This window comes from Tinamus guttatus, unplaced genomic scaffold (assembly GCF_059628265.1).
Source record: "Tinamus guttatus ecotype Peru unplaced genomic scaffold, ASM5962826v1 Tinamus_guttatus_pri_ptg000254l, whole genome shotgun sequence".
In the NCBI taxonomy this organism is placed as follows: Eukaryota; Metazoa; Chordata; class Aves; order Tinamiformes; family Tinamidae; genus Tinamus; species Tinamus guttatus.
The window spans coordinates 554,079-665,226 of NW_028288788.1; the positions used below are offsets into that span (position 1 = coordinate 554,079).

Genomic DNA, 111,148 nt, shown 5'->3' on the forward strand with positions numbered 1-111,148 from the left:
GGTCACTGCTCACAGAGGGGCGGTGGCAGGGACGGCCTCGCGCGGGGCCGTGCTCCGTCGCTCACGGCTCTGCCGCTCCGGGGCTGCGGGGAGGCGCCGGAGCCCTGTGCTCCGCGCGGATGCCAAGGCTGGAGCAAAACCCCGGGGTGCTGGGGTGGGGGGGGGCGGCACCCCGGTCCTGCCCCACGGCTGCTGGTGAGACCCCGGCAAGGGGGACACTCGTGATGCCGCTGCAGACGCTGCCCCCGCCGCCTCTCCCGCCGGCCCAGGCCCTTCCCCTCGCGGGGATGCCGGCTCGCGGGGATCAGCTAATGACACGGCACCGTCCCCTCATCCCTCCAGCATCGGGGATGCGGGGCCCGAGCCAGTAACCAGCGCGGGGGCGATGCCACGGCCTCGAGGTGGTGCTGCTGTTTGCACGCTTCAAAAGGCCGCGTCGGAGTTCCCCAGTTCTTACGGAAAACAAGAAGAGTCGCGATGGGAGCCGTGCGCGGACAGAAAGTCAACCCTGTGTCCGGCGGGGCGGCAGACCGGGGGCGCGGGGGGGCCGGGACGGGCGCGCGGGGAGGGAGCCGGGGCAGCGCGCGCTCCCGGCGGGCGCTCACATCACGGTGCAGCATTTGCAGCGCTGCTTCTTCGCGTCTGTGTCCTGCTCGGCCTCCTTGGCGCACGCGCTGCTGGCGCCCGGCGGGCCCTGCTCCGGGGGCGGCGCGGCGGGCGCAGGCTCCAGCGCGGTGCCGTTGGGCGGCGCGGGCTCCTTGCACCCCGCGCCCGGTGCCGCCTTGCTCTCGGCGTCCTCGATCACCACCAGCTCGGCCTTGATGGTGCCCTCCAGCCCCAGCACCTTCTTGGTCTCGTCCTCATCCTCCACGTTCTGGTAGCCCATGAAGATCATGGTGACGGGCTGCTCGGCGCCCTGGCCCGGCGCCTCGGCGCTCTCCCGCGCCGCCGCCTGCAGCCCCGTGATCTCGCGGCGCGGCGTGGGCTGCCGGGTGGCCGGGGCGCCCGCGGGCTCCCGCGCCGCCGCCTCGCTCAGCGTGGCCTCATCCGCCTTGTGCAGCAGCTCGTCCACCTCGGAGCAGCTGAGCGGCTGCGCGCCGCCCGCCAGCGCGCCGTCCTCGGTGCTCACCGCGTGCACCACTGCAGGGACAAGAGCACGGGGTGAGGGCCCCAGTGGCTCCGCGGCACCGCGGCCCCCGCGCTCATCTCCCCCCTCTGCCCGCGCTCCCGTATCCCCAGCTGAAAGGGGAGCCAAGGCGGCGCTCCGGGATCCCGGTACCACCAGCCCCTGGCACCCTGGGGCTGCAGCCGCCCCGGCGGCACCGTCGCCCACTGCGCTGAGGGAGGCACGGGCTGGCCCCCCGCTGCAGCGGGCAGTGCCGCAGCCGGCACACGGCGCTTTCCGCTCAGACTGCGGCATCCCGTGATGACCAGCGCCACAGCCGCGGTGACAGGCACTGCAGCGAGGAAGGACGGGGGGTCCTCGTGGCTCCTGGGGCTCCTGCTGCACCGCTCCCGGCGCTGCTGCCCCGCTGCGGCTCCCGAGTCTTCGTGCGAGGCGGCTCCTCGCGCCTGGCACCGCGGCGGGCACAGGCCGTACCTCGCAGCTCGTCCTCGTACACCTTGACGCCCTGCGGGCAGTGCTCCTGCGGGAGCAGGGTGCTGCTGGACAGGACCTTGGTCTCCCCAGTCACTCTGTCCTTCTCCACCGTGATCTCCACGGAGTACATGGCTGGACAGAGAGCACAGCGAGGGTTAACGGCACCCGGCCCCTGGCAGCGGCGGTGGCAGCAGCAGTGGTGGCAGCAGCAGCGGTGGCAGCAGTAGCAGCAGTGGCGGTGGCAGCGGTGGCAGCGAGGCAGCAGGCTGTGGCCGGGAGCGACGTCCCGGTGCTTCCCTCTGAGGGGTCCCTGCGGACTGAGCCCCAGCCCAGCCCCGTGTCCGTCTGTCCGGCTGGTGCCGAGGTCCTGCCGGGCTCATTGAGGGCGAAGCAGCTGCTGGGACACGGGCTGCTGCCCGGGGATGCTCCCATGGGCCGGGCGCCTCCGTCCGCTCCCAGCCTGGCATCCTCTCGCACCAGGGCGGCCTTCGCCTGGGTTCACTTTGCCCATGGCTCTGTCGATGCCGATCCAGCCTCATCCTCCCCACCGATGGAGCGGAGCCGGGGTGGGAGCCGGGCCAGCAGCAGCCCCCAGTGCCCTGCAAGTGCCTGGCAAGTGCCCGCTGCGCTGGGCAGCATCTGCCTTACGCCACGAGGTGCAAAGAGCTTGCAAGCCTTGCAAGCTGCAAGGAGCAAGATCGAGAGCAGAGAAACGAGCTGGGGAGCAGAGAGGAGTGGTGGGCGTGGAGGAGCATCCTGGGCTGCATCCCAGGAGCCCCGGGATCCTGAGCCGAGTTTTCCACCCTGGAAGCCATGGAACAGCAGGCAGCAGGGCAGCGAGTCAGCGCGGCGCCCGCGGTCACCTACCTGCTTTCATCATGTCGGTGCCCTCCACCGCCTTCATGGGGCTGCTGGAGACCTTCCTCTCTGCTGGGGATGGAGAGGAGCAGAAAATCCCATGGGAGCGTCGCCCCGGCTGGGCACAGGGCTGCCCAGGACAGGGATGGGGACAGGGAGCCGCACGGCTCCTCGTGCAGCAGCAGGGGCAGCAGCGGCACCGGCATCACCTACCACCTACCCTTGACGGTGCTCAGGGGACTCTGAAAACAGAGGTGGGAGTCAGGGGCAGCGCGGAGCATCCCCGGCGCCGTGGGATGCCGGGGAGGCTGCGGGATGCGGGAGCGCAGGCCCCGCTGCAGCTCCATCCATCCCGGCACTGCCGCGGTGCCCGCTGCCCTCTCACCTTCTCGGCGTTGGGGACGGCCTCTGCCTTCTCCTCCCGCGCCGGCACCGCTGCCTCCGCCAGGTTCTCCCGGGTGGAAGCTGCCGAGCTCCCGTTCTCCAGCGTCTCCAGCTCCTTCTCCAGCCTGAGGAGGTGGGACCATGAGGAACCAGGAGCTTCCTCAGCCCTGCACTCCCGCCCGGCCACCGCGTCCCCTCCCTGGTCTTTGCAAAGCGACTGCAATTCCCGATCTCTGCAAGGAGCCGGCAATTCCCGCGGCTTTGCCAGGACATCCCAACACCGAGGGCCTCGCTCGAGCCACCAGCACCCCGGTACCTCTGGATGGTCTCCTCCAGCTCCTTGGTCTTCACCTCATCCTCCTGCATCTGCTTCTTGAGGGCCTCGTCCTCCTCGGAGGCGGAGGCCGGGGCTCCCTCCAGCAGCCATCGCTCACGCAGAGCCTTGGACTGCGGGCAGAGGGTGAGCGGTGCCGGGGGCCGGGCCGGTGCCCGCGCGCCCGCGCGTCCCTACCTTGAGGTGCTGCAGCTGCCGCCGGTCGTCCTCGAGCTGCCGCCGCTTGTTCTCAATCTCCGTCTGGCGCTTCCGCTTCTCCTGCCGGGATGGGAGGCACCGGCGTGGGCCAGGGGCCACGGGGACCCGTTTTCCACCACAGTATCCCCAGGACAAGCATCAGCTCCTGCCCTCCCGGCACACGCAGCAGGAAGGGACACACAGGGAAGGGGCTGGGCGCAGGATGGGGTGCAGGGTGAAGGGATGGGGTGCAGGATTTTGGGTGCAGGGTTTTGGGTACAGGTTTGTGGCTCCTCCAATTCTGCAGCACCCAATGGCCCCCCATCCCTGCTCCCACTCTGCCCTGGCCGGCAGCTCCGTGGCCTCCCCGGGGATACCAGGATAGCGCAGCTCCCCCGTCCCGCGCCCCCAGGCTGCCCCGGCCGTCTGTCCGGCCGCCCGGTCACCCGCTCCTTCCGCTCGGCGCAGAACAATCCGCCCTTTGTGCGGCGCCGCGCGGCCCGATAGCGAGTGGCACCGGCGCTGGCAGCCGCTGCCGGCACCGCCGGGAAGCGGAGCCAGAGGTGCGAGCCGGGGCCCGGCGAAGGTGCCCGGGACTCAGTCCAGTAGCCGGGAGCTTTGCTGCCCACAATGCAGGATCCTGTCCCATCCCCATCCCCGCGGGCTGGAGCAGGAGGATCGCGGTCCCCTTGGCTCATCCCGCTGAGGCTGGCGGAGGTGCAGTTGGCTGCGGGACGCGGGGGCACTTACCGCGATGGCCTGCAGCCGCTCCTGCTGTAGGGTGCTGGCCTCCACGGCCCTGCAAGGGCACAGATGGTGTGAGCGGGTGCAGGCAGTGCCGGCAGCACCAGCAGGTGCCCACAGCGTCAAACACCCGGCTCCCCATTCCACGCTCCAGCCCTTGCAGCCTGTTCCTTGGCTGCTATCACCTTCCCCGGCTGTGGTTGTGGCCTGGCAGAGCGCACGCATCCGTGTGCGTACGGACATGCATGCGCGCACATACGCACGCCCTCGTGTGCCTGCACGCAGACATGCGTGCACAGAAGTGCATTAGGGCACACGCTGCACACGCAGCAACAGGCTCAGCCCCAGGCTGGAGCCGAGGGGCCGGCAGCCGCCCTCGATGCCGGCGGCGCGGGGCCCACGGAGCATCAGGTGCGCACGGGAGCGCGCGCGGAGCCGGCTGGCAGCGCGCCAGGGCACTAACGAGGCACCCGGCCCCGGCGCTGATTAGGGAGGGAGGCGCGAGGGAGATGGAGCTGCCATGTGCTCCTCGGAGCCGGCAGCAGCAGCGCCGGGAACGCCGGGCCCATCCACAGCAGGGAACGGCCGTGGCTGCCCCGGAGCCGCGCGCGGCCCCGGCGCCCTCATCGCTCCCCTGGACCCGGCCCTGCACAACCGATCCAAACTTTCTCTATGTTCCTGAGACATTCTGTTCCAGCCCTGCTCCATCCTCTCCATTTTCCATTATTTGCTGCATTCCCGGGGCCAGGGCCAGGAAAGATCCTGGTGCAGGGTGAGTGCAGCCTGGTCCGTGCCCTGGCCCCGGGTGCTGCATGAGAGGGGCAGAGCGGAGCCAGGGCCGGATGCGCCACGCGCAGGGGATGCTCTGCCCGGGGTGGGCACCAAGTGTCACCAGGAGGGGGGGACGAGTTACCCCGGAACCCCACGGCGGGGGGTCCCCAGCAGGTCCCCCCTCTATATGGTGCCCTGAGGGGGCGGCTGGGCCCGGCTGGGCCGGGGCCGCCAGTGATTTATGGATGCGGGAGGCGGGTGCCGGGGCGGCGGGCGCCCTGGCAACGGCACCATGGCAACGCGGAGCAGCGGGACCGGCTGATGCGCGCGGCGCCGAGCAACGCGCCCGGGCGGCAAACGCCACGCGGGGAGGGGGCCGCCACCCCCGGCGACCCACAGAAACCAGGGGCGGCTCCCGGCTGCAGCCGGCCCCACGTGACGCCCCATGGAGCCGGGAGGACTGAGCGCCTGCCAGGCCGGGGAGCGGGGAGCGCGGCTGCGAGCACGCGCACACTTGTGTCCGTGCACAAACCCGTGAGATAAACACGCTTGTGACCATGCACAAGCCTGCGAGCACGCGCACGCTTGTGTCCGTGCACAAACCCATGAGATAAACACACTTGTGACCATGCACAAACCTGCAAGATAGACACGCTTGGGACCGTGCACGAGCACAAGCACGCGCATGCTTGTGTCCGTGCACAAACCCGTGAGATAAACACACTTGTGTCCGTGCACAAACCTGTGAGATAGACATGCTTGGGACCATGCACGCGCACGCTTGTGTCCGTGCACAAACCCGTGAGATAAACACGCTTGTGACCATGCACAAACCTGCAAGATAGACACGCTTGGGACCATGCATGAGCACAAGCACGCGCACGCTTGTGTCCGTGCACAAACCCGTGAGATAAACACGCTTGTGACCATGCACAAGCCTGCAAGCGCATGCACGCTTGTGTCCGTGCACAAACCCACGAGCATAAACACGCTTGTGTCCATGCACAAACCCGTGAGATAAACACGCTTGTGACCATGGACAAGCCTGCGAGCACGCGCACACTTGTGTCCGTGCACAAACCTGTGAGCACGCACACGCCTGTGACCGTGCATGTGCACGTGGCCATGCACACGCTTGCGACCGTGCACACGCTTGTGACAATGCACATGCATGTGGGCATGCACACGCATGCAAGCATGCACACTCTCATGACTGCGCACACGCCTGCAAGCATGAAGGAACGCAGGGACGCGCCAGCATGGTTCCCCCGCCGTGCAGCACCCCCATCCCGGTGGAGGCTGCGTTTCCTCCATGGGTGCAGGGGAGCCACAACCTCCTCCCTGCCTGATGAGGGACAATCCTGTTTATTTGCCGCCCTCTGCTTTTCCCATTAGCTCACCCAGCACGTGAAGAGCCGCCGCTTGCTGCCACACGGCTCCCCAGGCATCGCTCCCTGCCCGCCCGGCACAACCTGCAAAGCCCCCACCACGAACCGGTGGCACCAGGGCTGCTACGAGCACCCACCTGCCCCACCAGTGAGGGTGGATACGTCCACAGCCGGCAGGAGTGATGGAAACGGAACCAGCACCTCCTGCAAAACCAGCACGTCCTGCGCGCGGCCGGGCTGGGTTCCGCCTGCCCTGTCCAGCTCCCGTGAGGCAGCGCAGGGCGGACGCGGCCCCGGGCGCCCAAAGCTGGACACGCTACAGCGGAGCCACCCGATTGATCCCCCAGCTGCGCCCGGGCCCGGAGTGTCAGGAGCAAATGGAGCCCGTGAATATTTGATGACGGGCGGCGCGGGGAGGGCGACTCGTCGGAAAATTACAGAGCTTCCAGGCAGCGGCTCTAGGGCCCCGTGAGCCCCCGGCCGCAGCTCCCTCCCCGCATTCACGAGCGAGCGGAGGCCGCGTCACCCCGGCCGGGCCCGGCGCGGGATCGGCTCCCGCCGCGGCGCCGCCCGCGTCCGGCTCGGGAAGCACCTGGCTGGCGCGGGGCCAGCGGGGCGGCCGCGGGACACGTCCCAGCACCCGGGGCGGCCGCCGTCTGCAGCCCGGGGCCACCTCGTCTGCCGGCCCAGCGTAAACAACATCACACGCAGAAAATCTGGCTCTGCGGATCCACAGCAGACGCCAGCCCCACGGCCCAGCATGGCCCGGCACCGCGCGCACCGTGACAGCGAGAGCACCGTGACACCGAGCACGCCGTGACACCGCGGCCCCGGCACAACAACAGCAGCATCTCCAGAACCTGCTCCCGAAGGCTGGCGCTCCCAGACGCTGAAATCTCCCTCCTGTCCCTCTATGAGGGCACCCAGCTGCTGCGGAGGTTGGAGACCCGGAGAAGAACAGCGAGACATTGGGAGCAGCACCGGGGCGCACGGCCACAGAGATGCGGCCTCTCCAGCCCCTCGGCAGCTCCGGCACCCTGGCAGGGAGGGAGCAGCGCAGAGCGGAGCCGAGCAGCCTTTATAAGAGCTGGAGGCTTTTGGCCAGAGCTTTCCCTTGGCACCGGCAGCTCCCGGCAGCCCTGACCCTCCAGCACCGCCGCCAAAGCTGGGCCGTGGCTCCTGGGGCCCATCAGCCCCAGAGGGTCAGGGTCAGGTCCAGCACCATCCTGCACTTGTCCCAGTGCTTTGGACACCACCAGTTTCTGCACGTTTGTTCCTGCATGGGGTTTCCAGCCAGACAAAGAGCAACCAGGTGCTCTTGGAGCACCAAGGGCCCCCAGAACAAAGCCGGACACCCGGCACCCTCAAGGCGCTGGCTCAAGTGCCCGGAGCCCCATGGGCCCCCACCTCACCATGGTGCCTTTAGGCAGGTCATCCCCAAGCTTTTCCTTGGGAGCAGCACAGGATTGATGCACCGAGAGCCGGGTGAGCACCGGGACGCCCAGCTGCTCGTGAAGGTGCCCACGGCCCTGTGCCAGCTCCTCCAGCCTGGGGGACCCAACTGGTTCCGATGCCAGAGCCCAGGCACCTGGAACCCTCCACGGGTGCCCAAGCCAGAGCCAGAACCGAACCTGTTGCCCTCCCAGTGTGGGCTCCTGCGTGGCCAGTGAACGGGCGGCAGGTGCCCGTGAGCAGGAGGTGGTCACCGTTGGGCTCCCCCCGGCCCGGCGCTGAGGCAGGAGGTGCCGGTGGGGCCCTCGCGTGCCGGGGATGGGGAAGGCCCAGGTGCGGCGCAGGAGCAGCCCCGGTGTCACCGGCACCGCGCACCCTGCCCAGCGCCCCGGCCCGAAGGGACACGCGGGGCGGACAGCGCTCGTCCACCGGGCCCGGCCGCGGCGCACAAAGGACGAGGCACCGGCGGGACGCGGCGGGAGCCGGGGCAGAGCCCCCCCCGCTGCGGCACCGACAACAGGTTCAAAGCGCAAACACCCTCCCGGGCCCCCCCGCGCCCCCCGCGCCGCAGCCCCCGCCCGCCCCGGTCGCCGCCGCCGCCACCGGGTCCCCGCGGGGGGGTCGTGGGGGCCGCGCCCAGGGGCGGCAGCGGCGGCGGCTCCAGCCCTGCCCGGTCCGGGGGCGCGAGCCCCGGCTGGGCGAGCGGAGCCCCGGGCCTCGCTGCGTCCCCGCGACGGCGCCGGTGCCGCGGGCGGCGGCCCCGCTACTCACTCCATTTTGCAGGCGGTTCCGCGGCGGCGGCGGCGGCGGCTCCGGGGCGGCGGCGGCGCGGGCGGTGCGAACGGAGCGGAGCGGGCGGAGCGGGGCCGGCGGCCGCCGCGTCCCGGCACTCAGGGCCCGGCGGGCGGCGGCATCCCCGGCGGGGCTGCGGGATGCGCAGGGATGTCGGGGCCGCGCCGGTGCCTCCCCGCCTCCCGCGCCGCCCGCACAGCTCCGTCTGCCGGGCGCCGCCCGCCACTGCCGCCGCCGCCGCCCCTCACCCGGCCTCGGGGCGGCGCGGCCGCCACGGGGGGCGCGCGGCGGGGCCGCCTCCACGGCCACCTCCCCGGGCCGCGTCCTGGCCCCGAGCGAGGCCCTGGCTCGGGCCCAGCCGCATCCTGGGCAGCCCAGGGGAGCTGAGACACCTGGGCCAGCAGAACCCCCAGGAAAACGAGGCCGGAGCCTCGGGCCTCGCATGGCTCCCGCGCAGCAGCCTCCTCCCCGGCACGTCGCAGCGGGATCTCCTGCCCGCCACCGCGTTCCACATGCAGGACCCCTGCAACGTGCGAGCCACAGCTAGGGCAGGAGTTAAGGGGAAGCAGGGCTGGACCGTCACCCGCTGCACTCACATGTTTCCCAACGCAACCGTTTCCTCCAACAAACTGCCACAGGAAGCCTGGACCAGTCTCCAACCACCGGAGCCATTAGGAAATCTGCCCCCAGGCCAGGAGAGGCAGGGGCAGCACCACGGGGAGCCGCTGATCCCAATGCACCCGTGCAGCCTGTTCCTGCACCGGGAGGGAGCCAGGACCAAACTGCCCCCTGCTCCTGGGCAGCACTGCAGCCTCTGACCCGAAGGAGAGGCAGGTCTGGAGGCTGCACAGCCCCGGTGTGACCCACTGCCCTCCTGGATGGTGCCACTGCTGCGGTGTGAGGGGAGCCTGGGCACAGGAGCTGCTCTGCTCCCTCCTTCCGTCTGGCAGAGCAGAGCAGCCCTGGCACGACGGTGCATCCAACCGCCGGGGCCGAGAGTCCCGTCACCCCTGGGCTCTCTGCAGCGCTGGCCCCCCTGGAGCAGTTGCACAAGGTGGCAGCACCGCCAGAGGAGGAAGAGGAGGAAGAGGAGGGAGGCTGTATCTGCCTGCAGTGCCCGCGGTTACTTAACCCTCCAATACCCGCTCGCAGGACGGGGGCTCGGCAGCACCATGGCCGCGTCTGGGCTGTTCGCGCTCAGCCTAGCGAGTTCTGCGCTGCTCCTGGCCCTCTCGCCTGCAGGTGATGGCACCGGGGGGCTCAGGCTGGTCCTCGCGCCACGCGGGGGCTCCAAGGTGGCCGGGACAGCCCGGCCGGGCTGACCGATCCGACCCTCCGCAACGCTGCCTGCACCCGCCAGGCGCCCAGGGCAGCCGGATCATCGGCGGGGTGGCAGCGGCGCCGCACTCGCGGCCCTACATGGCCTCCATCCAGGTGGACGGGGAGCACGTGTGCGGCGGCTTCCTCGTGTGGCCCAAGTGGGTGATGACCGCAGCCCACTGCCTCATCCCCAGGTGAGCGGGACCCCCAGATTCCCCCCGGCCCTGCCAGCCCCATCCCTGCCCCAGCCCAGGGAACCAGAGGGGCCCAAAGCCCTAAGCTCGGCCACTCTGGGAAGCCGCAGGGTCGGATCTGTCCCCTCCCCGGTGCTGGGACCCCCGCGGGCGCTGAGGGCCCCTCTCTGGGCGCAGGCGCAGCCCCTCGGTGCGCGTGGTCCTGGGGGCGCACAGGCTGGAGGAGCCCGAGCCGTCGCAGCAGGTGTTCGGCGTCGCCGAGTCCATCGCGCACCCGCGCTACAACCCCCTCTCCACGGACAACGACATCCGCCTGCTCCGCGTGAGTGACGCCTGCGCCGCGATGCCGCAGGGCTGGGGACGCCGGGGACACCCCCCTGCGGTGGTGGTGATGGCGGTGGCCTTGGCGGCTGTCCTGCCGCCCGGCGTGCCGGAGTGGGCCGAGCTGACACTAGATGTCAGTGCTTCTCCAGAGAAGCACCATGGCCCCAGGGCCACCGCGAGGTGGCCAAAGACACCCTGCCACGGACACCCTGCTGCGTCCCCTACGAGCTGGGAAGGGGCAAGCGGCCCCAGCACTGGGGCAAGGCCTGGGGGTGGGATGTGCACAGGGCCCCACGGGACGGGAGGGGACGGGAGGGGACAGTGGGCGGCAGTGGAGACCCCCCCGGCGCCTGCGCAGCTCAACGGCTCGGCCACGCTGAACGCGCACGTGAAGCGGATCCGCCTGCCCCCGCCGCGCGCTGACCTCAAGCCGGGCACCGTGTGCTCCGTGGCGGGCTGGGGGGACACGTCCAACTACGGCGACCAGCCGAGCAGCCTCATGGAGACGCCCACGACCGTGGTGAAGCGCAGCCTGTGCCGCACGCTGTGGCGGGGCCGCGTCTCGGCCAACATGCTGTGCGCGGCCAGCCCCAACACCACCCTGCAGGGCATCTGCGCGGTGAGTACCGCGCGGCGTCCCCCCCGCGCCCGGCGTGCCCGCGGTGCCCCCGCTGCCACCCCCGCCTTGCAGGGGGACTCCGGGGGACCCCTGGTCTTCAAGGAGAAGGTCTACGGGATCGTGTCCTTCTCCGGGGAGAGGTGCGGCGACCGGCGGCACCCCGACATCTACACCAAGGTCTCCAACTACGTGGGCTGGGCGCTGCGCACGGTGCGAGGGCCCCCGCGGCAGGCAGGGCGGCACCAGCACTAGCAGGGCCTGGAGACACGGTGGGGCCAGGACGCCTGGGCCCCCTCTGCTGTCTCTGCACCTCAGCGCTGCCCTCCGGCCTCGATGTCCCCGGAGGAGCAGTGGGTTCAGGGGCCGATCGCTGCCCAGGAGCTGCACCGAGGGGCCCCGTCTCCATCTGACAGCACCGCTGTGGCCTCAATAAAACCTCGTCTGTGAGCCCTTATACCTGCTCCACTCATCTCCTGTCCCATCCCAAACCGTCCACCCCATCCCATCCCATTTGTCCCATCCCAAACCATCCTATCCCGTCTGATCCCGTCCCAGCCTATCTCATCCCGTCCCATCCCGTGCTGGTGGAGAAGGGGAATCCCGGCACACACCATTGGAGGCTCAGCCAGACCATGGGGCTCCCAGCATCTCTCCCACCTCCCTGCGCCTGTTCCGTTGGTGAGGAGCAGCCCGGCAGGAGCAGCCGCGTCACCCTGGGACGTCCCGTGCGGCCGGGCCCCACGGTGGGGCAGAGCCGCAGCCCGGGGAGCTGGCGCGTCCCGGCTTGTCCCAGACCACCCAGGCTCTGTCGGGAAGGAGGCACCTGACTCACGGCAGCGGTTTGGAGGCAGCTGCCAGCAGGAGCAGACTGGGATGCAGCCCCTTCCCTGGGGACACAGCACCGACCTGGGGCACCAGGGGCAGGAACAGAGGCTGGGATGGGAGGAAGGTGCCACCTGTGGCCATACCAGGTCCCTGACGGTCCCTCCCCATGTGTCACACACCAGGACCCTGTTAACCACAGGAATTCCTCAGGAGCCACCACCACTCATGCTGGGCTGTAACAGGCACTGTGTCGGTGACACAGCCCCAAGGACCAGGACACACGCCTGCCCCGGGAATCAGAACACACGCATACAAAAATAGAAAATAGGATATTTTTATATATATTATATATAATATATATGGTATTTATATAAAGGCAACAGGGTGTTTTTGGTGTCAGAGATAAGATGGTATTTACACAGGTTGCAAAGCACACACTGAAAGAGAGGAGTAAAAATAAATACAGACAGTGCAGATGGAGCAGGAGTGTGGGGACCCCCGAGGTCACAGGAGCGACGGATGCTGGGGGCAGGTCTCGAGTGCCAGAGCAGATCCCAAATCCTGGGGCAGGTCCCGAATCCCCAGGCAGGTCCCGAATCCCCAGGCAGGTCCCGAGCTGGAGGCTCGCGAGGCCCCGCAGGGTCCCACTCTCTCCCCGCAGCAGTGACTCCCGTGAGCCGATTTTGGATGTGCCTGGGAAAACCTACACTAAACCAGTTTCAACATATATACGTTCAAATTTTAGGAAAAAAAATAACATATGTATATATATAAAAATATATCTCTCTCTCTGCAATCCGGTGTAGCCTGGGCTGCGTCCCTGCTGCTGGCAGCCAAGGCTGAATCTCTCCAGTGAAAGATAAAGCTCCGATTCCCCCCAGACACCGCGGTCCCGGCCAGGAACGTCAGCAGCGCACGGAGGATTCCGGCCAAAACGCAGAGGGCCGGGGCTGCCGGCCAAGGACACGGGGCGCAGCGGGGCCGTGCGCGGGGCCGCGGACACCCCGGCGCGTGCGGCAGCGTCCAGCTTCGATCCCAGCCAGCCAAGCTGGGCGTTGGGCCCCCTGCAACTGCATAACATAGACAGCTATAAATAGGGATCTCTTTATCTTAATAAATATCAGGTATATGGTTTGTACAGTATACACATAATGCCCTCGTCTCCTGGGTCCAGCCTGGTGGCAAAGCAGGGATTCACACGTAATTTTCCTCAGCATTGTCCGTCTCCAGGGAGAACTTGGCTGTGGCTGGAATGGAGAAATAGAATTGGGAAAAGCGGAGAAAGGCTGAGCAAGAGGGCGATGCTCCGGGACCTCCATTGGAGCATCCCATGCCATCCTATCCCCATCCCGATGCATCCTGTCTGAGAGCATCCCATCCTGGTCCATCCCATCCCAGCGCATCCCATCCCATCCCGGGGCACCCTGCCCGCCCGCGGCGCTCACCGGAGCAGCTCCCGTAGTGCCGCACGCCGATGGAGCGGCCCAGGTGGCAGGTGGCGCGGCGCAGGTGGCAGGCGGAGGGGTAGGTGACGTTGTTGTTGCCGCAGAGCGCGCGGTCCAGGCTGGTGGGCTCGGGGCAGGGCGCCGTGCGGCACACGACGCAGTGCGCGCTGCCCGTCTGGTCCACCACGCACGTGTGGGTGCCGGGACACACCACGCTGGAGCAGGACTCTGCGGGCAACAGGCGGCCGCGGGGTCAGAGCCCGGCGCTCCGGGGCCCTTCCCGATGCAGAAAGCAGGGCCGAGAGGAGCCGAAGCGCAGCGGGCTCCTGGCTCCACGCAGCCCCGCCATTCCCGAGGCCGGAGCCAGCGGGATCCACGTGCCGGGCTTGGCCGCGTCCCACGCAGGTGCCTTGGCCACGCGGCCAGCGCGGAGACCGGTGCAGCTGGCGCTGCAGGCGCCAGCGCGGGGCGAGCGCAGGGTCACCGGCCCCACCACGGACCCCCTGCAGTGCTGGGACCCACACGGCCACCCGGACCCACCGCCCGGAGCCCCCGCGCTGCTCCCGACGCTGTAAACACGTCCTGGAGCCTCCCCTCCTCCCTCCTGGATTTTCCTCCTGGATTGGAAGGAGATTTGGCATCCACAATTCCCAGCTCACAACTCACATTTCTTGCCCCAAATTTTACTGTGCAGTCCAGGGCCTGACAGGCAAAGCATTTCAGAGAGGAGGGCTGGCAAAAATAACCATAATAATCCTGACAGCTCTTGGCAGGGCAGGAGGATTACTGCTCTCTTTAGCAAAACAACAGAAAAAGGGGCTTGATGCCTGGAAGCGACATTTTACGGACTGTTATTCCTCAACCCACGGCAAGGCTGAATCCCGGCCGTGCCGAGGAGCCGCTCCGGCATCACAGCCGCGGGATTAGGGGTTTGCAAAGCTCCCGGGGCCCCGCGCGCGGGCGAAGTGCGCGGCGCGGGCACCTACTTTTGCACTTGCCCTGGTACATCACTTGCAGGTCGGGGTGGTCGCGGCAGCGCGCCGTGAGCAGCTCGCACTCGTCGCGGTAGGTGAAGCCGTCGGAGCCGCAGACCTGCAGCTTGCGGGGCAGGCGGGAGCAGTCGGGCGCGCAGGCGCACTGCGGGCGGCCCTGCTTCATGCGGCACTCCTTGTCGGGGCCGCACACCACCCCCTCGCAGCTCTCTGGGGACACAGGGCACCGGGGTGAGCGCGGCCGCCCGCGCCGGCCCCCGCCGCAGCATCTGGATCTGCTCAGCGCAGGAGCGGGTCGCTGGCTGGGACGCGGAGCCGTCATCCAACACTCGGCCCAGCCGGAGCACCGGCCTCGCCTCGGCTCCGCTAACACAGTTCTCCGTATTTATTTTTTGGAAGGAGACATTTCTTTTTCTTATGCAATGGAAAATCCATCTGGGAAAGGCCCCAGCTCCTCCCGCAGGAGCGGGGCCGCGCGGGGCGATGGGGAGGCCGCGCGTGCACAATACCCAGCCCTGTTTCGCTCCAGGCCTCTGTGACCGGAACGGGTCACGGCCGGAGGAGACAGAAAGCCGCATTGTCCCCCTCCGGCTGCTCCCATCCTGCTGCCACCCCAGAGGGGCACCAGACATCCCAAAGCCCCAGGGTGCCCCCCGTCCCTGCAGCTCTGCAGGGATCATGGAATGTGGGAGAGCGTCAGGGTGCTGGGAACCATGAGCCTGGGAGAACCATGGGCCTAGAGAAGAACGGGGACAGGATGGAGAGACGGCTCTGGATTAATGCCAGGCAGGAGGGATTTCCATGGGCTGGTACAAGGGGATCTGGAGAGCAGGAAGGGGGAAATTCCCCAGAGACAACAAGGGGGCAGGAGGGGAAATTCCCTGTCTGCTTGGCGCAGCTTTCCCAAGGGGAAAGTCCCTGGTGGGAGACAGAGTCTTTCCTGCTCTCTTCCTGACTTCCATAGCCAGGACCTGCCCTGGTCCTCCCTGCAGAGGGGAGCAGGAGTAGCAGGGCCAGCTCCAGGCGAGGGCAGGATCAGAACGGGATGGAGGCAGCTGGATCCTGCTGAGCGGAGCCAAACGGACCCTTCTGCCGGACCCAGCGCCGAGCCCAGCTCTCCCTGCCGAGTCCCACTGCGGGGACGCCGTGTCCCGGCAGCCGGAGCCAGGAACGCGGCCTCCCTGCAGAGGAGCCCCCGGGGCCGCCCAGCGATGTCCCCCCGGGGCCGCGGCCGCCCCGGCTGCTGGCGCCCGCCCCGGCCGGCAGTAACCCCGGCCGGCCCCGCAGCCCTTCCCGAGGCCTCCGGATCACGGTGGGAATCGGAGCGGCCCTGGCTCCATCTACCCGGGAGTGGAGCCTACGTGCCGGATCCTCGGCCAGCCCAGGGAAGGGATCAGCCCTGCTGGGGGACGGGGGCAGCTTTTGCCCGGGCTGGGGCTGCAGCAGGGCTGATCTGAGCTCTGTTGGGAGCCTCGCGGGGCGCCAGGAAGAGGCTCCTGTGCCAAGTGTTTTTTCCTCCCCTTTCTTTTAAGGGGAATAGCGAGGTGACCTTCGAGAGCCCCGCGCCGACCCCTGCGGGCGGCAGGTCCTTGAGCACGCGCCCTGCGGCCCCGCCAGCGCGGCCGGGCTGCGCCGCTGGCGCCCTCCCGAACATCTGGAGCGCCTGGAACGCGCAGCTGGAGCCGCTCCATCCCCGGAGCTGCCCGTTACGTAAAGCCATTCCGCACGCGCACGGGGAGGCGGCGGAAGGGGGGAAGAAATAGGTTTCTTCCTTAAAAATAAGGCAGCTCCCTGGCAGCCAGCTGGAGGGGACGCGGCGCTCACCTTTGCAGGGGTGGCAGGTCACCAGCCCCAGGAAGCCCAGCAGGCTGATCTTGTTGCCCGGGTAGGTGTAGTTAGACCAGGCCACGTCCACGTTGCCGTTGGCACAGCATTCCTCCCACGAGACGCCCGTCTTGAGGATCATGGTGCATTTGGCCTCCTTGCCCTGCTGCAGCCAGCAGATTCCACCTGCGGAAGCACGAGGATGAGGAGGGCAGGGGCACGCGGCCTCCGCGATCAGCTGCCCCCAGCCCACGCTCTGCCCACTGTGGGGGACACGGAGCTCAGGGGACAGGCAGAGCTACCAGGGGCACTCGCTGCAGGGCCAGGTCGGGGCAGCGGCACCAGCAGGTCCGTCTGTCCATCCATCCGCCTGCGGGAATCCGGCACGCGGCGCCTCGGCAGGGAGCGGGACACTTGACCCGGCCCTGGGGATGGAGCCAGCTCAGCGGCATCCGATCTACTGAGTCAAAAGCCTGTTTGTTCCTTAACCCCAGGAGCGAATCATTCCTTGGCTTTTCTTTTCTTTCCCTTTCTGTGAGTGATCCCGTTGCAATTTCCGCCGCTGGTGACGCGGGTTTGGGTTGACGCTCTCCCTCGCTGCTGCGGAGGTTTGCGACGGGTGAAGGGAGGGGAGGGCCGGGTCCTGCTGTGGGGCAGGCGGGCGCGAGCCCGGAGCCGCTCTGCTTGCTCGGGACCGCGGATCCACCCTGCTCCAAACCGGTGCCGGCAACAGCCCCAGCGCCTGGGCGAGTGCACAGGGGTCCCCCACGGCCAGGCGCTGTTTGGAGTGGGCACGGGAACAGACCGGAGCCCGTGCATCTCCTCTACCCAGCTCTGCATCCCGGTCCGAGCCCGGCTGCCGCGGTGCCCTCGCTGATCCCTGGCTTTGCCCTCCCGCTCTCCTACAGACTCGGTGCAGGGGCCGTGCTCAGCCCAGACGCTGTAAGTGATGCTGAGCGGGCATCAGGGCACAGCCAAAACGTGAGTCCCGCCGAGCCATGGCATCCCGCTCCAGCCTCATCCCGCAGCATTCCCGGGAGCCGCCTCTGCCGAGCGGAGCTGGCCAAGCGCCATAAGGAGCATGGAAACCCCCAGGATGTCGCTGGCGCGAGGCTGCTGCACTGGGAAAACAGGAGCCTGGAGCTGCAGAGCCGGCTCCTGCCGGGCCCACGATGGAGCCGTGCCAGCCCCGGCGGCCCCAGCTCCCCCCGACGCCTCCCTGCGCTTCCAGGGCGATAACACCAGACGGGGACTCCGGGATCTTTGGCTACTTTAAAGCAGCTTCGCTCGCAGAAGCATTTGCGAGTGGAAAGTGGGTCAGCTGCTCACACATTTTAAGAAAAACAGAAAAATTTCAAAACATATGAAGGCCCCCAGCACTGCCACGTATAGAAACCTCCTGCCGTCACGGCAGCACCCAGATTCCGACAGCGAGTGATTGCACCTTCCTCCGGTGCCTTGCGCTGCCGGGAAGCCCCAAGGCACCCGGCCATGGGCACCACCGGGCAGGAATGCTGGCGGGAAGAATCCTTCCCACAACCCGCAATGCTCCCAGGGAGGGATTTCTGCACCTAAGGGGGGCAGAACACGGAGCAGCCTCCGGCCTCCCATGGGGCTGCAGCCCCCAGGGACACGGAGCTCCGTGGCTGCAGCCAGGGCCTCTTTGACAGCCACCCACGGGAGTGTCCTCGCTGGGGCAGGACACGCTCTCCTGCCCAGCAAGCGGATCCAGGATCCCACTCTCTGGCCCGCGCTGGCAGCCAAGTGGGTGAGACGGGCAAGCTCCGGCCAGGGGCAACACAGGGGCTCCAGCCCGGGATCCGTTAGCACCAACGCAAGCAGCAGCAAGCGGAAACCCCGCGGGCTGGGGCAGCCGAACGCGACCGCGGGAGCTGCAGCACCACGAGCGCCGCTGCAGGAGCCGAAGCTGGAGGCACCCGGCAGCCGCTACGGCCCGCGGGGGACGTGGCTGCCGCAGCTCCCACCAGGACGGGGCTGGGACGGGACCGGCTGCCCTGTGGGAACGGGGAGCAGGCGCTTCCCGAGAGCTCCCGAGCCGGGAGGGCCCCGAGCCCCGCGCCCGCCCCGTCCCGCCTGGGCCCCCGCGGCGCCGGCCGGGGCGGCGGCTCCGGGGACGGGACGGGGCGCGCGGAGCTGCCGGAGGACACCGGGCCCGGCCCTGCGCTCCGCACCCGGGCCGGGCGCCCCGCGGCACAGGCGGGTTCGGGAGGGGGGTGAAGGGGGTGGGGGGGGGGGGGTCCCGGTCCGTCCGCGGGCACCTGCCGCCCCCGCGCGCCCCGGGACTCACCGTGCGCGGCGGCGGGCGGCGCGCAGAGCACGAGCAGCCAGAGCGGCAGCCGCAGCATGACCGGGACGCGCCGGGACCGGCCGGGGCTCCGCTCCGCGCCTCGCCGCGCCGACCTGTTGCTGCGCGGCGGCGGCGACGGCGGCGGCGGCGGCGGGGCTATAAGCGGCGCGTGAATCACCGGGCGGGGCGCGGGCGGGCCGGGGGCGGGGGGCGCCGGGGGGGTCCCGCGCGGGCGAGGTGGAGCGCGGAGCGCGGGGGGCGGCGCGGGACGCCCCCCTCCCCCGGCCCACGCTTTGTCACCGGGAAACTGAGGCACGGGCGGGTCCGCGGCGCCCCCGGCCGCGGCTGGAGGCGGCTCCGGTCGCGCGGGGCAGGGAACGGAGCAAACGGCCCCGCTGGCTCCGCCGCGGGCCCCCGGCACCACCGCGGCCCCCTCCACTTGCCCTGGCGCAAACCGTGGGGCCTCGGTGGTGGAGGCTGCCCAGGCCGAGCAGGGGGACCGGGGACGCGGTGCTGGCACAGGGGAAGCAACGGAGGGATCTGCAGTCCAGGCAAGGGGAAAAGCGCCCCGAGCGCTGCCTCCCGCTCCCTCCTCGCTGCTCCCGGCCGCCCGTCCTGCTCGCTCCCACGACCACCCCGTGTAAGGGCAGAGGGTTGCGGAGTCACAGCCCTGAGCTGGGTCTCCATGTGGGGACAGGCAGGGACGCTCACGTGCTCGAGGCAGAGCTTTGCGGAGGCCAAGCAGGGATTTTCCCCAGCACAAGGGCCAGAGCAGGGAGCCGGGAAGGGATGAGGGGCCTGGGCACGGAGGGGCCGCTCGCAGCCTCGGCCGGGCCCGCTCTGCAGCGCAGCCGCGGGCTCAGAGCCAGCCGTGCCCCCGCCGCGGCCCGTTCGCCTCTGTTCCCTCCTGAGCTGCCTTCGAGGAGCGGCTCACACGTCGCCCATCACTTCAGGCTAATTAGACTCCGCGGAGGCAATTAGAGCTGCAATTTCCAGCAGACGCTCAGCCGAGGAGGCTGCCAGGGCCAGAGCAGAGGCTTCGCCTGGTCTGGGCTTTGCTGGGAGGCTCCGGGCAGGTCCCTTTGTGCCAAGCAGCCGCGGCTGCCCTGGAGCAAAGGGAACGGGCCGGGAGCCACGACGCTCCGGGTGGCCGTGGGGCTCGACCGTTTTCCTGTGCAAACCAGGGGCAGCAGCAGCTGGAGGATGGAGCCGCAAGCTGGGGTTGGAGCATCTCCCGCTCCCAACCTGCGGAGCACAGAGCTCCGGTGGAGGCCCCGGTGCTGCGGGATAACGGACTGAACGCCCGCCCCAGAGGCGCTGCCCAGGGCCCGGATTTCCGCACCGCGTCCGCGGAGCTCCGGCCGGGAGGGAAGGTCATCGCTCAGGGCCGCATCGGCGGCGCTGCGAGAGCGGCGGGCCCCGCGCCGCGGCCACCCCCGGCGTGACGCGCGCCCGCGCCCGCGCCCCGGGCCGCAGCGTCACCGCTCCGTGCCTCGGTTTCCCCATCTGCTGCGGCGAGATAACGCTCGCCGGCGTGATCCTGCGCTATCTCCCGGGAAGGGTGCAGGGATTAGTTAGCTAATGCTCGCGAGGAGCTTTGAAGATGAAAAGCCGTGAACAAGTGCCAAGAAGCGCTGAGCTGGATCCTCCTCGCAAGTCATCGTTTCATGTCCTGGGACTCTTCCATCTCCGCCGAGCGCAGGCCGCCGGGCGGGATCTTCCCAAGACCTGCCCCTCCTGATCCCATCTCCCTGCGCGTCCCACTCGGGGTCGGCTCTAGGCCACATCTCAGCGACGTCCTGCAGCCCGCGAGCGCTGGCAGAGCAGGGCCCAGAGCACGAGGCAGGGTCCCTGCTCAGAGCAGCGCTCGGATCCCAGGCAATTGGAATTAATTATTCGGGAAAACTCTCGTGAGGCCCCGGGCCAACCATTTAGCTGAAGTTTCAGGCTGTTTTGCTGCCTGTTCCTGTGCAGCAGCCGGATGGGCGGCCAGCGCCTCCAGGCCCTGGTCCCACTCCCGCTGCTGATCCAGGCATCCCGGCACTGCTCCAGGTGGATTGGTCCCTCCGAGCTGTGCCCACATCCCCTCCCTGCCTTCGAGGAGGGATGTTGGGGCATCCCGGGAATCCCTCTGCATCCGGCTGCCCTGGGCCGAGCGGACCTGGCCTGGCATCCCAAGGACATGTCCCCACTCCGGCTTGGAGCCGGCGGCTACATCCGGGAATTCCTGATGGCTCCTGTGCCGGAGGGATGGCCGTGACTCCGAGCGCAGATCCCGGCCTCCCGTTGGAGCGGGACCTCCCGGCCGCGACTTCTTCCCCACGAGGAGCCCAACGGCTCACGCAGCCCCGGCTTGCAGCTAGTAGAAAAACAAAACATGTTTTTCACATTAAAATCTCCCTTGAAAAACAATGGTTTAAATTAAGCACAAGAAAAGAAAAGCGAGGAATCCACAAAGCCAAAAAAAAAAACAAAAAAAAGGGAAATTTCTGGTGGAGCCCAGAAGCTCTGGGAGCTGTCGGGAGCGGGCGAGGTGGGGGGCACCAATCTCGCCATCTGCCCGCGGGCGGCTCCGGGGGAGCCGGGGCCGCATCCGCCGCGACACGGCTGGCTCGGGGCCGGCAGACGATCCCTGCAGCGGGCGCAGCACATCTCGCCGCTTTCCTTTGAGCGGCCTCCAGTTTATTAATTAAAATAGGCAATTAGACGTGATGTGGGGCGGCGGGGAGACCAGCTGCACCAGTTATTCTCCCCTGGCAGGAAGCGCTGGGAGGGCTCCGCGCCGCCGCTTCCAAGGAGCGGAGCGGAGCGGGGAGGGAGCGGCGCTCGCAGCGGGGCCGCCCGGGCAGCGCGGGGACGGGGGCTGCCGGCGGGGACGGAAACCCAACCCGAAGGTGACCGGGAACGTGCCCGGGATCTCTCTGGGCACCGCGCATCTCGTGTCGGCAAATCCGAACCGGGAGATTTATCCCGAGCTGGGACCCGCCACAGGGCTCGCACAGGAGGCCCCGGCTGGCCACGTGCTCCAGTCCCCTGGCACGGCGGCATCCTGAGCGTTAAGTGACATGTAGGGACAGGAGCCCCTAGCAAGTGACACCAGGAGGACCCAGGGTGGGTGGCGATGCCCAGGGACCGTGCGGGATCCTGCCATTCCCAGTGCCCCGGCCCAAACCCTGTCCTGCCCCTGCGTCGTCTGGGAACAGGCCGTGCCGCGATGAACCGGGTGGCATCATCGCCCCGTCAGGCCTCTCCGAGCAGGGCGCAGCTCCCGCTTCCCGCAGCACCGTGGGAAAGTCGTCCCAGCCCCGGCTTCCCCGGGTGACTCAAATCGGCTCCGGCTGGATCTGAGCTCCCAGGGCAGGAGCCCCGTTCCCAGGGCTGCGGGAGGGATCGCGGGAGCCCATGGAATGGCGTGGAAGCCAGAGCCCCTCTGCAGGGTCCCAACTCAGGGCAGAGCCGTGGACGCCTCGGCCATCGCTGCCATCTGCGCCCTTCCTGCGTCAGGGAATTCCACAGGGACCAGGTCAGGGCAGCCGGATCTCTCCTCGCTCCGCAGGCATCCGTCTGATCAAGCGGCGACTTGTCCTGAGCCACGGAGCGGAGCAGCGAGCGAGTCCCAGCACCAGGAGCGACCTCCCCGTCGGCCTTTGGGATGGAGCCATGTCCAGCTGTCTGTACCCACGTCCTGCAAGGAGAACAGGCTCCAAATTTCCTCACCGTTCCCAAGTCACTGTTAGTCTCTTATCAGCAGCTAGGATCATTGATCGGCAACTAAACCACCGCAATTCTGCTCTGCACCGAGATGCCTACACAGTTACTAACAGCCCAAACACGGTGGGCCTGGTACCAAGCGGCTCCTTGGCCAATTCCCTTTACGTTTCATTCCCCCCTCCCCAGGTTTTACACCTAAGGATCAGGCGTGCAGGGATCCAATCCACGGAGCCGCCTCCCAGCCCCAAGGGAGCAGCAAGAAATCCAGCTCAGGGCACCGATGCCACCTGCTGGGAGCCGGTGCCAGGGCCAGCAGCCCCCGGACCGCATGGAGCCACCACGGAAATGCTGGAGGTGACACGTTAAAAACAGGGACCTGGACGGGCAACTGCGGATTCGCTCCACGCTCTGTGCAGGGCACCTGGCACGGGGGGACCCTGGGGTGCAGAGCGGGAGCGACCGGTGCATGGAGGAGAGCACGGAGGGGCTGGAACGGATCCCCCGGTTGACCAGGACCCATCCTGGCACGGGAAGGCTGCGCCATCGGCAGCCGGATCGGGCGGATCCCGCTGCAACCAAGGGGCCAGGAGAGGCCCAAGGAACCGCAGCCCTGCCAGGACGGGGCCGCGAACACGCGGGGCGGCCGAGCGGGCGGGAAGGCACCGTCCGCACAGCCCGGCCCGGTGAGGGGCCCCCGGGGCGAGCGGAGCGGAGCGGGCCCGGCCCCGCGGCGGCACCGGCGCGGACGGGCCGCGACCCCACGGGGTCTCCCCGCCGCAGCGCGGGGGGCGGCGCAGAGACCCGCGGGACGCGCAGGCCCCGCCCCCGCCGCGGCGCGCACTAAATGGCGGCCGCGCGCGCCTCGCCCCTTTATATAAGGCCCGGCCCCGCCCACATCAGCCACGCCCATTCGCGCCGCCACGCCCACGGAGAAGAGCCCCTCCCACGCGAGGCACCGCCCCTTTTGAGGCCACACCCACATAAAAACCCCGCCTGTTAAAGCCCCGCCCCTTTCCCGCTCGCCACACCTCCTGGGAGCAGCCGCCCCCTGCCCCGCCCCCTCTCTGCTGCGCTTCCCTCGCTGCGCCGCCTTCGCGGCCCTGCTCGGCCCCCGTCGCTTCCGCCGTGCGTCACAGCGCGGGGCGGCGCGGGGGGAGGGCTGGGAAGATGGCGGAGGCGTCGCCGCAGCCGGGACGGTTCTTCTGCCACTGCTGCTCGGCCGAGATCGCCCCGCGCCTGCCCGTGAGTGCGGCCGGCGCCGGGGCCGGGGCTGCGACTGCGGCCGGGGCTGGGCGCGGGGCCGGGCGCGGGCCCGGCCCGCTGGGCACGTGGGGCGAGGCCTGAGGGGCGGGGGCGCCGAGCCGCGGCGGGGGCCGTGGGGGGGCGCTGAGAGGACGAGGGGGCTCGGGGAGGCTTTGGGGGGGGGTCCCGGTGGGGGCGCAGGGGAGAGGGGGGTCCCGAGCCCTTGGCCGGGGTGTTTCGGGGGGAGGGGGAGCGGTCGTTGGGCGCCCCGCGGGGGAGCCCCGGAGCAGGGCGGGGAGCGGGGGCCGCCCGGGGCCGCGGGGAGCGCGGGCGGCCGCGGCTGCCCAGTTCCGCTTCCGCTTCCCCTGCCCGGCGCCGCGGGAGGACGGCGGCTCCCGGGCCGGGAAGGGCCGGGGGGCTGCGCGGAGCCGCCGGGGTCCCCCCGGGCCCCGGCACCGGCCGCGTTTCGCTGAGCACAGGCTCGAGGGCGGACACCCCCCAGACGAGCCGCCCCGAGGCGCCGTGGTGAGCGCGTCCGGCCGCCCTTCCCCATCCCGCTCCACAGGCCTTTCCCGTTCCGTGTGCGCACAGCAGAGCGCACAGCTCATCCCAGGACAGCCCCCAAGCCGAGCAAGCTCCGTTGTGCGGAACGCGCTGAATCCCTGTGGGGTAGCAGGAGTTTTTGTCATTTTTCCTGTGGTTTTAACAACCATGAGAAAGGCTTGGTATTACTAATGGAATGGGTACAAACAATCCGTGCACAGCGTTTCCAGCAAGCAATGCGGCCAAGCAGGGCTTTAGGCATGGGGTAAACACCTAGCTGCCTGCTTGGAAAAGCTCACGTTTTTCCTGCTAAATGTGAAAGGGAAACTGGCTGCTGGAAAATAACTCATGACTGGGCTTTCTGTTGCTAGTCTACCAAATGCTGTAAGATTTTTAAGTCCTATTATGAGGTTAACAAGCCCTGCTGTTGTTTCTGAGCCTTTATTTGTCCTGAGGTGTTTGACAACTTCTTTTTAGAATAAAACATAACCCTTTCCCCCTCATTTTAACGTGTGTTTCATTATAAAAGTCGAGCAATAGCTTAACTGTGAGCTAGAGGTGTCTCCCTACCAGAACAATCGATTAGCCTTCGCTGTGAGTTTGATTTTGGGACATGATATTTTTCCTTTCATTCTCTTGCTTGGTTTTACTGGCCAGGGCGAGGGTTGACCTTGATGGTAACAAGTTGTATTTGGCATCTTCCAATGTCTAACAAGTTGTGATTCAGTGCGAGGACCAGACTGGTGACACACGCCTGGTAAATAAACACTGTCGCGAGCAAGCGGCCGGGGTGCAGGATCCTGGCACGTTGCTCGTTTATCTTTAAAAACCCTCTTTTATTTCACCCTTGTGCAAACACCCGGCCTGGGCACAGCCGCAGAGCACCCCTGGCAGCGGGGTAGGAGCAGACGGCTCTCGTTGTGGGCTCAAGTTTAATTACTTGGTACTCAATGAACTTTAGGACCCAAGTCAGTTTGGTTTCGTTTGCTGATCACAGTCTGTGTGCCGGCGTTGAAGATATCGTGGCATGTGCTGCGAACAGAATGGCTCAAGCGGGCTGAGGAACAGCAAACTTTGACAGTCGGGCTGTTCCAGCTGCAGAAGAATTTGCTGATGACCCTGTTCAGAGTTGTCCGTAAGCAAAAAAGAGTCTGGGCCGCATGGGAGAGCGGAGAGAAACGCAGCACTTAGCGCTCTCGAGGGCGGCTGGCGGAACGATTTGTCCCAGCCACGTCCAGCTGAAGTGTTGGGAAAGCAGCACGGGCTCGTTCGAGCGGCAGCGGGGATGGATTGAACGCTCTGTTCTCGTCACAGCTGTCCTGGTGCACACACAACAGCGCCGAGGGCAGCGGCGACGGTGTAGGAATATTCTTGAAACCAAACATTGTGTCAATTCTGTAAACCTCGTTGTTTCCCAACCGTACGCCAACACGTTCCGCATGGGAGCGGCCGCTTCTCCGCATCCTTCCCTAGGACAGATTCCTGGGTGGTGCTTTGCCCTGATTCCTTGTCTTCCCAGGCAGACGGGGCAGTATCCAGGGATCTCCAGGGCTGCCCTGCTCTGCTTGGGTCTCATTTGTTCTGCGTTGGATGGGGAGCGATCCCTGTGGCTTAGCAAAATTACCCGTCCCGTCTTCTTTCTGGGAATCCACTAAGGTTGTTTCCGAGTGCGTTAGTTTTGAATGTGGAAATAGTAAAGGGAACCGGGCTGGTGGTAGGGGGAGGGTTTTGTTTTTGCTGTGGTTGCTCTATTTTTCCTATAGGCTCCCAAATCTCCAGCGGGCTGAGTTTAGCTGTAGCAGAACTGAGTTCTGGGGCTTGGGGTGATTCTGTTTCGCCTGCACTGGTGGGTCCGCCCCAACAGTGCAGGATACGTCGCTTCCTCTGCCGACCCTGCTGGGCTATTTGGGATCATTTCTTGCCAGGAGCAATGACCACATCCCACTGAAAAGCCACGTATTTTCCTGTCATGTTCTAAGTTTCTCCTCACTATGAGGGTGTGATCATGAAGTGCGAATTATTCACTAACATTGAGAACTGTGAGAGAAGCAGAATAGCAAACTCAGGAGAGCTCCTGCATCTGAACAGACAGGCTGTTTATAATTAAATATAAAGTCTTCAGTATTAAAAGCCAGAAATACAGCAGTAGCTCTCTGTAGTGAATGTTGAGTGTGGGAGGGTAAAATTCTGGTATTTTGTGTTGCAGAATGACCCTCTTGTGTCTCCTTGAAGTCTGTGTGTGTGAATCCCAGACTTTATTAGTAATAGCTTTCCATTTAATTCTTCCTAAGTGACAGTGACGCTGTAATTAGCCCACGCTGTAATTCCCTGTTTGCTGCTGTTTCCTTGGGAGAGTCTGGCCTGTTTTGGAGGGGCTCGGGGGCAGGCAAACAAACACGCAGCTATTTAAAAACCAGTGTTACCTTTCTGGGAAAGCTGGTGGTTTTGCTTTCAATTCACCGAGAACTGCATCAGAATTTAGCTAATGCCCTGTCTATACTGCGGATTAATTAGTGTTATCCAAATCTTTCTAAAGCCGTGTTCTAAACAGGTTCTCTCTTAATGATTTGCTTCACTAGTCTGGTCAAGGAAAATATCAGGATTTTGGGGTCTTTCGGGTTCTGTTTTGAAAGCTCAGCTTGCCATCTATGCTAGATAATGTAGATGACAGAAGTATCATTAAATGTGATTTTTATACTAGCAGTGTCCTATCTGCACTGGAAGCAGTGTCTTCATCGGGACAGAATTTATTTCTGAAGAAGTAAATGGGGGAAGAGGTTTTTTTCTGCAATCCTCCCACCTGCTTTAATGAATGGAAACGCGCTCTGGCAGGGGCTGGGCTCGGGAGGCTATTGCTGAATTTATAACTAAACCCACTCAACTCGGGGAACAACAGTCAGCGAATCTGAAGCAGTCTGGAAAAATGTGAATTTCCTCTGAAATTGTCCCATGCATCTGGCTCCTTGGCGAGCATCTTGAGTGCTCAGAACTGCCCTCTCCAGCAGTAGCCTTGGCAGGATGGGCTGCAGGGCCCCTTTTCCATCCCATTACACTGCAGACTCTCTGCAGCTTTCACATGAGACCTTTTTTTTCCCATTTTTTTTTTCCTCATTCAGTCTTTTCTCTTCTACAGGATTATATCTGCCCCCGGTGTGAATCTGGTTTTATTGAAGAACTTCCCGAAGAGCCAAGGTAATGTGCTGCTCCCAAATGTAATTGCTAGAGCAAACAAGTCTGCTGTGTTCTAGATTAAAGCCAGCACTGCATACTAAATACACTATTTTCTCTCTTTTTTTTTTTTTCTGGCCAATATTTGGCTTCTCTTTCTTCACTGTGGCTCCGTAGTGTTTAATTTGCACAGTTTGCATCTACAGGTGCATCAGCTGTGGGAATGCTGCGTGTCAGGCTTTGCTGGTAAACACGGGGAGGAAAGGGTGGTTTTAAGAGAGAAAACGATGGCAGAGGCTTCCCACATGGACGGCGGTAGCTCCGGCCGTTTTGGATTATTGTGCAGGGATACTGTCTGATGAGAAGGCTGCAGAATGGAGAGCAGACTCGTGTGTGGGTGCAGAATTGGTATGTTAGTTTACAGAACTAATGGGGCTGCATTTTGCCCAAGCCTTTGGACTCTGCACTGGAGCCGAGCGCTGTGTTCACGTGCGTTGCTGCTGACTCGGCAGCAGGGCTTCCCTGGGGTCAGTGCCAGAGAGGACCAAGCAGCAGAAACGTCTTCAGGCTTCGGGGTTTGCTGGGGCTGAGCAGAACGTGGCCAGGCTGCTTCTCCAGAGCGCAGGGGTTGCTGCCCACCACCCACTCGTGAAGCTGAGGTTCCCAGCACCAGAGATTCCAGCCTCCTGCTCCAAGGAGAAATTTTTCTCATAATAGTTTGGATTGACCAATTATTTCCACCAACGAGGCAAAGGAAAATTATTTATTATAAGGGGAATTTAAAGCTAGGATCCATTTCCACGGAGCATGTGAAGGTATAGACCCAGCATTTTTTAAAAAGAAGAAAACAATAAAAGATACTTTGGGGTTCTAGTACTAAAAGATATTGATTTTTTATGCGTGTCCACATATTTATCATTCCTTAAACAGTTTTACCAACTGAGCTTTCCCTACTGAAAGGGGCCTATTGCATCTGATTACTAAAGACTGGAGATCAGTCTTAGCTAATCCAAACTGTACTGGTCATTTGATGTAATGATGGGAGAATCTCTTAATCTTTAAACCTTAGATTTTTTGTTGTCTTTAATGTCAAAGTAGAGAGCTGGATACCAAGGAGTAAATGCTCCTACAGCTCTCCTAAAGCAGAACCCTAACAGTATTAGAGTTTTCCTAATAATCTGCCCCGTATCCTTCTCTGGATACATGACTTGGCAAGAAAGAAATTCCTTTGACCCGAGATTAGGCTTAAGTGTGTTTGGGTCATAGTGATCACAGTTTGTACCTTAAATCTTCTCTTCCTGGTGTTCCAGAGGATTAGCTGATTTGTTTGAGGTGGATTGTGCTGGGAATTCTTGCTTGACACTGTACTAGAGTCAGTTCCCTGTAGCTGTGTGAAATCAGAATCTAAAAGAGTGGGAAGAGATGGATGAAGTTGCAGGAAAATTAGGGCTATAGGGGGACAAAATGAAGATTGATGTGGATGGTTTAAAAAAAAAATCGGCAGCTGAGGTCGGGCCAGAGTCTGGATTGGAGTTGATCCTGCCACAGAGGAGGAGAGGCTGAAGATTTCTGGGGTCCCTCTAGCCCTGGCTCCGTACAAAAACGAATCCGTTAAAGCGTGTGCCATAACTGAGCTGCTACAATGTCTGCTTTCCACGTCAAGACCGTGTCCCTTGATCCCTCTGCGCGGGAGCTGCTCCGTAGCACCCTTCCGAGGGTCACTAATGCACTTTGTTCTCCTCAGGAACACTGAAAACGAGACCAGCTCCTCCACAGCAACCAGCGAGCAGAGCAGGCATCCTTTTGAGGCAAGTCCTCGCTGTCATTTCCTTTGTTGCCACTGAGGTATTTTCTATTAGTAGGTTGGTTAAATGTTCCCTGGCTTTTCACAGCATTTAGGGAAGGATGTATTAATATCATTCACATACTGCGCCTGAAATCTCTTCATATATTATGTTTGCTGTGTGATTTTTATTAGAACAGTCCCTTATTTGTGTTGTGAGAGGGCTGAGCTAGGATTTAGTGAGCTGTCTAGCTATGTTGCTGTGCAGTAGCCTCAGCTTAAAAGGCAATAGTTACACACAGCAGCTACAGAGAAACCAGGAAAGTCATAGTGACTCCTTCCTACTTTCTTAGGCAGTTTGAATCTATGTTGTCCTTTCCTCACTAAGCTACTCCTGTGTGTGCAGGGATACCTGTGTTAACCAAGGTTTGTGAGCTGCTGGGGCTCTGAAGAGACTCCTCCTTGCTGGAAGGCTAGAGAAATGCCAGTAGTAAAACTAAGAGCTGCTTCTCTTCTCATTACAATCTGCTCCTTGAATTCTCTCCCTGCCAGAATGTGGATCAGCACTTATTCACCTTGCCGCAGGGCTATGGCCAGTTTGCCTTTGGGATTTTTGATGACAGCTTTGAGTTTCCTTTCGGGTCCAACGTGCAATCGGAAGACAACAGGGACTCCGAGAACCGCAGGGAGCGCGAGCACCAGTCTCGGCACCGATACGGCGCGAGGCAGCCCCGAGCCCGTCTCGCCGCGCGGCGTGCCGCTGGCAGGCACGAGGGAGTCCCCACGCTAGAAGGGTGAGAACTGCTTCCAGTGGCCTTGGGGACATCAGGAGCCCAGGTTTGCACTGATACCAGTTACTCTGGGATCAGGCCATCTCTTTCCCACAAATGTTTGAGGACTGGTCTCTTAAGGACTGGTCATGATCTGGGTGTCCCTGCTGGAGCAGGAGGGTTGGACTAGATGATCTCCAGAGGTCCCTTCCAACCTTAACCGTTCTGTGATGATATTACCAAAATGTTGTGTTAATTATGAAAGAAAATAATAGAGAACACTGGAGAGTAAGACTTAGATTTCTTTGATGGAATCCTGCAGAGCACTTTGCCACCTTTGTCCGAAATCTTCCCCTTCTGGCTAAATTACTCAAATTTGCCTTTAGGAACAAATGATCAGCTTCTAAGATGTAATTGCTACAGGAAATTGGTTTGCCTTTTCTCCCCCCATCATTGCACCAGTATTTAGCCATTCCTTCCTTGTCAGGGTTCTGGGCTGGGAAGTAGCAGGTACTGAATCTCATTTGATTCTGTTTTTGTTGCCTTTCAGAATTATCCAGCAGCTGGTCAATGGAATTATCGCACCTACAACAATACCAAACCTAGGACTAGGCCCTTGGTGAGTTGCATTATGAACTGCTCTCTCTGACAGTGTTCTTGCTGGTACTCCAGTGGAATTGAATTTTTGTCCTTATTCTTAAAGGGGAGTCTTGCATTCAAATCCAATGGACTATGCCTGGGGTGCAAACGGCCTGGATGCAATTATTACACAGGTAAAACCAGCATTGTAATGGACTCTGTCCTCTTGTGCAGTGCTGCAAAACTGCTGGCACTTGGTGTGATGCGGGGAACAACCAACTGAAGTGATAAAAGTGGGAGACAAGGCCCACAGTGCAGGGGGTGCTGGCTTTGAACACATTGCTCCAGCAACTCGGGTCTGTGCACTGCTGAGCTCACATCTACTTTCTGTCACCTCTTTGTTTTTTCAGTTACTAAATCAGTTTGAAAACACTGGACCACCACCAGCAGACAAAGAAAAGATTCAGGCCCTCCCCACCGTACAGATCACGCAGGAACACGTAGGTACGTACGTCCCCGCGGGGGAGATGTTCACAGAGCTCTGTGACACTTCTGGCTGATGGGCTCTTGGGTTTCTAATTTTGTCTACTAATACCTCGAAGGTCTGCAACTTTTCGAAACAGGGAGAAAGCTTAAGTATTTGCTCTGTTATACTTGCACCTAGGAGAAATGTAGAGTGATGGGTTTGCCCTGGGCAGGCAAACTGTTCCGAAGAGTGGGATGTGGGTGGAGATGAAAGCAGCACACGCAGGCTGCTCGGGCGGCCGTCCCCTCGTGCTGCAGCCAGGGCAGGAGGATGCAGCAGATCCTCAGCTGTCAGTGCTCTGCAGCCCTGCTGTGTGAGCCTGAAGACTCACACAAGGCAACCACCAAGTTGCTCTTATCCATGTCCATCATACTAACGAATAAAACACGGGGGGTGTATATGTACTCACATCTGTTTCTTAAATATGTGTCTTACAGTAGCAGGGGGGAAGCAGTGAAGTTCAGGGCGATGAAGGATGGGTTAATGGTGGAGGGAACCGCAAAGCAAAAAGCTTCCCCATCTGCAGGGCTGGAGCATCAGGAGGGTCAGCAGCCACGAGAGCTCGCGGGGAAGGGTGAGGGGATCTTGTGCTGGGCCCTGTTCAGAGCCATCCCTTTATCACCTGTGCCTTGTCTTCTTTGTGATACAGACTCTGGGTTGGAGTGTCCTGTGTGTAAAGAAGACTATACAGTTGGGGAAAACGTCCGGCAGTTACCTTGCAATCATCTATTCCATAACAGCTGCATAGTCCCCTGGCTGGAACAGGTTAGTTCCGTTCGAGCAGGTCACCTGGATTTGGTGCTAATTGAGCGTTTTCTGGCGGTGCTGTTCTCTGTAAATATTTTCGGACCTGTGGTAGGCCTAAATGTGAGCAGCCTTTGATGAGAGGAAGGAGAGCGATTCTAGCCATGGTTCTAATCCCATATTTCTTGTTTTGTTTTTGTCTGCTCTCCAAAGCATGACACGTGTCCTGTGTGCCGGAAAAGCTTAAGCGGACAAAACACTGCCACAAACCCCCCAGGACTCACAGGGATGAATTTCTCCTCCTCCTCCTCCTCCTCTTCCTCCAGCTCACCAAGTAACGAAAACTCATCGAACAACTCATGAATCTTAATCCGACCCTCTGTCCCTGGGGCCCTGTCCACTGTCCTTCCTCCCTCCCCAGCCAACATAAGCAACGAAAGGGGCTTCCAGAGCAGAGCGAGGGGAGGGTGGCGGAGGGAGCAGGACCCCCAGAAATCCCTTTTGAGTTCTGAAGACACACGGAGACTCTGGGCTCTTCAGAGACGAGAAGCCTCAAGTTCTGTGCCGGGGGGGAGAGCTCTGTCTATTAATACATCCCTTTGCCGCGTGGACTTTCCAACATTGCAGCGAGAGGCTGCTGCGCCCCACGGATGGGAAACCCAAGGTGCTGAGCTAGCGCTTGCAATCCTGAATGGAAAGGTTGTTTGTATGGGTTTGAATTTGAGATTCCTTTCTTTTCTTTCTTTTGCTCCTCCTCCTCCCCTTGGATACTATCTCTTCTGCTTTGGAGATTGAACCTTTAAAAGGAAAGCATCGTAATACTGCCTCCCTCCCAGGATTTCCAGCCAGGGAGGGAAAATAGTTGTCACTGAAAAAAGTGAACTCTTGAAATAGACCCAGGATAGAGGATCATCCTTCCCCTCCCCATCTCAATTCCCATTTATTTTTCTTTATAACCTTGCCCTTCTGATACTCAACACTGAAAGGGTTTTTATAATTTTAAATTATTACTGCTGTTAAATAAATGGACGTTTCAGCTCAACGAGAAGTTATGCATGATTTGTGGAAAGCAGCAGGCCGAGCCCTGGCGAGCGCGGTCGCCCGGGCCAGCCCGGCGCCCTCTGCGCACGCGCTGGCACCTCCGTCACAGGCTCCTGAGCCACCAGCAGCCACGCGCGTTGCAGAGCGTCGCGCGGTTGCCTGCGGGATTGCGACGCAGAGCATCCTTGCCTGGTCTTTTGTATTTTTTACACCGTCTCCCGTTGCAGTCCTGCCCTTCTCTCACAGCCTGAATGGACTTTTCCAGTGTGTTTCACACCAGGACTGGGCGTGCACCAGAGCAAGGAGCAGCCAAAATATCATTGTGAGCAAATAACATACAGGAAAAATGACACTTTGGAGGAAAAAAAAATGTATTTCGAAGCTACTTAAAATACAGCTGATTAAAAAAGAAGAGAGAGAGAAATATCCAGGTGTGCTTGTGCCTCCGTTTCCTTGGCAGAACCGGGGCTGGGGGAACGCGGCGAGCGGGACGGGCTCCTGCCTCCGTGTGTGTCCTGGCTCCCCTGGGCTGGCAGGGACGAGGGGATGATGAGGAGGGTGACGAGGACTCTGCGCGAGCGGCGTCGCTTGTCCTGATCCCAGGGCAGCTCTCAGGGTGGCACTGCTCGCCCTTCCAGGCCTTTCTCCCGTCTCCTGGTCCTGTGTCCTTTCAGCAGCTCCCACATACGGTCCCAACTCCTTCTGCGTGTCACGTGCACGGCTGCTGTCACGAGCTGTGGCCCTTCCCCTGGCCGGGGCTCCCAGGGCACTCATGGCACCTGCAAACGCCTGTGCAGTAGCTTAGAGCTTGGTGAGGTTTTTGGCCCGGGCCCTCTTCCCTGTTTGCCCTGGACTGGGTAACCGGGTGTTCTCTGGGACCTGCTCCCTGATGGGTGCCAAAGGGGCCGGGTCTGTCCTGCCCGGGCAGAGGGGGGTCCATTTTTCCTCTGGTTCCAACGTGCTGCCCGCAGAGCTCTGGCCGCGCGGCCCTCGCCCCACTGCAGCCCTCGGCCTTGGCCCTGGTGCCCGTTCGGCTCCTGCCTGTCCCTTGGGTGACTCACGCACAGGAACTCGGACGCGGCCCAGAAGTCGCCGAGCGCAGCAGGAAGAACCGCGGCTGCGGAATGAAGGAGGAGCCGTCGCCTCGCGGACGCCGGCAGCGCTGCCTGTCCCGAGGCTCTGGTGTCCCCCAGGGGCTCTGGGAGCTGGGCTGGGGCCACCGGGGTCCCATCAGCTCTGCGGAGGAGCCACCTGGTTCCCCAGCACACGTGTCCCCAGGGTGGGGACCTCATTGGGCCCTTTCAGAGGAGGGTGTTTGGGGACAGTGTCCCCGCAGACATTCCCTGGGTGCCACTGGAGCTGAGCGGGTTGCACGGTGACACTGAGTGTCCCCCACAGCCCGGGATCCGTCGGCTACTCCTGCCGGCTCAGCCAGGCCAGCGCGATGGCGCCTTTGATCTCGGGGTGGGGACGGCTCCGGGTTATCGCACGAGGGGACAGCGGGGGCCGTGGCGCGTCCTGTGCCCGGGCTGGGGGACGAGCCGGGAGCCGTGGGCTGGTGCAGCAGGAGGGTCGCGCTTGGCACTGCCCTCGCGGTGCTGTCACCGCGGCCCGGCCCTCCCGACACGGCTCCTTGGGAGCTGGTTCCGTAGGAAGGGGAACGGGTTTGGTGGTTTCTGCCCGGCGCGACACAGCGGCTGAGCTGGGCAGCCCCGGCGGCGCCACGGGAGCATCCGGGACGAGGCTGGGGCCGTTCGTGCCACCACCCCGAGCAAAGCTCCGAGACTCAACCAGCTGCCACCAACAGGACTTTAATTCACGCAGACACAAGAGATGGAGCCTTCCCGTGTCCCCCCGGTCCTGTCCCAGCTGCACCCCTGTCCTCACAGCGATGCTCTGCAGCGGCTGCAGGCGCAGCCGGGACGGCGCCCGCTGGACCGGGCTGAGAGCAGTGCCCGATGCAGCAGGACTGTGTCCAGCACGGGGCTGGGGGCTGGATCCAGTGCGTTCACCTCTGCTCTCCCAACCTCCGATGGGTGTTTTGAAAATAAAACAATAAATAGCAAAAAAAAAAAAAAAAAAAAAAAAGATATGTATATATATACAGTAGCCCTTTCTTCCATTTTTCTGATTTGTATAAAGACAAACCCGGGAGCAGGGCTCAGGCCACCAGCGTGGGGAGGAAGTGGGTGGAGAGGTGGCGGCGCCGCGTCCTGCGCCCCGGCAGGGGCCTCCCGCGGCCGTCGAGCGACGCGAACATGGGGCGGCTGCGGTGGCGCCAGCGCAGGGACGCGTATGTGTTGTAGCCGTTCTCCTCGATGCGCTCCCGGAACATGCAGCTGGGGCCAAACTCCCTCTGGCAGGGAGGGAAGGGGGAGAGTGGGGCCGCATGGGGTGGGCAGGACGCCTGGGCCCCCCCAACTCCATGGGATGAGGAGGGGAAGGGAAGGTCAGCGCACAGAGCCAGGGGCTGCTCTGGGGCTCTAACCCAGGTTATCTGGGATCCCAGCAAACCCCGTGCTCCGCCAGCACCGCGGAGCTGCTCCGGGTCGGCGCCGTTGGACCTACCGACCCATAGAGCCTTCCCTGCTTGTTCATGGCCAGGTAGAAGCCGCTGTGCACCGCTCGGATGGCCACGACGCCCACGCGCACCGACCGGATCTCCACGACGCCTGCGGACACAGGGCAGCCCTGAGCCGGGGCCGCCACCGCCCCCTGTCCCGGTGCCCCCTTGTCGGGGGGACGGAGCCAGCCTGGGGGAAATGGGGAGCAGCGCGTGTGTGTGGAGGGGCCCGTGCACCACAGGGACGGATGCACAGAGGTGACTGAGCACATCTGGATGCAGAGGCAGCTCTGCACATCTGGATGAAGGGTGGTGGGTGCGTGGGCATGACCGCGCACATCTGGCTGATGGCAGTGGATGCCTGGAGGTGACCGCGCACATCTGGGTGAGCGTGATGGATGCACCGAGGTGACTGCACTCGAGCAGCCACACGGGACACCTGCCGGGAGCCACCGCGGAGGGGCCGGGCGGGAGGCGGGAGAGCCCTGTGCAGCGCGGGGCGCAGTGGGATCCGCAGCCAGAGGGGCTACAGCCCCACGGCAAAACTCTGGTGCATCCGTTCCCTGCTTGGCGGCAGTGCCGTGTCCAGGCTGCAGTGCTCCTGCCGGAGCCGCTAATCGGAAAGGCATGCGGTCGGACCAGGCGGATTTTACAGTGGAAACACCCAGGGCGCCGTCGGGAGTCGCGCTGGATTCCAGAGGCTCCTTGCTCCGGTCGGACCCCAGTGACCGGGAGTCTCTGCTGGACACGCAGCCCTGTCCCGGCCCTACAGTGCGAAGGGCTGAGCGAATGTCTTCAAATCCCATCGGCTTCATTGCTGCCTGCTCCGCTAAAACCTCCCCAGCTGCTGCCGGAGCCGGGATGGGCCCCCCACACTTGCTCCCAACATCTGCTCCACTGGGACACGTCAGCTGTGTGTCCCGCTCCGCGTGTTCCGTGGCAGCCCCTCGGCAGGAGCATTGCAGCGACCCCAACCCGCCCGGTCTGGGTCCCGCCGGGGTGACAGGAGCCGCTCGCCCGGCCCGGGAGGCTCCAGCAGCTCTTGGGGCAGCCAGAGACCGGCGGGGCCGTCGGCACCGTCACCCCCACGCCCTGCACCTGCCCCGGGGCCGCCGCTGCCGCCCGCCCCGTCCAGCCCGCGCTGAAGAAGACGCGGGACCCCCGGGGCTTCCCAGGTGCCCCCGGCCCGGCTCGGCCCGGCCCCGCCGCACTCACTGCCCGGCCGCTCCCTCCAGCGCGTCCCCTCCACGCCGCCGCCGCCGTCGATGTACAGGAAGAAGCGGGTGGCGGAGAAGAGCCGCCGCCAGCGCACGTCGCCTTCCAGGTGGCCGTAGCTGCGCGGGGGCCGCCGGCCGCCCCAGGCGGCGCTGCCCGGTGCCGGCGCCGCCAGCACGGCGAGCGCCCCGGCGATGCAGGCGGCCAGGGCGGCGGGGCCGCGGCGCCTCATGGCGGCGGGCGCGGCGGGGCGCGGCGGGGCGGCGGGCGCGGGGCCATGGCCGCGGCGGCGGCGGCGGCGGCGGGACCCGACGGCCCGAGCACGGCGCGAGGCGCCGAGCGGGGCGGGGCCGCAGCGGCCGGGGGGCGGAGCGAGAGCCGCTCAGGGCGGGGCCTCCCATTCATAAATCGGCGCTCCCCGACGGGACGCGGTCCCGGTGCCCCTTTCCCTGGCGGGGGGTGCCGGTGCGTTCCGGTGCGCCAGGAGGGAGGCGGAGTGGGGTGGGGGAAAGGACTGTCCGTTGCATCGCGCGCCCCGCCCCGTCCCATCCCAACCCCCTCCGCCCGGTCCCATCCCATTCCGCTCGGTCCCGTCCCGTCCCGCCGCTCTCCCAGGGCCGCCCCGTCGGTGGCGCCGCCGCCCGCTGCCGCCAGAGGGGGCGCGCGCGGCGCCGGGCCGCGCTGCACGCCGGGAGTTGTAGTCCGGCGCCGCGCGGGAACTCCGGCTCCCGGCGGGCGGCGCGCGGCGCATGCGCGGGGCGCCGCATGGCGGCGTAGCGCGGGCCATGGCGCTGCTGCGGCTGCGGGCGGCGCTACGCGGGGCGGCCCGGCTGCGCGGCGTGGGTGAGCGCGGGAGCCCGGAACGGGACCGGGAACGGGAACGGGACCGGGAACGGGGAATGGGAACGGGGAATGGGAACGGCGCGGGTGAGCGCGGGCCGAGCATGGGGGTCCTGCGGCCCTGACGCCCCTCCCGCGTGAGGAGGAAGCTGGGACTGGGGGAGCTCTGACCCCCGTGGGGACGGTGCGGGGGGGTCCTTGGGGCCTGGTCCATCCGCAGTGAGGGGTATCTGGGGCTATGGGGGCTCCTGGGGCCCCGGCCCCTCCATAGGGTTGAGGTTGGGGCGGTCCCTGAGATCCAGCACCCCCCAGCATGAGGAGGGAGCTGGGGCTGGGGGGCTTCTGTGGCTCTGATCCGCCATGGGGATGGGGCTGGGGGGTCCTTGGAGTCCTGGAGCCTCCTTGGAGCAGAGCTGGGGGGTCCCTGGGTCCTGTCTGCACTGGCTGCAGCGCCCGCGTGCTGTGAGGTTACTGTGATGCTGCCGCCACACGAGGCAGATCTGGGCTCTGGGGGGGTCCCTGGGCCCTCTGAGAAGTTGGAGGTGAGGGGGTCCCTGTCCTGTCACAGCCCAGACCCGCCTGGTCGCAGCCTGGTGAAGCTGCTGGGGCTGGGGGTGCCGCTTGCTCCCTGCTCCTGGTATCATGGGAAGGTCCCGCGGAGCAGCGCGCGCGGCCTCTTCACATCCCTGTCTGCACATCTTCCCATGCAGGGATCCCATGGAGCATTCTCAGGAACTACTCTGCCAGCACCAAGGAGAAGGCAATCGGGAACGTCGTCTCTGAGAGGACGGAGCTGCTGGAAGGTGTGTAGGGAACACTGTTCCGTATCCCTTGTTCTGCATTCCAGAGGCCTGCTAGGAGTCTTCCCATTCCGTGTAACCATAAAGAGTATTTAGGATTGGAGATACCTGTAGTGTGGATGAGGGTATAGGACTTCCCATGGATCCTGCTGGTCATGTGTGGTCCCAGGGACATGGAAGCCACCCTGTTCTCAGGGGACATGAATTGTACGAGTGCAGGGTAGCTCTAAGGGGGACTTGAAGAGTCTCCTCGGGGTGCCAGGGCCTGGCAGACCACCCTTGAACCTGCTGTGTCTCTGAAGCAGAGGGTGAGCTCAGGGCATGCAGTGCTTGGAGCGAGGCCGAAGGAAGCAGCCTGACAGCAGCTCGGTGCTTTTCTTCCTTGCAGTGACACTGGGAAGGGCCACAGTGTATAGATAGAGTCCAGAGAGGGAACGGGTAAAGCAGTTCATTGCCAAGAGATACTGGGAGTCAGATGGAGGGAAAAAGTTTTGTGTAGACCCTCTTTTTCCATACCTTCTCCTAAAAACATTCCTGGGTGCTGTCAGAGCTGAGATTCAGGGCTGGTTTCTTGCATCTCCTGATTTCTGTCCCTACTCTGTGTTTCCTGGCAGTGCTGAAAGCTCGGGTGAAGCAGCTCCAAGCCAGTAATGTCCCAGAGGTGACAGAGAACAAAACGGAGCTGGCTCCACGGAAGAAGGACAAGAGCCGAGTTCCAGCGCAGCGAGCGGCAGCGCCGGGCCCGGCCGGGGAGCAATCTGCTCCCAAGGGAAAGGATGAGAGAGCGGCCCGGCCCAGGCCCTGGGTCGAGAAGCTGAAGAAGGAGATGTACGTCAGGCAACTGAAGGTAGAGCGGGAGGTGTCCACCCAGCTGGCAGAGAAACAGACCAAGGCCAAAACGAAGAGCAGGACAAAGGCCGAGTCCAGCGAGAGCCTGAGGGCAGCGGCGATGCCGACCTGGAGCCCCAGCCCCGCTGGCCTCAGTCCTGCCCACAAGCCCAGAACCACAGAGGTGGAGGATGTAAAGAAACGCAGGCCACGGAGGGTGCTGATGGACAAGGAGAACCACGACAAGATGATCGAGCAGACCATCCTTTCCAACCTTGAGTGCTTCCAATTCCTGCAGCAGCCGGAGGAGGCTGAGAAGCTCCTTCTCACGTATCACAGGTCTGCTGCGAAGAGAAAGATTTTGCCTGTTGCTGCCTACAACATAGTGATGCGTAGCTGGGCGAAAAAGGTAGGGGCTGCTTTGCTCTTGGCCCTGTGACAAGGCTCCTGGGTGGCAAAGGGCAAGTGCAGGAGGAAGAGCTTGTGGAAAGAGAGGTTGCAGTTCTGTCTCTGAACATGTCTTCAGCGCCCGTACTCGAGGATGTCACAGCATCTGCCTTTGACAGGGGGGATGTGGGTCTTGCTGGGCAGCTTTGGGGCTATTTTGTTAGACATCTGATGCTGTCCAAACTAGGTGATGAAACGCACCAGTGAGAAATACCGGGTGGAGAGGGATGGAGCTGATCTGACACCACTGGATCAGGCCACTGATCGCTGTGAAGTGACTTTGTGGGGAGGAAGGGATGGGGTCAGGATAGATTTGTTTCCTTTTTTAGGAAAACAGTTGAAAAGAGTTGTGATTTAGCGCTGCTGGTGTCTGTTTCCATGCCCTTTTTCCTTCCTCCTCCTCAGGGCTGTTTGTCCCGCATCAGCCGGCTGCTTTTCAAGCTGCAGTGCATCGGCCTCAGGCCCAACCTGGATTCCTACGCGATAGAGCTGGAGTGCCTGGGCCGTGACGGGTCTTCCCCCAAAGCCATCCAGAGGTAACGCAGCTGCCCAGCCCCAGGTGCCACCTCTGTGCACATCTGGCTATTCCGACCCCCTCCTCATGGGGGTGGCTCACGCTCTGTGCATTATCACCCCCAGCTGCTGGGGTTGTGTCTGAGATCCCACAAGGAAGAGGGATGTGGAAGGTGAGAGGAACCTTCCTTCCAGACACAGCTCCATGTGCTCCCCCTTGGAGCTCACGGAGCAGCTCCCTGGGTTGCTGCCAACCTCTCCCTGCTCAGGTTCTCCTTGGTTGTGCGCTCACGCTCCTAGGCTTTTCCCTCCTGTTTGCCTCTCCTTACTACTCTGAGGAATAGCTCTTCTATTCATTTTTCCAGCATCTCCCAGTAGAATTTGCCCTTCCTTATAGGCTGAGCCAGAAACAGCTGTTTTTTTGCAGGGAGCCAGCTCTCTGAAGCAATGTGACCAGGCAGTTTGCCCCCTTTGGGGGGCATAATGGGCAAAATAAAAATGTCAGACCCAAAATGAGAAGTTAAAGGGACCCTGTGAAGCCCTGGCAGACTGGATTTAGCCAGGGCTGTTCCTGGCTCTAACAGCTCCTAGATGTGTGTGAGTGAACACCTCCCAGTGAGCTGATTTAGCACCTGACATTGATTTGGGGGTACGTTGGTCTTGCACCGATACAGCCTGTTGGACTGTCTGCAAGCAGATGTGCCCAGCGCAGCTGCATGGCTTTGTCACCGCGAGCCTCCCCAGGCCGTGTGTGTGTGTGTGACCACGCAGAGGTTTCTGGCTGCTGGCACTTGGTGCTTGTCTGTGTGCTCTCCTTCCTCTCTTGAAGGTGCTCTTCCCAGTTGGCACAGACAGTCGGAGGGTGACAGTCTGCCCTTGGTGGCAGCGTGGCCTGAGCCTTGCAGTGGAGCGTGGGAGCCTGGGTTCCCCTTCTCTCTGCTCCCAGGCTGTGGCATCCCTGAGTATGGTGGGACTTGCTCTTTTTAACGGGGCTGATGTGGGTTGGTTTTTGAGGATGGCTCTGGGAAGCAGGACTGTTCATCCTGCCTGTTCCCAGTGTCCTGAACGCGCTGTGTCCGGGGCATAAAGGAGCAACAGGATTCACAGCATTTTGCAGCTCTGGCCAAGGGCACTTTAGTGCTTTCCCGAAGCTGCCAAGACCTCCTCCTTGCCAGTTTTGCTTTCTGAGTGTGATGGGTACCTGGGCTCGGGGTCTGGATCTCTGCCATGGCTGGGAGCCGTCTGTCCTCCTTCCTCCAAGGTCGCCAACCACACAGGGCCAGGCTGGCCGGCAGGTGGGGCTCCAGCTTTGTCACTCCCGCCCCACTGCATCCCAGAGATCCCGGCTGCCGCTTGGCAGAGCCGGGAGGCTGCAGTCCTGCAGCTTCTCCTCATCCTTGCGGGAATGGGGAGTGGGAGATCTCAGGGCACGCGGGAGATTCTGGTTCCCTGGCAGAGATCAGGGCTGCTGGAGTCCCGCAGCCTGGCATTTGCATGAAGGCAGCTTAGAGACAGTTGCTTAGCATCATTCCTGGTCCTTGGGCAGTCCCACAGCAGCAGGAGTAGCTAAATTTTATAGCCAGGCTTGACGGCTGCTTGTGATTTCCCCCGTGCTACCCAGAGCCCCTGGCAAACAGCATCAACCAACCAGCTGCAGTTTTCTGCCTCTTGACCCAGCTGTCTCTAGCCCCTTAGGTTTCCTTTTAGCAGCTCAGGCCGTGGGGAGAGAGGGGGAGTTTGGGGGTGAAGGAGCTTTTATCTTTTTGCTCAGTGTCTGGCAGTGTGTGAAGGTGAAAGCCGCCTGCTCCGCGGAGGTGCTGCCTGCACGGGGAGGAGAATCCGATCGATGCTGCAACCCGAGGCGGGTGACCTTGTCCCAAGGACTGGCTGTGCTCTGGGAGGCAGCGCTCCCACCCCTGCAGCTCCTGCAACCCAGGCAGCATCTCCCGGCCTCTCCGTCTGCACGGAAGGCCAGGAGGCTTCCATGTGCTCCCACAGACAGCGTCCTGCTGCCGGGCTGTCCAACGGTCGCGTTGTTGGAGGACTCGGGATTCATCCTGCTGCTGGTTTGCTGTTTGTGCCCATTGCTACAGTGCTTTTCCCTCTCTCTGAGGCTGAGCCCGCGTTGGCTGGGTCAGGCACACCTTCCTGTGGCAGTTGCTGTGTGGGGCATGGACTTAGCAGCGTGCAGAAGGGAGGAGGCCTCCCCAGAGAGATGCGTGCGGCATGTCCTGGTCCCAGGGGCTGCTGGACCTTTACAAGGGAATGTGAATTGCTGCTTCCCCCTGCAGCTGCTCTTGGCATGAAGGCTGGTGCAGAGAAAAGCTGCTGGGTCACCTGCCATGGTGAGACTGGCAGCACTGGCTGCTATTAAGGGGCTGGAGCCAGGTATTGATTTCCTCTGCTGAGGGCAGAGCGTTTTCTTGGTGGATGTCAGTTCCCAAGCCTTGCCTTGGGAGAGGTTTTCCTTTTGTGGCTGTCGGGAATCTCGTGGGGTGACTCCGAGCCGTATAGTGTGTCCCACATCTGCCCAGTTGACACTGGTTAGGGGGAAAGTGAGGAAAGAGAAATCTGATCCCATCAGGGCTCTCAGATCCTCAAAAGGAGGCATCCCCAACCTGTCTCCTCTTCCTTGTGCTAAGTCTTCTGCTTAAAGACTTTGTTTCCTGCCTCATTTGTGATGATTTCTGTCCAACCCCGCCACCTCCGTGCAACAGATTCAGTCCCATCCTATCTGCCACTTCTCAGTTGTGTAGAGCGGCTGAAGAACGACGGCTTCTGTGTGGATGAGCTCTTCCAAAAGTGCCTGTTTGAGGAGGACGAGAAGGAGATGGTTCTGAGGGCCGTCAGGATGATCCAGCCCGATTATGAGCTTCCCCCTCCGCCCACCCCCGAGATCTGCAAGTCTTCGCTGCTCCGGGACTTCTACTCCAAGGTAAGCCACAGAGCTTAGGGATGTGTCTCTGCAGAGCAGGGAGGTACTGGAGCTGGGCAAATGGTGTCCACAGTTGTCCTCAGGATGCATTCTGGTCCAGCCCAGATCCGTACCATATTTATAATATGTCATATATATAATATATAATGTGGTCTCTGCTCAGCAACCTGTGCAGTCACCCACTGGGCATCTCCTTGTCTCCTAGCAAGTAAATGTCCTTAGCAAGAGCCTTACAAAGCAGCAGATGAGCCAAGGGCTGGCCGGGGGTCCTGGAGGTGAACATCATACACTGCAGGGGTGCTTGACAGTGGCACAGGAACAAGGCAACGTGTAGAGAGGTCTTCTACTCCAGACTCCCTGGGACTCACCAGCCAGAGTCCTTAGACCTCTGGGCTCGAGGTGCCCTCAGCAGGGCTCGTACAACGGGCTTCTTGCAGGGGAGCTGGGAAAACCAGCACATTTTCCCCTGATCGTTATTGCCTCACTCGCTGCAGGAGAGGAATGCGTCGTACCCCAAGCTGGATTTCTCTGTGCGAGAGTTGCGGAAGCGCTTCCGGAAGCAGCTGGAGATGGAGATGAGCAACACCATAACCATCAAATCAGTGGAAGCGATGAAACCTATGACCCCACAAGCCACCAAAGCGGTAAAACCCGGGGAGCCTGTGGCAGCTGGTCTGGAGGGAGGGCAGCTCAGGTTTTGGTGCTAGCAGGACATCTGGGAGCTGTGCAGGGCTCAGTGGCCTAAAGAAGGGGGGCAGATCTCCAGTGACCTGGTCTTGTCACAGCATTGCTGCTTTGCTTCCCTTTCCTGTGCAGCGGGAGCTGCTGGCCAGCCTTCGTTCCCAGTGGCACGACTCCATCCTCCAGGCCCTGCAGAAGGCAAAACACGACATGTCCAAGACCAGCATGTCAGGGTCCAAGATGCTCTACCCCTACCTGTGCCTGCTGCCTGATGAGGAGTATGTGAGCATCATGATGGAGGTAGGTCCCTGCCCTGCCCCAAACCAGGCTTCCCAAACCTCTGTAGGAGTACCAGGAAGCACCAGCGTGTCATTTGGACCAGCAGAGTCAAAATATGAGCCTTGAAATTTGCCTAGGTTGTTTGAGTCCAAGCCCACTCTGCTTCCTCTGCCTGATAGCCAGAGAAGCCCCAGCTCTGTCCTGGACTTGTTTCATTCATCTGCCTGGCATCATGGGATTCAGCACCTTTCACTGCTCCCCTCATGGGGACTTTAACACCTACTTTGCTTTTCTGCTCTTCCTTCCTTAAGTTCTTCTTTGCTTTCCCCTTTCTCAGGTCATCAACACTCTCTCTCCACAAGGAGTGTCCCTGGCTTTCTTGGCCAGAGAACTAGGCTCAAAAATCTACAACAGATACATCACGCACAGGAAGATGCGCAGCCGCTACTTGGAGAAGGTCCAGAAGGTCTATGAGAACTATATCCACCTGCTGGCCAAGGACAGCCAGGTAGGTAGCCCAGGCCAGAGAAGTGACACTGGGGCCTGTGGCAGCCAGAGCAGCAGAGTGGGGCTGTTAACTGGGCTAGGCAGAGTGTGCCTGTCCTCCTTGCGAGCACAAGGGCTGGAACCTGGAGAGCTGTTGCTGCAGAGCCTGTAAGAACCGGTAAGGTCCCATCTAGCTCACTCACCCCTCTGACTGACCCCGTTTTCTCACCTCCCAGCCTGACAACTACTTGCCCCGGGAATACTGGGAGAAGCTGGTGGCAGAAACAGGCTTTGGACCTTCGCTCTGCCTGAAGGACTGCAGCTGGCCGTACGTGCTGCACATGCGCCTGGGCATGCACCTGCTGGAGCTCCTTGTGCAGTCCGTCAAGGTGCCCAGGAACATCCTCAATCCCCGCTTGGAGTCCAAACTTATCCCTGTCCTCTACCACATCTACTCCTTCCGCAACACGTGGCAGGTGAGCCAGGAGCCCTTGGTGCTGTGCAGTGTCATTACTTAACGGGCTTGTTATGTAATCACTGATTAACCACGTGCTCTGCCAGACTCCACCCCCAGCTCCTTCTGCTCTCCCGCTGACTTTCAGCTCTCTAATTCTCCCCCACCAGGTTGGGCTGGTGAAGCCCCACCCGATCTTGTGCCAGATTATAGCAGATGCTTCCGAGACCACCCTGACCTTCAACTCCTGCGTCATACCCATGCTGTGCCCCCCCATACCCTGGACGTCCCCCCACTTTGGTGCCTATGTCCTGAATGACACCAAGCTGATGCGCTACGTAGATGGGGCCGTCCAGCACCAGGCCCTCCTGGATCAGTGTCCTCAGGTGAACCTCCACCCGGTGCTGGATGCCCTGAACCAGCTGGGTAACTGCGCTTGGAAGATTAACCAACCGGTGCTGGATATCATCATCTCCATCTTCAATGACAAAGGTGACGAGAAGCTGGATATCCCCCCACCCGTCTCTGAGGCCCCCAAGCCTCCTCCTACCCCCAGCAATCCCTCTCTGTTGAACAAGGCCCAGAAGCACGAGTTGATGCTGTGCAAGAAGAAGGCAGCCGAAATGCACAGCCTGCGCATGGACTCCCTCTACAAGCTTTCCATCGCCAACCACGTCAGGGACAAGGTGTTCTGGTTCCCCCACAACATGGACTTCCGAGGCAGGACTTACCCTTGCCCACCTTATTTCAACCACCTTGGTAACGATGTCACCCGGGCCATCCTGCTCTTTGCAGAGGGAAGGCCGCTAGGCCCCAAAGGCCTTGACTGGCTGAAAATCCACCTCATTAACCTCACGGGGCTGAAGAAGAAGAACTCCTTGCAGGAACGGCTGGAATATGCCAATGAAGTCATGGAGGACATCCTGGACTCGGCCGACCACCCGCTCACGGTGCGTGGGGAACGGGCTGTGTGATGTGGTGGGACCCTAAACCACAGGGAAATAGCTTGGGCTTGGAGAGCCTGCAGCTAGTCCTAGGCAAGCGACCTGCAGCGACCAAACTGAAAAGCGTGAACGTTATCTTTGTTTAAATTCAAATGAGAATTGTTCCAAATGCTCTAAGGAAAGAGAGCGTTTATGTCTTCTTTGCTTTTAAGGGAGACTTAAATCTCTTCTTTAGCATAACTTCTAGAAAATAAAATAAAAAAGGGAGTAAAAAAAATGGAAATGAGATCAATTTTGACCTAAAGCTATTTTGAAAGATAGCATTTTGACCAGAAAAAGTGAATCACGTTGTTGTGGAGTTTCCCAAATAGCACATTGCTATGTGAAAACCTGGCCATTAGTTACCAGGGACACTGCGGCGGGTGACAGGAGCTGCTTTGCCCAGCACCTCCCTGGAGCCCGGGGGTTTGACCTTGCCCACTTGTGGTGTGGGGCGCTGAGGAGCGCTGGCACCTCCTACCAACTCTGTTGTTCCTAGGGCAGGAAGTGGTGGATGAAGACGGATGAGCCCTGGCAGGCCTTGGCATGCTGCATGGAAATCGCCAAGGCTTCGAGGTCCCCGGATCCGGCAGCCTATGTCTCGCACTTCCCCGTTCACCAGGTGGGAGCACGTTGAGTGTGAGTGGGCTGATTGCAGGGAGGGAAGAGAGCGGAGCGGAAAACCTCAGGACAGCGCACGTGTTGAGGTCTCCAGTGCTGTATTTGCCATGTAACACAGCCAGCCCTTCCTAGGATTGGTGGCGTTTTGAGAGCAAAACTGCTGCATGCTGCTTTGCTCACGTTTGCCTAGAGCAGAGCCGGTGTCGGCAGCCGCGGGGTGAGGGCTGCGCCGGTGTCACCTTCCCTGCTCCTTCCCGTTCTGAGGCTGGAGCCCTGCAAGAGCCAAGGGGGCAGGATGAGGCCTGTGGAGAAGGGCTGGGGGACAGAGATCAGCTGTGCCCCCATGTTTGGTGACACGGGTCTCGTTCGTGTGCCCCGTGCCCGGATCCCTGGCGTGCTCGCTCGCTCCGACCTCTCAGCTCTCCAAAGGCAGCTGCCCTTCCCACCGGAGAGCAGAGCCCAGACAGGTCAACTGCTCCTATTAGCCAGGTCTCCATGCCTTCTTGCCACGTCCCAGCAGATCTGCAGCTCCCTGTACGGCTGCTGTCCAGCCAGGCATTTATCTGCACCGATAAATCCCCTTTCTTCACAGGAGACAGTGATTAATTGTTTTCCTGTGAGAATGGTTTCCTCATTTATCTCATTAGAAGATCACATGGCCCTAATGAAGTGTGTGGGGGCGATATCTGCCAACAGCAGTGGTCTGGAATATGTATGAGACCAGCTAAACCAAAGGGCCCTCATGGCATTGTTACAACAACCAAAGATCAAGAGGGCATTTGGGAGTGTGTAGGGAGTGCAGTCAATAACATTGGAGCAAGGGCCTTCTGGGCTTGGGCTGCCCCGTGTGCTCCGCTTGCAACGTGCAGCGTTGAGGAGAGCCGGCCTGATCCTTCCCATGGCCTTGGAACACGGAAACCCCAGCACAGGAGGAGCAGGGGGAGGCAGCAGCTTTTCTGCTGGAGCTCTGCAGGGAGCAGCAGGCCCTTCTTGCACCACCGCTCCGGTCCTGCCTGCCCCATCCGGGCTCCTCTTGGTCCCAGGAGGGCGGTCAGGCCGACTGCTGTGTCACATCAGTCAGTGTGTGTCCCTGTAACTGCAGCCTGGGGACAGATCGGGTCGGGAGCAGGATGGCTTTTCTGTTAACAAAAATGCTTCCGTTGGCTACGGAGAAGCAGCGGCGCAGCCCGAGTCAGTTGTGGGTTTGCTGAATGATCTTTGGCTTGTTCCTGTCTCTTCTTATCCCTGATCCTCCTCCTGGGTTTCCTAAGACCTATTTTGAGTGTAAGCTCTGGAGCGCCTCGGTTGAATTTGTCATTTTCCAGATTTTCTAGTTTTGGCATTTCCACGGAGCTTTAATGTCTCTGAAAACTCACGGGGCAGGGGGAGGCAGTGCAGCTTCAGGGCTGGTTTGTTTGTCTTTTAAACCTCAGAGATAGCAGCGGGTTAGTGATGAGATCCCTCGAGAGGTAAACTGGCTAGAAGGGAAATAAAATGATGTGGGCCACTGCTGGGAGAGCCACCAGGGCCTGTCCCGAGGGAAAGGAAAGAACAATAATTCTGACCCCGGAGTTTCTGCGCTGCTCGTTGAGGGCCAATGAGCAGGGCTCCGTTGTGCATTAACATCTCCTGTCTTCTCTTCTGCCCGCTTGCAGGACGGCTCTTGCAATGGCCTGCAGCACTACGCAGCTCTTGGCCGGGACCTTATTGGTGCCATCTCTGTCAACCTGATGCCTTGCAATGTCCCCCAGGATGTCTACAGTGCGGTGGCCCAGCAGGTGAGGCATGGTGGGGTCTCAATAAGGGGTCTCTTAGACCTGTCCTGGCTTGGACGGAGGTAACTATGAGCCACAGGGATTTCTGCATCCTGGATTAAATCCAGGAGAAGGACAGTAAAGAGACGGAGAATGTTCCTTGTCACTAGGTAACACCTGGCTGGTCCACAGGTGATGGGGTTTCCTTCATATGAGCTGTGTGGGGAGAACAGGAAGGGATTCAGCCCTTGGCACTGATGCCAGGGCTGCAGTTTTCTTGGCAAGACATGCAATATGAAGTCAGCCTGCTGGGAAGTGCGCTGAGACTAACCGCGCTCGCTGCACTCGCGTTAAACCCCCGGCTCTGCCTTGGAGATGTCCGTGTTTGACGGAGGCAGCAGGGCACCGCCGGGTGGAGGGGCACACGGAGGGTTTATTGCCTTGAAATTCTGCTCAGGGTGGCAGAAGCAGGAGGAGAACCTGTCTCCTGAGACACACTCCTAGCGCCCCGTCCTTGTGATGCCTGGTACCACCCAGCACCCAAGTGACACGGAGCTGTGCCGAGGCAACAGGGGGAAGGTGCTCACCCCGCGTGTGGTTATTTGTGGGCGCCGAGCACCCTTGGTCTGTGCAGCAGAGCATCCGAGGATCTCCTGCATGGCCCTGCTGAACACGGGCGGTGGGAGGCTGGGCCAGGCAGCCCAGTGGGACCGACCTCCTGAGCACTCTCCTCAGGTGGAGGAATTCCGGAAAAAGGATGCCCAGCAGGGAGTGAGGATTGCCCAGGTGCTGCAAGGCTTCATCAGCCGCAAGGTGGTGAAGCAGACGGTGATGACCGTGGTGTACGGCGTCACGCGCTACGGCGGGCGGCTGCAGATGCAGAAGCGGCTCAAGGAGTTCGACGACTTCCCGGAGGTAACTCGCCCGCCCCGGCCTCTGCTCTGCTGCGGCCACCAGGCTCCTCGCAGCGTTTTGCACAGCCAGGAGTGACACCCGGGGTCACTCCCTATGGGTTTCCCTCCTGCGCGCGCTGTCCTTACGCTCTGAATCTCGGCTAGCAGAGGGATGAGCAGGACTGAGGCCCCCGTGCTGGGCCATGCAGCACCGTGGAGGGCTCTGCGGGGAGAGCAGCAGCCAGCGCGCGCAGCCGGGGGAAACAGGGGTTCCTTCAGGCAGGGCCGTTCCGCATCCCCCCCGTGCCCGAGTGGGAGGCACGGCAGCCTCGGACGGCGTTTTGGGTAGAGAACAAGGTTTGTGACTGTGCTCTTCCCCCTGGAAGTGCCCTTCCTTCCACTCGTCCCCAGCAGACCCCTTGGAGACTTGGCCCTCTTGCCGCGTTCCTTGTACCGTGACCCCACGGTGGAACAGTCCTTGCCGAGTGGATGATTTGCTGTGGCAGGCTGGTGCTGGGAGCGTTTCTGCCTCTGCGTTGTGCTGCCGGGGGCACATGAGGCAGCGAGAGCCTCCTGGTCACCCAGGGACATTGCACAGAGATCGCCTGCCATTGGACAAGGAGCCGAGCGCAATGAGCTCCGTCTTCCTCTACGGACCCCCCAGCTCTCTGCAGTCTTAGCACAGGAGGCGCCTTGAGCAGCCCATGGCATGAAGAGAGGAGCTCTCAGCTTCCCCCTGCTCCTATTGCTTTGCCTTGCGCTGTTTTGTGGCCAGTTCCTGGCTTCTCACTCTGCCTCTTGTCCGTGCAGGAATACTTGTGGGATGCATCTCACTACCTTGTAAAGCAGGTTTTCAATGGCATCAAAGAGATGTTCTCGGCAACTCGAGATATCCAGGTAAGGTGTCTGCTGCCTCCTTTCTCACTCTTTCCCTGGCTCCTTCCACAGACAGGGAAGGGGGAAGCAGGTGATTCTGCTGTCTCCTAACCCAGGGAGGAGACTCCCAGCGCGGAGGGTGTGGGGTTGTGCCCAGTGCAGGGCTGCCCTCCCCTGTTGGGAGGGAGCAGGATGTGCCCAGCTGCCCACATTAACTACAGCCGCTTTCCTCTCCTCCCTCCCTGCCTCCCCCTTCCGTCCGCCCCAGCACTGGCTGACGGAGAGCGCCAAGCTCATCGCCAAGTCGGGACAGACGGTGGAGTGGGTCACCCCGCTGGGTCTCCCCATCGTGCAGCCCTACTACCGAGCCAAGTCGATGGTGGTGAGTGTCCGGTGTCAGCGCCCCGCGCTCCTCCCTCTGCCGTGCTGGGAAGCCGGCAGCGCGGCGGGATCCCGAGGCAGCCAGCGAAGGGGGCAGGAGGCCGGTGTCCCCCGCAGCTGCAGCCGCGTCGCTCCCCGCGGCGGCGCGGGCGGGTTGCTGAGGAATCTGCTGCTCCCCGGCCCCGCTCGCTCGGCCGGGGTGCCTGTTCCCCCCGGGAAGCCGTTCCCGGGGCGCCGTGATTCAGGCTGGCTGCGCTCGCAGCCCACGCGCTGCTCAGCTGACTCAGCTCGGCCTCGGCGGCTCTGCAGGGGTGGAGCGGGCCGGGGCCCTCCGCATGCAGGAGCCTCTTCCTCGGCCTTCACAGGGAACAAGGCTCCGGGAAGGCTCCCGGAATCAGCACATTGCTGGGAAGGGGTGAAGGATGTGCCAGCATCCTCAGGAGGGAGGCGAGGTGCCAGGGGGAGTGACAGCTGTCATGGGAACCAGGTTGTCCTGGACAGGTCCCCTTCAAAGCCTGCATTGCAGCAGGGGACGTCGGCACCGCAGCGCGTTGGCGTAATCCTCTCCAGAAGTCAACGTTGATGCTCTCTGGGCAGTGCTGCGAGTTGATCCGTGTTCTCTCTCCCTGCAGCTGAATTGCAGTATGCAGAACTTGAGCGTGAAGAATGCCAGCAACAGCCAGTAAGTGTTAACTCATGGTCTTCACCGAGCCTCTTCTGTCCCTCCCTGTGCTTTTTGGAGACAAATATCCCCAAATGTCCTGCTGACATGCGGCAAAGCTCCTGCCATCCCGCTGAGCTGTAGGAGAGGAGCCCTGTGCTGCTTTCAGCAAGGCCTTGGGGTCTTCAGAGCTGCCTTCGTGTCCCCTGTGTCTTGGTGGGCTCTGCCTTTTGCCCCAACTCCTCTTTGTGTTGCAGGAAGCCTGATACGGTGAAGCAGAAGAACGCTTTTCCACCCAACTTCATCCACTCCCTGGACTCCACGCACATGATGCTCACGGCTCTGCACTGCCTCGGGTAGGAAGCGGGGGCGGCCTGAGCTCTTCCTTGGCCTCAGACACTCAGCTCTGTGCTGGGGAAGCGTCCCCAGGGACATGGGAGACGTTCTCCTGGCAAGTGGGTGGTTGAGGGGAGCAGCAGGGCAGGGATGGGGAGCCCTCCAGGGTTAGTGTCTCTCTTGGAAGATCCTCAGCCCCTGAGCAGGGAGTCCTGAGCTTGTATTGTCCCCGCTAATATGTTAGCGAGAGGGTCTGCGTGGGATAAGGGACATCAGAGAGAGACGAGACTTTGAGCACTGCGTCACGGCCCCTTCTGCTCCCTTCCAGGCAGGGCCTGAACTTTGTCTCGGTCCATGATTGCTACTGGACTCACGCGCTCACCGTGGATGTCATGAACCAGGTAAAAGTGTCCTCTCGAGCTCCTTGTGAGCAGAGATCTTGCTGATCCATCCTCTGGACGCCTGCCCGCCCTTGCTTCCCCTGGCTTTGCTCCATTTCTTGGCTTGTTCACCCAAGTGAGGTGGATGTGGGGTGCTTGCTGGCAGTTGCAGCTGAATTCCTGGTGCCCCAGCCTCATCTCTTGGCATCCTTCAAGGCAGGGCTGGGGGAGAATCCATGTGTGCCAGTCGGTGCCGAATGCTCCGGCACAGACCGGAGTCGGTGCCTCTGTCCTGCCCTGGGCTCTTTCCCTTGGGAGGTTCCCAGAGCCTGTTGTGCAATAGGTTAATAAGGGGGGTCGGCCCCTGCTTCCCTTCACCTTCAGCCCCCTGCCCTTTTCCCCCACTGCTTTCCCTGCCCCTTGCTCTGCCCTGTCTTGCCTGAGAGCAGCGTTGAGGGGAAGGAGGGCAAAACGCCCCTTGAGCTGCTGCTCACCATTGCTCCCTGCATCAGATCTGTCGGCAGCAGTTTGTGGCTCTGCACAGCGAGAAGATCCTGCAGGATCTGTCTGAGTTCATGCTGAAGAAGTACTGCAGGTATTCCTGCCTGTTTGCTCATCCCCTCGCCCCGCTTCTCCCCATCCACACGGATTTCCTCTCCTGGGAGCTGCTGTGCCAGAGTCCAGCCGCGCAGAGCTTGGGTCGTGTGCCCGGAGATTGTCCTGGGGGGAAACTCTGCTTCCTTGAGCGATACCCAAATTGACCTTAAGCTTAAGCCTCCGTGTGCAAGCGAGGTGTCTCGATCCCTTTCCTGCAGAAATGAAGTAGGACTCGGTGCTTGAATCCCTTTGGGCCCTGGGGTGGGCTGTGAGCCCCGTGCCTCAGTTTCCCCATGTGAAGGAAGGGACCATGAGGACACACACTGGGTCAGAGGCAGAGCCAGGCAGGTAGCACAGAGACACCCAAAGTGGCCTGGATTCTGCAAAGGGCCTGTAGGTGCCTCAGCACCTGCTTAGGGCTGCTCAGGCTGGAGCTGCAGCCTGTCCTGGGGATCCTGCGTGGGGGAGCAGCGTGGGGAGCGCCTGTTCCCAGGGCTCAATCCCTTTCTTTCTAGTTCACCCATCTCGGATAATGAAAGTAAAGCCCTTTTGCAGAAGAAATTGATGGAGCAGCTGTCGAGTGTCCCTAAGACAGGTAGGAGCACAGGAGTGGTTTGGAGATGAGGGGGGTGAATGGCCCTCAAAGCCCCTGAGCTCATGGGGGCCCCAAAGCTGGACGAACTGAGGCTCCAGTCAGCTGTGCTAAAGTGATCCCTAGGATCAGCCTTTCCTGCCTGCCTTGGGCCGCACAGCAGAGCCTGGAGACGTTTCCCTGCAGCTTCCATGGGAACTAGGCCGGCCCTTCCTTGGGATTCGGCCCTGGGTTCTCCCTGCTGGTGCTGCCCCCTCTCTCAGTGCTCTTCTCCCATCTGTTCCCGGCAGCAAGGCATTTGCCTGGAGATGGGAGCGAGGCTCCGAGCACGGTAATTGCCAGGATCTGCATGATATACATGCAATCGGATTAAGGCAATTAGTTTAACTCCTCCTAATCCCTAAGCCCTGCCTCAGCCAGACCATCTGGCTAAACTTTGCTCTGTCTTTGCAAACCGAAGCAGGCAAACGTGCTGGCCCGTGCTGCGAAGCAGCTGCCGAGCTCGGCCCCAGGCTGCTGATCCCGTGGTCGTGGCGCTGCCCCCAGCGAGGCCAGGAATGTCCCTCTTCCTTCCCCTCCTTGATGCTGATGTGCCCTTCTGCCCTCTTCTTCCTCCCGCTGCAAATGGGAAGGGACATCAGGCCTGGGAGAGCTCCGGGCTCCCTTGCTGCCTGGATTCCCCCCTGGGCTGAAGCCTGGTTTTCTGTGGGAGCTGCGCGAGGGCTGACGGGAGAGGCTGTCCCTGTTCCCCATCTTCCCCCCGCTTTTCCTAACGGCTCTTCTCCCTCACTTCCCCTAGGTGATTTCAACCTGAAGAAGGTGATGGAATCCACCTATTTCTTCAGCTGAGGCCCTGAGCACTGGCTGCGCTCTGCGGCCGCCTCAGAGGCTGCGGTAGGAACTGGCCTGTAGAACAGGGCTCCTCTGTCCCACAGGCCCTGCAGGAAGGGGCTTGGCAGCCCGGCCCGCGAGAGCCGCCTGTCCTGGAGGGTGGCCGGGACGTCCCTGTCCCTGATGCACCCGCCAGGCCTGGGCGAGCCCTGGTCCTGGGTCCTGCTCTCCCCTCTCCTCTGTCCCCTGGGAGCTCCCCGAGCGTTAGGGCCCCTTCCCCGCCCTGCTCCGGGCAAGGGACAAAGCCGGAGGGAGCGGGAGCTTCCCGGCTCCTCCTGGAGCGCTCCGGGCGCTGGGGCTGCAGCGGGGGCCGGGGGCTGCACATCCCGCAGCAGCCCCTGCTGCTCCTGGCTGCTGCTGCTCCTTCACCTTCTCCTTTCCAGGGATCTGTTAAGTTCTTTTGGGGAAAACCGTCCACACTGGGGTAGAAGTGTACAATACTGTAAATAAAATATTTTTGTTTTTGAAATACGACTGGGGAAATCACTGCTCTTGGCGCCTCTACCCCCGGTCCAAGGCTGCCCAGGCTCTGGGCTGACGGTCACGGGGTTGTTGCTGGGGCAGTTGAGGCTCGGGGGCCTCATGGGCTCCTAGCTGGAGCCGGGCGCCCTCCTCATGGGCTTTGCTGGGGGCAGGAGGGGGTCTGGGCTGGAAGGAAAGTGGCCTCTCACGGACGGAGCCGGGACGAGCGCACGACGGCGACGCAGCCAGGGCTGCGCGAGAGCCCGGAGCAGCCGGAGCCCCCGCGGCCAAGGAGAGGCAGAGCCAGCCGTGCGTAGCACTGTCAGTCGCTGACGTTTATTGCACAGGATGGGCTGGATGGAGAGGTGGGTTCCCGGCGCGGGGCCGTCCCGCCGGCTCCGGGGCTCCGGGCAGGGGGCTGGCCCAGCCCCGCGGCTCTGCGTGTGCGGCTGCCCCTTCCCGGAGCCACCAAGCTGCGCAGCCCAGCGCCACGGGGACGGCTCTGGGGCCCGTCCCTGCTGCTGGGGGGTCCCCCCACCCGTGTCTGGTTTTGGCCTAATGCTGACGTTTCTAAATAATGATGTTTCAACTCCCAAATAATTATGTGTTCATCTGCTAATGCAGTCACAGGGGCCGCAGAGCCCAGATTAACGGTAATCCTATGGGATGCCCGGCTGGATGCAGCCTGGCGGGGTGGGGAGGAATCGTGTGTGCCCCCCAGCGCCCCCCAACTCGCCGCCCCCCAACTCACCTGCAGCTCCGGGCTGTTGCCTGGGGAGAAGCGGGACCCCCGGCGGGGATGGGGGGCCGGAGTCCTGCAGCCGCGCGGGGGGTCGGGGCCTGGCCGTCCTGCACGGAGCTGCTCCCGGAGGCTGCGGCGGGCAGGGGCGAGAGGGGCTCGGCCGCGGGGCCAGGGGGGACTTTGGTTGGTGTGGGGCAGCCCCCGGGCTCCCCGCGGCCGCCCCTGCTCTGCGGTGCCTGGCGAGGACGGGGAGAAGCGGGGGTGGCAGCCGCGGGGCGGGCGCTGCGTCCCCCCGGCGCCGGGCAGGCTCGGAGGCGCTGCCCGCCGTGCCGGGGCCCGCCGCCCGCACTGCGTCCGGCCGGGGTCACAAGTTGGAAGAGAGCCTGGATTTGGCTGGGTCCGTGTCGGCCGCGCTGCCCACCGAATCCTTGCGGGCCGCCGCCGAGTCCGGCTGCAGGGCGGGCGGCCCCGAGTACACGGAAGCCGTGGACGCCTGGTGGGACAGGGCCGCCCGCGAGGGCACCTGGCCCCGCAGCCCCGGCTGGGCGGCCGAGCCGCCCGCGATGGAGGCCGAGGACTCGCGCGCCGAGGCCGGGGGGCTCTGGGTGCCGCTCGTCCCCAGCCCGTGGGGCAGCGAGGGCTGCGACGCCGAGAGGGGCCGCGACTCCTGGCTGAGGCTGCTGGTGTGCAGGGCCTGGGTGCTCTTGTGCACGGCCAGGCGCTGCGGCGAGCCGGGCGCCTGCTGCTGGCTCAGCGAGAGCTGCGAGCCGAGCTGGCCCTTGGCGCCGCCGTAGGCGAACGTCCGGCTGGCCAGGGGGCTTTGGGACGGCGGGCTGGCGGCGGCCGAGGCGAAGGCGCTGGTGGCGGCGGGCGGGCCCGCGGGCTGCGCCTGGTCCTGCGAGGGCGACGGGTTGGCGTGCGGCACCGGCGGCGCCGCCTGCGGCGGGGGGCTCTGCTGCAGCAGCACCGGGGAGATGGCGAAGGGGCTGGGCACGGCCTGCGCGTACTGCAGGCGCCGCATCATGCGGGGCGAGCCCAGCGCCATGGAGCCCACGAGCGGGCTGGCCATCTGCGGGCAGAAGCTCATGGCGACGGCCTGCTGCAGCGTGGCGATGGCCGACGTGACCTGCGGCTGCACGGGGCTGTAGAGCGCCGTGTGCTGCTGCAGCTCCGCCTGCTGCACCATCTCCCGGTCGTACTTGACGATCTCCTGGATGATCTCGTTCTCCTGGTTGTTGAAGACGCCCGAGTTGAGGTCGTGCTGCACCTTGTGGAGCAGGATCGAGTTCTTCTTCCCTGCAGGGAGAGCGTCACGCCCGAGAGAGCGGTGAGAGCCAGCGCTGGGGCCCCCAAACCCGCTCTGCTCAGGGCCGTTCAGGCCCTCCAGCACCGGCCGTGGCTTCCACCCCGTCCCTGTGGCCACCTCCTGAGCCCCAGCTGCTCTGCCAGGACCCACGCGGTCCCCGCAACACCCCTGTGCTCTGGGTATTTCGCCAGCATTTGGGCGCGCGCGGCTCTACCGATGCGGTCGAGGCGGTCGATGGCCACGGTCTCGAAGGCCCGGCGCATCATGGGGTACTCCTCGAGCACCTCGTTGAAGTTGTCCACCGAGAGCGAGTAGAGGCGACAGTAGGTGTCCGCCCGCACGCTGGCCGTGCGCCGGCCTCGCGTCAGCAGGCAGATTTCTGCGGCAGGAGGGGAGAGGAGAAAGCAGTGCCATAATCAAAGTATTGCTACCAAGGATGAGAAACAGGGAGAGACTAAGACCAAGGGATGAGAACCACGGAGCCCTGGGCACCCTGAGGCAGCACAGGATTCCCAGGTCTCTTGTGGAGCCAGGGAGGCTCAGGGCCAAGGTGGGAAGCAGCTGGCAGGTCCCCACCAGCGCTCACCTCCAAAGTAGGAGCCGTCGGAGAGTTTCATCTCCTTGTTGCCCTTGGTGAGGATGCTGACCACCCCGTGCTGGATGAAGTACATCTTCTTGCCAATGGTGCCCTCGCGGATGATGTAGTCGCCCGGCTGGAATACCTCGAACTTGAGCTTGGTGAGCATCGCCGTGACAAAGTTGGGGTCCGCGTTGGCGAACAGGGGCATCGAGGCCACCAGCTTGCGGCAGTTGAAGTTCACAATTTCCTGCAGGGCGAGGGGATGAGAGAACCACTGAGGGGAGGGATGCAGAGCCCCCGGTGCAGACCCTCACACACGCACACACACGTGCGCTGATGCACTCACTACGTATGTGAACACACACGTGTGCACGGACCCAGAGCACGAGGTGCTCAAGCAGCCGCGTCCTGCGGCAGAGGAGCCTCACCTCGCGCAGGGGCTCGTTGAGCTCCCCCAGGATGCTGTCCTCATCGAACATCTTGCCCTGGTAGCGGTGCTCGTAGTAGTCGTGGATCTTCTGGCGGAAATCGGCGGGCAGCTTGTGGAAGGACATGTACTGCTCCACTTGCTTGTACTGCGGGCAGAGACGGCGTCAGAGCGGCCACCTTGGCCAGGTTGGGTCCCAGCAGCCAGGGCTGGAGCTCCAAGCTCCGCTCTGCCCCTGGATAGTGGCTCCGTGCCGGGAGCTGCGGCCCTGCCTCATCCCGCTGCCCCGGCCCGGTCCTACCTTTTCCTGGTACTGGCGCCGGGAGGAGTCCAGCGACTGGATGAGGGCGGTCGCGTGGCCGATGAACATGGCATAGCAGGTGGCCCCCACGATCATGCTGAGCATCGTGAGCCAGATATCCGTCATGCTCTCGGGCGCCTGCTTCCCGTAGCCGATGCAGAGCATGTGGCTCATGGACTTGAAGAGGGCGAAGGAGTAGAGCTCGCTCCAGGAGTCGTTCTGCAGCGGGGGACGAGAGCAGCCGTCAGCCGGGCGCGCGCAGCGCCCTGCACGGCCGCGCTCGGGGACAAAGCCCAGCCCGATCCAGAGCTTCAGCCCTCGGGCCTGGCTGCTGATCGAGTTTCTGAAACATCGAGAGTTCCACAGGAACTTAAGGAAAAATGTGAACAAAGAGGTTGTGGAATCTCCTTCTCTGGAGATCTTCAAAACCTGCTTGGACGCAGCCCTGTGCCACGTGCTCTGGGTGACCCTGCGTGTGCAGGGGGTTGGATTAGGTGATCTCTAGAGGTCCCTTCCAACATTAACGACTCTGTGATGCTCTGCTCACATCTCCCCGCAGCACCAGGCAATGCGACGCGGCCTTTTCTCCATCAGTCTCCATGGACAAAAACACACGAACAGCAGGCGCTGTCTGCGGCTCGGGGGGACCCACGGCTTTACCGCCCCATCCCTGGGCTCCCTTCACAGCATCAGTCGGACCAGCCCTTGTCTCCACTCTCCTTCCTGCCTGGCTTCGCTTGACAGAGTTTCATTTCTTTTACTGATTTAACAAAATGCAGAAAGCCCTTGTGAAATGCCGCGTTGGGAACAAGCTCTGGTCTGGAAAGCACCGAGTTATTGCAGCACTCGTGCATGGGAACTGAGACAGGAGATGGGGCAAGTGGGGAGCAGCAGAGAAGGGAAAGGAGGGATATAAGGGATTCCTGGACTCTTCCAGATCCGGCCTCACATGGTGCCTCAGCTTCCCTCTAGGAATGAAACAGCAGGAGGAAGCGCAAGAGGAGGAGGACAGAAAGGAAAACAACCAGGCAGAGGGGAACGCGGGCCAAGTGGGCAAGAGCAGGATGGAGGAGGGAAGCTGGAGGAAGAGGAAGAGGGAGAAAAGCCATTTGTACAGGATGCGGGGCTGAGAGGCTGCCATTAGAAGTGTGCCCCATTATTTATTAATAGCAGCTTTTTTGCTAATGAGAAGAAAGGAAGAAGCAAGGGATGGGGCAGAGCCCTGTCAGCATCTTCCTGCCACCTGCGATCGATCTGTGCCCGAGCGAGACCCCGTGCCCTGCCAGGGAGATCTCCCCTGGGATGAGGAGGAGCCACCGGCCGCACTGCCAGGAAGGAAGGGCCGAGCCGGCCGGGAGCCACCGAGATGCTCCGAAGCGGGGGAGCCCTTTGGGCAGGGGTCCGGACGGCACCCAAGCCCACGCTCCTCACTCACCACCATGCCGTTGATGGAGACCCAGCAGTTCTTGGGGAAGTCCTGCAGCATGGGCACCAGGAACTGCAGGCAGCCGTCCCAGTGGCACAGCAGCAGCATCATGCCGATGAGGTTGATGATCCTCATCACGGCGCTGGCCAGGTCGTACGTCATGTGGAAAATCTGCAGGCGGAGGCGCCGGGGCAGGGAGCGCGTCAGAAATAGCCATTACTGGCCCCTCTCTCCCCAAAGTGGCTGCCTATTTGTATCCCCCCGGGAGCCTCGGAGCAGGGCACTGGAAAGCGCTGAGAGCTGCGGTCCTTGCTCAGGGCAAGGCAGAGCCGGGGAGCTCAGCGGGGCCTGGGAATGGCTCCATGGGGATGGCCAGTGGGATCACGGGGTGGCCATGGGCAGCCCGGGGGCTCCGTGGACGCAGCTGACACAAAGGCCACACCACGGTGGCCGCGACGTGGGGCTGCTGCAGGAGCTGCCTCTGCACCCCCTTCATCCGCAGCATGAGCCTGGCAGCCGCCCCACGTCTCGGCCAGGTATTCCCAGGGAAACCCTCTCCCTGCAGGACAGCGGCTGCCGCTGGGACGGGCTCATTTGTCTCCTCTGGGGAGGAGCAACCTCAGCGCAGGGAGACCCGGTGCCGGTGCCGCTCAGCCGGGGCCCTGGTCCCCGCGGTCTCTCCGGCCCGGACGGGGGCCCCACTCCTCCCCGTGCCCTCTGGAGCCGCCGGCTCCGCGCTCGGCTCCGCTCTGCGGCGCGGCAGGGGCAGCCGATCCGAGCGCTCCGGAGCCGGCGCCGCCGCGAGCCCGGCCGAGCGGGGCCACGGGGCGAAGTGAAGGAGCCCCTCGGCCTCCCGCCGCGCTCGCTGCGTGGCTGCTGCCAGCACTGCAGCGAGCACCTGCAGAGCCCGATCCATCAGGGCTGTCAGGAGCCGCCAGCTCACGCAGCAGCGCCGCGGAGCCGGGCACAGCGACGCAGGGCCCGCGCGGCCCCAAACCCATGCAGCAGCCAGGGGACAGACAAAGTGACAGCAAAGGGGAGCGGGGACAAGGATGTCCTCCCATTGGGAGGGGTGATGTGACAGCCAGACCCTGGCAAACAGGGACAGACCCCTCAAAGGCTCCTCAATCCACCACCACTGGCTCCCAGTGCCCCACAGCAGCAGGGCCTGCCCAGGGGCCATTCCTGGGGCTGTCGAGACACCGGGATCCGGCTGTCAAAGCCAGAACGGTTCCAGGGCGGGTGTCCGAGCTTTCCCTGCTGCTCTTAGGGGACAGGCCCCGGCACCCGGCCCATCCCGAAGCGCCGCAGCCACCTCCTCACCTCCTCCCACTGGTGGATGTAGCGGATGAGCCGGGAGAGGCGGAGGAGCCGCAGGAGGCTGAGGATCTTGGTGAAGCGGACGATGCGCAGGGCTCGGGCCGTCTTGTACACCTCCGAGTCGATGCCCTTCTCCACAATGAGGAACACGTAGTCCACGGGGATGGAAGAGACAAAATCCACCACAAACCAGGTCTTGAGGTACTTCTTCTTGATCCTCTCAGGGTCCAGGATGATCTCCGTGTTGTCCTCGATGACAATCCCCGTCCGGAAGTTCAGCACCAGATCCATGAGGAAGAAGGTGTCGGAGACCACGTTGAACACGATCCAGGGCGCCGTGGTCTCCTCCTTGAAGAAGGTGATGCCCACGGGAATGATGATCAGGTTGCCCACCATAAAGAGCAGCATCGTGAAGTCCCAGTAGAACCTGGGGAAGCAGAGGGCAGAGGGGGTGGCCAATGCCCACCCGGATGGACCTGGCGCTTCCCGCATCACCCAGGCCCTCTCTCCCGCTCCTGGCGGGCTCATCCCTGCTCCTGTCGGCCAAGCCATGGTGGGGGGCTGGCCCTGCAGCCCAGCTCGGTGCCGCCGGCTCAGCCAGGGCTGGGCAAGGCAGGGAGCGGGCGCAGGATGCTCAGGGGGGCTGTTCCTGCTACGTGTGTTGGACTGGAAGCATCGGAGCCAGGCAACCCCGAGACGCGGGGACGGGGAGCCAGGGCCAGGGACGGGGAGCCAGGGCCAAGCGTCGCGGCTGTGCGGGGCTGGCACGGGCCGGGCGTCCCCCCTTCCCCACGCGGGGACCCCTGCGGCGCCGCAGCCGGGCTCTGCCCAAGGTCACGCAGGGCGGGAGCCCGGCCGCATCCGCAGCGGCTCCCGGAGACGCTCCCTGGGGTCCCGTCCCACGGCCGGGACCAGCCCGAACGCAGCCCTTCCCGCGCAGGGGGCAGCCCCGAGGGGCAGGGGGCAGCCCCGGGGGGCAGGGGGCAGCCCCGGGGGGCAGCTCGGCACCCGCGCGGCTGCAGCGGCCCCGGGAAGCGGCTGCGGCGGCGGCTCCGGGCGCAGCGAATCACGTACGACTGCAGCTGGAGCCGCGCGGCCGCCGGGCGGCCAGGAGGGGCGGGCGGCCCCGCGGCCCCCAGGCCCCGCTCCTCCTCTCCGGCCTCCTCATCCGCCTTCGTGGCCACCGTGACCTTCCCGAGCACCCGCAAGGTCGCAGCAGGCGGCCGCCCCGTCGCGGCGGGACCCGACGGCTGCGCGGACGGGGATCCCGGGCAGCTCTGGGATGGGGATGGGAGGAAAGGGGGGAGCCCCCTTGCACTCCCATAGCCCCTGCGCCCCACTGGGACGGGAAGGAGCCGGGCATCCTGCTCCGACCTCCCTCCAATGACACCTTCCCCGTGCGAGACATTTCCATGGCAACCCGAGGTGATGTCACGGCTGCACAGCTCTGACCTCACGGCACGGGCCCCGCTCCGCGCGCGCCGGCCGGCGGGACACGAGCCCCTGCACGGGCCGCCCGGGACGTGTCCCGCAAGATGCTCCCGCGCGCTGCGAGCGACCCCGATCCGCACGGCGAGTCCCGGGGGCACCGGCCTGGCAGAGCTGCAGAGAGCCGGGATGACGGGAGCTCGCCAGCTGGAAAGTGCCGCTCCAGCCCCTGCGCAATCTGCCGGAGCCAGGGCAGGACGCGCCCGATGCCGACCCGTGCAGCCCCGCAGGAAACCCGGCGCAGCGTCCTCCTTGCAGGGCAGCACGTGCGCAGGAGAGTGGAGCCAGTCTAGGCTACTAAAAATATCCGAAAACACAGTATATTGGGCTCCTCGGCCCCCCCTCCCTTGCTCCTGACCTAATTGAGCCAGCGATGATGATGGGAAAGGCGGAACGGCAGCGCTCCGGCAGCGGAGCCTTCCACGCTGCGGGAGCGCAGCCGGACCCGGCTCCTGCCGTCCTGCAGAGCTGCCTCTTCCCGGCCCGGAGCGCTCCAGGGTTGGAGGTTGCTCCAACCCTTCCCAAACCAGGCCAACCTATGGGCAAACCCCCAGGGCCAGGGGTGGCTCCTGGGGATGACCCCGCTGCCTCTGTCCGCCCTGTGCAGCGCGTCCTTCTCTTTCCCAGTTATTCATTTCCCAGGCACTGCCCATGCCAGGCCAGGCGGGATCCCAGGCTGTCCCACAGGGCCGGGTGAGGGCCGAGCTCCTGCTCCAGGACCAGGGACCACAGGCTGAGCCGGTGGGCGCTGCAGCCACCCGGCCTGGCAAGGTCGGTGTTTCACAACCCAAAATAAATACTCAGATCCTAAAAAAACGAGGTCACTACTAAATGTGGGTTAAGAAGCCAAACGCAGAAGTTTGGCCCTAGCACGGAGAGAGCTGGGAAACACGGTGCCCAAACACTGCCCTCCAAACCAAGCAGCTGGATGGGTGCCTGGCACTGCCCTCCCCAGGAAGAGCCTCCCGGGGAGGGGGTCACGCGAGAGGTCCGGACCTCTAAACAACCCCAAACCTCTAAACGACCCCAAAATGACAGTCTCAGCCCTATTCTCCCAACGCACAAGCCAAGGTATCGTGCCTGGCTCCCTGCATGTCCTCTGCCATGGGATGCGGCAGCGGCGCCGGCAGCCCCTGAGCCCCAGTGGGCGACAGGGCCCTCGCAGTGCCAAAACAGCCCCGGTGCAGCCGCCGTGGCGCCTGCAGAGCCACGGGCACCGTTTCCACCCTGGCAGGGAGCGCTGAGGCCCAGCGGCGTCGTCACGCGCGGGGCCGCGGGGCAGGTTAGCGGCGTCGTCACACGCGGGGCAGGTTAACGGCGTCGTCACGCGCGGGGCCGCGGGGCAGGTTAGCGGCGGCGCCGCGCGGGGCTGCGGGGACGGAGGCGGCAGCGCCGGCGCAGGAGCGGCGCCCACCGCACGACGGCTGAATCATCGGCCGCGCTCGCATTACTAATGCACCCCCGCCAGCCTCCCGGCTCCATCCTCCTTGCAGCCTCATCCACCCTATGCATGGGGATGGAGCGGGAGCGCCCGCATCCCTGCTCCCTGCGGAGCATCCGTCCCTGCTGCGGATGCCTCCCGCTCGCAGCCCGCGGAGCGCTCGGTGTCTCCTGCTTCCCGGCCCCAGCCCTTCCCCTCCGCACTCTCCCTCCTTGCTCTCCCACACGGAAATAGAGATGAAGACAGGACTCGGAGCCCCTGCTCCAAGAACAGCACCCGCTTGCACCGCACAGGCAAAAGCAGCGCAGGAGCCGCTGCCAGGCTCTGCTTTTCCCATCAGTAAAGCCCAGGAGGCAAAGACAGACCGCAAACAGCGCAGCACTCGGAGCGAGGTGGCTCTGCTGACATTGCCGGCCTCAGCACGCATCGTGCAAGGTCTCTTTTATCAGATTTGCAGCTTGTGATCTGAAACAGCCACCCAGCTACTTCCTAATAATTCAATATTTATGTAAACAGCAACTTTTGCTGCTGGAGCAAATCCCCCCCCACCCCTGAGTACATGCGTGAATTACAGCACTGGGTCCGTGAGGGGCCAGGATCGCTGTTATGAAATGATGTCACATATGCAGATGTGGAGTGATTTTATCCTAAGATGAGCAAACGGGCTTTCCAGGGCAAACATGACTGGCTTCACGCTCCATTACCGTTATATTTGCTATTTTGTTTTTTGAGGCATAACCAAATGTGAGTGGGTTCCTCACGCCAGTGCTCAGCCCGACCCCGAGCCAATCTTGTTTATCTATCCATCCATCTCGCGTGTTTGCGGGCTGGGATAACGCAGCGGTTCTCCCTGCCGGCAGTGCTGGGAAGCCTCCCGCGCCACACGCGGCATCCGAGCACGGAGCCGGGCTCGTCCTGCCGGGAGCGGCCACTCGGCCCTGGCGCGGGGATGGGGCGGGAAGGGGCCCTGCCAAGGTGACCCCTCGCAGCCGAGCCCGGCTCCTCCTGCCCGTCAGGATGAGGACGGAGGAGCGCAGGGATGCGGGCGAGGGAGCACCGGGATGCAGGTGGAGGGGCTCCGGGATGCGGGCGCTGCTCCGCTGCCGGCACCACCCAAGGCCTCGCGCCTGCGACCGGGCAGAGCCTGCTCTGCCAGTCAGGGCTCCAGGAGCTCCAGGAGCTGCCTCCATGCTCCGGCCCCTGGGATTCCCCCCAGGATCTGCCCAGCCCTTGGGATCGCCCCTGGGATCTGTCCAGCACAGGGACCCATGCAGAGCCTGTGCAGGGCGATGTCCTGGCCGCTGCCTATCCCCCACACATCCCAGTGGACTCCCACATCCCGCACAAGGATCCCACCAGCCTGGCCGGCCCTGGCCCTGCTCCCTGCAGCCCTGCAGGAGAGGCCAAAGCATGAGGCTGGACCAGGAGATGCTCCCTGCCCCAAGCCATCCGGGATGGGGCTGCCGGCGTGAGACCCCTGCCCTTCTCTGTGAATCCGGGACTGGGCAGCCCCTCGGAGGTTCCCAAAATGGCACTAGGAAAGCAAGGCTCGAGTTCCTGAGGGTCCTCTGGACCTTGACAGGGACAGAGAGAAGCCTGACAGGTTGCAATGCAGAAGCATCAGCAGAGCCAGAGGTGTCGGAGCCTCCTGGTCCTTCCTAGCGCATCCCTCCTCATCCCAGCGCATCCCAGCGCGTCCCTCCCCACGCGGCCAAGGTGCCCCGGCCGCACCTGAAGTCGCTGTAGGGGTGGATGATCCAGGCTCCCGCCGACTTGACGCGCTCCTGCTCCCGCTCCACGGCCTTCTGCGAGCCGAACATCCGCAGCGAGAACTTGTTGACGCCGGGCTGCAGCATGGCCCCGAACTGCCGCTGCATGAAGCTGGCCTGGCTGCCGCGGGCCTCCTCGCCCACCGCCTCGTCGCCCGCCGCCTCCTCGCCCGCCTTGGCGCCGCCGCACGAGAAGGAGACCTTGGGCTCGCGGGGCGGCTCCGCGCCGGGGCTGCGCGGCGGCTCCGCGCGCCGGCACTCGCCGTTCGGGGAGCCCTTGGCGCGGCCCCGCGCGCGCCCCGCCGCCCCGCCGCGCTTGGCGGCCTCCCCGCCCGCCGCCGCCGCCGCTTCGTCCTCGGCCGCCGCCGCCTCCGCGCCGCGGCCCGCCCGCATCCTGCCGCCGCCGCCGACACACGGCGGCCGAGTGCGCCCGCCGCGCCCGGGCCGGCGCGGGGCGGCACCGGGGCGGGCGGGAGGCGGTGCCGGGGGACGCGCCGGATGGCGGCGGCTCCGCAGCGCCGCCCCGCGGCCTGGCCGGGCCGGCACCGGGAGCGGCGGCGCCCGCCCGCCCGCCGTCCCCAGCGGGGGCTCCCGGCCGCCTCGGGGGGGTCCCCGCTCCCCCAGGAGGGCCCGCAGGTCCCCCCGAGCTCTGCCAACCCCCCGGGCGGTCCCCACTGCCCGCAGGGGGTCCCCGCTCTCCTCGGGGAGCCCCTGGCCACCACAGGCAGGTGCCAGGTCCCTCGGGATGCCGGCTCTCCCTTGGGGACAGGGGCACTACCATGGTGGGCCCGGGCTCTTCTCAAAGGCAGCCACGGGCCCAGCCTTGCCCTCGCTGCCGGGACCAAAGCCCAGGATACCAATATCCCGGGATACCAATATCTGCCCGACCGCCCTGGCACCGGCCGCGCTCCTGGGCCCCTTCCCAGCCAGGACAGCGGCAGGTGAAGCCGCATGGAGGAGCCAGCGGCCGAGAGCGGCCACCAGGCCCAGCCCGGCCCCGTCTGTGCCCAGGCCACTCGCAAGGCTCCACCGCGGTGCAGGTCCCGTCTCCCGCTGGGCGGCACCACGCGGTGCCCACGAGCCGAGGCGCAGCCGGACACGCGTGGGCTCGGCTGGCACCTCCCAACCTGCCACGAGCCAGCCGGGAGCGCCCAGAGAGCGCCCAGGAGGCAGCACCGCAGCTGCAGGGCTGCTCTGCTGCACATCACCCTCTCGGTGTCCCCGTGGCTCCCTCCATGGGCCGAAGTGCAGAGTGAAGACATGGGAGCGAGCGGAGCCGTTGCAGCGAGCGGCGCTCGTCCGCAAGGAGGCAGCCGCAGGAGGCTGCGCGTCGCAGCACGCGCAGGGCTGTGCGGCCGGGGCTGCCCGGCCCGGCAGGGAGCAGCACAGGCTGCTCCATCCCCACGCCGGCTTCTGGCCTTGTTTTCCACCCTGGACAAACAAAAGACACAAATGGGGCTTTGTACTGCAGACCCGGAGCGGGGTCAGGCAGGGCCCGTAATCCTCATCAAAGAAATTAAGCTCTGCATTGGTTTTTCACCAGGATGGGACCTGCGAGGCCGGCTGTGACGGGCTTGCATAACACACTTACGTGCAGCAGAGCCACGCGGCGCGGGCAGCCCGGGGCAGCACCAGCTGCGGAGGCACCGAGACAGCCACGAGCAGGACACGGGGCTGCACGAGCCGCTTCCAGGCTGCCCTGGCGCTTCCCAAGCAGGGAAAACCCTTTGGCTTCAGGGCACGGCTGCAGCTCCCACAAGGCACAGGACTGCCCGGGTGGCAGGGTGGCCGGAGGGGGCTCAGAGTGCACACACAGATGCATGCATGTGTGCACATATACATATGTGTGCACATATGCACATGTGTATGTTTGTGCACATACATGGGCTTCCCCAGACAAGAGCTGCAGCTGCCCCGCTCCAAGGACAGCGGTGCTGACAACAGCAGCTCTGCTCCCCGCTTTGTGAACAGGAGCAGAACCTGCTCCCGCGCCCCTCCAAGGGGGCTTGGGGACAGTCGGCTGTGCACAGAGGCAGCACTGGCCTTGCACCTTTGCCCTCTGAGGGAAGATCAGGACAAAGAAAAATAATTGCTCAGAGAGGCATGTGACAGCTGTGAGCAGCAAGTATCTGCTAAGGGCACTGCTGCTGGGTGCTCAAGTAACCCCTTCTTGGCTGCAGCAAGTCCAGGGGTCTCAGCTTCAACTTCAGTCAGTCCTTCCCTGCTGGCCCAGCTCTCGCACCAATGTCTGTTTTCATTTGCATCAGGCCAAGATCCACCTTCTGCTCCTCTCCAGGGAGGAGCTGATGCTTCCCCAGAGCATTGCTCACTGTCATCCTCCCCAGGGCATCGCTGTGCTATTTGTTTTGGCCACAGGCTCCTGCCTGTTGCCCAGTCTGTCACCTTTAGATATTCTGCTGTCCAGGCCCAAGGCTCTTGTAACAGGGATGAAACCCAAGAGCCCTGGCTGAGCTGCTGCCCCAATCTTGTGCTCAAGCAGGGGCTGCACCAAGCAGCACTGACAGCCCCTGCATTAGGTCAGCTCCAGCTGCACAGGAGATGAGACCAGATGGTGTCCAGAGCTCCCCACAGGGAAAAGGGCTCATCCCCCTTTGTAAAGACCTGAGCACCTCTCGGGTACCAGCACAGGAAGAGCCCAGGGCAAGTTAGCACAAGCCCCTGAAAACTCATAGTCCATAGCCAGAGGATCCAGAAATGAGTCTCAGCAGATCAGACAGCCCAAGCATCCCCCAAAGAGGGAAGAGAGACCAGAATCCAGAGATGAAAAAAAAAAAGAGGGGAATCATCTTTATTTGTGAAGTATGTTAACAGATGGAGTAAGTTCACTGCTACCCAACAATAAGGATAATACAAGCTCCACTAAGCATTTGTCTGCTTTCAGGCTCCTATGTCACACAAACATCAAGATGGCTTAAGCACAAGAAAACATGCTGTTAAGCTGCTCCCCAAAGCACCACAGCCCCTACGCTCACTCCAACACTACCCCCTACCCCTCACTGCAGCAACTTTAGAAGAGATACTAACAAAGCCCAAGAAATAAGTTAATACTAATCATATTTAATCAGTTTCCAGCTGTAACACTGTCTCCTCATCGCTTATTTGAGAGGGAGCTAACCAGGACGCTTGCCTGAAGCGCACGTGGCCCTGTGTTTGCGAGCGCAGATGTCTGACAGAGCAGCGAGTTGTTCTGCCCCTCTTCCCAAGGAGCCAAGGGACAGACATGCCCATGTCCTTGCTGAGCAGCTCCCAGGAGCTGCCTCAAGCTGGCGGAAGAAGTTGCTTTGCTCCTGGTGATGCACTGGGAAGGACGGGTAAATTCCCTCCCTCCCATCAGGTCAGGTCACTTCCTAAGGTGACCAAAGCAGTTTCTTCCTGACCCATAGGAAGCAGGACAACTGATTTATTGGGAACACAGGTCACAGCACCCACTCCCCAAAACAGCACAGAGCAGCTGGGCACAGCTCACTTCATGCCCAGTGTCAGCTCCTTGTACGGCCTCTTAAAAGCTGAGGTGGGACAAGGAGGGTGTTTCAAGATGCCCTGCTGAAAATACCCTGTTCCTCCCATGGGTAAAAGCAACAGAAGCAGGTTTTGCTCCCACCCATCCCCTCTATAAAAACATAAAGAAACCAAGGACAGAGACAGCCAGTGACCAAGACTACCAGCAACAGGGGATTTACATTTACAGGTAGAAAAACCCTCCCACAACTCTTTTTTTTAAAAAAAGTGTATTTTAGATTCTACAACTTAGAGTTTCTTTATAAAGTAAAATAACTGAATTGCAAGGATGCACTAGGATATTCATGGTACTATTTTACCAAAAAAAAAGAAACATAGAAGAAAAAAATGTCCAGACCACTTCTTCAGCTACACATCACCTGGCATGGGAGAAAGAAAAGCAGATTAGAGCCCATCCCTGCAGCAAGGCCACACTGCAGGAGGGGTGACAAGGACAGAGGCTGCCCTGGGTCCTGGGAGGCAGCCCAGACCCTCCTGTGCTTTGGAGCTCACAGAGGGCAGCTGCTTTCTTCTCAGACTCCCCTTGGCTGGACAGAGGCCACGCGGATGGGCCCCTCGTGCCGGAGCTGCAGCAGTTTCCTGCAGATCCCTCCTGGCCTGTGCAGGAGCTTTAAGGGCTGCACGTTTGCCTCCCTCCCCCGGATACTACGGTAGGACCTGGGCCAGGAGAGCCTGGGTCTGCATGGATGTAACCTTGGGACCTTCCTGCTCCCCCAGAGACCAGGGGGCCTCTGAGCAGTTGGTAGGACCTCCAGCTGGATGGTCACCTTCAGGCCACTGTTCCCAGCAAAACCTCCACCCCACACGGTGCACTCACCTGGCCCCTGCTCTTAGTTAGCGTTTCTCTGGCGGACATTCTTGTCCTTGTGGTTCGTGGCATTACTTTTCCTGGAAAAGGAAAAGGGTCAGTGAGAAGTAGAAAAAGATAGCACAAAAGCCCACCCTGACCACTACAGGTACCAATCAATGCTCAAGATATGCCAAAATAAAATAGCTGTCAGAATAAAAATGACAGTTTTGGAGACCTTTTTTCTACCATTGCCAATTTTCTGTCATGGATATGCAGGCCACATTAAATGTACTATGCAGAAGGAAAAAAAGTCTCCCAGGAAGCTAGTGAGGTATCTCAGCACCAGCTAGCTTTTGCATTTGGAACAGATTCCCTGGGGAATATGATCTACTGGTACAAATCTGGCTCAGTAGGAAAATGAGGGACTTACAGTGGTGCAGAACCTCCATCATCATCTTCATGTTCAGGACAGCCCAGAAAGAAGAGAAAAACAGCGTCAGGGAGGAATATGTACACAGTAAATTACTTGTCACCTCTTTAAATTCCCCAAGGACTGGGATTCCACAGGAATTACTGGATACTAGTGCCCAGGCAGGACTGGAACCTGAAGGGCTCCCACCCCACAGAGCTTCCATTTCACTGGGACCTGGATAGCAGGGGGCTATTTAACAAAACACCATCATCCCCTTCATGATTAGTAAGCTGCTTCTCATCTGAGCAGAGGCAGGACATGAGCTTAGACATAAGCTCCTGTTATGCAGCTGCTTCTGTTGGCACAGAGTTAAGTTTGGCTCACAGGATAACCAAGTCTTTACCCCTGCTCAGCAGAGATCAGGTCTTGCACTTCATTAATCCCGAGGCACTTGAAGCCACCCCCGGAGGCTGCATCCTCAGGGAGTCAGCCAGTCCACACAACAGGACTTAACTGCAGCAGAGCCTCAGGTCCATGCAGTGAGACAGCACAGCTGCCCCTGGAAACAGCCCTTGCTCTCAGCCCTATGAATTCAGATGCCCCCAGACCCAAACACACAAGCTAGCAGCAAGTCAAGAGGAATCCAGAGAGGATGCTTCAAGAATGAGGCTTAAGTATCAGCAGAACTAAGCCCTCCTGCTCCACGCACTTCACCAAATCAAAGGACACACTGCACACCACATTCTCACTACACTGAAAAGCACAGAGAAGAGCAGCTCTGCCAACATTTGCCAGGTAGTGCAGCCTTTCACCAGCTCCTTGCAGCCTGCCACCTTCCACAGCCCAGGCTTTCCCTCCAACAGAGCTAAGTGGGGAGCTCCAAGCTCTAAGCACTGGCACTGCCTTGAGCACTGAGCTGCATGCAGCTGGTGAGAGGACAACGCAGGACATGGCTGAGACCATCTACTTACCATGAAGGTAGCGTGCAGCAGCAGAGAAGGGAAGAACGGAAAGATAACAGCAGCAAGGATATCATACCAGTACACACTAGACACCCACAAACCAGGGGACAGAAAGTGGCCAGATCACAGTATCCCTTGAGGAGCACCACTGATCTGAGCTGGCTCAGCACTGGTTTCCTGCTACCTCCCCTCAAGAGGAGCAAAGCCACAAAGAGTTTGGAGGAAGGAGAATCAAAGCAGTAAAGTGATGTGTAAAGCTGTATATGCTTGTAGAGCAGCTATCCTCATACACAGGCACCTGAAAATAGGAGCTTAGGAAGTCTGGTCTCACAGCAATCCAAGGGGTCTCGGGAATTTCAGTATAACCTGCCCTGTCTTCAGCTGTCAGAGCTCTCACTACAGCTCCTGGCAGATCAGCACTTGACTAGACCTTAACAGTGCAGATATCAAAACAGATCTCTCACTCCGGCTCTTGTTTTTTTTTCTTTAAAAAAAGATAAAACATTCTTAAGCCAGAAGACATCCATCCAGCAAGAGTGTCAGAGGACAAAGCACTTCTTTGAGGTTGCATTTAGTGGTATTTCCCAAACCGTGTAGTCTGGGGAGGGATATTTAGTCCCTCACTTCCCTTGACTCACTACCCTCAACTTACCTGCTGTGCCATTCCCTAGGAAGACTAAAGGGACTGACCCAAGGAGCAGGAAGGAGGTCAGTCATCTGCACTTCATTGTTAACTGGATCAGATAAGGGAGCAGCTGCTGGGCTAACACAATGGAGATTCTAGCTGATAGGGAAAGGGAGGAGCCCCAGAACAAAGAATAGCACTAGGCTTTGAAGGAGACCCTGAGAGCCTTTGAATCCCAAAACAACTCAAAGGTGAACTGAAATTAAGATAAACGTGGGTTTACAGAGCCAGCAACATGGTCCCTGGGTCTACAGTACAGCACTTTGCAAAAGTGTAAGGGAAATAGTAAAACAGAGCAGGCACTGAACCTTACCCCCCTCCTGACCCAAAGCATTGCTTGAAGCTCCACTTCCACTCACAGCCCTGCTGGGGCTGGAAGGGAACTCTGGAGATGCCCTGGTCAAACCCCAGTGCTCAGTCAGGGTCAGCTACTGCAGGCTGCTTAGGTCCATGCCCAGCTGGGTTGGAATAGCTCCCAGGACCGACTCCACTGCTTTTCTGGGCAACCTGTTCCAGCAGCCACCACACTACAGTGAAAGTGTTACAAATCTTGCAGTGAAAAGGTGTTTTCTTATGTTCAGAAAGAATTTCCTCTTTTGGTTTGTGTCTATGGCCTCTTATCCTGCCACCTGGCACCCCTGAGAGCAGCTCTGTCTGCTTCGCACCCTGCCAGCAGGTATTTATAAATGTTGATAAGACAGATCCCCACAGAAGTAAACAGGACATGCATTTTCTTTAGCTTGGTAAAAACCACCATGATTGTATTGGAAGCAGGCTGATAAACAGCCCTCATTCAAGTGTAAGGCCCATCCTACAAAAGGAACTCAATGAGAACATTTTGTCTCTATTTTAGAAGTTGCTCAGTCTCCCTGGAAAGATTTAATCAAGTGCTTCTTACCATCAAGAACCTCATCTGGCTTCCTCCTCTTCTCATAGATGAAGATGATTGTGACAAGAACCAGGACTTCTGCAACAATCCCCAAGAAGGGCCAGAGCGCGGCCAGACGGCTGCGCACGCGCAGGTTCACTACAGCCCCTCCAAAGCCAAAGGCATTGGTGGCATTGCAGTGGTAGTCACCCGTATCCTCCTCTATGTTCAGTTTAAGAATGCGTAACTCTGTCTTGTTGTCACCAGACTTGATAATGTATCGACCAGACCCATTGATGATCGGCTGGAAAGAGACAGAACCAAAGAAACAGCTCTCAGGGCAATGTGACACATGTGGTTCCACTACTACAGAGCTCCTCCTTGCCGAGGCGTTGAGAAGGCTGCTCTGAAATAGCTTATTGCAAGGGAATGTGTCCCCCACCTTTGCCAGGAGGCAGGGTAGGCAGAAGGGAAGGGAGATGATGCTCCAGCACTTACCTCTCGATCATTTTTGTACCAGGTCCAAGCAGCAACGGGAGGGAAAGAGGGACTCTTGCAGGTCAGCACTCCTGTGTCCCCCTCATTCCCATGCTCAGACTTCTTGTACGCAACCACTTGGGGTGCAACTGTAGCAAGAAGGGAAAAAAGGCACTTCAGTATCAATCAGCTAAGATTCAAACTGCCCACAGTCTACCTAGCTAGTGCCAAAGGACTTTGCTTCAGTTTGAGAACTGCATTATAGGTCTTATTTCTCTCACTGGTCCAAACTTCAGCATTTTGAGAGAAAGCATGTCAAGCTGCTTTGAAAGGGTCAGACGGATTTGGCCAGCAGGTATTATCCCTCTCCTATGTCTTGTGGGCACGTGCCCACAGCAGACTGACTTACTGCAAGGTCTAAGACTTAATCTTGCAGAGAACTTAGGACATGATAAAAACTGAGATCTCTCAGAGAGCATCTATAACTAAGCAAGTGCAAAAAGTATCAAAGCAAAGTACACAGGAAACTTCAGCTTCCCTTCTCCCCACCATCAGCCCCAGAAGGAAACATATGAGGTTACCTGATATATTCACTTGTCCTTTAACTACTGGGCTTGTTTTGTAGACACAGTCGTACACTCCAGAGTGCTCTTCCATCTTCCCTTCAATTCTACCAAGAAAAAACAGATCAGCAGATAAGCCATGTGGCATAACTGACTGTTGTCCACAAAGCAGACACTGAATTCCAGACCCAGGCAAAGTAGCAGGCATGCATAAATATTTAAAAAGCAATCTCATCTGCAGGAATCTCGCCCCCTCCAGCTCCAATATTTATGCAGCACCATGCATCTACTACAACTCTATTCTTTGCCTCTCTCCCTGCACATTAAGGGAGACAGAAGAGGGTTTCATACACACTTGAGTGACATAAGTCTGTCATTTCAGTGACTGTTTAGACCACTTGATCTTCAGTTCTGAAGCCAGGAGACCAGTAGCATTTTACTCCCTGCCCAAACCACTCTTCAGGGTGTCTATAAAGTGGAAAAATTAAGACCTCACCACTAGCTAAAATAGAAGCAGAAATCCAGGAGCAAGAGCACAATCCTGTTCCCTCACCAGACATATTCCCACATGTAGCACTCCAGAAGCTGTAATTCCATGTCCTCCCCTCTTTTACACAGGCCTGCTAAAAACGACCTTGCAGAGCAAAGCTGCAGGTTCAGAAGTGCAGCAGAGCGTTCCAGTTTGCACAACACAGGACACAGCCACTGCCCTCACATAAAACATGAGCCTGCAGTTGCAGACAGGCAAAGAGCTTAGGATAACAAATTCAGTAAAGGGAAGCAGAGATAGGAGTTATTGTTCCTATGGAAGAAAGTCCACTGGAACACACAGCAATATAATGACAAAAAAAAACAGGCTGGATTTCTATATTGATCTAAGCACAGCAAGACCTCTCTCCCATTTCCATCTTTGTAAACTTGCTGCAATAGGATTTAGTGGATTATGGTGCATTGCAACAAGCATCTCATTCTGCAGCTTAGTAATATCCACACAAGCAGGGGTAGGCACAAAGTTTTAGTTCTTTGGCTGCGCCGGGACAACAGGCTGTTTGTTAGCTCTGCTGTGCACAGAGCTTCCCACTCCCCAAAACCATTCAGCTAAGGAATTGAGGTCACACGAGGGAGGCTGGGTTATAAATACTTTAATCCTTGTTCAGCTCCCTGTTGCTATGGGGAGAGAGGCACGTCGGCACAGCCATACAAAAGGACATGATGCCTCTCCAGCTGCTGGGCCAGTGCCAGCCAGGCCTGACTGTAATCAGAATGGAAAGCTCACTGCACTGCTACAATGAGGCTGGTATTCCAGTTCCCGCTCAGCCTGGAAACAGTTTTTGACTCTAACTTGCAGGCAACGATCCGGTTTGGTCTATAGGGGCAGACCAGACGGCGGACGCGTACTCGAGGTACGGACATAAAAGCCAACTGTAGGATCACAAGCAGGCTCGTGCTATCCAGAGCAGGCAGCCCTGGCCACACTGCACCCTGTGCAAGCCACCCCCAGAGCAACTGGCCTCACATGAGGAGCACTGGCAGGAGAACACCAAATTGCAGCACTTTTCTTCCTGAGAGGACATGGCAGCATATTTACTTTCCCTTCGTCCTCCTCACAGAAGGGAAATGCTGGGCCTTGGCAAGGCTTAATCCTGCTCAACTCATGAGCTGAAGTTCCAGCTTGTATTTCCTGCAAGACTGCATTTGACAACGCTTCAGCTGAAGTTCAACTCATAAGCAACATCAGCTGTTCCTGCTAAAACACCTGCCCCTGCATACAGGGATCCTTCCCTGGCCTTGCCCAACACTTACGTGTAGCTGGTGAAGGCACTCGACTCCGTGTCCGTTTGGAGGACCTTGTCACCCCTCAGCCACTCGTGGCCCTCGATGGCAGCGGGCGGCGCAGTCATGTTGCAGGACAGGATCAGCTTGCCAGAACCAACGCTCACCAGAGCTACAATGTTTGGACCTGCACGTGTAAATTCAAGTGTAATTAACATGCAGGATTCAAGAGGTCATGCACCTGCTCAAGAACTTTAAAAAACAATATGAAAATGCAGCTCCTTGTCTCCATCACTGCTTTTCACTTACCTTCTTTATCAGTTTCCTACCAGGGCTGATGACACCAGCACAAGACAAGGTTGAAAGCCAGATGTCTAGAACCTGACTGCACTTGGCAGCGAGAGGACCCTGACACTGTCACCATGAGCAGGGTCACTGCCACCCACTCTGCACAGCTTTGAGCCTCCTGCGCTCTGCAACGGGCACAGCTCAAACTCCAGTTGAGCTACGTGCTGTGAGAGATGGAGAAGGTCACTCTGAAGGGCAGTTGCATGAGGCCAGCCCTCCACTTTAGCACTCACCAAATCCAGAATTTGAGCAGATTCAAACATCTCCAGGTAACATGATTGAGGACAGCAATCAAGACACTTTGTCAGAGCAAAACCAATATGGCATGCAAGCAATATGCAGACCACCTGATGCAGCCCCAAGATTTGTAGCTGTATTTATTCCAGTGAGAACCTGTGCAACCATGATTCCTAAAGGTCCTGGATCTCCATGTGCCAGGAAGCAGTCAATTATGCAACATAAGATGACTCAAACATTTCTACTTATAGGAGGTACATCCAATAAACTAGCTGCCATCAGTAGAGCCATTATACAGCCCTAGTTGACTCTTTAGGTCTCCTACCCTCCCATCCATTCCCATTTTCTTGGAAGGAACAATTTTTGCAGAGGGCTAAGAGATATTTTGTTTCCCCTCCTATTCAAATTCCACTGGAAGGAAATTCCACAGGAGCTTTGCATTTCCTAGTACATTTAAGCTGAAGAGAATGTTAGTCATTTTGCTCCCTTTAACATCAGGATTCATCATAGGATCTTACTAAGATCTTAGTAGGATCCTATGATCTGTTAAATTCCCTCACCAGTCCAGGTTTCTCTTTTTTGGGGGTAAAAACAGCATCTTAGAGTTGAAAGTTGAACTCTTGAGCTAAGTAGAGGGAGTTTGGTCACTTCCACCATACAAGCAACTAAATCACACTCGGTGTCACACAGACAGGGCCACTTCAAAAATGGTTGCTTCACAAGAAACTAAAAGCAGATTTGGATCCCCACAGCTGGCATCACTAGCAAGATAGCGAGCTTAAAGCAAGACATTCACAGGAGCAGAAGTTGTACCGAGCTGCAGGGCTGGTTTATCAGTGGTGGTTAGGGCAGAGTCTACCAGCAGAATCAAGACCCTTAATTCTGCAAAACAGCACTGGGACACAGAGGGGCTGAAGCAATCTGCTCTACGGCCTCGGGCTCCGGGGAGGCTGCACGGGGCTTCGGGTGGGAGCTCACAGCCCTTTTTGGATCGAGTCACAGGTGGTGAGGGGACCACAGGAGGGAAGGAGCCTCAGTTCTACAGCCGGGGCAGGAGGGTGAGGGGAACCGTTGGGAAGTCACAGGACACAGGTGCAGGGGTGAGCATGGCAAGAGACTCAAGACATCGGTGTCCGAGCAAGTGCCAAGGCCTCGGCGTGGCCACTCACGTTCGATGACAAAAACGTTCGCCTGGGAACGGATCCACTTGACTTTGGGGCTCTTCGACAAGTGGTTGCGGTCAGGGTCGTTGCTGGCCCGGCACTCGTACATGCCCGAGTCGTCGACCGAGAGGTTTGCGATGTAGATGGTACTGGTAGAGTGCAGGTTGTAGGTGGCGTTGATTTTGACACGGTCCTGCCGTGCGCCATCCCAAAGCTGAGCATAGGTCTCATTTGGGTCGTTCCCCTCAAACCACCACTGGATCTCAGGGATAGGATTGCCAATCGCCTCGCAGTACAATTCGACGCTGTCCTGAGTCAGTCTCTTTTGAGACAGTGGTGACTTTATAAAACCAGCTATGAGTTGAAGAGGTATTAGTGCAAAGTGTTAGTGCAAAGCAAGAATTTAACCTCTACAAGGAAAAAAAATTCAGCCATTGAGACGGGACACGATTCCTCAGGGCAGTGGATTCCTCCCTCTCCCTCCCCTCGACGCTCCATACGCTCTCTCCAGCTACACATTTATCAGGACAGTTGCTGCGTCTGCAGCCATCGGTACTTTCTGCCACTCTGCTGCAAAGGCAGAGCATGCAGAACAGCCACCCTTATGTAACGTTTGCCATTACCCCAACAAAAACCCACATTACACAATTGTCACGGGACAAATGGAGTGCGCTACAGACCTCCCATCCACAGAGGACGAGGAAGCGGGTCAGCTAACAACACAAAAACACTATCTGTGTGCTGAGAAGTATGGGGTGGGAAGTGAAGAACATTGATGACGTTCCAGGTAGTTTTCCAGTGGAAGTTTGATAATGCTGCAGCCACAGAATCCTGTTTCGAGCTCGAAGTTACCAGCCCTGATTGCTGCTACCTCATTACCTCGAGTTCTGCTCAGTGGTCTCTTGCCAGGAATACAGGGAACCCCTTTGCAATACTGATTTAATTCCATCACGACACTGATTATCAGCGAGTTAAGCAGTGGTCATGGAATTGCAGCACTTCTGCAAGGGCAGTGCCACAAAGGTGCTTGCAGCGGGTCAGACCAGGCATCTCTCCAGCCTGGCATCGGCTTCCATGGGCCACGGGCAAGACGAGCCTGCAGCACCACCGTCCACACTCCTCTATGGCCAAGCACTTGGCTCAGCACATCAGCATCGACAGATTTTTATTCCACACTATCATACAAACCTAGAATCGTTAAGGTTGGAAGGGACCTCTAGAGCTCATCCAGTCCAACCCCCTGCACACGCAGGGACACCTAGAGCACGTGGCACAGGGCTGCGTCCAAGGGGGTTTGAAGATCTCCAGAGAAGGAGACTCCACAACCTCTCTGGGCAGCCTGTTCCAGGGCTCTGGCACCCTCACTGTTAAAAAAAAAAATCTCCTTAAGTTCCTGTGGAGCTTTTGATGCTTCAGTTTGTGGCCGTTTCCTCTAGCTCTGTTGGTGGCCACCAGTGAAAAGAGGCCGGCCCCATCCTCCTCACTGCCTCCCTTGAGGTACTTCTAGACACTGCTCAGGTCCCCTCTCAGCCTTCTCTTCTCCAGCTGAACAGGCCCAGCTCCCTCAGCCTCTCCTCATAGGGCAGATGTTCCAGGCCCCTGATCATCCTTGCAAAATGATCCTAAAAATGAAGCTGCAGAAACTGGCATGGAGGATCCTTCCCTGCCTGCCAGGAAAATGAGCCTTCCTCAACTTGCCTAAGTGTCTCTTTTACACCCCGCCAAGGCCAAGGTATCTATTTGCCAGCTCTGCTTGGAGAAGAGGCATTATCCAGTCTCCAACGCCCTCACACAATTCCAAGACGTTCTGTATTCTGAGATGGAGCCCCATGTGCCTGCCAAAGCACCCCCTGTGCTTTGCGGTCACGGGGTGGCAGCTCGGCCCAGCGCAGGCCTCACTGCTGGAGCGGCTGCAAACGGCAGCACCAAGAGGGCAGCTCAAGGCCTTGCTTACCTTCAACAACAGAAGAATATTTCACCGTATGGATCTCTAAATGCTTACAGACAATATACTAGGAACCCATTCCATTGTTCCAGCATCCTTCTGAGCCAGGAAGGAAAAGCTAACTAGATGTTTCAGGATAGCTGGGGCTGGAATGGCCCTCTGGAGACGGGCTGCAGCCCAACGCCGGCCTCCCCGCTCCGGCACTCCAGGTTGGAACATTTTGCGCATACGGATTTCGCTCTGCAGAGCCCTCACTCCCAATGCACCTGCATAGGAGGGGATGACGGTCCCTCCTTGAGCTTTACATGCCCAAAGTCATTAGTTCCTCCTTTGGGACGGGCCAGCGCCTGGCGCTCGCCCCATCGCTCCGCGGCGGCGAGATGACGTGGGGCGCCGCCAACCTGCCTCATGTGCCCGGCGTCACCGCACTGCAAGACACGTTCTCCTTCGCTCACGTGCCTGCTTAGTCATCCTGCTCGCTAAGAGGCAAGCCAGACGCTTTAAATATTCAAGACAACTGCAATTTCTGAGAGCACTTTGCAGTCTTCAGGACATCGCAAGCCAGGTTAAGAAATTCATAATATTCATTGCAATACAAGCAGCAAAGTTACACTTTCTGCATCCCGGGCAAGTCAAACTTTGCAAAGCTAAATTAACGATAAACAGATTTAAAAACCACAAGGAGCTGCAGGCTGAAACAACAGCGTTTTTCAAATCGCTCCTGCGCTCAGAGTCCAGAGGGTTCAACTTTGGAAAACAGGCAGTTCAAAGGTAAATCCCTAAGGCAGCAGGCTGCAGAAAGCAGCTCTGCCAAACACTTTTAGGCCACTAGCCAGGGGCAGCGTTATCATCTATGAGCAGCAGCTCCCAGATGTCACGATTCAGACAATCTTGCAAGACACATGGGCCAAGCAGAGGCCCCAGGAGGGTGTATTTAAAAAAAAAAAAAAAAAAAGTGGGGAGCTGGAGGGAAATCTCTAGCATTTCAGGAAAAGGCATCATATTTGAGTCAAGGTTACTTACGTGACTCTGTTTCAGTAAGATTCAAGCAGAACTTGTTAATTTTGCAACACCTACTTCCTGCACACTGATTTCAGCCTGCATTACTCACACTAACAGCAGAGCCAACAAGTACCGACCGTACCAAGAGCCATTCCAGGGAATTAATTTATTACTAAGTTCCAAAGAAAGCCTGTAATTATACAGGGACCCTGCACACACATACCATGCCATACAAGCAGGAGAGGAGTTGGGGGGATCTCTTCCTTTTCTGAAGGCCCCCAAATCACTAGGGCTTCCAAAAGAAATACAGGAGCATTCATAACTGCAACTGTCTCATGAATCTTGAGTAGTTAGAAAACAAGTTAAACGGCTCACCAAGGTTAAACTCGCACATTGGTGGGGGACAAGCTGTTTGTATTGTGGTGGGCAAGTCTCCTGACAATTTTGAGTGCCAGCTTGGCTTTTAAATCACAAGCCTGTGATTAAACACTCCCAACCGCATAATTTTGAACGTTGCAGAGCTGACTGCAGTACTTGTAAAAGCCTGTCCCGTTTTAACTGCAGCCTCCTGTAAATCAGGAGCTGCTAATGGTCAAGGTTTCTTTTACAGACACAAGCCGATTATGGTACACTGACAAAACGAGATCTTTCAGAGATACTTGCTCTAACTGGAGGGCATTTCATGAGCAGCTCAGACTCAGCAGATCCACGTTACTCTCTAGGCACCCTTGAGTTCAGGTGGCAAAACCAGCAAGTATCACTCGCATTTCTCAAGGGATTAAATCCCCTCTCTGCTTTTCCAGCACAAACCAGACTGAGCAGCCAATCCTGGACACTGGAGGCTCAGGAAAACATCTGAGGAGCTCTGGGACAAGCCACTCTGGCCAGCACGAGCCCACTGGGATCAGAGGCACTTGGACTCGGTGCAGGGCTGTAAATGGAAGCCACTTGCAAAAGCAAGATCCTCACCCAACAGGGCTAACAGGGGCTGAACAGCTCTCCTGGGGACAGGGCAGCTTTCGATCAAACTGCAGCAGCACAGAGAGCCACGAGCAGATAACGCCCCCGAGTCACCTTCAAACCAAAAACAGCCTCCCAGGGCCGAGGGAGGAGCCCGGCGAGCGCAAACAGATCCGGGAGCCGCTAAACCTGGCAGAACCGGCGGCTCCCGCGGGGCACGCGCTCCTCCGCGGCCTGACCTTTGTTCCACAGCTCGGGAAGGGGACACACGAGGCTCTGACGCTTATTGCCATTTCCACTAATAGCCAGTACGCTCCCCCTTGAGTCTCAAGTAACCAGCAATCGACAGATAACCAAGCAAAAGGCTCGCAGCCCCTTCAGGAAGCCTTTGGGATACTTTGTTCTCATGATCCGAGCGCGCGGGCTGGGCACGGACCTCCCTGCGGACGCGGATCTCGGCCTCCCCCTGCACCGCAGCGCGGGGCGTCCCCCGGAGCCGCTCTCCAAGCAGGGACCAGCAGCCGGGGGGGATGGAGAAAGCTCCACCATCCCCTACTGCGTTTACATAAGCAGAATTGGAGCATTGCTGCACGCTAGACAGCCGCAGGACTCGAGAGAGCAGCACAGCTCCATTAACAACAAGGCTCAGGCAAAAGGCCCCTCAACAGGCACCGCAGAGGACCGAGAGTCTCCCTGTGTTCCCAGGGGAAGCCAGGAGAGCAGTAGGCAGCTCCATGAACAACCAAGATGTCTTTTTTATTCAGACATTTCCCAAAATTAACACTGGTATTAGCAAATCACTGCTAATGACCCATCTTGGCACTCCACATCCAAAGCGCTGGAGCCCAGTTAGGCCAGCATGAAAGCAGGGATGTGGCTGGAGAGCAGAGGACCCCAGGACAGAACGGATTGACCTGCGGAAAAACTCCCATTTCCGTGGCTTTCCAGACCAAGAATAGGCTTTTCCAGATGCCTCCCTGTGTTATACATTAAACACTGGAAGTGAACAAGACAAACAGGAGAGTCGCTGTCCAGATTAAGCCAACCCCAACTGCAAGGCAAGTTTGCAGCCGGTCTCCCATCCGGAACAGGCCACTATAACACCCAGACACCAGCAAATACAATTAAGGGAATTAACCAGGAACACCAGCCCCCCAGGTGTCCTTCCAGCCAAATTTCCTAAAAACAGGATCTTGTATGCTGCCCTAATGGGCTACATTCTTCACTTGATTCACTTAGAGGAAAATGCACAGTATGGGGAAGAAATAGAAAGCCAAGCATTACATAAAAGCAAGAGCAGTAAATACACAGGCAGGGAGTAATCAAAGCCTCAGCAGGGCAAGTGCTCCGCTCCGGATTCCCTTCCCGGCCCTCAACGTGATCCGTGCGCGTGTCCCGGAGGAGCCGCTCGCGGGAGCGGCCGGGGGCTCCGGTGGAGGATGCGCTGCCCGGGGAAGCGCGGGCGGCAACGCTCCAGCGCAGCGGGGAGCCCGGATCCGGTGCTACCCTTGGAGCTTTCCAGGCCCTTCCCAGTGCAGCCCGCGGACCCCAGCTCCGCCGCCATCGGACGCTGGAGGCCGCCGAGGGACTGATAACCGGCCGGGACATGGCGGGGAGCAGCTCGCGCCTAAAACCCCGCCGGGCCCAAAGGCAGCGCCGGCGGCGGGTCCAGCCCGGGCCGGGCCGCTGCCCCGGGGCGGGAGGAGTGGAGCCCGTGCCGGGCACCGCGGCTCTGCCCGGGGCCCAACGGGAGGTGCCGGCGGCTCCCGCAGGCCGCGCCCGCCGCCGCGCGGGGATTACGGGCTCGGAGCGGCCCGCGGCCCTGAACCGAGCGCCTCCCCGGGCCCAGCGCTCTCCCGAACCAGGCGCTGCCGCCCCGGGCCCGGAGCTCCCGCGGGGAGGCCGAGCCCTCCTCGCCCGCCCCAGCAGCACGTGCCGCTGCGGCGCCGCCGCCCCCCGCGGCCTCCCGGACCCCGTGCACGGCACCGCGTGGCTCAGAGCTACCGCAGCCGTCCCCCTTCCCCTCCCGGGCCCAGCTGGAGCTCTCGCCGCGCCCCGGGCCGGGCCCGGCCCGCCAACCCGCCCCAGTGCGGTCCGGCCTCTCGCCCCGGTCCCGGTCCCCGCCCGGCGGGCCCGTACTTGTGGCCGCGGCGCCGGCGAGAAGGCCGCTGAGGACGAGGAGGGCCAGGAGCCCGCGCGGCGCTGCCGCTGCCGCCGCCATCGCTGCCGCCACCCGCGCGGGACCGCGCGCCGCCCCTATAAGCCCCGCGCCGGGTCACGGAGGCGGGGCGGAGCCCCGGCGAAGGCCACGCCCTCTGTCCCCGCTGCCGCCAATCGCGCCGCCGTTTCGGCGCACGGACCCGCCCACGCGAGCCGGTTCGACCAATCAGAGAGGAGCGCTGGCCGAGCGAGGCGCCTCCCCTCTCTCGCCTCCCCTGCGGCGCGAGCCGGTTCGGGCCGGTCCCGCCGAGGCCACACCCACTCCGCGCGGCTACAGCCAATGGGAAGGGCGCGCCAGGCACCTCCCGCCCCTCTTGCGGGTAGCCGAGGACGGCGCGCGGGAGGGGACAAGGCGCCACGGGGCGCGGGCGGCGGGGGCTGCGCGGGGCCTCGCGGGGTGGGAGCCGCGTGGCGCCGCCGTGAGCGGGAGCGCAGCGAGGGCCGAGCGCGCCCGACGCCGCCGCCCGGTCGGCGGGGAAACGACCGGGCGGGGGCCGCGCGGGAGGGCAGGAAGGGGCCGCACAAAGGCGCCCGCGAGGCGCATCCTGCCCCCCCGCTGCTCCCGCCGCCCCGCGAGCGCTCCGGGAAGGGGCGGGCGGCCGGGAGGGGGGGGGGCTCCGGGAAGGAGCCGGCGGGAGGAGGCCTCCGGGAAGGGCCGGCCCGGCCCGCGCTGCGCCAGGCGCCGCCGCATGGACCCCAGGACAGCGTCGGGCACGGGGCCCCGGCCACCCTCGGGGCCGTTAATCCCCTCGGCCGCCTCGCGTGGCTGCCAGGCCCGGGCCGCACGTGCTCCCCGCAGCACCGGGCAGGGCCCGTTTGCTCATAACGGGCCGAGGAGCAGCGCAGCGGGCTGGGGCCCGCGGGCGGACCCGCTTGAGCGGCTTGTTCGGGCGCTGGCCCGGAGGAGGGAGCCCAGCACGTCCCGGCCTGCAGGGATCACGGGCAGCCACAAGGCCCCGGGCAGGCAGCCCCGCTGCTCAGGAGGCACCGGGTGCTGCCCGGGCAGGTCCTGCTACATGCGGAGGTGCCAGTGCTGCACATCCCCCCCTCCCCGAGGCACCGTTCAGAGCCCCATGAGGAAAGGGCAGGAAGGGGCTTTGCCAGGAACTCTTCAGGGCTCCTGTCCCAAGATAGACTCCCCCATCCCATCCCACCGCCCCCCAGGGAGTCCCGGGCTGCATCCCGAGGAGGAGCCGCTTTCCCCAGGAAAAGGCTGAGTCTCGGCCACCCACACAACACCGTTGTTCCCTGAAAGTACTTTATTAAATAGCATCCAAAAAACAGAAGCAGAAGGATCCAGAACTACCCACCCCTCCCAGCTAGTTAAAAACTACAAAAGGCCCCTTTCCACATGCCAGCGCCTGCTCCCTGGGCATCCTGCCCGCACGCTCCCGCTGCCTGGCCCTGCCACCAATGCTCCGGACAGCTCCCCGGGGGAGCAGGACGGTCCCCCGCGGGACTGGGCCGAGCGGCACCGACTGCTGCTTCTAGCGGCCGCGATACCGACAGCCCGGCCCAGCCCCGGGAGCACCGGAGCCCTGGGGAGCAGGCGGGAGGCCTCGCTCACCCCGGCGGGACCGCTCCCACGGGCGCAGAACGTGGCGCGGAAGTTCACGCTCTTCCCACGGAGGTGACAATTCACACAGGGCCCTTCCCTGCGAGCCCAAGCAAAGGGCAGCCAGCACCAGCTTCTCCTGACATTCCTCAATCCAGTCAGGGCTGCCATCTCACAGGTACTGTGGATTTGGGAATGCCTCAGTGCGACTTTCCCTTGCCCCCACCCACACTCGGAAAGTTTATAAAATAGGGTTTGGGTGTTTTTTTTTTTTTCCTTTTTGTTTTTCCTTTTTTTTTTCCTCAAAGACAGTGGTGCACTTTACAACAGCAGAACAGTCTCCCTGCGAGGTAGAGAGTTAATTTCAGAGCTGACAGATCCTAAGTTCAAACCAGTTTGTCCTAGTTGAGGTAAAATTCAGTAGTTTATAATAAGTTTTGCAACTGCCAGAAGGCCATCAAGATTCCTCATTGCCAGAGTCATCCTCATCACCATAGCAACTGTCAGCTTCCTCCTCCATCTCATCATCTTCATAATAGTCATCGTAGAAGAGGTCTGAGCCTTCATCCGGGGCTGGAGTCTTGGTCTTCACGCAGTACTCGGCCAGCGTGGTGGGGACCTTCACGCCGTCCCGCTCGGCGTCCACCTTTGTTCCCAGGACTTGCTTCCTGCAGGGAGGAAACGGAGGGGCTCTGCGGGGGGTCGTCCTGGTCACTCCGTGCAGCTCTCGCCACGAAGCCGGGGCCGGCCAGCCAGGAGCTCCAAGCCTCCAAGCCAGTCCCTGACAGCGCTGGCAAGTTGGCCGCGTACCCAGATCCCCAGCGCTGGGGTGGAGAAGAGCCAGGGCTTTGCCTGACACCAGAGCCAGGTGCGTAACCCAGCCAAGCTTCTCCTGAAAAGCCCTGCTCAGAGCCAGGATCCTTCCTCCTAGCAGCCAGGTGGGAGCAAACATGGCAGATATGCCCTCGAGATCCTGACACCTGCCATGTCTCCCAAGACCGCAGCGTAATTACAAGTCTTCTCAGCACTGTGGTGTTGCTGTTCCTTACAGCAAGGAACAGGGAAATCTTCAGAATGACTGTGATGCTCTTTGCCCTCCGCTCTGACAAATATCCCCTCCCCTTGGATAAGCACCAGCTCGGCTGAGCCTGGGCTCAGCTCCCTACGCACCTGATGATGTCCGTGTACTCCCGATCCTTCCCTTTGCTTTCCTTCCACTTGCGGTACATCACCGAAGCATCCACGTTGGCCGGAGAAAACGTGTTGGGCTCATTCAGCAACGAGATCACGCTCAGAAGGATGGTCCTGGCAAACAAACACAGGCGGATGAGCACCAGGGCTGGTCAGTACCTGCCCGTGCCGCAGCAAGGCCGCGGTGCCGCTGCAACCCGCGGCTCGTGGTGCAGCTTGATGCTGGCCCGCCCGCGAGGACGTGTTTTGCAGGGCAGGTCCCCCCGCGCACGGCAGCCGCTCAGCTCGCTCGTGCTCCTGTGCAGCTTTAGCTGCTCTTCAACAGGGCGCACAGCCTGGGGGCCAGGCCTTTCAGGAACCTAAGGACTAAGAAAAAGGCACCTCTGGCCTTTTTCCACGGGAGGCCACGGGAGTTGGAGGCATCTCCACCTCGCTCATGTTTTCCAGCGCTGCCGCGGACGAGCCCGTTGCGGCGCCGCAGCTCCGTGCCGGCCCCGTCCTTACCGCACGTTCTGCGTGGGGTTCCACCGCTCGGACGGCAGCTCCCCGCTCTGCGGATCGTCCACGGGCGGGTGCAGGATGGAGATGCAGACGTCGCCGGTCTGCAAGCACACGCGAAACGGGCTCCTTAGGGAGGTGGCGCGTCCCTAGTGCCAGCGCAGCACGGACATGGCCCAGATATGGACTAGCAGCCACTCGCTCGACACAACCCAACCCCACAGAGACCAGCGAGCAGCTCTCCAGGGCCTTGCAAGTCACCCGCTCACTCCATACGGCTCTTGGCTTAAGCTCAGTCCCCACAGTGGCCAGCGGGACAGTCCCCAAGCCTGGGAGGTCTGAGCAGCTCAGGAAAGGCACAGGCCAGCAGAGAAGACAGGCTGTGGTGGCTGCACTTCTGATAAAGATAAATTAAATAGAGGTGTCCCTCCCCATCGCCCCAGAATCTCCCAGACCTACCTCATAGATATTGGGGTGCCACATTTTGGTTAAGAACCTAAAAGCAGGAGGAGAATAGGGGTAATCGATGGGGAAGCGGAGACGAGCCTGCCAAGAAACCAGAGAGGAGATAATGTGAGCTGGGAAAGAAGGGAAGGAGGCCCCGGAGCTCCCGGCACCGCCAGGGCAGAGAAACCTCTGCCAAGCCCAGCTGTATCACAGCACGGATGGAGCCCTGGTGCCTGCACAGGAGGGAGCTTTTCCTGTGCTGTTTGTGCAGCAAGAAGGGTGCAGCCACCCCCAAATATCCGTGTATTTACAATCATCGAGGCACCTTTTCCTCTTTTGCAGCCTGGAGACAAGGAGGAAGCAGGACAAGGGCAGGAGCAGGGCACAGGCAGCCAGAGCCGCTGGCTTCTCTCAGAGCCAAAGCCTCAACCCCTGGAAGGGGGTTCCACAGCCCAGAGTGGCACCCTGGGCACCACTCGGGCACGCAGAGCTCAGCACCGCTCCTCGGCAAACAAACACGCACTCCGGGCTACTCCCCGGATGTTTTTCTCGCCTAAGCCCTTCAGAAACAAATTCCAGCTCTGTTAGCAGTTTCCTTTCCTCCTCGTTTTGCAATTTAGCACCTCCACACGGCCGACACAGAGGGAGCCAGCGCGGAAGTTGATCTCGCAACACTCGGCCTCCTCGTCCGATCGTCCAAAACAAGCCCGCGGGTCTCTGCCCGGCTGTGCACCGGCACCGAAACACTGCAGTGACGCAAGAGCCTCGTGTTTATAGGAAGGTACGTGGGATTCGAGGGCCGAAACCAAGCCACACACCAGAACAAAACCAAACAGGCGGTAGTGCAAAGCCAGAAGCCTCTGAGGACAAAAGATTGTTCCCTCTTTTCGCTGTAAGGGATGAGACTACAGACAGCTCGTCAGAGGAAATGCTCTTTACCATTTGTCAGAGCTTAAATGGAGAAAAAAACGCAAGCAACTCTTCAGCTCTGTGATTAACAAACATTGATGAATCTCTAAAAATAGTTGGTCACCACTGAAAAACATGTCAAAACTGGCCACACTGCATAGTTTGGATGCTAAAAATAGATCCCATGCCCAAATAAACACTACGCAGCAACCCATGCCTCGAGCTCCAGCAAACACAACAGACCCGCAATGGGGTTTCCTTGTGCACGGACCACAACGGGGGAAAGACGAAGGCCGAGGAGGCCCAAGCACCATTGCGGGGGCTGCTCTTCCAGCCCACCCGATGGCGCGGTCAGAGATGGCTTCCCCCCCAGTGCAGCGCTACCTGCGGTCGGTGTCGGGGCCTTCCGGTGTTCGCAGCCTCCGGAAGCCTCGTTCCAAGAGGTCGAGGGCCCCTCAAACACCCCTCAGGCTCCGCTGCTCCCCCGGGCCCCACACGGGCCGGTTGGCGACAGCCGAGGCCGCCGCGCTCGCGGCTCCCGCAGCTCGGCCGGGCCCCCAGGACGAAGCTCCGGAGGCCCCGGCAGGATACGGAGCCGCCAGCGCTCAGGGATCGGCGCGGCAGCAGCGGGACGCGGCTCCAACCCCGCGGCCCCGATCCCGAGCCTCCACCGGGAGCCCCCGGCGCCGGCCCGGTGCCACCGCGGCACTCGCGGCCTCGTCCCTTTACGCGGCGCTGCCGCTCGGCCCCGCGACGCGGCCTTTGTCTGCGGCCGCTGCCGGGAACGCGGCGCCGCGAGGGGCACGGGGGGCTCCGCGCGGCCCGTCCCGCCGTTCGGTCACGTCCCGCGGCTCCTTCCCAGGCCCGAGCGGAGGCGGCGGAAACGGCGCCGCTTCAGCGGGGGAGGGGGAACCCGTCCCGGGCCGCCGCCGTGACCCGCCTGCGGCGGCCACGGAGCCGGAGCCGCCGCCGGGCAGCGCCCCGGGACCCCCCGCGCACCTTGAAGTAGCCGCCCTCGTAGTAGGTGTCGGGGGGGCCGAAGATGGCGACCTCCCAGTTGTAGAGGTCCCCCTCGTCCACCAGGCTGACCCGGAACCCCTCGACCGGCTCCTCCTGCAGCCCCTTCAGCTCCAGCAGCAGCGCCTTCTGCGAGCTGGGCACAGGCGGCCGCGCCATGGCGGCGGCGGCAGCGGAACCGGGCGGACCGGGAGACAGCGGCGGCTCCTGCGGCTCCGCGCGCCCCTCCGCTCTGCGCGCGCGCGAAGCACCACGGGAGCTGTAGTCCTCCCGCGCGGGGCGGGGCCCGCCCACCGAGGGCCGCAGGCCAATGAGCGCGCGGCTCCCGGCGCGCGGGGCGGGGACTGCGTGACGGCGGCCCACGAGGGCCTTGTTACCTCAGCGGGGGGGCGGGGCCTCCTACACTTCCCGGGGTACTCGGTAGCACCAAGCACTAAATAAATCTGCCAGTTCATAATAATAATAATAATAATAATAATAATAATAATAATAATAATAATAATAAAAACAATTTAATATAGTACAGTAAACCAATATTTGACACAGTATAAATAATCGGCATGGATAAATCCAAATAAATAATGTATAGTTAAAAAAAAATCCCCGTTTAAAAGCAAAATACCACCTCTAAAGAAATGGAGCTTGTTTTCACTCTACCTGATGCTTAAAGACCCAGATTATTATCAAATCAGTAGTACCATGCAGCTTGGCTTGAAAAAAAAAGCATTAGACAAGTTTGGGCTTTAATGTAGACTACAGAAGCCAAAGGCAATTTGTTAAGTGCAGAACAATGAAACACTAAGGAGAGTTTATCACCAATGTCAGCGTCACAGCTCAGCTACTGGCCACAAGAGAATCGACTTTTTGGCTAGCAGGCCTTTCAACGAATACTGCTTTCGAGCCAAGTATTTTTCACCTCCTAAGCAAAATGTTTTAAATGCATAACAAATAATGTCACACTTCATATCAGCCCAGTATTTACCTGCGAGTTCTCACAGCAGCGAGGTAGATAAGCATCATCCCCCATTTTATAGGCTGGGGGAAAACAAACCAAAAAGCAGAGATTAAGTTCCCTGCTGAAGCTGCACAAATATGACGCTGTCAGCACTGGAATGAAAATGGAAGATAACTGGAGTACCAGCCCCATACTCGTACCGTTTCGGTTCATTTTGGATATCTAACATTGCCCTACAGTTGATGGCCTCCTTGCAAGGCCCCAGTTAAAAGCCCAAGAAAAGTTTATTCATGCCGGTCATGAACAAAGCGGTGCTACAGCTCAGATAGGCAGACCTGGATACAGAAACACCAAGTGCTAGAGGCAACCGGTCACTGACAGCGCTCGGAACAGAGGATGAGACATGGCAATCCGCAGTCTCTCATCAAGCGGATCCTGTGGGAATGAGCGGGCGCTGACCGGCGCCTGCAGCCCCGCTGCCCAGTCCCGCTCCAGGAACCGGAGCTTCCTTGGAGTGGGCTGCTCTGCCTGAAGCACTTCAGGAGCTTGGGAGCTGCTCCCACGTGGAGACGCTAGTCGACGGGCTTGACTTTGGCGACAAACAGGGCCGCGGCTTTCCTCAGGAACTCCTCCCTGCTCATGGAGGCGCTCAGCTTGCGCTCCCGCAGCGCGCGGTCCATGGCCAGGGCCAGCCCGTCGGGGCCCAGCTTGGCGCCGGCCGCCAGGTACCGCGCGGGCAGCGGGAGGTCTCCGTCGGCCAGCGCCTCCTCCAGCGCGTGCAGCACGGCCTGGCAGAGGCGCTTGTCGGCGGGGCCGCGGCCGCCCAGCGCGTCGTAGAGCGCGCCGGCCTTGGCGGCGAACTCGCGCAGCACGGCGCAGCTGAGCACGCCGTAGCGGAACACGTCCAGGGGCACGGCCTCGTGCTCGCGGCACTGCACCTTCTGCAGCAGCGCGGCCACCGCCTCGTCGGGCGCCGGGCCCGGCCGGCACACGCGCCGCAGCAGCTCGCTGTAGAGACGTCCGTCCAGGCCGGGCCGCCGCCGCCGCCCGCCGCCGCTCAGGCACTCGTAGGCCAAGGCCACGTTGCTGCTGAACGCCGGCCTGTGCGACAATGGCCTCAGACACCTTCTCGGCCGCCCCTACCCGCCCCCGAACTACAGTTCCCGGCGTGCCCTGCGCGCCGCCGCCCGGCGCGCCGCACGAGCCGCCGCCCCGGGGCACGTCGGGAGCTGTAGTCCGCCGTAGTCCGCCGCAGCCCGCCCCGTCGCTCCGCACCTGTGCGAGTGATGAGCCAGGCGCACGTACCAGAGGGCGCGGGCCAAGCGCTGCGGCAGCCCTGGCGGCTCCGCGCCGGCCTCGCCCCCCGCGCCGCTCAGCACCAGCTTCTCAAAGTAGTCAGCCAGGAAGGCGACGGGCTCCTCGGGCCGCACTTCCAGCACCTTCAGCAGCGCCTCGCGCACCATGGCGGTGACGCCCGCCTGCAGCAGGAACTCCGCCTCGCTGCCCAACCCGCGGGCCCCCGCCGCCGCGCACCGTTTCTCGCACGTCGCCATCTTGGCTGCGGGCGACGGCGGCCTGTTCCGGCCATCTTGGCTGGGGGCCGCCATTCCAGGGCAGGAAGCTCCCGCGCCGCCATCTTGCACGCTGGCAGCCAATCCGGAGGCGAGGTGGAAAGCGAGCGCGCGGACATGCGTGTCCCGCGCAGCCAATCAGCTGCCGGGAGGAGACGTCGCCTCCGCGCTGAGGCGGGCGCCATGTTGACCGGCGCCAGCACCCGCCCCCGGCGGGCTGTCCCCTCCCGTGATCCGCCCCCGGCCCGGCCGCCATGGCCGCTGCCGGCAGCCGCCCACGCTCAGCAGCGCGTCGCCCTCCGAGCCGGCGGCCGCGAGGGGGCAGTGGAGCCCCCGCTGCTCCCGCATAGACCCCGTGCAACGAGGGGCGTGCAGGGAGCTTTGTTTTGTGTGGAGACCAAAAATAGAAAAAAACACCCCAAAACCTTTATTAAACGAGACCCGCCCATACCAGAGTCCCAGGGCAAGCGGCCGCTCCGTGCGGGGTTGGGCGTGCGGGTTGTTAGTGCAGGCGGTCTCACCCCTGCGGCTCCTGCCCTGCAGGGCCTGGGCAGCCCTGGGGGGCCCAAGCTGCAGCCTGGGGAGTAGCTGCCCCCGGGAGCCCCTGTGGCTCCCAGCCCTCTGCGGAGGCTCCTGTCCTCTGGGGCGCCGGGGGGGCTCTTTGCTCTTCCTTCTGCCCTTTGGGGCTCTGAGCGGCTCCTCGGCACCACGCGAAGCTCCTCGGGGCTGTTCCCGCCCTAGGACAGGTCGTACTGAGATTTGAGGCGTCTCCACAGGCAGCGGGAGGTGACCGCGCTCACGACCAGCCCCAGCAGCGACACCGTTGTCCCCACGACTACGGCAGGGTCGGAGCCGAGTGGATCTGCAGAGACACGAGGGGGATGTCAAGGCGCAGCCGCAGCAGCGCCGCGCCGTGGGGAGCAGCCCGCGGCCCTCCTGCCGTCCCCGTCCTCGTCGCCGCTCACCGGGGGACAGGGCCAGCTGCAGGCTGCCCACGGGCGCCGCGTGGCCCAGCGCGACGCACTCGTAGCGGCCCTGGTGCTGCGGCTCGGCGCGCTCCACGCTCAGCGCGGCGCCGTCGCCCGCCGCCTCCTGCCCGTACTGCGACAGGGCGACGGGCGCGCGGAGCCAGCGCACGGGCACGGCGCGGCCGCCGCAGCGCGCCCGGCACTCGATGCGCAGGGCCTGGCCCCGCGTCCCGTTGGGCGGCAGCGACCACACGTGCAGGCTGCAGCGCGGCGCCGTGTCCTCCTGCGCGGCGGTGCCCTGCGCCGAGGGGGTGCCGGTGGCTGCAGCCGGTGCCACCGGGGCAGGTTCTCGTGGTGGCGCCGCCTGGGTTGTGCTGGCTGCGGTGCTTTGCGTGGGGGCCGCCTGTGTGGCCGTGCTGGGGCTCCCCGTTGTCACCGGGGCAGTTGAGGGGGGCCCCATGGAGGTGGTCGCGGGCTGCTCTGTCACTGCAAGCACAGAGCCACCGCGCTGCTTGCAAGGGCTCGGCGACACACGGTCCCCATCGCTCCCCGGGGCAGGGGATGGAGCCGAGCGGAGCCGCCCCAGCGCTCACCGGCATCGCGCACGGCCACGGCAGCCACGCGGGTGAACGTTTCCCGCCGCACCGTCAGCGTCAGCTGGCACCGGATCTCGTCGCCGGCAGCCACCTCGTGTGCCGGGAGCCGCAGCGTGTCCTGCGCGTCGAACAGCCCCTCCTCGGTCTCCTCCACGTCGACGTCCGCCCGCCGCAGCAGTCGCTGCCCGCGGAACCAGGCGAGCGCCAGCCCCGCGGGCGGGTAGACGCGTCGCGCCGCGCAGTGCAGGGTCGCGGGCCGCCCCGGCGCCGCCGGCTGCGCCCACAGCTGCAGAGCCTGCGGCAGCGCTGCGGGCAGAGCGCTCGCGTCAGGCGGCGGCGGGCACGGGGCCGCGCGGCGCCGCGCGGGGCCGCGTTGCTTACAGTACACCCGGAGCTCGACCGCCCGCTGGAAGTGCCGCCCGCCGCAGGTGCCCTGGCAGATCCTGGTGCCCTCGGTGGCCACTGTGGCGTCGGTGACGCGCAGGACGCTGTGGCCGCCGGAGGAGACGACGCTGCCCAGGTTGGTGTCCAGCCCCCGCCACTGCACGGTGGCCGCGGGGCAGCCCAGCGAGCAGTTGAGCTGCGCGGAGCCGCCCAGCAGCACCAGCGGCTCCAGCGGCTCCACCGAGAGCTCCGGTGCCGGCCCCGACGGGTGCCCTGTGCGGGGAGAGCACCATTAGTGCCACCAGCATCGCCACTGGCACCGCTGCTCGCCGCCCCCAGCCCTGCGAGGCACCGTCGTGCCTTTAACCAGCCCCAAAGCGGGAGCGTTCCCGAGGTCCTGCCGTGCTATCAGGAGCTCTCCCGAGGGCTGGCGGCTTTCCTGGGGCCTCTGTGCACAAGGAACGAGGGTGAAAGCGGCTCCCGGCGGGTGGCACGAGCCCACCCAGCCCCAGGTCTCTCACGATTTCACCGTGGGCAGAGTCTGTGTCCCGTAACCTTGTCCCCTCTTTCTGCACCGTCCCGCCGAGCTCTGCGCCTGGCAGCGCCCGCACTCACCGCCGCAGCCCCGGAGCGAGCCCAGCAGGAGCAGCAGCGCCGGCCCCATCGCCCTGGCGAGCGGCCCCTTTCCCGACCCTCTTTCCTTCCTTCCTTCCCCACGTCCTCGCTCCGGGACGGCCTCGGCTCTCGCTCTGCCGCCAGCCCCGTCCTCAGCCCTTCTTAAAGCCGGCGGGATCCGCCCCGCGCCCCTGCGGGGATTCCCAGCTGCATCCCGCTCGGCTCAGCACGTGCTGCATCCGCCGGCTCCCGGGGCCCCGCTAGGGCGCGAGGGCAGCTCAGGGGCCCCGGCGTCCCGTGAGGTCCCGCATTGCAGCTGCTGCCACAGGCACAAACCTTCGTCTGCCCCAATCGCGGCCTCGCTCCTGAGCCCTGCCCGGGCAGCGGGTCCAACACGATGGTGGGAGCAGCGCGGGCAGACGGAGCCTGGGGCCGGGGAAGGGAAGTGGAGCCGGGGTCGGGGTAGGATGATGGAGCTTGGGATGGGACAGGGTGGTGGGACTTGGGATGGGGCTGGATGATGGAGCTTGGAATGGGACGGGATGATGGGGCAGGATGATGGAGCCCGGCTTGGGGCAGGACGAGGGAGCCCGGCCCAGGGCAGGATGATGGAGCGTGTGATGGGGCAGGATGATGGAGCCCGGCCCAGGGCAGGATGATGGGGCAGGATGATGGAGCCCGGCTCCGGGTTGGATGATGGAGCTTGGAATGGGACAGGATGATGGAGCCCGGCCCGGGGCAGGATGATGGAGCGTGTGATGGGACAGGATGATGGAGCCCAGCTTGGGGCAGGCAGCCCGAGCGGCGCCTGCAGCCCCATGGGTTTCACAGCCAAAGCTCCGTCCCGGAGCCGCAGCTCAGGAGGAGCCAATCCCTGGTGACAGGCAAAGCCAATCCCTGGTGACAGGCAAAGCCGCCCGATTGGGGCTGATTCCAGCCCAGCGCCGCTGCTCCCGGTGCTGCAGAGCCTGGAAACCCCCCGTTGCGCAGCCCAGACGTGGAGCCCGTGAGAGCGGCCCCGGAGCTCCGGCCTTCCCGAACGGGGCGATTGCGGAGGGGCATCCTGAGGGCAGGAGAAGGCGCCGGGCCCCGCGGCGGATGTGGCTCCGGGCTGTGGAGAACGTCTCTTCCCGGAACAGGGGAGCGTTGGGACGAGCTGCCTCCAGGGCACAGAAGGAAGAGGTGTCCAACCCCGTCACCTGGTGCCACAGCCCTGTTCTGCTCCCCCTTCCCGTCCTCAGCCCTGCAGTGCCTCGGGCATCGCTCCCGACTCCTCTCCAGCTTCCCGGACAGGGAAAAGCCCATCAGAGGCTCCCAGCCCCCCTGCTCCAGCATGGAGAAAAGGGAAAGTCCTCCCTGGCCGCGGCTTCCCGCACAGGACACGGCGGCCCCGCGACGGGATAATTAATGGTGCGAGGGGCCTCACAGCACCTCACACATCCTCAGGGCCTGGGGATGGAAGTGCTCTGTAAACAGCTGCCGCCGGGATCCGCTCATCGGCCAAAAGCCGTGATTTATGGCAGGGGGTTGTTGATTCCATCCTGTGCTGACTTGGACGCTCCGTGTGTCCCCCCGCAGCCCCAGCTGCCTCCGGGTCAGGATCGCCCTGGGCTGCTCTGCAGGATCAGCCCTCGGGGGGTCATTGGTGACACCTAAAGGAGAAGCTCTTTGGAGCAAACCTGGGACAACCCCTCCGGGGCCGGCGGTGCCCAAGGCGCCGGGATGGGAGACGCAGCCTGCGCGGAGCCGGTCCCGCCACGGCCTTGGGTGTCCCCCGCCGAGGCCACCCCAACCCCGCAATGGGGTCAATCCCATAGGAGACCTTTTAAAAAAAGAAACTTTCCCCTCTGCGTCAGTGACCGTTTAATAACTACCCGAAACTCCCGTGTTTAATGATGGACTTCCCCCAATCTGGGATTTGCGGAGCACTTGAAGCGATGAGTAATTGCACTTGAACATGGCATTTCTCGGAGCTGCTCTGGCCCCCGCACGGGGAAGCGAGCGACAGAGGTCGGAAAAGGGGACGGAAAGCAGATAAATCCCCACCTAGGGATTGCCTAGAGAGGTGGGACAGTGTGGGAAATGCTGGCAGCTTTTGGAGCAGGGAGAGGCAGTGGCACCTGCCCGAGCTCTGTCCGAGGGGCTGGCAGAGCCGCCAGCTCGTCCGTCCGTCTGTCCGTCCGTCCACGCGCTCCGGCAGCACGAGAGCAGCAACGGCCCCGAACGGCAGCACAGAGCTCGAGCTGGGAGCGCTGAGGTGCAAACGGGGGCCGAAGCGGCCAGCGCAGCCCCCGCCACAGTTTTCCAGGAAATGGAAACGGTTCTGGGTCGGAGCAAAGGAAATGCTCGTTTTTAAGTCAAAAGTTTCCCTCGGAGGCTGACAAAGGCCCTTCCCGGCAGCGCTGGGCGTTGCGGGAGGCGCTGCCGCTCTCAGGAAACAGCCCGCGAGGATCCCCACGTGTCCCCACGCATCCCCATGCATCTCTATTTGTCCCCACGAGTCCCCACACATCCCCACGCATCCCCACACATTCCAACACGTCCCCACGTGTCCCGACACATCCCCATGGGTCCCCACGCGTCCCCACGGATCCGCACACTTCCCCGCAGCTCCCCATGCATCCCTACATGTCCCCACATGTCCTGATATGTCCCCACTGGTCCCCACACGTCCCGACACGTCCCCACACGTCCTCGCACTTCCCCGCACGTTTTCACACGTCCCCACGTGTCCCAATGTGTGGGGACGTGTCGGGATGGCTGACATCGGCCTCCCTCGCCCCTGACCCAAGGAGAGGAGAAGGGGAAGGATGGGGTGGATTGAGGCTCTCCGCTCGCACCCCCCGCCGCGGTCGGGGCGCAGGGGAGGCAGCCGGAGCCCGGTACCCGGCTGCTCCGGGGGGCTCCGGGAGCCCCGGCTGCGGCTCCCGCTCGCCGGGATGCGGAGCTGGGATCGCCCACGGACACGGCCCTTCTGCCTCCATCCCAGCCCGCACGACGGGACAAGCCGGGGATCTCACTCCAAGGATGGAAAAGAACAGAATTAGCTCCAAAGCCCAGAGGAAACAAATGCAAACGGCAACAAGTCCTGCCGTCACGGGGCTGCTCCTCCAGCTCTTTACAGGATATCAACCCTCCAGCAGCAGATCCCGGCCAAGAGCTGACATGGATTTGTTTATATTTGTTGTGATTATACTGTTCACTTTAGTGCCATCATCAAACACTGGAAAAAATCAAGTGAGGGAGACGGGATCTCCATTAGGGCGAGCTGGAAACGACGGCAGCCCCGGAGCCCACGGAGGCTCCTGCGGGCCGGGGGGGACACACGCGACCCCGACCAGGTCTGAGCTTGGGCAGAGCCTGGTTACGGTGACACTGCCCTGGGTAACGGATAACAGGATGAGCCGAGAATTGGAATTGATTTCCATTCATTTCACCCAGGGCTGGCGCTGTCCTGCAGGCAAAGGATGAGACCAGAGCGCTGCGGCACCACGGGAGAGGAGCAGTTTAATAAACAACCATCAGAGGAGAGAGGAGCCAGCTCTAAAGAGAAGTTTAAGTAAAATAAGTACATTCCGTCATGAGTTTAAGAAAAACAAACAAAATACTGAAACACCCGCACTATAAAACTCAAGGGAAGGCACCAAGGTGCCTCCCAGCCTTAGGACCCGCGGCTCCGCGTCGGAAGGTAACGGAGATGCTCAGAGCCCTTCAAGTGCAGAGAAGGAACGAAATCCTGGGAAGTAAGAGGTTAGTATTTCACAAAAGTAATGGCAAAAGAAAAGGTAATGTGTTTAATGCACTGTTTTTCTAACTGCGTTACTTGGACTGCTGTGATTAATGCCAGAGCTGCAGAAGGGCAATAAAGCCAATTTTGGCATCGTGTTTGGGGCATTGCTGTTACCGCCCTGAACTATCTCTCACTGCAGATGAGCTACAGGAGTAACGACGTGACACGGCCGGAGCAGTCATGATTCTGCAGATCATACGGAGTTTCAGAAAAGGCTCTTAAAAAAAAAAAGTCACATTTTCTTCTAAAGGAACAAAAAATAGCAGAACTAGCTGAATGCTCTGTATGGGTTTTCCAAGCTCCACCAGGAAAGCTGCACAATTACCAGCCTTTCAGAACAGGAAGATTCTTCATGCAGGTCCAGTAATTCCAGCTCGGCCCAAGTCCTTCCCTCTCAGCAGATTGCAGGTGCCATCCTCACGCCGAAGGGCAGAAGAGCTTCCTTTGGGATGGCCTCTCCCGCCGGACGAGGGGGAAGATTCCCAGAACACGGAAGCACCACAGTCCGCTCTCACTGCGGGAGGAACGGGAAACGCGGAGGAAGGCGACGTGTCCCTGCCCTGGCGCGTGAGGTCCCGGCACGACCGGCTCCGTGAGCGGCTCCGCGCCCACAGCCGCAGCCCCGGCATGGGAATGTTCGGGAGCACCGGGATTGGCCGGTCACAAAGGTGAGGAGTCCAAGCGCTCCTGGAAATCGGGGTATCACAGAGGCAGGAGAGGGGTGAGAAGCTCCAAGGAGACAAAGGCCGAGAAGCCTCAGGCAGCAGCAAGTAAAGGGAAGTGGGTTAGAAACACACTGGTTTCAATAAACTATTAAATTAAGGAAAGGACTCTTAAAAATATATATATAATTTATATTATATAAATTATGTTTGTCTTCTTTGTAACATTCTATTTTACCCGTGAAGCTCTGAGTGCCTCCGTGTGAATGAGGTAACGATTCAGTGGTTCGTTTCACGTCGGTTTTGTGTGAGGGACAAACTACTTCAGCTGAATTTCACACAGTGTAAACAAAGGGCTTGCAGACTGGCTGGGTAAAGCTTCGGTTAACCAAAGCCATTCCTGTGAGCAGGAGAGCTGGCGCTGCCGGGCAGAAGTTGGGATGAGAAGTTCGGGCTTCCTGCAGGAACGGGTCTGCTGGGCACAGGCAGTGTGGACGATCCAAGGAATGTGAAAATTTGGGGCATCACCACGAGAAGCTCAAGAAAACCGGAGGCACCGGCGGTCGGCGACAGGCTGCGTTCTCCAACCCTGCACTCGGATCCACGTGAGCAGAGACGGTGTCCTCAGCTCGCCGGCGTAACCGGAGGATTTACCCTTTTGGTTCTGGGCACAGGAGCCGGGTACCAGGCAAGATCAACACTGAAAAACTCTGAATTCTTTCCTTTCAACAGCCACCTCCAACAACTGGGTCAGAAAACTGGTAAAAGGACATTTTTAGTTCAGCCCTGCCTAGGCAAGCCATGACCCTAAGCAGTTAATATCCAACAGGCTTTTAAGTGACTTTGGTGCAAGTCACTCGCGAGTGCTCAGCACTGCCCTGGCCTTTCTCCCCCCTGTTACCTGTCACAAATCCATGGAGAAAAGACACCGGTCAGATCTATACAGCTCTTACACACATCCCACTCTGAGGCAGGACTATTTTTGGCAATTGAATTTCAATTCCCTTAGCGACTAATTTCTTAAGTGTTCCTAATTTGGTCTCTGCTTCCCCAGTGATCGCTCCCTGCCATCACTCCTGATCCCGTGCAAATGAGAACAAGCGTTTCCTGCGCACTTCGCAAACCTCCGTGCACCTACGACGACGCTTTCGCACACGTTTCTCTTAGCTTCTTCCACAACACTCGAGCTCAAGTATCTGCTGCTCTTTCTAAAGCGACCTGAACCCTGCAGCTGAGGCTGCAATTTCATTTTGCAATAAAATGAAAGCGTTTAGAGCAGGCTCAGAAATGCTACGTGGGCCAAACCTGTAAGGTCAAGTCAACTGTAAACATCATCGGGATCTTTTGGACTGAGCAAAACAAGCTACAGTTATTATCTGGTTTTAACATCAGATGGCAGCAGTTTGGGAAAAAAAAGCGCAAACAACCTGCTTTATAAAAGTGCTCAAGATAAACAGCTATTTCTCTGACCATTCTCAGGAAACTATGCTTTATCAAAGTGCTTAATAGAGTTTAGTTGTTTCTCCAACCTCTCAAGAAACTACATTTTCTAAATACTCTTTCCAGTTCCAGAAAGAGATGAAAAAAATATAATAATAAAAATGCCAACAAAACAAAACCCGCACACTTTTGAATTCCCCTCTGGAGGTAACTGCAGACAGAAGTTAGCTTGGTGTTCAATGAAAAACAAAAACAAGCCCAACCAGAAATACAAATGTTGCAGCCATCTAAACATTTGTAATTCGGATAATCGCTTCTCCATCATTTGCCCATTTTCCCTTGTGAATAAGGGCAGTCTCGGTTGCAACTTGACTTCTTAATTTTGTTACCTCCCAACGATAAAGTCTTTTTGTTTTCTGTGCAAGTTTTGCTCAGACTGGAATGGACAAATCCATAAGATCCTCAAGCAGTGGGGATCTACCTGACGTTGCTGACTCTGCTAGCTCTTCTCCATAAACTGCTCTTCTTCTCACTGCGTTATCGCGGTGCAAGTTGCACTTGCAGCTTCCACCCCCAGGGCTGGTGTTTACCAACTGCGCTGGGATGGGATGAGCAGCAAGTACCAGTTACTTAAGGGGATGGAGGCAGGTAACAGATGCCTTGTTTTATTCTTGCTGGCAGATCAGTTAGCTCACATTAAAACAAAGACAAAACTGGTTCCTTATTTTTTTCACTGGCAAGTTGAGTATTTGGCAGGTCACACCATGGAGTTCAGTATTCACATACGAGAGCAGGTTTGCTTTAAAGAACTATTCCTCCACGTAGTGCAGTTCAGCCTCTCCCCTTTCCATCAGCACCAGGTGATATAATTCCATTTTTGCACCAGCTGGATATATTTGGCTTGAAGGGAAACCTTTTCCCTTCTCGTTAGCTGTTGATGGGACAGTCCTTTAGCTCCTGTCTTCTCCCCCCACCCGCTCTCTCCCCAGGCTCCAGCTGGCCAAGTCCATCCTCGATCTCGAGCTGAGACCCAAGCCAGGCTCTTCTCTCCCAACCTCATACGCTGCTGTCCTCGAGCAGGGGCTCCTTCCCGTCCGATCCTCCGGCCTGCGGGCTGTGGCTCTGGGCTCCGTTGCTGTGTTTCTTGTGGCTGCCTGATCTCAGCACGAGGTTGTGTTCTGGGATGAACAAGGCCACCAGGAGCGACAGCAGGACGGAGCACGCCCCAAACAGGAAAGGAGGCCCCGGGATAATGCTGCTCTGTAGGGCAAAAACACAGCAATGGTCAACGCTGCAAGTGCAGCGGCAGAAACGACCGACGAGCTGAATGATAAAGCTGACTACGTTACCTCATCCGTAGGGTTGGCCATGTTTGGCTTGGGGGCTTTACCTAAAGTCTCCACCTCGGCCATTTCATTCAGCTCAACATGAAAGAGATAGAAGACGAAGCCGTAGAGAGCTGGTCCCAGTCCATTACACAGACCCCGAATTCCAGTGATCATCCCCTGAACGACACCTGGGGACAGAGCAAGGAAAGAAAGCAAAGCCTTTAGGCTTGCTGGAAACCCTCATTTTATTCAGACATGCTTATGTTTGAAAACAGGATCAAACCTGTCTGCATTGACATGCACTCTACAGATGAGGTGCTTGCTGGTGATTTTCTTAGCTTAATAACAGGTTTCATAAACTCAGTATTGCTGGGCTGGCTTGCTGCTTTCTAGATAAACTGAGCATGGGCACAAAGTGCAACAGTTTCCAACTGAGCTGAAATTTAAGGCAGTCAAACCCAAGCACGATCTGTTAGATCGTGAATCAGACAAATAATTATACAGCAGCCCCTCTGCTTTGAGAAAGAAACACTGAACACTTGTGTGTGTGCATAATTTAAGAATCAGGTACGGTCAAAGGCAAGACAATGTCTTTATCACTAAGAATATTTTACAGTTGACACAGATGTTTTTACAACTCTTCCTTAGCAATACTAACAGTTAAAACATTTCTCGGCCTAAATTCCTGCTTAGATGAACTAACCCATGAGACAAATCAGTAATTCTGACTTACCCTGTTGGTCAGGGTCGGCGTTTCTAGACACCATGGCACTAATGGCCGGAAACGTGATACTGGACATAGCAGCCACAGCTCCTGCTGCCCACATCATCCTTGGTAGGGAGAGAGGCAGAAATTAGAAGGCAGCAGCGACAGCAAGAGCAGACAAGCATCTCCCTCTGGTGGGGGACAGTGACATTCACGGAGCCACAGAGGTGGCAAGGAGCAGGAGACCTGCCAGCTCCCATTGAACTCATGTTGGCGACCTCTTACCATGGCTGGGATCCGAAGCCATACCAGGCAAGCTGCAGGATCTGGAAGCCTAATCCCAGTAAGATGGTGTTTTTGTTTCCTATTGAACGCATGAGAATTCCCAACACTATTGTCTGGAAATAAAAGAAAAATGTGTGCTTTCAAAGAAGTGCAGAGAAAGTTGACAACGTCACAGAGAAGATGACAGCAATTAGAGCGAATCCTTGCCGCTGTGAAACTGTTCCATCAGGAACGTGCTTTCCTCCATAACATTTTGCAACAAAGCATTTTAACAAGGCTTCACAAGGGCCAAAGAGTGGCTAGGGATAAAGGCTTTGATCCATTTCTGGTCAGTTATGGCTCACCAAACCAGAACTCCACCCATTCTCATTCAAACTGTCCTCTGAGAATTTAATTCCAGTGGTACCCTGCATAAAAAGCTTATTTTGCTGATCTTTAACTCTTTTATACCATCTCCCTCTGTGTCTTTGCTCACTGAAGTGCAGAACCATTTTTGCACATAAATGCTGCAAACTCCTCTGTCTAGTCATAAGAGTTAGACTGGGCCTATGTAGAAACACATAAAAGACCTGCAGTGGTAACCCTGGTTCTAATCAAGGGCAGGAAAGATAAGATCATGTAAATAAGCTGGTTAGAAACTGGCCTTTCCCTTTCTAGCAGGTTCAGAGCCCAGTGTGTGGAGTTTTACAGAGGGATACCCAACACGCAGAAGTTTACCAGTTTGTTATTCAAGAAAGAGTTAGAGTCACAGGTAAGAGTACAGAGACCTTAGACACCTGTGCATGGAAATCATATTGTTGAGGCCACCATCCTAGCCCTGATTATCAAATATTTAGAACATTCTTATAATGAAACTGCTACATTATAAACAGAAAATCCTTCTCACCTGGGCCAGGATAGAGAGAATTCCAACTACACCAATAAAGGCCGCTACCGTCTCTGAGGAAAAGCCGATGACCTGTGAAATACCAGAAAGTGGTCACTAAGCTCCTGTACTTTTTACAAAAATTGAAATATGTCACTAGTTCTTCTAGCTTCAACTTTACTGAAGTTATTGGCTGAGATCAGGTTTTCCAGCATATGGAACTAAGATAATATTTTTTGACTGGGGTTTTGTATTCAGAGCCCTTCCCTACTGCTTGAGGCTGACCTGTCGCAGGTAGAGGAAGAAGCTGGAATACTGGCCGGCTTCGGGAAGGTAGGAGAGAAAGACGGTGATACAGATGAGCAGCACTGTAGAGTCCTGACCCACCTTCCGCAGGGACTGTAGAAGAGGAAAGAGAAATAGAAGATAATATCCTTAAATATTTTCCAGGTATAGACAAAAACAAATGAAGTATTTGCTGCAGGAAGCAAGAGAAGTCTGCGACAGCAACACCAAACACTTCTACTTTGAACAGCCGTCATACCTGTTGACGCTGTTGTGTTGGCACTGCACACAAGACTGCTCTTGACACAGTATTTTTAGGTAATGAAACTTACATTCAAGCAATTGGTACATTTCTGACAAACTTGTTTCAGGCATATCTGAAGCTGCTTTTAGAATTACACAGCTAAATTAAAGATCAGAAGCTGCTACACAGCTTTTGTTCTTTTTTATAAGCACAGCTTGTTATCAAATGGACACTGCACGTGTGGCAGGATTAAGCAGAATGCATCTTTCTTTTAAGAGAAGAGAGCAAAACCAAAGCAAACATAAGCATTATCGGCATGCAGAAAATAAACAGCAGCAAAGTTACTTACAGCAAAAGGGTCTGCTTGCTCCCAAGAGATGGGAGCTCCCCAGGAGACTGGGCGCATCTCTTCTGGCAGAGATTCTGGCACAGCCAGCAAGATGAAACCAATATCCAGTAAAGCAACACCTGAAGCGAGCACAACCACCAGGGTATCACCGTAGGCTTGGGAAAGGTACGCACCGATTGCTGGACTTGTGACCAGACTAGCAGCAAACGTGGCTGATACCTGGAAGCACAAAAAATTAACAGGGCCTCTTGCTAGAGCCTCATACTGTCCTACATCTACCCCCTAATTTTATAACTGTGCAGCCCCAGATATTTCCTTCAAGAGTCAAGACAGTTATTTAGCTCCTTACCAAGCCATACGCTGTGCTGCGTTCATGCTCCTGTGTGATATCAGCAACATAGGCAAAAATCACAGAAAAGGTAACAGCAAAGACTCCAGACATGGAAATGACAGCAAAATACCACCTGGAACAGGAGTTGCCAAAGGTACAGTTAGAGACCAAGCACGTGGCACAGGCTGCAGCTGCCAAATTAGAACTTTTCCCACATTCTCCCTTCAGTCTGTACTCTTCAATTGCATCATAAATTGCTCAAAAACACTGAATTTCAGTCTTGGGCCTCATAAGTTTTACTTCCATCCTTCCCATCTTTTCCCCAGCAAGGAAATGTTAACCTGCCTTAATAATGCTAATGTACATATTGGGGAAAAACAGGCACTAGAAGTATGAAATTTTTTCTTCTTCCCGAAACTAAACTATCTGCTAGAACAGAGTAGGGAAATTCATTTCTAGGCTGATGAAAGGGTACATCCTCAGGCTCCTTTTCCACTGGACAATACACTTCCATCTCATCCCCAAAGGCACCCCCAGCAAGTTGTCCATCATTCAGTTTGGGCTGAATCCCCTCCTTGGAAACCCTCGGCTATGACACAAGTAAACTCACCACGGACTGATCTTCATGAGGGGAATTGGCGCACACGTGAAGAACACAGTGAGGAGGAGGAAGGATTTCCTGCCCCAAACATCAGAGAGAGCACCAATCAGGGGGGCACTTAGAAAGGAAAGCAGGCCCTAAGACGAGACAGACAAGATCAGAGAGAAATTGCTCAGGCAAATTCAGACTCAACAGCAAGAGCTTTTGGCAATATTGTGGAAAGACAAAGTGTGGGGAGGCAATCCCTTCCTATTTGCTACAAGTAGGAAATTACAGTTCATTAAACTGCTGATATCCTTTTACTGAGAAAAACTCGATCAGCTCAACACTGCTAAACACTCCAGCTATTTCCCTTTATGTGTCAGATACTATTTTACATTCAGCAAATGACATGGATTATAAGTTTGTCACTTCTTGCAGTTATTTCAGGTTCACAGGGAAGCCCACACATCACTAGACTTACCTATGGCATGTAAAAGCAAAAGAGATATTCCTTACCTTGACTCCATGAATCAGGCCATTCATCAAGAACGTATGCTGAGGAAAAGTCTGGTGTAACACCTGAAAAACAGAACCAGCAACTTTTACCAAATCCCCATTAAGTTCTACAAGCACCTGACAGCTAAATGCCTGTAAGGGCAACACACAGGGAAAATCCAAGTAGGCTACAGCCAATCCCACTGCTACACTCGCATAAGGAACTGGCTTCATCTCCCCACCGTGAGCAGCCACTTTCTCTAATACATGTCAGGTCTATAAATTATTCCACCGTGCTTGGGTCAGGCTGAGCTCACAGACATATTTTCATAAGGCTGAGATAATGTGATACGTGCCTCTCTCCAACCCTGTCCCGTCTGTTTTTCCCTTGTTCTTTTCTGTTCTTCGCTCTCACTTTTGTACCCTCTCTACACTCGATTTGCATTTTACACCAGTAAGCATATTTCTAAAGGCCTTTGTATAATAACAAAGTCTCCTTTTGTGTCGTTACCTAGATATCAAATCAAAAACATGCATGACCCTTTAGTCTTTAATGTGAGCTGGTGTACCAGAAAATGAAAAAGACAGGAGAAATCTTCCTGAGGTTCTCAGGAGAACTACTCACCGTTAGCATAGGAGTGGTCAGCAACCCCCAGGCAAAAAACTCCAGGAAAATCACCACCACCGCATGGTACACGCTGGGTTCCCCAATCCCCTGTCGCTGTAAAACACAGGTCCGTAAGCAACAACAACGCGTGAATTCGAGAGGAAAGAACCAGTTTGTGTATTTTGATAGCGGTGTGTGCAATATTCTGTCACCCCTGATTCCCCCCCTAAAAAAAAAAAAAATCTGGGTATCTGGGAAGGCAGTTTTACTCCTCCGTGCTGACTCCATACATCCAGCATGGTGGGAAAGGCACAGTTGTTAGAACAGCTAAAAAAATAACCCCCCTCAAGGCCTCGTTTATCTCTCTCTCTCATTAGAGACTTCTCAAGGCACTTCCAGGGTCACATTTGCTCTGTCACTTTTCTTGGTGCCAATCTCAGCCGCTGGCCATAAGGTTTCCTCTTGCCAGGCAGAGCATACCTGCAAATTCGCAAGTTCACAAGGAAAAGACATCAAAAGGCACTGAAAAAAATAGTCTAGTTTCAACCGGGCCACCTCAGAACTGCACAGACCAAATGTGCACAATGTGCTTTTCCACAAAAGCTGATTTCTTAGCGTTGGCAAACCATATGATCTGAATATACAAAAAACATACAAAAAAAGTGTAGAAAAACCCTAACATTATTAGCCAAACCACTTGAGATACCTGTGAACTCAGCAATTTAGAGAGCTCCCAATGACTTGAAGAGTACCAAAACTTAAACAGCTGTTAGCTGCACAGTCCTCAAATCCAAACGAGTATTCCCCTGTCATTCTTTGCTATTAACAGATACTTAGGGACTCAAGGAATTTGGCCAGCCACAGCCTCCCAGGTTTTAAGACAGTAAAATTGCATTTGAGAACCTGATACAGCTATAGATCTAGCAGAAATGGGAAAAGATGCAATGAGAAAAGTTACACAGCTGAAACCTTGTTTACACTCAGAATTATAATAAAATTGTCTCCCACAGACTTGCTGCAAGCCTGCTGAAAACAAAACAAAACAAAACAACGGCATCCACACAGGAGGCATCAACCCGGGGGAAATATGGCCATTAGTTGAAGTCAGTTTTATTGCATGCAAACAAAATAATGTTCTGTAGCAGAAGAAGGCCCAGGGTGGCATGAAGCCAGTAATTAAGAACAAACATCATTACCCACCTTACACACTGGCAGAAAAGAGCAGTCCTCTTGCCGTGCTTTCCTCATCCCTTCCTAAAGCCTCTCAACAGATCAACGTTTCTAACACTCGACCACAACAAAATCTTTTTGTGGCTCGGGTTATATACCCTGATCAAATGCCCTAGCAAAGGGACAAGCCCGACAACGTGCAAGGCTCGTTGCACGGTTATTTAAGTAGCGGTAACACAACTGCTAATCAGATGTTGCATTAGGGCCTATCCACAGTCCAGGCTGACTCGTACAGCTACCAAGGCAGGGGGAAATAGCTGGAGTTGGATTTAAGGCCTTGTTTAACGAAACAAGGCACTGTTTTGTTATGTATTCCATTTTTCACCTTCTGGTGCTGCCTTCTCCGTCATGACCAGTTTTACACTAAGCAGCTTCTCTGACACCACAGGTTGAAATACCAACAGTCACGTCACACAGGAAAAAAAAAAAAAGTACAAAATAAATTCACTTAGAGAACTGACACCGATGCAGATTATCTTGTTTCGACCACCTGCGTGGACTGTTAACAGTCAGACATGGAAAGAGCCTGAGAGGTAACAGCCCCTTGGCTGCTGCTGCTGCTTCCTTGCACGGCAGCCCCCTCCATCTACCTATTGTTTACAGGAACACCCGGTTCCGGCTGTAGTTCACCTGAAGACCCCCGTGCGAATCCCCTGTTTGGCGCCCTGGGCATTTACAGGTGGTAAAAATGTAACAACTGCCGTTATTTTGCAACCCTTTGAGTTCCAAACCACTCAGGCTAAGTTAAACTGCCTTAGAGCAACCGGGCTCTTTCTGGAGGAGGTGCAGAAGTCCAGGCCTGACCTGTTCACAGCTTGACGTCCCACCTGCCACCCTGCTTGTCGTCTGGTTGTGCTACTAAACAGTTCGGGGCAGTTTCTGTCCTGCCCAGCGCTCCCGGCCGCTCTGCCGGAGGAAGCGGAGCTGCCTCGAGCCAAACAGATGGGACAGGTGCTCCGTACCCAGGGAGCCGCTCCGTGTCCCGGGGGGCCGCTCCGTGTCCTGGGAATTGCTCCGTACCCAGGGAGCCGCTCCGTGCCCGGGAGGCTGCTCCGTGCCCGGGAGGCTGCTCCCTCCAGGAGAGCGGGCAGGATCTCCTGCCCCTCTCGCCTCCCACGCGGGTTCCGGGGCTGCCTCCCGGGGCACAGGCCGCGATGGGCACCGCGCTCCCGGAGCGGCGGCGCCGGCCTCTCCCGCACCAAACCCCTGCCCCAACGGGGCAAACGCATCGCCCGCGTTTGGAGGGGCCCGGGCCGCTCCGCCCGACAGCACCGGCCCCGCGCGGGGCGCTCCGCAACGGGAGCCCCCAGCGGGGAGCCCCGGCGGGCCCGGGAGCTCCGCGTCCCGCCGCGCGCCCCCGGCCCCCCGCGCGTCCCCGGCCCCCCGCGCGTCCCCGGCCCCCCGCGCGCTCACACTGGCCCCGTCGCGGATGACGATCTTCTTGGCCAGCAGGACGCTGCGGTTGAGCCGCTTCTTCTTCTTCTTCTCGCCGGTCATGGCGCCGAGGGGCCGCTGCCGTGACGCGCGCCCCACGGCTGCCCCATGTCGCGCGGGGCCGGGGGGGCTGCCGGGGCGCTCGCGGCGCCGCGGGGCGGTGCCGCTGCCGGAGCCGGTGCCGGTGCCGGTGCCAGGCCCGGCCGCGGGGCGGCGGCGCGGAGAGGCGGGGCCAGCGCCGGCCGCGCCCACGACGAGCGCGCAGAGCCAGGGCCCGGCCCGCGGGGCTGATGGACGGCGGGAGAGGCCTATGGCGGCCCCGCGCGCGGGGGCCTCGGCGCGCGCGGGGCTGCGCGGGCTGGCGAGCGGCCTCCACGGGTCTGCGTGTGCAGTGGGCATAGGAGGAGACATGGAAGTCCGTAGGGACCCCCGGTCCAGTGCGCGCCGAGGCCCCAGGAGGCGACACGAAAGCCCGTAGGGCCCCCCCAGCCCAGTGCGCACAGAGGCCCTGGGAGGCCGCACGAAAACCCGCAGGGTCCCCCCGGCCCTGTGTGCACAGACGCCCCAGGAGGCCGCACAAAAGCCGTCAGTGCCCCCTGAGCCCGTGCGCATGGAGGCGCCGGGAGGCCACATGGAATCCTGCAGGGTCCCCCCGGCCCAGTGCGCATGGAGGCAGCATTAGAGCCCTGCCGGACAGGTCATGGTGTTGGCGGCTGCGAGGCCATCCAGGCTTCAGAGGCCGATAGGGCACCCCTGGGTGCATGGCTGCTCTTGGTGATTGTGACAGCTCTTGGGCTTCACAGAATCACAGAATCGTTAAGGTTGGAAGGGACCTCTAGAGATCGTCCAGTCCAACCACCTGCACACGCAGGGTCACCTAGAGCACGTGGCACAGGACCGTCTCCAAGTGGGTTTGAAGATCTTCGGAGAGGGAGACTCCACAACCTCTCTGGGCAGCCTGTTCCAGTGCTCTGTCAACCTCACTGATAAGATTTTTTTCCTTAAATTCCTGTGGAACTTCAGGTGTTTCGGTTTGTGGCCATTACCTCTAGTTCTGTTGGTGGCCACCAGTGAAAAGAGGCCGGCACCATCCTCCTCACTGCCTCCCTTGAGGTACTTCTAGACACTGCTCAGGTCCCCTCTCAGCCTTCTCTTCTCCAGCTGAACAGGCCCAGCTCCCTCAGCCTCTCCTCATAGGGCAGATGTTCCAGGCCCCTGATCATCCTTGTGGCCCTGCGCTGGACTCTCTCCAGCAGCTCCACATCCCTCTTGTCCTGTGGAGCCCAGAACTGGACACAATACTCCAGATGTGGCCTCACCAGGGCTGAGTAGAGGGGCAGGATCCCCTCCTTCGACCTGCTGGAGACGCTGCTCTTAACACACCCCAGGATCCCATTGGCCTTCTTGGCCACAAGGGCAACTGCTGCCTCATGGTCACCTTGTCATCCACCACGACACCCAGGTCCCTGTCTGCAGAGCTGCTCTCCAGCAGGTCGATCCCCAGCCTGTCCTGGTGTCTGTGGTTATTCCTCCCAGGTGCAGAACCTTGCTGTTGCCCTTGCTGAATTTCATAAGGTTTCTCACTGCCCGGTTGTCCAGTCTGTCCAGGTCCCTCTGGATGGCAGCGCAGCCCTCTGGGGTATCAGCTACTCCTCCCAGTTTCATATCATTGGCAAACTTGCTGAGGGAGCACTCTGTGCCTTCAGGGGAGTTATTCCAGGTTAGGATCCATCCCTGTGAGGAAACTGCGTGAGGCCGCATTGCTGCGAAGTGAACGCTTAGCCTGGTCCAGCCCCTCCCAAGGGCAGGAGGCCTGAGAGGGGAAAGATGGGATTTGTGTGAAAAGAGGGGATTTGCGCTGCAAGAGACGAGCACAGTGCACAGGGCAGGAGAAGAAAGCTGTTCTAGGCACCCTGGCCCGGCACACGTAGCGGGACGAGTACTGAAGATGAGTCACAGGGAGCAGGCTGTTTAACCTGCCTATGGAGCAGGGACTTCAGTGAGCTGTTTCCTCCAAAATGTTGAATCCCAGGTTGTGATTAACTGCCCAAAGGTCTCTTGGTTTTGGTTTTAGGAATCAGGGGAAAAGGAAAGGAAATGGCAGGATCTGATGAGGGAGAGAATTAGCACGGAAGGATCTGTCTGGGAGCCTAATGAGCATCCCTCCGCATGGGCTCCTTCCTGCTGAAAGGGCAGAAATGTCCTCCATGACTCCATGGACACCAGTGGGACACTTCTTGGCAAGACCCCTCTGCACGCATGAAGGGGCAGGTGAGGGGCACCAGCCCCACCGGTGATGACCAACTTTGTTCAGAGCAGCCCTGGTTCAGAAGCCAGGTCCTTCCTTGAACTATTGTGAATCAAAGCTGTGGGGCTGCCACAGATTTTTCTCCAGTGGTTCATGGGGACTGGGAACAAAACCAGGGTGCTGGACACCCCACTCAGGCATCTCTGACACTGGGCTCAAACCACCAACCTTTTGGCTAACAGCCAAACCTGCGCCCTGCCAAGACAGCCTAGAGCTGTCCCAGGATGACTCTGGGATCAGGACAGTTCCCAGTGTTGCAGGAATGGGAAGCCCAGCCATGCCCCAGCTCCAGGGAAGGTGATGCCATGCGCCGCTGGTGGTCACAGCAGTGCAGCCCTGGCACCAAGGTGAGGGGCTGTGGGCAGCTCCCTGTCCACGTGCAGCTCTGCCTGCTGCTGTGACTCCTGATGCTGGTATTGGGGACGGGCACACACAGGAGGGCTGCACAGGGTGGCAGAGGTGACTCAGGGAAGAGATTCGTTCCTCCCCATCGATCCTCCCTGGGAGGGCCAGAGCATGGGAGCCCCACAGAGTCTCTTCCTGCCCCAGCGACTGCAGAGATTTTGCAGGGGAATCTCTCTGTGCTGAAGCCACAGAGTGACTTTGAAGGCACGGAGTGCTCCCTCAGCAAGTTTGCTGATGATACCAAACTGGGAGGAGTAGCCGATACCCCAGAGGGCTGCGCTGCCATCCAGAGGGACCTGGTCACACTGGACAACTGGGCAGTGAAAAACCTCATGAAATTCAACAAGGCCAAGTGCAAGGTCCTGCACCTGGGGAGGAATAACCCCAGACACCAGTACAGGCTGGGGACTGACCTTCTGGAGAG

The 111,148-nt window shown here is 60.3% G+C and overlaps 12 protein-coding genes across 14 annotated transcripts; 3 read left to right on the forward strand and 9 right to left on the reverse strand.

Annotated features, from left to right (window-relative positions):
* Positions 1-470: 470 nt before the first annotated feature.
* On the reverse strand, positions 471-8,528 carry PALM (paralemmin). Its single transcript, XM_088526741.1, has 9 exons — positions 8,480-8,528; positions 4,104-4,152; positions 3,354-3,434; positions 3,159-3,289; positions 2,844-2,967; positions 2,679-2,700; positions 2,468-2,530; positions 1,601-1,732; positions 471-1,140 (listed from the first exon to the last, which is right to left on the reverse strand). The coding sequence occupies exons 1-9, from the start codon at positions 8,482-8,484 to the stop codon at positions 602-604; spliced, it is 1,146 nt and encodes a 381-aa protein (XP_088382867.1). The 5' UTR covers positions 8,485-8,528; the 3' UTR covers positions 471-601.
* Positions 8,529-9,655: 1,127 nt separating this feature from the next.
* On the forward strand, positions 9,656-11,393 carry PRSS57 (serine protease 57). The gene is made up of 5 exons (XM_088526831.1): positions 9,656-9,742; positions 9,861-10,014; positions 10,192-10,336; positions 10,697-10,957; positions 11,030-11,393. The coding sequence occupies exons 1-5, from the start codon at positions 9,673-9,675 to the stop codon at positions 11,207-11,209; spliced, it is 810 nt and encodes a 269-aa protein (XP_088382957.1). The 5' UTR covers positions 9,656-9,672; the 3' UTR covers positions 11,210-11,393.
* Positions 11,394-12,870: 1,477 nt separating this feature from the next.
* On the reverse strand, positions 12,871-18,479 carry FSTL3 (follistatin like 3). Its single transcript, XM_088526832.1, has 5 exons — positions 18,352-18,479; positions 16,044-16,229; positions 14,214-14,429; positions 13,228-13,455; positions 12,871-13,029 (listed from the first exon to the last, which is right to left on the reverse strand). The coding sequence occupies exons 1-5, from the start codon at positions 18,407-18,409 to the stop codon at positions 12,977-12,979; spliced, it is 741 nt and encodes a 246-aa protein (XP_088382958.1). The 5' UTR covers positions 18,410-18,479; the 3' UTR covers positions 12,871-12,976.
* Positions 18,480-23,224: 4,745 nt separating this feature from the next.
* RNF126 (ring finger protein 126) lies at positions 23,225-32,459 on the forward strand. The gene is made up of 9 exons (XM_088526755.1): positions 23,225-23,304; positions 26,981-27,039; positions 28,760-28,823; positions 29,351-29,592; positions 30,119-30,187; positions 30,272-30,341; positions 30,558-30,651; positions 31,323-31,438; positions 31,631-32,459. The coding sequence occupies exons 1-9, from the start codon at positions 23,230-23,232 to the stop codon at positions 31,778-31,780; spliced, it is 939 nt and encodes a 312-aa protein (XP_088382881.1). The 5' UTR covers positions 23,225-23,229; the 3' UTR covers positions 31,781-32,459.
* Positions 32,460-34,529: 2,070 nt separating this feature from the next.
* Positions 34,530-36,468, reverse strand: FGF22 (fibroblast growth factor 22). Its single transcript, XM_088526833.1, has 3 exons — positions 36,237-36,468; positions 35,027-35,130; positions 34,530-34,814 (listed from the first exon to the last, which is right to left on the reverse strand). Exons 1-3 carry the CDS (start codon positions 36,466-36,468, stop codon positions 34,620-34,622), a joined length of 531 nt encoding a protein of 176 aa, XP_088382959.1. The 3' UTR covers positions 34,530-34,619.
* A 553-nt stretch (positions 36,469-37,021) lies between these two features.
* POLRMT (RNA polymerase mitochondrial) lies at positions 37,022-53,429 on the forward strand. The gene is made up of 21 exons (XM_088526742.1): positions 37,022-37,079; positions 37,787-37,879; positions 38,491-39,113; positions 39,557-39,687; positions 42,413-42,599; positions 43,094-43,243; positions 43,416-43,580; positions 43,897-44,067; positions 44,282-44,521; positions 44,670-45,449; positions 45,982-46,104; positions 47,759-47,881; positions 48,593-48,772; positions 49,561-49,647; positions 49,895-50,008; positions 50,640-50,689; positions 50,926-51,024; positions 51,333-51,405; positions 51,897-51,979; positions 52,497-52,576; positions 53,373-53,429. The coding sequence occupies exons 1-21, from the start codon at positions 37,022-37,024 to the stop codon at positions 53,420-53,422; spliced, it is 3,660 nt and encodes a 1,219-aa protein (XP_088382868.1). The 3' UTR covers positions 53,423-53,429.
* Positions 53,430-54,995: 1,566 nt separating this feature from the next.
* On the reverse strand, positions 54,996-65,119 carry HCN2 (hyperpolarization activated cyclic nucleotide gated potassium and sodium channel 2). The gene is made up of 8 exons (XM_088526743.1): positions 64,689-65,119; positions 60,032-60,455; positions 58,718-58,879; positions 57,283-57,501; positions 56,983-57,129; positions 56,561-56,801; positions 56,189-56,353; positions 54,996-55,964 (listed from the first exon to the last, which is right to left on the reverse strand). Exons 1-8 carry the CDS (start codon positions 65,117-65,119, stop codon positions 55,033-55,035), a joined length of 2,721 nt encoding a protein of 906 aa, XP_088382869.1. The 3' UTR covers positions 54,996-55,032.
* Positions 65,120-68,545: 3,426 nt separating this feature from the next.
* On the reverse strand, positions 68,546-82,672 carry BSG (basigin (Ok blood group)). Of its 2 annotated transcripts, XM_088526753.1 has the most exons (9): positions 82,591-82,672; positions 76,551-76,898; positions 74,827-74,983; positions 73,042-73,130; positions 72,482-72,609; positions 72,014-72,287; positions 69,487-69,511; positions 69,084-69,154; positions 68,546-68,625 (listed from the first exon to the last, which is right to left on the reverse strand). In XM_088526753.1, exons 1-8 carry the CDS (start codon positions 82,670-82,672, stop codon positions 69,097-69,099), a joined length of 1,161 nt encoding a protein of 386 aa, XP_088382879.1. In that variant the 3' UTR covers positions 68,546-68,625; positions 69,084-69,096. The 2 variants fall into 2 exon arrangements, with proteins under 2 accessions (XP_088382879.1, XP_088382880.1); XM_088526754.1 differs by lacking the exon at positions 76,551-76,898.
* A 1,959-nt stretch (positions 82,673-84,631) lies between these two features.
* On the reverse strand, positions 84,632-88,458 carry CDC34 (cell division cycle 34, ubiquitin conjugating enzyme). Its single transcript, XM_088526758.1, has 5 exons — positions 88,271-88,458; positions 86,375-86,461; positions 85,922-86,019; positions 85,397-85,531; positions 84,632-84,894 (listed from the first exon to the last, which is right to left on the reverse strand). Exons 1-5 carry the CDS (start codon positions 88,445-88,447, stop codon positions 84,684-84,686), a joined length of 708 nt encoding a protein of 235 aa, XP_088382884.1. The 5' UTR covers positions 88,448-88,458; the 3' UTR covers positions 84,632-84,683.
* A 1,356-nt stretch (positions 88,459-89,814) lies between these two features.
* Positions 89,815-90,850, reverse strand: TPGS1 (tubulin polyglutamylase complex subunit 1). Its single transcript, XM_088526814.1, has 2 exons — positions 90,519-90,850; positions 89,815-90,344 (listed from the first exon to the last, which is right to left on the reverse strand). Exons 1-2 carry the CDS (start codon positions 90,848-90,850, stop codon positions 89,816-89,818), a joined length of 861 nt encoding a protein of 286 aa, XP_088382940.1. The 3' UTR covers position 89,815.
* A 701-nt stretch (positions 90,851-91,551) lies between these two features.
* Positions 91,552-93,426, reverse strand: MADCAM1 (mucosal vascular addressin cell adhesion molecule 1). Its single transcript, XM_088526815.1, has 5 exons — positions 93,378-93,426; positions 92,760-93,035; positions 92,376-92,684; positions 91,780-92,268; positions 91,552-91,676 (listed from the first exon to the last, which is right to left on the reverse strand). The coding sequence occupies exons 1-5, from the start codon at positions 93,424-93,426 to the stop codon at positions 91,552-91,554; spliced, it is 1,248 nt and encodes a 415-aa protein (XP_088382941.1).
* Positions 93,427-99,899: 6,473 nt separating this feature from the next.
* On the reverse strand, positions 99,900-108,121 carry LOC104576449 (solute carrier family 71 member 1). 2 transcript variants are annotated; one of them, XM_088526750.1, is made up of 12 exons: positions 107,991-108,121; positions 105,366-105,461; positions 104,762-104,824; positions 104,273-104,400; positions 103,681-103,795; positions 103,332-103,550; positions 102,739-102,852; positions 102,475-102,546; positions 101,589-101,701; positions 101,331-101,428; positions 100,660-100,785; positions 99,900-100,529 (listed from the first exon to the last, which is right to left on the reverse strand). In XM_088526750.1, exons 1-12 carry the CDS (start codon positions 108,072-108,074, stop codon positions 100,120-100,122), a joined length of 1,638 nt encoding a protein of 545 aa, XP_088382876.1. In that variant the 5' UTR covers positions 108,075-108,121; the 3' UTR covers positions 99,900-100,119. The 2 variants fall into 2 exon arrangements, with proteins under 2 accessions (XP_088382876.1, XP_088382877.1); XM_088526751.1 differs by having other exon boundaries at positions 100,184-100,529; positions 100,619-100,785.
* Positions 108,122-111,148: the final 3,027 nt, after the last annotated feature.

Coding starts and splice junctions, on each gene's coding strand:
- MADCAM1 (XM_088526815.1), bottom strand. CDS start 93,426: ATGGGGCCGGCGCTGCTGCTCCTGCTGGGCTCGCTCCGGGGCTGCGGC. Junction 92,685..92,759: donor GGTCGAGCTCCGGGTGTACT/GTAAGCAACGCG, acceptor CTCTGCCCGCAG/CGCTGCCGCAGGCTCTGCAG. Junction 92,269..92,375: donor CGTGGCCGTGCGCGATGCCG/GTGAGCGCTGGG, acceptor CTGTGCTTGCAG/TGACAGAGCAGCCCGCGACC.
- TPGS1 (XM_088526814.1), bottom strand. CDS start 90,850: ATGGCGGCCCCCAGCCAAGATGGCCGGAACAGGCCGCCGTCGCCCGCA. Junction 90,345..90,518: donor CTGGCTCATCACTCGCACAG/GTGCGGAGCGAC, acceptor ATTGTCGCACAG/GCCGGCGTTCAGCAGCAACG.
- HCN2 (XM_088526743.1), bottom strand. CDS start 65,119: ATGCGGGCGGGCCGCGGCGCGGAGGCGGCGGCGGCCGAGGACGAAGCG. Junction 57,502..58,717: donor TCTCCATCAACGGCATGGTG/GTGAGTGAGGAG, acceptor CCCCCGCTGCAG/AACGACTCCTGGAGCGAGCT. Junction 55,965..56,188: donor CGACCGCCTCGACCGCATCG/GTAGAGCCGCGC, acceptor CTCTCCCTGCAG/GGAAGAAGAACTCGATCCTG.
- FSTL3 (XM_088526832.1), bottom strand. CDS start 18,409: ATGCTGCGGCTGCCGCTCTGGCTGCTCGTGCTCTGCGCGCCGCCCGCC. Junction 13,456..14,213: donor GTACCAGGGCAAGTGCAAAA/GTAGGTGCCCGC, acceptor TGTTGCCCGCAG/AGTCCTGCTCCAGCGTGGTG. Junction 13,030..13,227: donor GCACTACGGGAGCTGCTCCG/GTGAGCGCCGCG, acceptor TCTCCATTCCAG/CCACAGCCAAGTTCTCCCTG.
- PALM (XM_088526741.1), bottom strand. Junction 3,435..4,103: donor AGCGGCTGCAGGCCATCGCG/GTAAGTGCCCCC, acceptor CCATCCCGGCAG/GAGAAGCGGAAGCGCCAGAC. Junction 2,531..2,678: donor TCCCCTGAGCACCGTCAAGG/GTAGGTGGTAGG, acceptor CTCCATCCCCAG/CAGAGAGGAAGGTCTCCAGC.
- FGF22 (XM_088526833.1), bottom strand. CDS start 36,468: ATGAGGCGCCGCGGCCCCGCCGCCCTGGCCGCCTGCATCGCCGGGGCG. Junction 35,131..36,236: donor CTGGAGGGAGCGGCCGGGCA/GTGAGTGCGGCG, acceptor CTGTGTCCGCAG/GCGTCGTGGAGATCCGGTCG. Junction 34,815..35,026: donor AGGGAAGGCTCTATGGGTCG/GTAGGTCCAACG, acceptor CCTCCCTGCCAG/AGGGAGTTTGGCCCCAGCTG.
- LOC104576449 (XM_088526750.1), bottom strand. CDS start 108,074: ATGACCGGCGAGAAGAAGAAGAAGAAGCGGCTCAACCGCAGCGTCCTG. Junction 104,401..104,761: donor GCCTGATTCATGGAGTCAAG/GTAAGGAATATC, acceptor GTCTCGTCTTAG/GGCCTGCTTTCCTTTCTAAG. Junction 103,551..103,680: donor GCAGCACAGCGTATGGCTTG/GTAAGGAGCTAA, acceptor TTGTGCTTCCAG/GTATCAGCCACGTTTGCTGC.
- POLRMT (XM_088526742.1), top strand. CDS start 37,022: ATGGCGCTGCTGCGGCTGCGGGCGGCGCTACGCGGGGCGGCCCGGCTG. Junction 39,114..39,556: donor TGCGTAGCTGGGCGAAAAAG/GTAGGGGCTGCT, acceptor CCTCCTCCTCAG/GGCTGTTTGTCCCGCATCAG. Junction 52,577..53,372: donor GTCGAGTGTCCCTAAGACAG/GTAGGAGCACAG, acceptor CACTTCCCCTAG/GTGATTTCAACCTGAAGAAG.
- RNF126 (XM_088526755.1), top strand. CDS start 23,230: ATGGCGGAGGCGTCGCCGCAGCCGGGACGGTTCTTCTGCCACTGCTGC. Junction 30,342..30,557: donor TGGATGCAATTATTACACAG/GTAAAACCAGCA, acceptor TTGTTTTTTCAG/TTACTAAATCAGTTTGAAAA. Junction 30,652..31,322: donor GATCACGCAGGAACACGTAG/GTACGTACGTCC, acceptor TTTGTGATACAG/ACTCTGGGTTGGAGTGTCCT.
- CDC34 (XM_088526758.1), bottom strand. CDS start 88,447: ATGGCGCGGCCGCCTGTGCCCAGCTCGCAGAAGGCGCTGCTGCTGGAG. Junction 85,532..85,921: donor AACCCCACGCAGAACGTGCG/GTAAGGACGGGG, acceptor TTTGTTTGCCAG/GACCATCCTTCTGAGCGTGA. Junction 84,895..85,396: donor GAGTACACGGACATCATCAG/GTGCGTAGGGAG, acceptor TCCTCCCTGCAG/GAAGCAAGTCCTGGGAACAA.
- PRSS57 (XM_088526831.1), top strand. CDS start 9,673: ATGGCCGCGTCTGGGCTGTTCGCGCTCAGCCTAGCGAGTTCTGCGCTG. Junction 10,015..10,191: donor GCCCACTGCCTCATCCCCAG/GTGAGCGGGACC, acceptor CTCTGGGCGCAG/GCGCAGCCCCTCGGTGCGCG. Junction 10,337..10,696: donor ACGACATCCGCCTGCTCCGC/GTGAGTGACGCC, acceptor GCGCCTGCGCAG/CTCAACGGCTCGGCCACGCT.
- BSG (XM_088526753.1), bottom strand. CDS start 82,672: ATGGCGGCGGCAGCGGCAGCGCCGCGCGGGCTCCTGGCCCTCCTCGTC. Junction 72,288..72,481: donor GGTACAAAAATGATCGAGAG/GTAAGTGCTGGA, acceptor GTCTCTTTCCAG/CCGATCATCAATGGGTCTGG. Junction 69,155..69,486: donor GATGGAGGTTCTGCACCACT/GTAAGTCCCTCA, acceptor TTCCTTTTCCAG/GAAAAGTAATGCCACGAACC.